A 144179-nucleotide genomic window follows, 5' to 3' on the forward strand; every position below is an offset into this window, starting at 1 on the left:
TTCTGACACACACTAAAAGAAGAATTAACACTAATCCTTCTCAAACTCTTCCAAAAAATAGAAGAGGAGGGAATACTTATAATTCATTCTTTGAATCCATTACCCTGATACCAAAGCCAGAAAATAATATCACAAAAAAGTAAAAGAAAAAAATTATAAGGCGCTATTCCTTATGAATACAGATACAAAAATTTTCAGTAAAACCCTAGCAAACTGAATACAAGAGCATAGTAAAAGGATTATATGCCATGACCAAGTGGTATTTATCCCAGACATACAAGCAAGTTTTAAGATAAAATCTTTAATATAATATGAAGGGAAATACCCACATGATTATCTTAATTGATGCACAAAAAGCATTTGACAAATTCCAACACAGTTTCATGATAAAATCACTCAAAAAACTAGGAATTTAGAGGACATTCCTCAACATTTATGGACATTTATGAGAACCCCCAACTAAGATTTTACTTAGTGGTGAAAGAGTGAAAACTTTCTAAGATCCAGAGCAAGATAAGGATGCCCACTTTCACCACTGCTATTCAACATTGTACTAGTAGTTCTAGCCAAGACAATTAGGCAAGAAAACAAATAAAAGGCATCCAAGTTGGAATGTAAGAAGTAAAACTATCTGTATTTGAAGATGATATGATCCTGTTTATATAGAAAGTCCCAAGAAAGTCCCCCAAAGCTATTAGAGCTAATAAATTTAGCAAAGCTGTAGTGCTCAAAGTCAATATTCAAAAATCAGTATGTTTCTACATACTAGCAAGGAACAATCCAAAAAGGAAATTAAGAAAATAGTTCGTTTACAGTAGCATTCATAATAATGAAATAATGGAATACCCATGAAAAAAATTTAACCAAGTATGGGAAAGTGTTATAAAGTTAAAAATAGAATATGCTGCTGAAAGAAATTAAAGAAAAACTAAATAAATCAGAAGACATCCCATATTCATGGATCAGAAGATTCAGTATCATTAAGGTGAGAGTACATCCCAAAGAGATCTCCAGATTCAATACAATCCCTGTTAAAATTCTAATGCCCGTTTCTGGGGTGCCTGGGTGGCTCAGTCGGACATCTGCCTTTGGCCCAGTTCATGATCCCTGGGTCCCGAGATCAAGCCGTGCATCAGACTCCTTGCTCAGTGGGGACCCTGCTTCTCCCTCTCCTGCTCCCCCTGCTTGTGTGCTCCCTCCCTCTGTCTTACAAATAAATAAATAATATCTTAAAAAGACAAAATTCTAATGGCCCCTTTAACAGAAATGGAAAAGATGATCCTAAAATTTATATGAAATTGCAAGGTGCCCTGGATAGCCAAAATAATAATGAAAAAGAACAAAGTTGGAGGAATTATACTTCTGGATTTCAAAACTTAGTACAAAGTTTCAGCAACCAAAACAGTGTGGATCTGGCATAAGTATAGATTATAAACCAGTAGAATAGAATCGAGAATCCAGATGTAAACCTGTATACTTATGGCCATTTGATTTTCAACAAGGGTACTAGTGTTATTCAATGAGGAGAGAATAGTCTGTTCAAGTGTTGCTGGGACAACTGGATATCCATATCTATTATAAACAAAAGTTAACTCAAAATAGGTCAATGACCTAAATAGAAGAGCTGAAGCCACAAAACACTGAGAAGAAAACATAGGGATAATCATGACATTGGATTTTTTTAATTTTTAATTTTAATTAATTTATTTTTTAATAGGCTCCACGCCCAGTGTGGAGCCCAACACATGGCTTGAACTCACGACCCCGAGATTAAGGCCTAAGCTGAGATCAAGAGTTGGATGCTTAACCAACCAAGTCACTCAGACACCCCCTGACATTGGATTTTAGATGGAATCTTAGATATGACATGAAAAGCATGAATAACAAAAGAACATAAAGTGGACTTTAAAAAATTAAAAACTCTCGTGCCTCAAAAGACATTATCCAGAAAGTGAAAGGACAAGCTACAGAATAGGAGAAAATATTTGCCAGTCAGATAGCTACTATGGCTCTAGTATTCAGAATATATAAGGTAGTCTCAAAATTCAACAGCAAAATGACAAGAAAAACTCTATTTAAAAATGGGCAAAGAGTTTGAATAGATCTTTCTAAAGAAGATGTACAAATGGTCAATAAGTACGTGAAAAAATATTCATCAGTCATTTTGAAAATGCAAATCAAAACTAAAATGAGATGCCCCCTCACATTTGATAAGTTGAACATAATTTTCAAAATGGAAAATAGCAAGTTGGTAAAGATGTGGAGAAATTGGAAACTTTAGATGTTGCTGGTGGGATTATAAAATGGTGTCACTGTGGAAAACAGTTTGGTGGTTCTTCAAAAAGTTAGAATTATCTTATGTTCTAGTAATTGTATTCCTAGGTATATATCCAGAAGAATTAAAAACATGAACTCAAATACTTGTATGTGAATATTCATAGCAGCAGTATTCACAATAGTCAAAAGATGGAAACAACCCAAATGTTCACCAACTGATGAATAGATAAGCTAAATATAGTATAGTTGACCCTTGAACAACATGGGGGCTAGGGGTGCCAACCCTCAGTAAAAAATACACATATAACTTTTGACTTCCCCAAATCTTAACTACTAATAGCTTACTGTTGACCAGAAACCTTACTGATAACATAAACAGTCAAGTAACACATATTTTATATATGTATTATATACTGTATTCTTCTAATATGAAAAGAAAATGTTAATAATAAGAAAGAGAAAATACATTTATAATACTATTCTGTATTTATAAGAAAAAATCTATGTAAGTGGTCTCATACAGTTTAAACCCATATTGTTTAAGGATCAGCTATATCCTTTGAATGGAATATTACTCATTTGGAATATTACTCATTCAGAGAAAAGGAATGAAATGTTGAAACCTGCTACAACATGGAGGAATTATGCTAAGTGAAGCCAAACACAAAAAGTCACATATGATTTCATTATATAAAGTATTCAGAATAGCTAAATCCATAGAGACAGCAAATTGGTGGTTGGCAATGGGTTGAGAGGGGAGAATGGGGGAGCAGCTGCTTAATGAATATGGTGTTTTATTTCGGGGTGATAGAAATGTTTTAGAACTAGTTAGGTGTTGTGGTCCCCCAACATCATGAATGTACTAAGTGCTACTGAATTGTTCACTTAAAAATGGTTAATTTTATATGAATTGTGTCTCGATTTTTAAAAAACGGGCAAAGGACTAAAGTAGATATTTCTCCAAGGAATGTATATAAATGGCCAGTAAACACATAAAAAGCTGCCCTACATCATTAGTCTTTAGGGAAATGCAAATAAAAACAGTAATGATTGCATACTACTTCCCACCCAGTAGGATAGGTATAATTTTTTAAAGGAAAATAACATGTTGCTGAGGCTGTGGAGACAGTGGAACCCTGACTCATTGTAGGTGGGAATAGACATTGCTTCAGTTGCTGTGGAAAAGTTTGGTGATTCCTCAATAATTTATATATAGAATTAACGTATGACCTAGCAATGGTACCCTTAGGTAACACCAAAGACAATTGAAAACAAGTGTTCAAAGGAAAACTTGTACTTGAATGCTGATAACAGCATTTTTTTATAATAGCCAAAACCCGACATATGGGCTGATAAATGCTATAACATGGTGGACCCTGAATATTTGCTAAGCCACATACAGTACAAAATATCCAGAAAAGGCAAATCTGGAGAGACGAAAAGTAGAGAAGAGAGGCAAATTGAGAGTACATTTGTGTGCTGTTTCAATAATCAGCAGATCAGACAAAACTGAAAAAGCTGTACAGTGAAGGAAGGATGGCATTTTCAATAAATGGTCTTAGACAATTATACTAGCATATACAGAATAATGTCAGTCTAGCCTTATATCAAACTTTGTATAAAGAAAAGATCATAGGTTCAAATAGAAAACAAACTATGAAAGTTTAGAGTTAAAGAGAGGAGAAAATCTGTATGTTGGGCCTGCCAACAACTTACACATAGAACCAAAAGTATTTTATATAAAAGAAAACTTGATAAATGAGACTTCATCAAAATTTACAACTTTGCTGAGTGAAACTTGTTTTATTTTTAATTTTAATTTTTTTAAAGATTTTGTTTATTTGTCAGACAGAGGGAAAGAGAGAGCACAAGCAGAGGGAGCAGCAGCCAGAGAGAGAAGCAGGTTCCCCAGTGATCAAGGAGCCCAATGTGGGGCTCCATCCCAGGACCCTGAGACCATGACCTGAGGCGAAGGCAGACGCTTAACTGACTGAGCCACCTGGCACCTCATGAAAGAAACTTTTAAGAGAATAAAAAGACTAGTTACAGAATGAGTGAAAATATTTGCAAGTCACATATCTGACTATAGACTTGTATCAAGAATAGATAAAGAACTCTTAAAACTCAACAAAAAAAGCAATCAACCCGATTAAGAAACAGGCAAAAGACATGAACAAATACTTCAAGTATATAAGGATAGCAAATAAGCACATGAAAAGATGGTGAATATCACTAGCTATTAAGAAAATGAACATGGGGGACGCCTGGGTGGCTCAGTTGGTTAAGCGGCTGCCTTCGGCTCAGGTCATGATCCCAGCGTCCTGGGATCGAGTCCCACATCGGGCTCCTTGCTCCGTGGGGAGCCTGCTTCTCCCTCTGCCTCTGCCTGCCTCTCTGTCTGCCTGTGCTCGCTCACTCTCTCTCCCTCTGTCTCTGACAAATAAATAAATAAAAAATCTTTAAAAAAAAAAAAAAAGAAAATGAACATGGAACTGGAACTCATAAAATGCTGGTGGAAATGCACAGTGATGAAGTCACTTTAGAAAACTGGGACTTAGCAGTTTCTTGTTACCTGCCATAGAGAAATGAACATAATTTCACACAAGCTTGTATGCATATATTTATAGCAGCTTTATCATAACTGCCATAAAATGGAAACAACCCAAATTCCTTCCATAGGTGAGTAGATTATCAAACTGTAAGACACCCATATGGTGGAGAAATGCTCAACAATAAAAAGGAATGAACTTTTGATATAGGCAACTTGTAAGAATTTCGGAGGCTAAGTGGAAGAAGGCAGTCTCAAAGGCTATCTGCTGTATGATTGCATTTATGTGATATTCTGAAAAATGAAATTATAGGGATAGAGAATAAGTCAGTGGTTGCTAGGGCTTATGGATTGGGGTGGGGTATGAGTATAAAGGCTTACCATGAGGGAATTTTTTTAGAGTTGTTGATGGAAAATTCTGTACCCTTGTTAAAGTGGCTACTGGAGTCTATGTTAGACTTCTTTAAACTGTACTTCCTACACTTTGTACTGTATGACAAAAGTGGGAAAAAAAGCACATTATATGTCATCAGTACATGACTTTTGTGACAAATGATTTTAAGATCTAAAGAAAGGGGTGATTTCATAGGAAAATATAGCAAAGCTGATTAAAAAATAGAAAACTTATTTAGTGCAGTTATAAAAGCTGAGACTGAAAATAGTCATTAAGGATCTATGATTGTAAAAGCCGTCATGTTTATGTGGCTTCACAGCTGAATTCTAAGTAACTTTTGAAGGATAGGTGGCTCTAAATCCATTTACATGTTTTTCCAGACCATACAGAAAGGTTAAAAGCTCCCCAATTTTTTAAAATAACTAGAATAATTTTGACACCAAAATCTGATTAGAGATATCACAGAAAAAAACTGTTGACCAGTATCACTTAAAGATGTAAAAATTCAGAATAAAATATCAGCAAATCAAATATAACAGTGTTATTAAGGAATAATACACAATGAGCAAGTTCAGTTTAATCCAGAAATACAGGTTCCTTCAGCTTCAGGAAATCTAAATGTATTATAATTCATTACATCCAGAGATCATAGGAGAAAAACCATAGACACTGGAAAGACATTGACAAAAGTCATTGTTAATGGTAACTATCAGGTACTTGATGTGCCTCCTCTCATTTAATTTTGCCAAAAATCCTGTGCCCACCCCCCTTTATTGGTGGGGAAATGAACTCAGAAATTAAGAGACTTTGATGCCACATCACTAGAGCTCTTCTGTGGCCCCCAAGTTAACAGCTGTCCCTGTGCATAGTCTGGATCCCAGCCAGGGACAGGGCCCAAGAACAAGAAGTATATGCAGTGGCACCTAGGACGTGTTTATGTTCACTTGCAGCCTTTCTAACCCAGAGCATTTTATCAGAAGCCAGTCACACAGCTGGTGGTCTGCATTTATTCAGTTTGTGGGAAGCTGATCCCAGGTCCTTTTCTCACCTTGAAGGAGAAGGGGTTTTGGAAGAGACAGTATATGGCAGCAAAACCAACAAATATACAATTTAGTATTTCTTGTTAAATTCATACTTTTTGTTGCTTTTCTAAATAGGATTTCCCCCCTTTTTCTATTATAAATTCTGGATGGTTATTCTTGCCGTATAGGTGCTATGTATTTTTCTAGGTAGATGATCATAATCAGCAGTCAGAAGTATTCTTACTGGTATGACCTATGTACAAAAGTTGAATACCAGAGTTGAGTGGCAAACATCACTGTCTTTCTGACTCTCATGGGGATACTTCTGATGTTCTATCAAATATGCGTGTTATGATTTTGTGGTAGACATCCTCTATTCCTTCATTAACTTAAGGAAGTTTCCTGAGAATTTTTAATTATGAATGTCTCTCATTTTATCATATGCCTGCTTATCATTTCCTGAATTGATAATGTGGCTGTTTCCCCTTTTTATTAGTTTAGGTAATGATTTACATTGAAAACTCTTTAAACTGAACCGTTGTTGCATTCCTGAGGTAAACCCTACTTTCCCATGATGTATTGTTCTTTTAATACAAAGTCAATTCTATTTGCTAATATTTAGCTCAAGATATTACCTCTATGTCCTTAAGTGAGATTAGCCTAAAGTATTCTTGACTTGGGTTTCTCTTGAGTGGTTTTGGTTTCAGGATTATTTTATTAAGTTATAAAACGAATTGGATTTTTTTTCTCTTTTCTGGAAAGACAATATAACATAATAAGTAAGAACATAGCTCTGTAGCCAGATGCTTTTGTTGGAATCCTGATTTTCCATGATCTTGACTTCTAACACCATAGGTCACTTTCTCTTGTTTTTCAACCATTTATAAATGGAATCATACAATATGTACTCTCCTGTGTGTAGTTTCTTTCAATCAGTTGGTAAGATTCATCCATGCTGTTGTATGAAGCAATAGCTTAATAATCCTCGTTGATGTATTCATTGTATAAGCATACCACAGTTTATTCATTCCATTGAGTGTTCCAGTTTTTAAGAGGCTCTTATTAATTGTGCTGCTATGAATATTCTTGTTTTTGTGAACCTATGTACATTTGTTGGGTATTTCTGTTGGGTACCTACCTAGGAGTGGAATATATAGGTATATGTGTATATATGTTCAGCTTTAAATAGATAATGCCAACAGTTTTCCAAAGTGTCAGTACCAGAAATATTGGAGAGTTGCTTCTTCCACATCCTTGCCAATGCTTGGTACTCTCTGTCTTGTTCATTTTGCCATTCTGGTGAGTGTGTAATTGTAGTACATTGCGGCTTTAGTTTGCATTTTGTTGATCACTAATAAAGTTGAAAATCTACTCATACATTTTTTAGGTCTAGCCTTTTATTCTTATATGAATAGCATCTGTCTTATACATAGATATTGCCCTATATTCATAGCCCCAAAATTAAAGTCAAATAATCAGAATGTTTTTATTTAGGTTCAATATGTGTGTAACAATTTACTAGGTTGTATTAGTTAAAATTACCTTTGGTTGAGAACTAAACAAAAAATCCAAAAATAGTACCTTAAGCAAAGTTAAATTCTCCACCACAGAAAAGAAGTAAACAGGTAGACAGTAAATGGCTGTTTCGAAAGGAAATAGGCATCTTCTATCTTGTTACTCCATTTTACAAGGTCTCCAAATAACCCAAGATGGATGACAAACTTTAAGATTTACCATGATATTCTAAACGGGTAGTACATATAACTTTTTCATGTATTTCTTATTAGCTAGCAAATATACAGTAACAGCTAGCTGCAAGAGACACTAAGTATTTTAGCTTAGAATCCATGCACCCAGCTAAAAATTAGGGCTTTCGTTTACTAGGGAAGATACTTAGGGGATATCTGCAGCACTTTCTTTTCTACAGGATGTGTTAGAGGGAAATCAAGAAGTAAAAGCTGCAGTCCCTACTCCTACTCCTCTACTCCTACCTAGATTCTCAAATGTATTCAGTAGTCAAGACTGTAGTGCGGCATTCAGCATTGTGATAGGCTATTTAAGGGACCTAAGAATCCATAAAGGAAAAGGGCAACCTGGACAGAAACAGAAAAATATAAGATAGGAACAGAATGGACATTGAATGAATGATTAAATAATGGAAAGACTGAGCATTCTATTCATTTTTTTTCCAATTGAGAACAGCTTAAAATTATACAGTAATGCAAGGGAGTTACTTTAACATTTAATTGCTTATAATGATGGGTTTTACTTTAGGGGCTGAGTGCAAGTGTGTGTGTGTCTGTGTGTATGTTGCAAATATAGAAATAGTGCATATATAAATATGTGTGTATGTATATGTGTGTATATATTATATATACATATATATAATATATACACACACACATGCTTATATACCTTGTGTTAGTAAACATCCTTTTTGATATTTATACTCCTTTCTCAAATGGAATAACAATGGAATGTCCTCAGTTATCTTAGGGATGTTGTAAGCCATTAGTTAAAAAAAAAGTCCCAATTGCACCAGATCCTCCTGTCCCTAAATGGAACATTCCTAAAGCTTCTAGGTATTACATATCTAGAGATAAAGCCAACCTCCCAGCATGCAAAAACATGAAAAAATAACTTTAAAAAGAATACTCATATCCACGAGGGAAATAACTACTGTCATAAACTGTAAATTACATGTAGAGTGACATCTGCAAGACGACAGACTAGGAGAAAAACCGCAGGACCAGATGGCTTCATTGATAAATTCTACCAAATATTCAAAGAGGAATTAGTACCTTTTTAAAACAGAAGAGGGAACACTTCCGAACTCATTTTATGAGAACAGCATTACCCTGATACCAAAGCCGCGTAAAGCTAGAGTACTACGGGCAAATATCCCTGAATGAACAGGGTTGCAAAAATCTTTAATAAAATACCCGCAAACTGAATTCAATAGCACATTAAAGGGATTATACACCATTAACAAGTGTACAAATGTGATTATCCCTGGGATATAAAGATATTTCAACATATGCAAATAAATCAAGTTGATACACCATATTAACAGAATGAAAGATGATAAAAACCACATGATCACCTTAGTTAATGCAGAAAAGCATAAAAATTCAACAAAATAGGTATAGAAGGAACCGGGGGGAAAACTGAAAGCTTTCCCTCTAAGATCCAATACAAGGCAAAGATACCCAGTCTTGCCACTTCTGTTCAACATAGTGCGGGAAGTCTTAGAGCAGTCATACAAGAAAAAGAAAAGTCCTCTATATCAGAAGTAAAATTTATCTCAGATCTCAGATGACATCATGTATGTAGAAAACCCTAAAGACTCAACAACAACAAAAAAACTTTAAACTAATAAATTCTGTAAAGTTGCAGAATAAAAAACAAATATATAAAGATCAGTTAATTTTCTATACACAAACAAACTAGGGAATAAAATCCCATTCACAATACTTAGGGATAAGCATAAAATACTTAGGGATAAGCTTAACGAAAGTCAAAGACTTGTACCCTGAAAATTATAAAATATTGTTGAAGGAAATTAAGGAAGACAGAATGGAAGGACATGCCATGTTCATAGATTGGAAGAATTAATGTCCGTACTACTGAAAGTGATCTAAAGAGTCAATGCATTCTCTATTAAAATCCTAATGGCATTAAAAAAAACATATTTATTTATTTGAGAGAGATAGGAGAGGGGCAGAGGTAGAGGGAGACAAGCAGATTCTTCAATGAGCACGGAGTCCAGTGTGGGTCTAGATCCCAGGACCATGAGATCATAACCTGAGCCAAAATCAAGAGCTGGACGCTTAACTGGCTGAACCACCCAGTTGCCCCCTGCATGGCATTTTTTACATAAATAGAAAAAATAATCCTAAAATTCATATGGATTCACAAAAGACCCCAAATAGCTAAAGCAATCTTGAGCAAGAATGAAGATGGAAGCATCACACTGACTGGTTTCTAAATACTATTATAAAACGACTGTAATCAAAAAGTATGATACTGGCATAAAAAATTGACATCTAGACCAATGAAGCCCGGAAATCAATCCACATGTTCTTCAGCAAGATTCTCAGCTGCGAATCCACTATAACATGAATACATGATTTTGGAAAACCTGTATATCCACATGTACAAAAACGAATTTGGACCCTCACACCATATACAAAAATCAACTCAAAAGGGATTAAAGACTGAAACGTAAGACCTAAAAACATAAAACTACTAGAGTAAAATGTAGGAAAAAAGCTTTTTGAGGAACTTGGCAATGATTTTTTTGGATGTGTCAACAAAGGCAAAAATAGGCAAGTGGGATTTCATCAAACTGAAAGTTTCTGCAGAACAAAGGAAATATTCAACAGAGTGGAAAGGTAGAGCCTGTGAAATGGGAGAAAATATTTGCAAACCATATATCTGATAAGGGGTTAATATCTAAAACATATAAGGAACTCGATAACAAAACCCCAAATAACCCAATTTAAAGAAAAGTGAAAAAAATTAAAACGTGAAGGACCTAACTAAACATTTCTAAAAAGAAGGCCTACAAAGGGCCAACAGATATTTGAAAGGTACACAGCATCACTAGTTATCAAGAATGATATGCATTCATGTATGTCATACATGCACAATGAGTATTATTGAGCCTTAATATAGAAAGAAATCTTGCCATTTGCAACACCATGGATGAACCTAACCTTAACCTTGTGCTAAGTGAAATAAGCTTGATACACAAAGACAGATACTGCATTACTTCACTTGTATGTGGAACCTAAAACAAGCTCACAGAAACAGAGCATAGAATGGTGGTTGCCAGGGACTGAGAGGTGAATGAAATCGGTAGATATTGGTCAAAGGATACAAAGTTTCAGTTATGCAAGATATGAATAAATTCTGGAGAGCTAATATACAGCAATGTGACTGTAATTAACAATACTGTATTTTATACTTGAAATTTGGTAGAAGGGTGACTCCTAAGTGTTCTGAACCCACCAACAGTTATACTTCAATAAAGCTATTAATTGAAGTACAAAGCACTGATTTTCTCTGAACTTTGGAGTAATTTAATAGAAACTTTTTAAGTACTAAGAACAAATTTATTTTTGTAGGATGGTGAAGATAGCGATCTGAAAAAATCTCTTTAGGAGTGCATCGTTGGAGGGAAAGCTTTTTAACTGGAAATGTTAGTGGTACCAGTGTTTCCAAATGTGTTTGTCATTACGTTCTCAATAAATGGTGCTAACCCTATAAAAGAATGCTACTGTAATGGAAGAAAACAGAAGAATTGGATTCTGTCATGAGAGACAGTTACTAGGTCGAGGAGTGACTTTCAGAAATAAAGTTGCTCATCCAAGACCATGCGGCTGGACAAATGCTTACTCTGTGTCTCCTTTTAAGAATGTCAGGGCCCAGGAATGGCTGGGTGGCTCAGTGGGTTGTGTCTGCCTTTAGCTCAGCTCATGATCCCAGCGTCCTGGGATCCAGCCCGGCATTGGGCTTCTTGCATACTGGGGAGTCTGCTTCTCCCTCTCCCTTTGCCCCTCCCCCTGCTCATGCCAGCACTCTCTCTCTGACAAAAATAAATAAATAAAATTTTTTTAAAAAAAGAGAATGTCAGGGCCCAGAGGTACCTGGGTGGCATAATCGGTTAACCGTCTGACTCTTGGCTTTGGCTCAGGTTGTAATCTCATGGCTGTGGGATTGAGCCCTAAATCGGGCTCCGCACTCAGCACGGAGTCTGCTGGACATTCTCGCTCCCTCTGCCTCTGCCCCTCCTCCCATTCATGCTCACTTTCCTTCTCTCTTTGTCTCTCTCTCTTTGAAATAAGTAAATAAATAAATCTTTTAAAGCAATGTCAGGTCCCAAATCTGTTTAAGTGAAGGCACTGACAAGATCATCAAAATCATTACTAGAAGCAAATGATCTAGAACCTCCGCATAAATCAGATACAGAGCTAGAATGTCATCACACATAAAATAGAGGAGAAACCCATGAACAATGAAAATTATGGCACCCATTGAGTGTTCTGTTTTTTTTTTAACCTTCTTAATCTTCAAGACCTTATTTTAGCTGCACAGTGCTATTTTTTCTTGCTTGCTCATTTTTTAAACAGCTTCATTAAGGCATAATTGATATGCAAAGAACTACACACATTTAATGTATACAATTTGATGAGTTTGGACGTATGTAAATAGACGTGATACCATCCCCACAATCAAGGTAATAGACATTGCCAGTACCTCCAAAGTTTCCTTGTTTCCTTTGTGGGTTTTTTCTTGTTTGGTTCATTTTATTTTGGGGAGGGGTGTTAAGAAGAGAACATGAGATCTGCCCTCTTAACAAATTTTGAAATGCACTATACCTTACGGTTCATTCTAGGCACCGTGTTGTACAGCAGATCTTTAGAATTTATTCATGTAGCGTAACTGAAGCTTTATGCCCATTGAGTAACAACCCCTTTTATACCTACCCCCATCCCCTGGCAACCACTACTGTATTCCCTGCTTCTGTGAGTGGAATCATGCAGTATTTGTCAGCTATGGTAATTTATAGTTTCCTAGAAAATTATCCATTTCATCTGTTTTCCTTTCTTTGCACTTGATATATGTATTTAACATTTAAAAATTTTTTCAAAAAATGTGTTTCATTTTCTTTGTAGCACTAATATAAGTTAGTTGTTCATTTCTTATTTACAGTCTCCTTCCCGCCATTAGATTGTTGTCTCCATGACTGTAGGGACGTCCTATGTCTTGTTGATTAGCACCTAGAGCAGGGCCCACCACATGGTAGCCATTAGGTAAATATTTCTTGAGTGGATGACTGTGTGATCTGTTTCTTTTAAGTATGTGCCCTTTTCCATTGCTAATGCTGTTTACTTGTGCTTTCTCTTTTTTCTTGATTCTGTTGCCAGAGGCTTATCTATTTTGTTGGTTTTTTTTAAAGGACCAGCTTTAAGTTCTCTAGATCAATTCAGTTTCTTATCTTTTAAAAACATTCTGCTTTTTTCTTTATTAATTTCTTCCTTCTGTTTTCCATACATTTTATTGTTGCTGCGTTGTTCTCATTGTTGTCTTCATTCTAGATTCTTGAGATAAGGGTCTCCTGGGTGACTCATTCTGTTAAGCCTCTGCCTTCAGCTCAGGTCATGATCCCGGGGTCCTGGGATCGAGCCCCTGTGTCAGGCTCCCCGCTCAGCACAGAGCCTGCTTCTCCTCCCTCTGCCTGGTGCTCCGCCTGCTTGTGCGCGTGCGCGCGCTCTCTCGCTCTCTGGTAAATGAATAAAATCTTTAGAAAGATGAATTCTTGAGATGAAAATTAAGTTTACTTTCTGTCTCCCTTGTTCTCTGATAAATACTTTTAATGCTATAAATTTTCCTCCTCGCTTTTGCTTCATTCCATAGGTTCCAGTGGCTTTTTTTTTTTTTACTTCTGATTTATGTTTTCAGTTTTTATTTTCTCTTCAATTGAACAGTTATTTAGAAGTGCATTTAAAAATTTCCAGGTTTATAGATCTGGGAGGGGGTGGATTATATTTATTTCTTTCTTTCTTTGTTACATTAATTTTTAAAAATTCTTTAATTTTTTTAAGAGAGAGTGAGAGTGCGGGGTGGGGAGGAGCAGAGGGAGTGGGAGAGGGAGCGAGAGAGTCTTAGGCAGGCCCCACACCCAGCACAGAGTGCACTGCACTGAGACCATGACCTGAATGGAAATCAGAGAGCCACCCACGTGCCCCATAATTTTTAATACATTATGGTAACCGTGTGGCCTAGGAGATACCGGCTTTACAGAAATTTTTGGATATTTCCTTTGTTACCTAGAAAAGGGGTCCACAGACTACATCCTGTAGGCTCAAGGGCCTGGTGCCTGTTTCGGAGCATCTGACCTTTGTTAACCAGTTACAGCTGCTCAGCTGAGTGGTTCTGACAGAGACCCTGTGGCCCACACAGCTGTTCTACACAATAATGTTTTACACAGTAAAACAAAATGCTGTTTTTAAAAAAAAACAAAGTAAAACAAAAATGTTTTACACAGTAAAACGTTTACTGTCTGGACTTTTCACAAAAAGTTCACTGACCTCTGACTTAAAACATGGTCAATTTTCGTACTTTTTTATATGCACCAAAAAATGTGTATATTGTCTCTTGGGTACAAGTCTCTTATCTCCTTATTAGCATAAGCTTGTTAAGTTGTGTTACAGTGGTCCTTGTATCCTTCCTCACAGTGTGTGCTTTTGGTTATACATATCTGAGAGAGACGTATGGAAACCTCCCATCTGCTTCTGTATTTTAGGGTTAATCTATTTTGAAGCTGCATTGGTATTGCATAAAGAGTTTATAAAGGTTCATAGCTATTATATTATATTGTCCTGTTGTGTTTTCCATCATAAAATATGAAATAGCTTTCTTTGCCCATTTACACGTTTATTTATGTATGCCTTAAAATATTTCTAGAGTCTATGATTGTTTCTGTCAGGTTTAGGTTGAACTCCGTATATTAGGGAAAAAATTAGATGATAAATAACAGTTTAAACAAGAAACCTTATTTCTTTCTTGGGTTGAAGTCTGGAGATGGGTATTCCAGGGCTCTTTGATGTCATCAGGCACCCAGGCTCCTATCTTCTGCTTCACCATCTTGGTATATGGTTTTCATCCTAAGGTCCCCTCATGGTCCACGAGACTTCTGGAGTTCCAGCCAGCACATCTCCATTGAGGGCCAGAAGGAAGAGGAAAGGTAGGAGGGCAAAAAGGGGCTTGTCCTAGCTCGGCTGCTCAGCCAATTTCTAATAAATGACATCAGAAATCCCAGAAAACAGTTCCATTTCCATCTCACTGGCAGAACATAGTGAAGTAGCCACATCTAAGCAGGGAGGCCTGTCAGGTAGCTCTGGCCATTCTGTTCCCAAGGAGGACGGTGGCTTAGGGTTGGTTAGGCGGTTAGGGACACGCGTGTCCGCCACGGCCTGTTGCATGTTGCCCTTTCCTTCACCGTCAACCTTCCTCAGTTATTTTGTTTCAGGGTCTCTTTTAAATAGAATATAGCAAGATCTTGAGTTATTTGGTTTTAAACAATCAGAACATCTGTCTTAATAGGTGAGTGTAATGCGTTCATTTTAGTATCATTGCTGCAATTGTCTGTTTGCCTCCTGTTTGCTTTCTGTTTATTTCTTCTTACTTTTCCTGCCACTTGTTACATTGAATTTTCTGTTTTTTTTTTTTTTTTTTCTGTTTTAGAAGTTGTGTGTACTGTTTTGATTCTTTTGGTTATTAGTCTTGGTGTTTTTTAACATTGTTTTAAAATAATTTCACATTTACAGAAAAGTTGCAAGGATAGTACAAAGGATTCCTGTGTGCCCTTTACCCAGATTCCTCAGCTGTCAACATTTTATCATATTTCCATTATCATTTTTCCTTATACCTATAAATAGTGTTTCTTTTTAAAAAGATTTTATGTATTTATTTGACAGAAAGAGAGAGACACAGCGAGAGAGGGAACACAAGCAGGGGGAGTGGGAGAGGGAGAAGCAGGCTTCCCCGCGGAGCAGGGAGCCCGATGTGGGATTATATATTCTGGAGTTGAGAGGATCCCCAGAAAAGCCACCCATCCAACTCGTCAGTGCTACAGATGAAAAGAAAGAGAAGGACACGAAGTTCCCTTCTGCGCTCGGGGAACTTGTGTGCGGTCCTGGTTGAGCTGATGTACGTTCGTCAACCGCCCTTGCCCTGAGCCAGACTCTGCCAGGGGCTGGAACAACACGGCAGAATGGCCATCATTCTCTGGTATTCAAGAGCCCCCAGTTTAGTCAGGGGGACAAAGAAGTAACAAAAGAACAGTGTGCCTCAAAATACCTCATGATAATAATGGACTAGAACCCATTGAATAAAATAAGAATCCAGATATACACATATATGTTAATAAGTAAATTAATAAATAGACAAATGGACAGGGAAAGCCCTTCCTGGGAGTAGATTGCCAACTGACAAATGTACTTTATTTTAATCTATCATTAGGTATTTTGAGGCACACATTGTTTCAGAAGCAACCAGTGGAAGCCCCTCCCATGTTCTTTTGACACGTTTTCCTTATTCTTTGAGTACTGCTTGATTTTGTGGCACAAGAAGATGTTCCACTTTCATCTTGTTCTTTCCTGGATTTTTCCAAGGAGCCCCAGTTCCATTTAGTTTTTAACATCTTTATTGAGGTACAGTTGCATACAATAAACTACACATGTTTAAAGTAGACAGTTTGGAAAGTTTTGACATGTACATTCCTAGATAATGAAAATATCCCTCACCCCCCAAATTTTCCTAGTGCCCCTCTGTAATTCCTCCCTTAGTACTCCCTGTCCCTCCTGCAACCGAAAGCCCAGATCTACAGTCGCTAGAGAGTAGTCTGCATTTTTTTAGAGAAAAAATAGACACATATGTAGAGTCATAGACTGTAAGCTTTTTGTCTGTCTCATTTCATGCACCAGAATTATTTTGAGATTCATGTATAACAGGTATCAATAGTTTACACCTTTTATTACAGAAAAGTATTAAATCATTTAAGTATTACCCCAATTTGTGTATTCATTTGCCTGTTGATAGACATTTGAGTTACTTGCAGTTTTGGTTTATTACAAACAAAGTCTTTGTATGGATATGTGCTTTCTCTTCCCTTGGGGCGATACGTAGGAGCAGACTGGTTGAATTATATGGTACGTGTATATTTAGCTTTTTAAGAAATTCCAGACTTTTCCAAAACAGCCTGCTGAGATTTTTGATTGGGATTACATTGAATGTGGATCATTTTGGGGAGAATTGACATCTTAATAATATTGAGTGTTCCAATCCATGAACGTTTGCATCTCTCCATTTATTTAGGTCTTTAATTTCTCATTAATGGTTTGTACATTTCTGCATACAAGTCTTGCATATCTTTTTTCAGATTCATCCCTACACATTTCATATTTTTATCCTATTGTAAATGCTTTCATTTTAATCTCAATTTCCTGTTGTTCATTGCCACTGCATAAATATACAGATAATTATTATATATTGAGTTTACATCCTACCTTTCTAAATTCACTTCTCAATATTAGTACCTTTTTTGAAGAGTCCGTTGGATTACCCACATAGGTTGTCATCTGTGAATAAAAGCAGTTTTACTTCTTTCTTTCCAGTCTGGATGCCTTCTGTTTATTTTTCTTACCTTACTGCACTCTCTCCAGTAAACTGCTGAATTCAACTGTTGGGAGCAGCCATGGTACCTTTCTTTCTGATCTTAGGGGAAATCATTCAGTCTTTTACTATTAAAGTATAATGTTACCTGAAGGTTTTTTCTTATTGATTTGAGGAAATTTCCTTCTATCCCTAGTTTGCTGAGCATTCTTTTTTCATCAGTAATAAATGTTGCATTTTATGAAATGCTTATTTGTATCTACTGAGATGCTCCTATAGTGCTTTTCTGTTTTAGTCTGTTAATATTGATGAATTACATTGAATTTTTATTCCTAAACCAACTTTGCACTCCTGGAATAAACCCCATCAGTCAGGATGAATTATCCATTTTAGGTACTGCTAGATTTGATTTGCTAAAATTTTGTTCAGAATTTTTACATCTATCTACTTGAGGGTTATTAGTATGTAGTTTTCTTGTAAAGTCTTTCTCTACCTTTGGTATCAGAAATACTGGCTTCAGAAAACAAGTTTGATGGTATTGTCCCCTTTTCAATTTAATGGGAGAGTTTTTGTAGAACTAATAGACTTTCTTCCTTAAGTATTTGGTAGAATTCACCAGTAAAGCCTCCTGGGCCTGGAATCTTCACTGTGGGAAGTTTTTAACTACCAGTTTGATTTATTTAATACGTTCAGGGCTATTCAGATTATATATTTCTTCTTGAGTGAGCTTTGGTAATTTGTATCTTTCAGTGGACTTATTCATTTCATCTGAATAGTTGAATTTATTGGCATAAAGTTGTTAGAATATCTTTTATTGTTTATTATCTATAAAATCATTGTAATGTCATCTCTCTTGTTACTATATTTGTAATTTGTTTTTCTTTTGTGATAAGTCTGGTTAGAAATGGAACCATTTTATTGGCTATCTCAAAAAAATCACTTTGGTTTCATTGGTTTTCTCTGTTGATCTGTGCACTGTTCTGTTTGTCAACTCTGATATATGTTACTTCCTTCTCTTTGCTTACTTTGAGCTTCACTTGTTCTTTTTTCTGTTTTTTTTCTTCTACTTGTTTTATGGTGTATGGATGCTGAGTTCATTCATTTGATGTCTATTTTCTGTTTTTATAGAAATTTATGTAACTTTCCAAGTAATCCTTTAGTTGTATCTCACAAATCTTGCTGTGTTTTTCATTTTTATTCAGTTCAAAATAATTTGTAATTTTCCTTTTGACTTCCTCAGTGACCCATAGGTTTATGTATGTATGTATTTATTCCTCAGTTTTACTGAGATATAATTACATACAACATTGCATAAGTTTTAGGTTTTGAGCATAATGATTTGATACATGTATATATTGCAGAATACTTGGCACAAATTTAGTCAACATCCATCATTTTGCATAGTTACAAATTGCTTTTGTGTGTATGTGTGTGATGAGAACTTTTAAGATTTACTCTCTTAGTAACTGTCAAATATCTAATATAGTATTGTTAACTATAGTCATCATGTTGTACATAACATTGACAGGACTTATTTATGTTTTAATTAGATGAATTTATCTATTAAAGGAAGTTATTTTAAAATTAGATATCAAAGACAAACCCAACTCTAGGCTTTATGCAAGACTCAAAGAAAACACAAAATTTCAAAAAGCCTAAAATAAAGGGATGGGCAAAAATATATCAGGAACATGGGAACAGTAAGAAGGTAGGTGTTGCAATCACAGCAAGACCAGGATGAAAGGTGGGGAAGCCCACTCTTTCTTTTTTTCTTTATTTCTTCTTTTTTGGGGGGGTGTATTTGCACTGAGATACTTTCTCTGTATTTTAGTTTTTTAAGTTTAAGTTTTCATTTTCACTCCAATTAGTTAACATTAGATTCTCGTGTACAGTAGAGTGATTCAACACTTCCATACAACACCCAGTGCTCATCACAAGTGACCTCCTTCATCCTCATCCCCATCTCACCCAAATAATCTCATTTGTTTTGTTTCTTAAGTTCCACACAAGCGAAATCACATGGCATTGGTCTTTCTCTGACTGACTTATCTCACTTAGCATTACACCCTCTCGCTCCATCCATGTCATGGCAGACAGCAGGATTTCATTCTTTTGATGGCCAAGTAGTGTTCCATCGTGTACATAGACCACGTCTTCATCATTCACCTACCAGTGGATACTCGGGCTTTTTCCATACTCTGGTTATTGTTGATAATGCTGCTGTAAACATCGGGGTACATGATTCCCTTTGAATTAGTATGTTTGTATTCGTTAGGTAAATACTTAGTAGTGCAAATGGGGGATTGTAGGATAACTTCTGTGTTTAAGTTTCTGAGGAGCCTCCATACTGTTTTCCACAGTGGCTGCACCAGTGTGCATTCCCCCACAACGGTGCAGGAGGGTTCCTTTTCCTCCATTGTCCTTACCAGCAGCTGTTGTTTCTTGTATTTTTTATTTTAGCAGTTCTGGCAGATGTGAGCTGATTTTGTAGCTTGGATTTGCATCTCCCTGAGGATCAGTGATGTTGAGCATCTTTTCATGTGTCTGTTGGCCATCTGCATGTCTCCTTCGGAGAACTGTCTGTTCATGTCTCCTGCCCATTTTTTAATTGGATGATTCACGTTTTAGGTGTTGAATTTTTTAAGTTCTTTCTATATTTTGGATACTAACCTTTTATCAGGTATGTCGTTTGCAAACATCTCCCATCAGTGGGTTACCATTTCTTTTTTTTTTTTTAAGATTTTATTTATTTATTTGACAGACAGAGATCACAAGTAGGCAGAGAGGCAGGCAGAGAGGGAGGAAGGGAAGCAGGCTCCCCGCTGAGCAGAGAGCCCGATGCGGGGCTCGATCCCAGGACCCCAAGATCACGACCTGAGCCAAAGGCAGAGGCCTAACCCACTGAGTCACCCAGGCGCCCCAGTGGGTTACCATTTCTAGTGCTCTTCATTTCTTTGTTTCCATCTGTTACCATTTTCTTTCTTGAAGAATGTCCTTTAATGCTTCTGGTAGTGTAAGTCTTCTGGTGAAATAGTCATTTGACTTTCATATGTCTGAAAGAAGTCTTAAATTCCATATTTAAAAAATATTTTCAATAGGTAAAGAACTCTAGGGTGGCCATTTTTGTCTTTTAGAATTATGAAGATATTTCTCTACCATCCAATGAAAAACTGGCTATCATCTTTACCTTTGCTTCTGTTTACTTAATATGACTTTTTTTCTGACTTCTCAAGATTTTCTCTTTTTCACTAGTTTTAAGCTCTTTGATTATAGTGTGCCATTGGTGTAACTGTTTTCAGTTTCATTCTGTCCTCGGGTTTCCCTGAGCTTAGACATTTGGATTTACATTTGTCATCAAATTTACAAAAATCTCAGCTATTATTTCTACAAGTATTTTTTTCTGTTCCACTCTCTCATTTTCTTTGGATATTTTAATTGTACACATATTTGGCCACTTGACATTGTCTCATGGCTCACCGATGCTCTGCTCATTGTTTTTTTGGTCTTTTTTTCTATCTGTGATTTATTTTATATAGTTTCTATTGCTGTATCTTCCTTCAAGTTCACTAATCTTTCCTTCTGTAATGTTTAATTTCCTGTTAATCCTATGCATGTTCAGTCTTTCCTCTAGCTTTCTGAACACACAGAATATTTATAATGATAAATGGTTATTTTAAGAAGCTTGTCTGCTAATTCTTTCATCTTTGATATTTCTAGCTCTACTTCGGTCAACTTATTTTTTTCTTATGTATTGGTCCCATTTTTCCAGCTTCTTCCTATGCCTAGTAATTCTATATGAATGTCAAACACTGTTCATTTTACTTGCTGTCCCCTTGAGGTTTCATATTGAGCCAGAAAGCACTTTATCAGCTTTCTTTTATTAGAGAGAAAGCTCATGTATTTGAGCTTATTTTTTTTTCCTACGGAAAAGTTAATAGGCTTCTGCAACTCTAAGGAATATTTTGTCACCAAAATTAAGGAGCATTTGAATTGAATAGATTGGAATGTGTGGAGAAAGAAAAATGAGTTAGATCACTCATTCCCAAACTTGGCTGAACACTGGAATCACCTGAGTAGTTTAAAAAATACACTAAGCCAATCTAAAAAGGCCGTATTCTACATGAGAGGGAGAGAGCAGAAGGGAGAGGAAGAGGGCAAGAGAATCTGAAGCCGACTGTGTGCTGGGCTCAGAGCCCGATATGGGGCTCAGTGAGGATCTGAGCCAAAACCAAAAGTCAGACACTTAACTGACTGAGCCACCCAGCTGCCCCAGGATCTGTGAATTTCTCACCTATTTCCCTTCAGGGGAGAGAATGGGAACTGTGGGCCACTGGTGAACCCTGAGTTAGAACGAGTGAGCATTTATATGAGTAATTCGTATACATCATGAATCTGATGGACTCACGGAAAAGTCTGCAGCTACTCTTCTCCAGGCTTTGTGATGAATGTGTTCACCCCCCATGGAAACTTCTCAACCAAAGACAGCATTAATTAGCTATTCCCCTTATCTGGGGGAGTGAGCATAAGGACCCTGAATTCCCAAGACCTCCAATACGTTTTTGAAAGTGGGCTTACATTTTCTAGGAAAGTGGGGAATATTGACTCTTCAAATGGGCTTCTAATTTGCTCCCCAGGTGAGTTCATTTTGAATTCAGTCAAGTTTCAAGTTGAGCTACTAAATGAATGACAGGGATGTCTAATCTTCGAGTATACTGTATCCCAAAATTTCTATTAAGTTTATAGAAAACTTCTGATTATGACAACTCAGCATTAAAAACTAACCCATTCTTGGTATATATCCAAAGAAAATGAAATATGGATCTCAAAAATGATATCTGTACTCTAATGTTTTTGCAGAGTTATTCACGATAGTCAAGATACAAAAACAGGGGCGCCTGGGTGGCTCAGTGGGTTGGGTCTCTGCCTTCAGCTCAGGTCATGGTCTCAGGGTCCTGGGATCGAGCCCCGCATCGGGCTCTCTGCTCAGCAGGGAGCCTGCTTCCCTTCCTCTCTCTCTGCCTGCCTCTCTGCCTACTTGTGATCTCTCTCTGTCAAATAAATAAATAAAATCTTTAAAAAAAAAAAAAAAAAAAAAAGATACAAAAACAACCTAAAGGTCTGTCAATGGATGAATTGAAATAAATAAAAATAGCAAACTCGTTGAAGCAGAGAGTAGAATGGTGGTTGCCACGGCAGGAGTGGTGGAAGGGAAAATGAGGAAGTGTTGGTCAAAGGGTACAAAGTTTCAGGATGAATGAATTCTGGAGATCTACTGCTCAGCATGGTGACTACAGTTAACAGAACAGTGTTATATACTTGAAATGTTCCAACAAGGTAGATCTCAAGTATTCATACCACACACACACAAAGAAAGGCAACTATGTGATGTAACAGATACGTTAATTGGCTTGAGCGTGGTGCTCCTTTTACTCAAAATATCAATTTCAAAACATCAGTTTGTATGCCTTAAATATATATCATTCCTTTTCATCAAACCAAAATAAAGCTAGAAACAAACAAACATGAAACTGACCTGAGTTGATTGTCTCGCAGGTATGAGAGGATTGAAATCCCCATCCATATTGTACCTCACGTAACCATTGGGAAAGTATGCCTGGAGTCAGCAGTCGAGCTGCCCAAGATCCTGTGCCAAGAGGAACAGGATGCATACAGGAGGATCCACAGGTAGAGTCCTCCCTCCCTCCTCTCTCATCCTGACTCCTCAGGGCCTGGTCCCTCTTTTCCTCTTCCGGAGGCCCCTTTCCTCTCACCTCTCTGTGAGAAAGTGTGTTCGTATTCTGTGTAACATTCATTTCTCTCCCACTGCACTTTGGATCCTTCAAGGGCAATGATACTTTTGGTTGTTAGAAAAAAACCAGACAATTACACCTCAGTAGCCCTACTGCTAAGCACTGGGTCTTGCCCAAGAAGTGTGGACTGTATGAAGAGAGACAGTGATTTCAAGTGATCTCTTTGAATTATCTTGAAGTTCTGAATAAAATTATATCCTCCAAATCATGAAACATTTCACTCTAATGGAATTTAAATTATGCATATTCCTCTAATCCAATTCGCAAAGGTCATTTTGTTTTCCCTTCGCTGCGGCTCTGCTGCTAACCTAAACTGTTTTATCCCTTTAGCCTGACACATCTGGACTCAGTAACCAAGATCCATAATGGCTCAGGTAAAATTTCTTTTTCTAGATTGTGGGCAGTGATTTCTGAAATACTCAGCTGACAGAAACAAAACTAGTTTAAGTGCTTGAAGTAATAGGTTCAAGTTCTTGAATTTCCCTTTCCGAGAGCTTTGCTATTCATTAATCCCACTCCCAGCTTTTCTCTTGAACCCTGCAAACCCTTTAGTGTGTATGCTACCTAGAGTAAGGCTGGAAGAAAGAGTGGAATGAACTTTATGATCGACTTTCTCAGGGGCTATGCTGGTACATGTTTAATAACCAGTTCTCAGGGAGGAGGAAGGGCCCTGATTTTTTGTGTTTGCCGGTTTCCAATGTATAATACTCCTACCATGGCTGATTTCAAACAACTAGTATGGCGTCAACCAGCTCACAGACTTCACTCACAGACTTCTGAAATTTCAGTAGTATATCGGCTTTTGTGAGCCGATCTAAGTTGGTTCCAGCACACCACTACCAGCCTATTATGGTGGGAATTGAAAGAGATGGATAGACAGACAGATGAGAGGGAAGGTATGAAAGAAGAAGCTTTTCATGTCAGTAAACACAGAAAGAATTCCTATATAAGGCCAAGGAGCAGGAAACTCAATAGAGTATACATATGAAATCACTTTTCTCCAGCATACGCACCTACTATACCATACCTTCTCTTTGAATAACCCTGATTCCCAGGCCATTTTGTGTAGGCTTTCCCAGTGTCTGGCAAAGTCACCAGTGAGGAAGAAATAGAGGCTTTCGAGTTATAGGCCATTACCTTGAGACAAAATTAAAAGATGGCTTGGTATGTCTCTCCCATCATTTCTATCTGGAGGTAAAATATGACAAAGAAGTAGAATCTGGTTAGGGTTAGTGTATTACATGTAGTCATGGTCTAAAGCCACAGTAACTTGAACAGGATGGTAATCACTAAAAAATGAACAAATAAATCAGTAGAACTGAATAGAACCCACAAATGGGCCCATTTGTGTATAAGAATTTATATTTAAGAAAGATAGTATTTCAAAGCAATAAATGCTACATACTTTATTGTTTATTGTTCCATTTATATGACATTCAAGAATAGGCGAAAGTACTCTGTGGTGACAGCAGGAAGGTCAGCAGCTGCTAGGGCCAGAGGTGACTGCAAAGGGAATTGCAAAGGGCTTCTGCGCTAATGTAAAAGATCTGTTTCTTCACTAGGGATCATTACCACAAACTCAATGACCTGTACACTTTAAACAGGGTCATTTTATTGTCTATAAATTATACCTTTGTAGCTCATTTTATTTTTTTTAAAGATTTTATTTATTTATTTGAGAAAGAGAAAGACAGAGCACATGAACGGGGTGTAGGGGTAGAGGCAGAGGGAGAGCCAAACTCCCCACTGAACAGGAAGCCCAAAGTGGGGCTTAATCCCAGGATCCTGAGATCATGACCTCAGCTGAAGACAGAGACTTAACTGACTGAGCCACAGAAACGCCCCACCCCTTATAGCTCATTTTAAAAGTTAAAAAAATAAGGAGGAAAATGTAAGAGGATATTTTTCAAACTCTGGGAAGGCCTGATCTAAGTATAATCTGAACTCAGAAAAAGCTGACTAAGAATGAAAAGACTTACAGGGCACCTGGGTGACTCAGTTGTGAAGTGTCTGTCTTCGGCTCAAGTCATGATCCCGGGATCCTGGGATCGAGCCCCACATTGAGCTCTCTGCTCAGTGGGAAGCCTGCTTGTCCCTCTCCCACTCCCCCTGCTAGTGTTCCCTCTCTCTCTGTGTCTCTCTCTCCCTCAAATAAATAAAATCTTTTAAAAAAATAAAGAATGAAAGACTTTTATAGGAAAATCAAACTCTTCATAAATGTTTTTAGAAGAAGTATGGATTTAGATGGCAGTTTTTCACTTTCTGGGAAAGATTAAATTGAGAGGTAAAATTAGGTGAGGATGTGCAGGAAGTGAATGCTCTCATATACTGTTCCTGGAGGTATAATTTGGTCCAATCTGGAACATACTGGCTTATCAGTTTTAAGATATACATATACTTGAATCTAGCAGTTCCACCTCTAGAAATGTATCCTTTAGAAATTCGTAGGACAAGTATGTAAAAATAAGTCTAAAGGGATATGAACCACAGTCTTTATAGTAGCAAAGAAAATGGATGCTGCTGAAGTGTCCATCACTCATTAAACTGGTACCTCCATGGGCGCCTGGGTGGTGCAGTGGGTTAAGCGTCTGACGGTTTCAGCTCAGGTCACGATCTCAGGGCTGTGAATGGAGCCCCTCATCGTGCTCCATGCTCAGTGTGGAGTCTGCTTGGGGCTCTGTCTCCTTCTCCCTCCCTGTCCACCCCTGCCCTGCTCACGTGCACTCTTTCTCTTTCTCTCTGTCTCTCTAAAAGAAAGAAATCTTTAAATTGGTACATCCATTCTGACGAATATTGTGCAGCCCTTAGGAAGGAAAGCCAGATCTTTACTGAGGCAGAAAGATGTCATTGTTATGTGGTGAAAAAGTAACATCCAAAATCATACGGTTTTTATTCAAAAGTATACATACAAATGCACACACGTACACACAAATATCATATATATAGATTCTGGAAGATATACCCCACAGTATTACAGTGGTCATTTTCAATAAGTCACTTTTTTAAAAGATTTTATTTATTTATTTGAGGGAGAGCATGAGCAGGGTGGAGGGGCAGAGGGAGAGGGAGAAGCAGATGCTTTCAGGCATGTTAAGTTAATGTATTTATTTCTAAAATACATGAAACATTTGAGCAATTTTTCTAGTGGACTTGTGGAAAGCTAAGTTGCAGAAAGCAGGGTTCTTGCACTCTAGGGCTTATGGTCATTTGTCATTTACACTGTGCGAAGGTCTAAGGGCTGGGGAAAAAAAACTGTAGTTCTTAGCCCTTTTGCATAAGGGAGTAAAGACCTGGTTATCTTTCTGCTTCTCTCTGACTTTTGGTTCTAGGGGTATTGGGGATGGCCTCAAAACAGATGTCTTCTTTGCTCAGCTCTTCTGTCTTTCCCCTGGCCAGAGATATGAAATCATCTGCTAGGCCTTCTCTGTGTGCTCACAGGTGTGGGGGGCACGGGGGGGAGTGTTCTCTCAACCGTGTTTTTCCTATTGAAGTGTTTACCAAGAATCTGTGCAGCCAAATGTCAGCGGTCAGCGGGCCTCTTCTGCAGTGGCTGGAGGACAGGCTGGAGCAGAACCAGCAGCACCTGCAAGAGTTGCAGCAAGAAAAGGAGGAGCTGATGCAAGAGCTTTCTTCTCTAGAGTAGCCGGAGGACGATGGGGTAAACGGACTTGGTTTCTTCAATTTGCGTAGTAAGCATGGCCCGAAAGTTCATGTGCGGTCGCACAGCTCTCTTTATCTCCACTGGGAGAATTTCAATAGTGCAGCAAACACAAGCTGTCTTCCGAAAAGTTTTATTAGGACTCAGTGAACCCTCTTACCTGTGACTGGCCTACAAAGTGCACATGAAGCTGCTTTAGGTAGAATAGTAAGGTTTTTTTTTTAAAGGCCGGGGTATATTGGCAAGGATATCTTGTAATAAAACGTCCTGGGAGCATATTTTAAATAGTTACTTTTCCTTTGTTTAACTTTGAAGTTTTTATTTTCCATTTTAGACACTCCATAGAGTAAGCTAAAGAGTGTTCCGTGCTTCAGTTTTCTAGTTACGAGGCTTCTGTTGGACGAGTAAATGAGTGCACTAGTGTTCATGGAAGGGGCTCATGAGCACCCCGCCTGTACTCGTAAGCCCTCACTGAGGGGCATATGTCTTATGTCTTCCGTCTTGATCTCTAAAATATTAGGTATCTAAGATACCTGTCAAAGGTTGAATCTCCATGAGTACCCTTTCTAACTGAATAGCTGAGTTCCAGCACATTTGACTCTGAAGCAAATTCCTATTTGACAGATCCTGTTTACCTGGGGACTTTCATTATAATACAAATCTGTTTCTTCAGAAACATTAAGGACCTAGGATGTAACAAAAATCATATTTTAACAAGTTCTGTTGCATTAGTCTTTCCATGTATAACCACAGAAGGTAAGTGTGTCTTTAGAAAAGAGTTAAGCCTATTGCATACTGGAAATTAAAGTGGGCATTGGAGGAGGCGGGAAGAAAGAAAACAATCCCAACAATAGTGACACAGGTTGGGTTTTGTTTTTGTTTTTTCTTCCTGTTTCTCCCTAGATTATTGCTTTTTCACATTTCAATGTGTAGTCCAGCTGCGTGAGAAGTACTTGCAGGTCAAACTTTATCCTTGGGGGTGGAACCTAGAAATATTCGTGAACTCCCCAGCTGATTCTAAGGCACACTGAAGTTTAAAAACCAGTACTGTAGGGCATACGGAGTGTAAATGCTGTATTGTCCTTAATTTCCTACAGCCACAGTTCTTCTCTCTTCTTTTCTTTCCCTATAGGAAAAATGAAAATATCCAGGTATAAAATTAATTAAGCTAAATCGATTTTGAAGAAGTTGGAGGACTCACATCACCTGACTTCAAGACTTACTACAAAGCTACAGTAATCAAGGCAGTGTGGCTTATGCTCAACTGATTTTGACAGAGGTGTAAAAGCGTTTCAGTGGAGTAATGATAGTATTTTCAAGAAATTATGCTGGAGTAATTGATACCCATAGGCAAAAAAAAAAAAAAATGAACTTCGACCTAAACTGCATACCTTAGACAGAAATTAACTCAAAATATATCATGGACTTAGATGTAAGATGTAAAACTATAAAACTTTTGGGAAAAAAATCATAGAAAAATCATCAGGATCTTGGGCTAGGCAACAAGCCCTTGGCCTTCACTACAAAAGCACAGTCCTAAAAGGAAAACAATATACTAGATGTCATCAAAATGAAAAAGTTTTGCTCTGTAAAAAAAGTTAAGAGGAGGAAATCATCAAGAGAAATTATTTGCAAACCATATGTCTGATTAATCTAGACTACACAAAGTCAACAATTAAAAAGCCATCCAATTGAAAATGAGCAAAAGACATGAATAGACATTTCACTAAAGAGGATATATGGATGGCAAGTAAGCACATGAAAAGATGTTGAACTTCAGTAGTCATTAGGGAATGCAAATTAAAACCACAATGAATTATGATTACATACTTAACAGAATGGTAAAGAAAAAAAGATAGTGAAAATACCAAATGCTGTTGAGCATACAAACTGGATCTCTTATACATTACAGGAATGGTGAATGGTATAGCCACTCTATAAAAGACTTTGGGAATTTCTAATAAAGTTAAACATCCATGTATCATGCAACCCAGCATTTGCACTCCTGGACATTTATCCCAGAAAAATGAGAAGCTATGATGGAACAAAATTTTGTACACAAATGTTTTTAGCAGCTTATTTGTAAGAGCTAAAAACTGGAACTAACCCAAATAACCTGCAATTGAATGAGTAATTAAACCAAACATCTGTACCATGAAATACTACTCGGCAATGAAGAGAAACAACTTGGGTACACCTTAAGGGTATTATGATGAATGAAAGGGCCAGTCTCAAAAGGTCACATACTATCTGATTGCATTCTTGAGATGATTGCCAGGGATAGGGACTGGAGGGGGAATGAGATATGTGTGACTATAAAGGGATAATACAGGATGTTCCTTTGTGCTGATGGAATAGTTCTGTCTTGATTATGGTGTTGAATACATTATCTGTGCTAAAACTACATAGACCTACACACACCCACAAATGAATGCATGTGAAATCTCATGAAACTGAGTGAGGTCTGTAATCAAGTTAGCAGTATTGTGCCATTGTCAATATGTCGGTTTTGAAGTTGCACAATAGTAATGTAAGATCTTGCCACTGGGGGGAAACTGGGTAGAGGATACATGGGACTCACTGTACTATTTTTGCAACTTCCTGTAAATCTATAATTACTACAAAATAAAAAGTTAGACATATTAAATAAGGAACTAGGAGGAATGGCACTTAATTTATGAAGTAAGAGTGATGAAAACCCAAGGGGAATAAAATGATTTGAAGGTTTTTATAGGCCAATGTTGAGCACATGTCCCTTTCCTTTTCTGGACTTCATTTTTCTCATTTATAAGGCTAGAGTGGATCACCACCAAGGTTCCTTTTAGCTCAGTGTTCAGTCCTTAAAAGTGTTCAGCATCACAAGGAACAGTGATGAAAAGATGTATCATTACTTTCCCACCTGCACCAATCAGGCTTACTTTTATGCAACTCTGTATCCCCTTCTGGTCAGTAGATTCTCTTTTTTCAATCACAGCCAAGACTCTGATGGGAACAATATATACCCTTGCCTTCTCTCTCCATTTTATCATTTCCTATTCATTCAAGTCATTGTGTTCTGACCTCTGTCCATATCACTCCGTTCAAACCCTTCCTGCCAATGTTACCAATGACCTCCAGGACATAGTGAATGTCAATAGATGATTTTCATGCCCTAGTAAACCTCTCAGTCTGGACACAATTGGCCACTCTTCTTTGAAATCTGCCTTTCTTGGCTTCTGCTATTTCCTGGTTTTTCTCTTCTCTAGCTGTTCCTTCTCAAATTCATTCAGAGGCTTCTCTATTGTTGCTTATCTGTAAATGGAGTTGACAGGCAAATCTGTCTCCATCCAGACCTCTACGTGAACTCTACATCTAAATTTCCATCTGCCTTCTGCACATTTCCACTGGCTCTCTTAATACATCTGAATCTGAACTCCTGGTTTTCAATCTAAACCATATTAGGGAATATTTCCTACCAGTATTTCTTACCTCAGTGAATTGAACAACCGTTTGCAGAAATATGAAATCAAATAGACATCTTCAACATCTCTCTCCGTCACCTTCTGAAATGTTTGCACTGATAGAGTTATGGCACTTAGAAATTATTTTTCTGGGGCGCCTGGGTGGCTCAGGGAGTTGAGCCTCTGCCTTCGGCTCAGGTCATGATCTCAGGGTCCTGGGATCGAGTCCTGCATCGGGCTCTCTGCTTGGCAGGGAGCCTGCTTCCTCCTCTCTCTCTGTCTGCCTCTCTGCCTACTTGTGATTTCTGTCTGTCAAATAAATAAATAATCTTAAAAAAAATTATTTTTCTAACCTGAGAGTACTGGGTACCTGATCTCACCCATTTCAAGAGGCAGTGGTTCCCTCTGGAAAACAGCATGGAGGTTCCTCAAAAAGTTGGGAAAACAGAGCTACCCCATGACTCAGCAATTGAACGACTGGGTGTTTACCCTAAAGGTACAAATGTAGTGATCCGAAGGGGCATGTGCCCCCCAGCGTTTATAGCAGCAATGTCCACAATAGCCAAACTATGGAAAGAGCCTAGATGTCCATCAACAGATATATATAATGCAGCCATCAAAACCCCCTGAAATCTTGCCATTTGCAATGACGTGGATGGAACTAGAGGGTATTATGCTGAGTGAAATAAGTCAATCAGAGAAAGACAATTACCATATGATCTCTCTGATATGAGCAATTTGAGAGGTAGGGCAGGGGTTTTGGGGGTAGAGAAGGAAAAAAAATGAAACAAGATGGGATCGGGAGGGAGACAAACCATAAGAGACTCTTAATCTCAGGAAACAAACTGAGGGTTGCTGGGGGTTGCGGGGGGAGGGATAGAGTGGTTGGATGATGGACATTGGGGAGGGTATGTGCTATGGAGAGTGCTGTGAAGTGTGTAAGCCTGATGATTCACGGACCTGTACCCCTGGGGCAAATAATACATTATACCTTAATGAAAAAAAAAAAAAAAGGTGGTGGTTCCATGCCTGAAGAGGCAAACTGAAAGGATTGCAGGCTACTGCAACACCACCACCCCCCCAACCACCAAACTGACCATTTAACTCCTAGAGCAGCGGTATCATACAGAGAGAAGCTTGCCTTGTCCCCATCTTCAGCTCTAGAGCCCTGGCTTGGAGTTTTTGCTGGGAGAGAAGCAGTCCATAAAACAGATACTCCTGATCTCTTTCCAGAGGAACTGACTGCATTTGCAACAGAATGAGGAACAGTTCAAGCCTAAGGGCACTTGTACAAATGGTAGAGATTGTGGTGAAAGCCAATGTGCTGAAGTGAATAGCCATCTTGAAAAAGAAGAGCAAAGCAGGAGGAACACACCAACCGATTTCAAAACTCATATGAGACAATTTGGTACTGTCACAAGGATAGACATACAGATCTCCGGAATAGAACCAAGTGTCCAGAATTAAACACACACATCTGTGGTCAGATGTCTATAAGGAAACTGCGACTATTGAATGGGGGGAAAATAATCTTAACAGCTGGTGTGAGGGCAATTATATATCCACATGCAACAGAATGAAGGTGGACATCTACCCCACAACATATTCAAATATCAACCCAAAATGTATCAAAACCCCACATATAAGAGCTAAAACTATAAAAAACCTTAGAAGAAAACATAGCAGCAAATCTTCATGACCTAGGTTTTGGCAATGGAGTCTTAGTTATGACACTAAAAGCAGAAGCAACAAGGAAAAAGTAGATAAATTGGACTTCAAAAAGTAAAAAGAATGCAGAGAGTATGAGAAAATATTTGCAAATCATATAAATAAGAGTCTAGCATCAAGAATATGTAAAGTACTTTGACAACTCACACAAAAAATTTTTTTTAAAGATTTTATTTATTTGACAGAGATCACAAGTAGGCAGAGAGGCAGGCAGAGAGAGAGGAAGGGAAGCAGGCTCCCTGCTGAGCAGAGAGCCCGATGCCGGGCTCGATCCCAGGACCCCGGGATCATGACCTGAGCTGAAGGCAGAGGCTTTAACCCACTGAGCCACCCAGGCGCCCCTCACAAAAAAATTTTTAATGGACAAAGGATATAAATAGGTATTTCCCCATAGATAAACAAATGATCAATAAGCACATGAAAAGATGCTTGACATCATTAATAATCAGGGAGATGCAATCAAAACCACCATGAGATACGACTTCACACGTGGTAGGATGAAGAACTACAATAATGACAATGTTGAGGAAATTGGAGCTCTTGTGAATGTAAAATGGACAACAGTGGTTCCTCCAAAAGGTAACACGTTATACACAAATGTTTATGTCAGAACTAGTCAAAACAACCAAAGGGTGGGAGCAACCCAAATACCTATAAACTGTAATGGGTAACCCTCACGCTAACCCTAACCTGTACAACGGAATACTATTGTCATAAGAAGGAATGAATTACTGGCACTTGCTATAACACAGATGAACCTTGAAAACATTATGCTATGTAAAAGAAGGCAGATAGAAAGGGACACATGTTTTATAATTCTATGTATCTGGAATGTCCACAACAGAGAATCCACAGAGACAGCCGATTAGTGCTTGCCAGGGGCTGGAGGGAGCAAGGATACAGGGATGAGAGCCGAAAGGTGTAGAATTTCTTTTTGAGGTGATGAAAACATTCGAATGGTAACTCTGGTGATGGTTGCACAGCTCTGTGACTATAATAAAAACAACGTATGGTCTGTAAATTGTGTCTCAATAAAGTTGCTTATAAAACATGAAAAAAAGAGAGGACTCTTCCATGCAAATCCAGCCAACCCCGCAGGCTGGCCTTTTTCTCTCTACCTTGAACTCCCTAAGCTCCCAGCTGAGGAGGTAAGAGGTAGTATCTCTTTTTGTTAGAACAAAAACAAAACCAAAAAAATTCTTCTTAGAGTTTGGACAAAACTTGCAGTGAAGAAAAAAGGTTTAAAGTAACCTGTGAATGAGGCTTGGGCCAATTAATTGTATGTATCGTAAAAATGTGGAATGGGTGTTAAAATATGTTACATGTTTGAGCTACACACATTTGTAAAGTGTTAGAAACTTTCTCTGCTGTCCAAAAGTTTTACTTTTATAAATAATGTCTTGGTTGTGGCAAGTTGAAAGTTTCCATCTCAATGGCCGTGGCTGCTGGCCAGGTGGAGTGATTGATAATCACCAACAAAATCCAGATGCTAGCGATCATTTCTTGAAACAATGCGGTGAATGCACAATGCTTACTCCTTCTGTCAGAGAAAAAGAGCTAGCTGGCTTTCCCAAAGTAAAGAATTTCATGTTCCTGATTAAACAACAACAACAACCAAAAGCTGTAACTCATGCCAAAAATTGGCCCATTTGTTCTGTGGTAAAAGAAGCTGCATCAGACTTTTGATCCCCTCTTGGGCTGTCGGTGGAGCCAATAGAAACAGGAGCTGTTAAGAAAACTAACCAGCGTGGAGTGTACAGCCTGAGGCAGTCCTGTCTTCACGAGCTCCTTCATTAGCATGGTGATCTTTACCCCAATGCCTTCCTTTTCTTGAGGCCTTTGGTGCACTGATGTTCCTGAAGATGCCTAGGCTTAGTTCAAAGATATGTCAGCTCACTTAAGGCCAAAATGGGTTTCTCACCCCCTCCAACCTCCAAATTAAATATTACTATTTAAATGGGAGGTACCTTTCCAGGGAATTGACACATTTACAAACCAAACCGCCTGCCTTAAGTGTGTCAGCTGTACCAGGACTGGGTTAGGGCCTCAATTATCCAGAGATGCTTCTCAGTTGTGCAGCCCGCCCCCCACCCTGTGAAAAAAAAAATGCTTAAAACTGTATATGAGTGAATTCTACTAAACATTTAATTAAGAATTTATACCAATCCTTCTCAAACTTTTCCAAAACACTAAAGAGGAGGGAATACATCCATATTCATTTAATAAGGCCAGCGTTACCCTCATACCAAAGCCAGACAAGGACACACGGTAAAATGAAATTATAAGCCGATATTCCTGATGAATATATGTGCAAAATTCTCAACAAAACACCAGCAGACTAAATTTAACAGCACCATAAAAGGATCATGCATCATGATCAAATGGAATCTATTCCAGGGATGCAAGGATGGTTTAACATCGACAAACCAATCAATGTGATACACTACATTAGCAAAATGAAGGTTACAAATGTACCTCAACATAATAAAAGCCATAGCAGTAAGGGCCTAATTAGCCAGAGCGAGCCATTTTGTTGTTTATGCAGTAAACTTGGATTGAACCTGCCCCTTCCCCCCAAGAGAAAAGCGCTTAGAAACAGATTTGGTGAAATACCGCCAAATAGCCCCCGATAACGGAGTCCAGATACAAGGACGTGTCCGGCCAGGTGGAAATGTCCAATCAAGGGAAAGCGCACGTATTACCTCCCTACCCACCAAGGATGAGCCAAGCCAGGTGGAGACATCCAATCAGGAAAGCACCTCTCTAACCACCCAAGAATGTGGGCCTTGCCTTTTGGGCGCCAATTCTGACCAGAGTGATAGGCTAATTCAAATAATTACTATAGGGTGAATTGTAATTCAATTGGCCACCTGTGTGTGGCCAGGCTCAACCACATGGCCTTTGCTCTATAAAAGTTAGTCTGTGAGGCTGGGAGGGGTCGCCTCTTTGCAAGAGGCGGCCCTGGCCGGTCAGCTTGATTCTCGATGCTTGGCGCGAAATAAAGCCCTGCTTAACTTTCGCTTTGTATCAGTCTCGTCCTTTTGTCTATGGACCCTTTCAATAGCCAATAAGTCCATAGCTAATATCATCCTCAATGGTGAAAAGCTGAAAGCTTTTTCTCAAGCTTCAGAAAATAAAACAAGAGTGCTCCCCCTCACTACTTTTATTCAACCTAATACTGGTAGTCCTGGGTACAGCAATTAGGCAAAATTAAAAATAGAACTACTGAATGATCCAGAAATCCCAATTTGGGGTATATACCCATAGATAATGAAATCAGGATCTCAAAGAGATATATGCATTCCCATGTTTATTGCAGCATTATTAATAATAGCCAAGACATGGAAACAATCTAAGTGTCCGATGATGGATGAAAGGATAAATAAAATGTGGTATGTATACAATGGAATATAATTCAGCCATAAGAAAGAAGGAAATGCTGCCATTTGTGACAATATGGATGAACCTGGAGAACATTATGCTAAGTGAAATAAGCCACACACAGAAAGACAAATAATGCAGTGATCTCATTTATATGCAGAATCTAAGAACGTTGAACCTATATAACCAACGAGTAGAATGATAGAATGATGGTGGTTTCCAGGGGCTGAGGATGGGGGAAATGGGGAGAAGTTGGTCAAAGTGTACAAACTTTCAGTTATAAGAGAGATTAATGTATAGTATGGTGACCATAATTAATAAAATTGTATACTTGGAATTTGCTAAAAGAGTAGATTTTAAGTGTTCTCATCATACACAGAAAAACTGTTAGTATGTCAGTATATATATATTAAGTCTTCAAGGAAACTCAAGAGCCGAGCAATGAGGTGGAAAGTAGCTTTTACCCGACCCCATTTTATCTGTGGCTGCACATCCATGAGTGGTGCCATGAAGTGGGCTGCGCTGAGGGGAACCCAGCAGGAACTGGAGCCATCCCCCTCTTTGGGGGGAGAACCTAATCTGAATGACAGGAGAGGGATCTCCTCCCAAAGATACTGGCATTGCCTGAGTGCCACTTGTTGGAGCTGCCAGGCACCCAGGGATTGGGAAAGCTCCTGGCAGAAAAATCCCAGCCGGTATTCCAGTGTCCCAGGCTCCCAACAGGCAATGACCATGCAAGGAAGAGGCAATGTTGCATCCACCGCAGCTGCTGCCACAACCAGTATTGCAAGGTCCCCAACCCAGTATCCACCTGGTTGTGGGGGCCCTCCCTTACCTATGGACTGAGGGCACCCCCTTCAAGCATGGTGGGTCCACCACCTGGCATGAGGCCCCCCAGTTGGTCCCCCAATGGGGATTCCCTTCTGGATGAGGAACTCCAATGGGCATGTCCCCTCCAGGGATGTGACCCCATCCCCCAGGGATGCGAGGCCTTCTTTGACCTTTGGCCACAGAGTTATGGAAGTAGCACCACAGAGGCATGGGCCCAATCCCCCAGGGCCGGGTTACCACACACCTGTTTGTTATGCCATTGTTCTCAGAGTCTCACAGGGTTGTCTGGTTTCCCTTTCAGGGCCTCCTCCCCCTGGAATGCACCCACCAAGGCCCTAGACTCATCCTGGCCCTCCTCAGCTCCCTGCCCATTTCCTACAAGGCTGTATATAATCCTTTTACTTCTTTGTGGCCTGTGAAACTATATTAAATATTATAAATGTAAAAACCAAACCCTCATGTTATAACACCTTAAAAGAAAACATGACATTCTACAACTTAAATATATACAAAATTTTATTTGTTAATCACACCTCAATAAAACTGAAAAAAAAAAGATCACTCAATTTAAAAATGGGCAAAGGGGGCCACCTGGGTGTTCAGTTGGTTAAGCATCTGACTCTTGATTTCAGCTCAGTTCTCGATCTCCAGGTTATGAGTTCAAGTCCTGCATTGGGCTCCACGCTGGGTGTGGAACCTACTTAAAAAAAATAAAAATATGTAAAAATGGGCAAAGGATCTGAACAGACCTTTCTCCAAAGTAGATACACAAATTGCCAATAAACACATGAAAAAAAAAAGTCCTCTAAATCATTAGTTGTCAGGGAAATGCAAATGAAACCTCAAAGAGATACCACTTTCACACAGTAGGATGGCCATACTCAAACAAATGTTGATGAGGATGTGGAGAAATTACCATATAACCATGCAATTCCATTCATAGCTATATACCCAAAACAACTATAAGCAGGTAATGGAACAAATACTTGTAAAGGAAGCAGTATTCACAATAGTTTAATATCCATCAAAGAATGAGTAGATAAATAAATCGTAGTATACCCATGTAATGGAATATTATTTGGCCATAAAAAGGTAGTGTATGTGCGTATCTAAACAAAATTTAACATTCTTTAACAGATAAATTAAAATACAACAAAGTAGCATTAACAGTGTCAAGTATTCATCAGAAGAAGCAGAAAAATATGACTCATGTACAAGACAAGATAAAAGTCAACAGAAACAGCTATTATCAAAGGTGAATTAGCGGATAAACATCTTAAAATAACCATGTAACTGTTATCAGTATCCTCAAGGGTTTAAAGGAACATGTGAACATAATGAGAAGAGCAATAAAAGTTATAAAAAGAGCCAAATGGAATTGGTAGGGATGAAAAATAGAATATTAGAAATGCAACCTGTCCTGGATGGGATCAACAGAAGATTAGGCTGCAGAAGATCACTGAACTTGAAGAGATACCTGAAGAAACTCTCGAATTTTAAGCATGGTGGGGGGAGGGGAAGTCTCCACAAATAAAAATGAACCGTTTTAGTCACTTGTGATACAATATTAGGAACTATACTACACATTTAATTGGGACATTGCACCTAAAAGTAGAAAAATATGCATCTCTTCAAGGGTACACAGACGTTGACCTTGATAAAGGTCACAAAATGAATCTCAACAAAGTTTAAAAGATTGAAATCATAAGCAATATGTTCTTTGACAGGAAAAGCAGTACTTAAGTCTAAATGCTTTTATTATAATAGAAGATAAGATATCTAACCTACCGTAAGAAACCAGAAGATAAAGAGCAAAATAAATGAAAAGCAAGTAGAAGGTAAGGAAATAGTAAAGAGCAGAAGTCAATGAAATAGGAAACAGAATGTAGAGAAAACCAGTGAAACCAAAAGTTGGTTCTTGGAGCAGACCATCACCGCTGATAGCTGTCTAGTCAGAAAAAGGAGAGAGAAGACTCAGCAACATCGGGGACGACAGTGGGCACATCACTACAGACTGCACGGACATTAAAGGATAATCAAGGGAGAGTATGAACAACCCTATGGTTCTATATCCGCTGCTGGGTGAAGGAGAGGAGGACGAGTCCCTACGCAGGAAACAGCCCCCATAATATGCGAACTTCCCCAAACCCGAAGAGCGGCAGAGCTTTCGCCTGGAGTCTTCAACATGTCCCCCTTCGTCATAATATGCAGTCGATGGGTTTTTCTAGTTTGTTATTGAGCATCTACTCCGCGAAGGATCCGCCTCGCTCCTCTGGAGGCGCCATGCCCCACGCTCAATCCTGTCTTCGGACCCGCTTCGTGGCCCGCGGCCCTCTCGCCGCGCGCTCTGGCCAACACCCTGGGGCCTCGCGGCTTCAAACTCCACCTCACAGTGCTGCGGCTCTGCGTCAGACTGCAGGGCCAGGCCTTTCTTCCGTCACCTCGGGGGCTCCACCTGTTGCCGGAGGTGCCATCCTCGCTCAGTCCGCCGGTCCGGAAGAGGAGGGACCAGACTCCGGGGCCATCACCCTCGTGGCTGGCAGTCCGCGACGCACCCATGGGGTCGTCTGCGTCCAAGGCTGCCCTCGGGGCGACCACCGATGAGCCTATGGAACCCGAGGCGAAACACCTGGCGGGTGAGTAGGAGGCCGGGGCGCCTCTGGTGCCGGTACCCCGCCCCCCTCCCCCAACCCTCTTTTTCCTGCAGCAGCCTTGACAGGAGATTGAATTCTCACCCCTAGTCATCTTAGGAGGGAGGCTAGAAGAGAACCACTGGTCTTTTTAAGTCCAGCCTCGGAACTATTTACAAGCTATTCCGGGAATTTAGGACACACGAAATGGTGGAGTAACAACCCAGCCTTCTGAAAAGAGTCTAATTTCAAAGTCCAGCCCGGACCCCTTACGAATCATTACATTCAGCAAGTCTTGTGAAGTAAAGGAAGGAAAAGTCTATAGAGCTGATCATCCCACAAGCAGTCCTAACCTAAGGTCAACGAATAGGCTTTAGAATGTCCAACAACATTTTTTGCGCCCCTGTGAATGTTTCCAGGAGACAGAATCTTGATTCTTGAAGTTCTCTATGGCTCAAAGACAGAACAGACTCTCAGGCTAGCCCTGCCACCTGCTGTTTGAGTTCACATCAAGCACTGACTCTATAAACAATAGGTGATTTTGCCTGTATACATAAATCCCACTGCTTTTCAAAACTTCAGAGCCAACTCACTCTTACGATCACCTCCTTATTTTGGTATTTTGTCTAAAAGCTTTCCACTGATTCACTGTGTACCAAAATTGGCTTCCCAAGACCTTCTGTTCTCGAACAACAGTTAGCTACATGAATGACGTGTGGAACCAAAGGGGAACACTTGGCTCAGTACCATGATATGCCAAAGGTTCAGTCCAAAGGCTGAAATAGTGGAAAAGTGGAAACAACAAATTTGCAAAGGAAACTAACCAGACAGAGGAAGGAAGCCGACTTAGAGAAAAAACGTGACAGAAGCTCATTCTTCATAATCTTAATCATGGCAGAGCCACTGGCATGTAGTGTATATACACTTAAGTGAATGGATCTAGGTTAAGGTCAGCCTAGTGCTTACCTAGCATATTTGCTAAGCACCCTCCTCAGTACGTGAACATGCTGATTAAGAAGTGCTGGGGATGAAGTCTACAACAATGGGAAAAATGCAATTATGAAAGTTAGCAATTGGGGCACCTGGCTGGCTCAGTCTGTAGAGCATGTGACTCTGGATCTTGGGATGGTGAGTTTGAGCCCCACGTTGGGGGCAGAGTTTACTCAAAAAATTTTTTTTTAAAGAAGAAGTAACAAAAGGTTAAAGGATGCAAGCAAAGGGTCAGACATGGGGTGACACTACAAGGAAAGTGCCTGACTGAACCTTCATGTAATGACACTTTTCTTGAGGGAGGCAGGATGACATAATGGTCCACATCTTGGTCAAAAGAGTCTGATTTCAAATACCAGCCCCGCCACTTAACTATCTGTATGACATTGTGTATGTTACCTTCTTGAGTCCTAGTCATTCATTTAACAAGTATTTACCGTAACTCATTGTATACCAGCTATTGTGCTGGGTCTCAGGGAGACCTGGTGTCCAAAATGGACACAGGCCCTACCCCCACCAAGTATACAGGACAATAGAGTAGTGGGCCATTAACTATCAGGTCACATACATCAGTACAAATTGTAACAACTGTAACGAAGAAAATGTTTTGAATTATTCCCTTTGTCATTTCTGACATTTGATTGCTCTGTATTTAAGTTAAAGTCACCAATTTTGATTTTAAAAAATATTTCTCATTTGTGTTTTAATACTTGCCACTGTCTCTCATTCAGACCTCATTCAGTACATAAATGGAACAAACATGAGCGTGGATCATTTGGCTGATGTTCTTTCTGAGAAAACCGGGAACAGCAGCTGGGTGGTAGTGTTCAAAGCCCTGGTTACTGTACATCACCTTATGGTGCACGGAAATGAGGTGAGAATGCAGATATTCGACTGGTAACCATGTCCTTCCTTTTGGTATGGAGGACTGTCAGTATACGACTGCAAAATATTCTTGGTATGTCAAGGCTTATTATCTGTTACTTTGTGACAAGTGGGGGAAGTGAACAGCAGTAGGTACGAAAAGGCTGATTTTTGCATTTTTACTGAGGAGTATATCTTGGCAATCAGTATTGGAGGTACACTGTTTCAGCCACTAGATAAGAAAGTGGGTGATAGAGTGGACATCTCTCTCACTTCCTTAAACTCTTTTGACCAGAGAGAGAAAACCCTCAAAGGTGTATTGCTTTACTTTACCAGGAGAAAACAGGTGCCTGAGTGGATTACGTCATTACTTGTCCACCTGTCCCCACATACGCTCTTTGTATTTTACAGAACTGAAATGTTCTTTAACATCCAATTATTTATTCTACTCTAACATTTTGTCTCAGTAAGCTTTGCATTAAAAAATTAGGATTTAGAAAAAGGTGGGGGGACAAACCATAAGAGACTCTTTTTTTAAAAAAAATTTATTTATTTGACAGAGAGAGAGAGAGAGATCACAAGTAGGCAGAGAGGCAGGCAGAGAGAGAGGAGGAAGCAGGCTCCCCGCTGAGCAGACAGCCCGATGCGGGGCTCGATTCCAGGACCCTGGGACCATGACCCGAGCCGAAGGCAGAGGCTTTAGCCCACTGAGCCACCCAGGCGCCCCCATAGGAGACTCTTAACGTTAGAGAACAAACTGAGGGTTGATGGAGGGAGGTGGGTGGGGGGATGGGCTAGATGGTGATGGGAACTAAGGGCACTGGTGGTGAGCACTGGGTGTTGTATGTGAGTGATGCATCTCTGAATTCTACTCCAGAAGCCAGTGCTGCACTGTATGTTAACTAACTAGATTTTAAATACGATACAATAAAATAAAGCCTTTTGAGAGAAATAACATCTTTTGGAAAAAATAGAATGACATCTTAATCTTACCCCAACATACAAAAATAAATTCCACACGAATGAAACACCTGTAAGGGCAAAAAGCTAAGTTTTAAAAATGAAGAAAATGTAGGAGAACGTGCTTATGACATTTGAGTAGGAAAGACACCATAAAGTTGGAATAAGATATTTCAAACAGAGATATTAAAGAAAAAAGATGAATATTCAGGATTCGTGATCAGTAAGAAAAAAGCAGTATAGTGGAATAATGCACAAGACAAATGAACAGAGAATTCATAGAAAAGGAAACCAGAATGGCTGAAAACCATCTGACAACGTGCTCAGATAAACAAAATTTAAAATGCATGACAATATGAAGAGTTGGAAGGTCTTGAGGAAATGAGAACTCACATACCCTGTGGATGATATGGAATTTATGACTGGGGAGAGGAGAACATTGAGACATGTTTAGTAAAATTGAAAATGCCAAGCCCAGTGACCCAGCAAATCCACTTCTCATATCATATTTATAATAACTAAAAAGTAGAAATCACGTAAATTTCCATCAGTACAGATCACTAAAATGAGGTGCATATGTATAATGAAGTACTATATAATGTATACTGATGAGGCTAGATCTCAAAAAGAATGCTAATAGAGGAAGTAAGTTGCAGAATGACATTTAGATATAATATTATTCATGTAAATTTAAAAATACTGGGACAAATAGATCTGAAACTATAAAGAAAATACACTGTAAAGATTTATATTATTAATTATTAATCAATGCTCTGGAAATAGATAGAAGCTATATGACAGAATTATGTTAACTATGAATTCACAGTGATAAACTCATTAAAAAGCTCTATTTATGGACAGAAGCTAACTTTATAATTTGGCACATTTGACAGCGTTTTATCCAACATCTTGCATCTAGAAACTCTTTGTTTACTTTACACAACTTCCTGGATAAAAGTGTCATAGAAGGTAAGATGATTCTTTGATGGAAATACTACATGTGGCAAGGAGGGAAAAGCTCTGTTTTGAAAACCATGCCTGGTTAAAACATGGGAGGGTTGGGGAGGCATGGTGACAGTGGGATGGGGAGTTTCAGGAAAGTGGTAAGAACTTAGGATAGTTTCTGTGGCAGTGGGAAGAAACTGATAAAGTTCACTTATTTCCTGTATTCTCGAATGTCACCACTACCTCACAAGGTGGTTTTGAGGCCTTGAGGAACTAAGCAATAATCTTGAGCTAGAATCTTTAGCTTTTGTGCTTGGAAGATTTGTTGGGGTATATGGGGGGAAGTGAAATGGTAGCTCTTTGCATTTATGTGTACTGTAAATGGTTCGTGTTGGTAAAACTGGAAATAATGACTTGTCATTCATGTTTAGGCTACACCATGTCAACCTTCATCAGACGATACAGCAGGTACTTGAATGAGAAGTCTCTCGCATACAGACTGATTGCATCTGACATCACCAAAACCAAGAGAGGGTCAGTAAATACCACTGGCTTGTAGGCGAAAATATGGAGTTGACCGAAAACACAGCTTCATTTTAAGACGCTGATGTCACAGTGCTTCTAAAACTCCTAATTACTGATACCATGAAGGTCTTTTCTCTTTTATAGGACGGATGGTACGATGAGAACTATGGATACAAAGCAGCTGCTAAACACTCTTCCAGTCATTCAAACGCAGTTTGACGCTCTTCTTAATTTTAATGTAAGAGCTTTTGGTATCCTTTTTAAACATACAGGCCAAGGACACTGTTTTGCAGTAAGTGGGAGAAGGAATTGTTTTAAACTCTTCTATTTAATTTCCAGGCAAATCCTGATGAGCTAACCAATGGTATAATACATGCTGCTTTCATGCTTCTCTTTAAGGATTCTCTTCGCCTCTTTGCAGCCTATAATGAGGGGATCCTTAATCTGCTAGGTAGGCTAAAGAATGAACATTGCTTAAAAAATAGACTGGTCAAAACCTTTTATCTCTATGTGTAGACTAATTTAGACTACTTTCGTGATAGATTCAAAATGGAGGATCCTTTTAAGATCATATATATTTAAAAATAATGAGACATTATATTTCTTTTTTGGATTAAAATTCCTTGACTAATTAGCCACTGAGCTGTTTTTTTTTTTTTTGTATAAATGCTAATTGATATTTCTGGGAAATTTCTTTCCTCATTTAGCCCTCATGAATGATTCATTTCATAGGGAGTGTTCTCCAAGCTTCATTGATGAGAATTTGAGGTATTTCTTACACTGAAGGAGTATCCTAGTACATTTGTAGAGTTATGAAAGAGAAGGATACACAGCCCCTTCCCTCAAAATCTTCAGATCTTGATGTTAGTCAATAAGATTACAGACCGGAAGTTGTAGAGATTAAACTAAATCAAACTCTCTGGATATGCGATTAAATTCTGGATATCTTCCCAGCATCAGGGTTTGGCATCTGGTACTTCATAAAAATCTGTTGATTATATGGATTGAGCAGTCTTGTTTCTTGCTAAGACAGAAAATAACTGGCTTAAATCTATAATTGTTTTGAACAAGTTAAAATCATATACAGATTCAGCTGAAATTAAAATTATGAAAATGGAGTGAAACTGGAAAATCGCTGAGATATTGGCTCCTTCATGGTGATTTTTTTAAATTTTTAGACAAATATTTTGATATGAGGAAAAACCAATGCAAGGAGAGTTTGGATATTTACATCAAGTTCCTTGAAAGAACAGCCAAACTGGCACAGTTCCTGAAAGTTGCAGAGGTACAGAAATCGATTTCTATCCAAGGCTTTTCTGTTGTTTTCTGTATTAGTTTAGGAGCTGGTGTAACTATACCACCCCTCCCCGCACTGCACAAACACACAGAAATTGTTAGTATTTTTAACTATTTTGTAAACAGTAAGACTATACACTAAAATTAAGTAGTTCAAAGATTTGTGTTTGTAGTTGTGAAGATAACTGTTGTCAAGTGTATCCTCCCACCAGAAACTGGGCCTCATATGACACGTATCTTTCCAGACAGTGGACAATACGTAGCACAGGTCTGTTATCAACTGAAGAAGGGAACACATGAGGTGACCCCCACATTTCCCCCGACACTCAGAAGAACCCAAGCAGGATAAATACATTGAACTTCTGAAAACCAAAACAAACATAACAGAACACAACAAAAACAAAACACGACACATTACTCAAAGGAGAACAACAGTATGAATATCCAAAAATGCAACTTGGCTCTTTCCAGAACAGCAAAGATCCAATATCTGACAAGTGTTCTCTTTTATAGGGTTATCCTTAGGATGACTATAAGTTTGGCTTTAAGTGTACAAGGCATACCTTTGCTTGACATGTTTTTCCTGACCAACTAGGTACTAAGCCAGCAAGGCATTCATGCTCCAGGAGTATTTTTTCTTTTGTGTGCACGTTGGTCTTACAGTTACTTTTCTTTGTTGCCACTCCCTGTTGTAATGTGTACTCCCCCCTCGCTTGTGAATTCAGCAAGTTGGAATTAACCGGAACGACATTCCATATCTTACACAGGTCAGTATATCTTTCCTATGTGTTTAAATGACTTTTTGTTTGTCATTAGGTATATGTGTTTATTATTATTTTTTTTTAAATTTCATTTATTTGACAGACAGAGATCACAAGTAGGCAGAGAGGCAGGCGGAGAGAGAGGAGGAAGCAGGCTCCCCGCCAAGCAGAGAGCCCGATGTGGGGCTCGATCCCAGGACCCCGGGACCACGACCCGAGCTGAAGGCAGAGGCTTTAACCCACTGAGCCACCCAGGAGCCCCTGTGTTTATTATATTAATGGTCATCTGAGACTCCATCCTTTGCCATAAATTAACGTATGTATTTTAATTTCCTCATGACTCACACACACACACACACACACACACACAAGTATATACATAGACATGTGTTTTCTGAACAGGTCTTTGAGCTGTTGGTTCTGTAAAAGAGGCCATTCCCTGCTGAGTGTTAAATGGTGACTATGAGTCATGCTCTTTAAATGGACAGAACTGATTAGTGGAAACAGCAGAATATTTGGAATCTTAGGCAACTCATTTCCATTCTCCGTGGCTCACTTATGCAACTGTAAAATGCATATAATTCTGTTGTCTTTCTCATAGCAGTCTTGTGAGAATCAAATGAGCTCAGGCTTTTTCCTTCCCTAGGGGCCGCTCATCACGAATGTCTCCCTTGCAATGGGTGGGATATGAGGTCGAGGTGTGGCTGAGATGAAGGTCTGGCGAGCTGCTCACGCAGCCTGCTTGTGTCTTTTGGACTGGCTTGTGCTCTGTCCCACATGTACCACAGGGCTTGAATAGCAGGGCTGCTGGCCTGGCCTGGGCCCCCTCCAGGGAGCCCTTTCCTGCTCTGGGCCCCAAACTAATGTGGCAGGCTTTTAGGTCATCTGGGATATGCATCAAAGCATTCTTGCCCTGGTGTGGGAACCTGCTGTCTTGGGAACTCAAAGAGGCCTACCAGCTGTTGTGTCTCCATTTTGATGGTGGGAGGTGCATGATGTGTACTACGTTATCCTCTATTTTGGATGGAATTTCCCAGTAAACTCCTGGCCCCTGGAACCCTAAACGTGTTACTCAAGGAGAAAGTCCCTGAATCTTTATAGGTTTATCTCCTACCTTCTGGAACATAGGTTGCTTTTCTAACCACTTTCTGCTCATCTGATCCAGTTAGCGTAACATCACAGATATGAGGATCAGTGTGATTCTCTGAGGGATTACCAGATGATCTAGACTTCTTCTGAGCAGCATATGACAGAATGTTGAGAGAGTTAACACAGCCTGGGTCACAATTGTTAATGTGTACTGTTGTCCATCCCATGCCCACAAACTCCTTGTGATTTACACTTGGAAGCCGAAACTTCATGCATGTATGTGAGTTCCAGAGGAACTCTTGTGCCTGGCATGTGGCTACAGTTGGATTCCTACCTGACTGATGATACTGTAGTTTCTCATTCTCCAGGGCCTGACTGGTTTTGGGGCCATAATGGTGAATTACCCACGTGGTGGGTTTCAGCCCGCGGGCGTTCGCGAGATTCGCGCCGCGCACACTCCCGCATCCGGACGGCGTCCCTCGTCAGAGCTCCCGGGACCCAGAGCCCAGAGACCTACCGGGGGGCTCCAAGTCGATGTCTGCCTGGATGCGTCTCCTCCCTCGGCCGCGGCGTATCTGTGCTTTCGGTGGCTGGAGGGTCACCCTGTGCCTCGCCGAGGAGGTCTCCGGGCTCCTAGCTGCGCTTCCACTGGGAAGCGCCTTGGCGCGTCCTAAGTTCTCGGGAGTCCCCCGCGGTGTCCTGCTGACGTGGTCAGATTCGCAGCTGCCGCAGAATGTCCGAAAACAATGCAGATAAAAAACATTATTTCCAGCAAACATTGTTCGAATTTACTGCTAACTTGTTAGTTTGTTATTTTAGTTATTCTTTGCTAGTTATGTTGTTATATTTTTGTTCAATGACTGAGTGAATGAACCAGAAATATTCTATCCCTTTGGCAACTGCGTGTTGGACGTAATGAAACTGATCATTTTTGGGTGTCCCATTGTCCCTTCTTCCCGGTCTTCCCTACCCAGGGTGCCCACATTGTTAACAGGCATTTCTGGGCAGGTCTTCCCCTGGTCCCCATATTTAGTCCAGTAGGAAAATCCCTCAGAGCAGATTTCTGCTGGGCCATGTGTGTGTGTGTCTGTGTGTTTTAAGATTTTATTTATTTATTTGACCGATGGAGATCACAAGCAGGCAGAGAATCAGGTGGGGGAGTGGGGGAGCAGGCTCCCCGCCGAACAGGGAGCCTGATGCGGGGCTCGATCCCAGAACCCTGCGATCAGGACCTGAGCCAAAGGCAGAGGCTCTAACCCACTGAGCCACCCAGGCACCCCCACCCAGTATTCTTAAAATAAAGTCTACAGTCACCCACATAGCCTCTAATGGAAGGTTCTGCATTGTTGAATCCTTACCTACTATCCAGCTTCATGTCCTGCACATTTCCCGCTGCTCTCTGCTCTAGCAACAAAGCGCAACTTTATTCTTGGTCTGTGCCAGCTGCCCTTGCCAGGGCCTTTGCACACGTTGTTCTCCTGCCTGCAATTCTCATTCTTACTTAGGTTCCAGATATCCTTCAGATGGCAGCTCACCTGTTGCTTTCTTTGGAAGGACTTGCTTCCCTGACCTCGCTGACGTGATCAGATGGCCTAGCTTAACACTGAGTATCATGTACCCCTCTTTCATAGTACTTTTCAGAACTTTGATTTTTGCATTTATTCATGTGATTATTTGATATTTCTCCTCCCCCAGACCTGTAGAATGGAGATTCCAAGGTCATGAAGCCCCGGGCTAGATTGTTTTTGCTCATGGAAACAGAGAAAGAAAGAAAACCTGGTGATTCATGAAGGAGTAAAAAATAATGAATGAGGGATGCCTGGGTGGCTCAGTGGGTTAAAGCCTCTGCCTTCGGCTCAGGTCATGATCTCAGGGTCCTGGAATCGACCCCCATATTGGGCTCTCTGCTCAGTGGGGAGCCTCCTCCCCCCTCCCGCCTGCCTCTGCCTGATTGTGATCTCTCTGTCAAATAAATAAATAAAAATCTTTAAAAAATTAAAAAAAAATAATGAATGAGTTCAAGTCCAAAAGAAATAGATCTTTTAGCAGTCCTTTGGCCATTAAAAAAAAAGTACGTGAAAGCATAGTTTGAAAATCTGATTTGATATCAAGATGCTGCTTTTCATAATGAATTTATCTGTAGCATTTGCAGCTGACCTTTGAAAAACATGAGTTTGAACTATGCAGGCCATTTATATGTGGAGATTTTTCAAGAAATATATTGGAAAATGTTTTGGAGATTTGCAACAGTTTGGAAAAACTCACCGATGAACTGTGTAGCCTACAAATACTGAAAAAAAATGAAGAAAAAGTTAGGTATTGTTGTAAGAACACAGCGCATAATACATATAACATAGAAAATCAGTGTTAATAGATACTTTGTGTTATTGGTAAAACTTCCCAGTCAAGACTAGGCTATCAGTGGCTAAGTTATGGGGGAGTCAAAAGTTGCACATGGATTTGCCACTGCACAAGGGTGTGTGCCCCTAACCCCCACATTGTCTGAAGGTCAACTGTATGTAACTTTAATGCCTTTGCTATATAGGTGTCTTCATTTTTGTTCAGAACCTTTTTATGATGTAAGAGTGTATGGATATGCTAAGAACTATCAGAAAATATGTCTTTCACAATAACTTTATCTTCAGGCGCCCCACAGTTTACTTGAAGCACTAAAACAACATTTAGCTTCTTTGGAAGAGAAAAATGACAGTTTGCCTCCTTACAGGTAAGTTAATAAATGTCTTAATTTAGATTAATTTGTTTCTCTCTAAATAATTTCCCTGATTTTAACAATCTGAAAGTGACTAAGTAAATAATGGGCTTTGAACATGCTGGAACACATTTTCGATGATAGTATGGAAGAGAGGTTTTCAGTCTTTTCTGGGATCCCATTCTCTCCACAAGGGTAATATGCTTTCCAAGGGAATATCTTTTATTATGCTGAGTGATTCTCGAAGTCAGAAGTTGGGACTGGAATAAACCTTCTTTTGAAAAATTTGATTTCTTCTCTTGGAGGCTCCTCCAGTGGGAATAACTGCTGTAGACGATTATTTAATATTTATCCACAAAACAGTGTGCACAGTAACATTCAAGTTCTGTGTGTTACACAGATATATGTACATACACCCGTATATACACACAAATTAAATAATACAAATTTTGATGTATATCACCTCCAAAGGTTCATGTGAACTATTTCTGAGTGGAAAAATTATGGTTGGTTTCAATTTTCTTTCATTCTTCTTCTTCTTCTTCTTCTTCTCCTTCTTCTTCTTCTTTTACTTTTCAGTTGTTCTAAATTTCTATAAGGCTTATTCGTTCATTCCATTATTTAGGTTATATTGATTATAATGGACTTATATTATCATGTTCTATTAGACAACAAGTCTGTTGACTGTTTCTTTTCTTTATCACACATAGATGTAGAGTTAGTATATAGTTGGATGGATGGATTAATGGATGGATAAATGATTGACTTAAAGATATGTAGGCTCAGCTGGGTAGGATATATGTGATTCTACTTATTCTCCAGCATATCTCATTTTTCTTGTAATCTTTTAAGTCTCCAGCATGCAATGATTCCCTCTATACCAAATAATCCAGTTGTGAAAGCTTCAGCAAGCAGAGCTTGGTTTGCAGGTAACATAACTCGATTATATGATTATATCCGTAATCACTGAAAGCAGGATTAGAGTCTTTAATTCTCCCACTGCTTAACCACCTACTGTGTCTGCTGCCTCTTCTTGAAGCAGTCTTTGACCTAGTGATTTCATTTATAGGAATTGATCTAATGTATATGTTCAGGGTTGTGAAACGATGTATGAACAGGGATATTTGTTACAATGTTGGAGAGCAGAATGACTGTCCTTGTTTTTAGGTAGTGAAATGGAATGATCTCCAAGATATATTGTTAAACGGAAAATAAGCAAGGTGTGAAACAACGTGTACTATGCTCCCAACTTTGTTTTTAAAAACAGAAAAAAGAATGTATATGTTTGTATAATTTCTTAGAGTACTTCCGGAAAGATATACAAAAAAGGAATAAAATGCCTGCCTCCAAGAAGAACTTGGTGGTTCATGGAAAGGGATGGGTGAGAGAGTCCTCACTGTACACCATTTTGTGACTTTTTATTTTCACACTTGCAAATAATTACTAATTAAAAGATAAATTTAACAAAGAAACATATGAACACATACAGTGTGGTACTTTGTTATGCGTAACATGGAAGTCCTTTGTAACCTCTTAAGGTTAGTTTGCCTCATACTTCAGAGTGTGCTGCATTTTCAGGAATTTTGCAAGCTAGTGGATGTCACATTGATAACTTGCAATTTACCATGATGAAAGTATTTACACCACAGAAATGGAAAAATACTGTAAGGCAGGCCTTTAGTTTTTCTTGGAGCGGCTTGTTATACATTTCCTGACGGCTCATAATCAGTCATATTATGTTTTTTAATGGGTGTTTGTGTTTCAGTGATGTCAACTGATCCTTTAGTCACAAATCCACATAATAATGTTATATCACCATCAGGTTTACAAGTGCTTGAATTAAAGTTTGTTCTTAATCTAACTTGAAGACTTAAACTGTATCTGTTTTAAATGTTTTTACTTTTCTTTTGTACATATATGCTCAATGGACACACCTTCTGCATTTTCAATGGGTGAGTTTGACCAAAACTTTGAGGAATGTAAGTCCTTTGAGTAAGCCCATATTAAAGCAAAAGTGGCACATTTTCTGTTTCCAAAAGAATGACTACTTTTCTGAGTTCCTGTGGTTTGGGAATCATTAGTACTTACAACAGATATGACCAGAAGGGTAAATACAGTGTTTGACAAGTGGTGGATTCAGCCTCATGTGAACGTGAATTCCACGCCAAGTATCAGAGGACTGGGGCTCTACTACTATGCTGTTACAGGGGCCTATGGGTTGCCTCACTTTCATTGCTTGAACCAATTCTGTAGACAATCCCATGACCCGCTGAAACCAGTTTTTTTTCTTAAATCACTGATTTAAAAGTACCTGCCATGAAACTGGAGTTCTTGGTTCAAACTACCATTCATGGATGGTGTGACTTTTTTTTGAACCATCTAACCTCTCTGTGCCTCAGCTTCCTGCTCCTCATCAGGTTGCTCTCAGGATAAATGAATCCATACTTGTAGAGTGCTGAGAACAGGGCTTGATCCATGTGTTACTTAGAAGTGCATTTTAAATTTTCATGTATATGGGGAATGGGGATCTTTTTATTTTAATTCCAGTATAGTGAACACACAGTGTTATATTAGTTCCACGTGTACAATACATCGATTCCACACTTCCATACATCACTCAGTGCTCATCAGGACAAGTGCCCTCCTTCATCCCCATCCCCTGTTTCCCCCATCCCTGCACCTCCTCCCCTCTGGTGACCATCAGTGTATTCTCCATAGTTAAGAGTCTATTTTGTCACTCTCTCCCCAACTCCTGCCCATGATCATTTGTTTTGTTTCTTGAACTCCACATATAAGTGAAATCATATGGTATTTGTCTTTCTTTGACTGACTTATTTTGCTTGAAGCTCCTTCCATGTCATAGCAAGTGGTAAGACTTTATTCTTTTTGGTGGCTTCATTGTGTATATATACCACATCTTGTTCATCCATTCATCTATCATTGGACATTTGGACCATTTCCATGATTTGGCTATGATCAATAATGCTGCTATAAACGTAGGGATGCACATATCTGTTTGCATTAGTGTTTTTGTATTTTGGGGGTAAATACCCAGTAGTGAAATTACTGGACCATAGGCTAGTCCTATTTTTAAGTTTTCCAGAGTGGCTGCACCCCCCTTGAATTCCCACCAACAGTGCAAGAAGGTTTCTTTTTCTCCACATCTTTGCCAACATCTGTTGTTTCTTGTGTTGTTGATTTTAGCCATTCTGACAGATGTGAGGTAGCATCTCATCGTGGTCTTGATTTGTATTTCCCTGATGATGAGTGATGTTGAGCATCTTTTCATGTGTCTGTTGGATATATGGGGACTTTCCAAAGATCTTTCTTGCTACTGAATTCTGGCTTACTTGCACTATGTCAAAGAACCTTCTCTATAAATTTAGTCCTTTCGAATTTGTTGATACTTGCTTCATGGCCCATCATATAGTCTTTTTTTTAATAGAAGTTTTATGTGCACTGGAAAACTGTATCCTCTTATTGTATTGTTCAAATCCTTTGTGTCTTTATTATTTCGTCTGCTCGTTCATAGAGTTACTAAGAAAGGTCTCTTAACATTTCCCTTGTTTCCTCATAAGCTACGTTAAGCACTGTTTTTACCCTCCACACCACTAACTGACCCTTGTCAAAGTCACCAATCACCTACATGTTGTAAGTTCTGATGCTGATTACTTGGTTTTCATCTTATTAGGCCCCCTAGTTCACCATTCCCACTTCCTTCATACAGTTTCTTCAGTTCACCTACTGGTTTTCCTCTTATGTGATTCTTGGCTCTTTTTTAGACTTTTTTTTGCTGTTTTTTCCTCATTTCTCTTCTTTATATATACTTATTCACTGCCCAGATGACCTCATCCAGACTCAAGGCCTTAAGTACTGTTTACAGACATTTCTCCTGGACTCCAGAATTACATAGCCAAGTGTCTATCCAGTGGTTTTACTTGAATGATCTAGTCTGGTTCTAAAACTCACTATGTGTAAAACTTCTGATATTTCACCCCAAACCTGTTGATTTCACCTTCAAAACATATCTAAACATTGACCACTTCTCACTATCTTCAGGGCTAACCCTAGTTCAAGTTACCATCATCTCTTAACTTCTTCCCTTGCCCTCTACAGTCCATTTTTCACATAACAGAGCGATCTGATTAAAATACAAGCCAGGCAGATCATGTCTCTCTTCTGTCCAAATCCCTCCAGTGGCTTCTGCATCTCAGGGAAGCTGCCTAAGATGGTGGCCTCAGAGTAAAATGCAAAGTCCTTACAATTCTTTACAAGGCCCTCAATTGCCTTTTTGACTCCTTTCGTTACTCTGACTCCCGACACATTGGCTTCCTCGCTGGAGGATCTTCATGGTTCACTTCCATATATGTTAGGTCTTTACTTAAAAGTCCTCTTCCATCTAAATTTACATACCCCTCCACCACCAACATATCATACCTCTTCCTCGGATATTTTTCCCTCAGTACTTATCACAATCACAATCAAAAACTAACATATACTTCATTTATCTTGGTTATTTTCTGTCTCTATTGGAATGTAAGCTACACGAAGGCAGAGATTGTTATGTTTTTTTTCTTCACTGCTGTATCTTTAGTATCTAGTATTGTGTCTAACAAGTGCTCAATTAAAATAAAAGAAGGGTCATCTGTACCCCAGTGTTTATAGCAGCAATGGCCATGGTCGCCAAACTGTGGAAAGAACCAAGATGCCCTTCAACGGACAAATGGATAAGGAAGGTGTGGTCCATATACACTATGGAGTATGATGCCTCCATCAGAGAGGATGAATACCCAACTTTTGTAGCAACATGGACGGGACTGGAAGGGATTATGCTGGGTGAAATAAGTCAAGCAGAGAGAGTCAATTATCATATGGTTTCACTTATTTGTGGAGCATAACAAATAGCATGGAGGACAAGGGGAGATGGAGAGGAGAAGGGAGTTGAGGGAAATCGGAAGAGGCGGAGAACCATGAGAGACTATGGACTCTGAAAAACAATCTGAAGGGGCAGGGGGTGGGAGGTTGGGGGAACCAGGTGGTGGATATTGGAGAGGGCACGGATTGCATGGAGCACTGGGTGTGGTGCAAAAACAATGAATACTGTTATGCTGAAAAAAAATTTAAAAAATGTATTTAATGAACAACTTTATGTGACTTTATACTCATTAACCTAAGAACTTGATGTGCTGTTAGTTTGTAATGGGAGGTACATATATATCATTATTGGTATAAATTTGGTTTAGTTTTTTATCTAATTTTGTCCCTTATTTTCAGATTATCTTCCCTATCTGATATATTATAACCAACATTACCTTCACAAGCCCACAAATCTGTTGAAGCCAGACAGCAACATGGAAAAATCATAGCAAAAAGTCTGGATGGCTCACTTGCTAATCTTGTAGGAAGTAAACATCTATTTTTAAATTAATATTTTAGATAATATATATATAAATGCATTTTAAGAAAAAGTATACATAAATAATGTAAAATTTGCTTTTTTTTATGAAACAGATCTTAACCTTGGAGAAAGCCCAGTCAACAGGTAAGTTTTTCTTATTTTAAAAAGGATAGACAATAATATATACATGTTAGAGGAAGAGACTCATGAGAATAACCAGAAAATAATTACTTTAAAATTCGATACAAGAATCATTTGTTACAAAACTCTATGTGATTTTTTTCCTTCAAATATTAAAGTAGAGAATTTACTCTTTATATACTATCCCAATTTTTGTAGGTTAAGTTCTTGGTTAAAGTATAATGTATTATGTACTGCATGGTTCTCCTCTTACCCCTCTGACAATCCCTTCATGGTTCATCTGAAGGATCTTCTTTTTCTAAGCATGTCTTAAATATTGGCATTTCTCAAAGTTTTGTACTTTTGGTTCTTTTCTTACTTTATTATATAGAGTGTATTAAATGAATAATACTTATTTTTTATTTTATTAAACAAAGACAATAAAACCACCAGTTGGAGCTCCTCAGCATTTTAACATAATCAATGTTACTTCAGTGTGTGAATCCCTATATTTTCAGCCAAAAAAACCTCCAAAAAGCAGGCCAATGGAAAACAAAGGAAGGCAGAAGTGATAATATTAACAACAAACACTGTGGAATGTAAGTTTAAATTCACTAAGCAGAATAAGGAAGGATATCATACAAAGATAAAAGAAACTGATTATGGAGGTGCTATTTTGTGTATACACAAATTTAAATATATAAGGTAAAAATTATTAGAAATACATGGAGAACTTGAGAAAAATCCAATTATAATGGGTGATTTCAAATTTGAATAATGCATAATACTTAATAAACCCGAGTGTGCACTGCTTATTTTCTTCAAAGCAATCACAAAGAAAAACTTGACAAAAAAACTGAAGAATTTTACAGGCTACTGTCATAATCTAATGAAATTAAATTCTGTCATAATCTAATGAAATTGGAACTTGTTAATAAAAAGTTGAGCATGAAAATCTTAACTATTTGTAAGTTTAAAAATATAATCCTTTCGCCAAAGAGGAAATCCATAGTTTGATAACTATTGAAAGCTAAACACAGAGGAAAGTTTCATCACTCTTAGAAAAGAGAAATCAGTAAGAATTTAGTTTTTATCTTAAGAAATCTATAGAAAATCATAAAAAATAAATTTGATAAAATTTATAAAGATAAAAGCTCAAATCGATAAAATTGCAGACAAAAACAAATAAATGCAAAACTGATTTCTCTGTAAAGGCCAATAAAAGAAGCTCCTCTGAATAAGCAGATTAAAAAAATCTAAAAACATTATGTACCATGCACCTTTGCTCAGGAAGCTCCTACAGTGTATGCTCTAAGGAAAGAGAGAAGTAAAGTAAGAGAGAGAAGTACATGGGATTCAGGGAAAAGAAGCTCTACCTTGTGCTTCTAACCCTCTAACCCTAACCCTAACCCCAACCCTACAGAAGCGCAAGGTAGAGAGAATTCCCGATACAGCAACCGGCCTAGAGATCAGAGCTGAAGGGTAGAGAATTCCAGAGAGATTCTCCAGGAAAAAATCCTCCAACCTGAGATGGTTATTATTCCCATTAGATCACAAGCTCCATGAAGGCAGATACTTTCATCTGTTTTATATATTTTAAGCACCAAGAATCGTGCCTGGCACCTAGCAGATATTTAATGGATATTTGTTGAATGAATGCAATGAATCCACATTTCACATGTGAGAGAACTGAGATACGGAGATTCTGGAACTTGCTCAACCTTATACAGTTATTAAGGGGCTGAAGTGGGATTTGAACCTAGGCAGTCTTGCTCTAGAGTCAGGGCTATTAACCTCCATAGTGGTTTTATATACACATACATAAGGTGTATATATTACACACACACACACACACACACACACACACACACACACACTAGATTTTAAAGACGCAGATGTGATAAGGTAGGAGGAGAAATACGATATGGTATGAGTGATAAATCTTCCAAAGAAAATAATGTCTAAAACTTATAAATTAATATGCAGTAGTATAGTCATTTTTTATAGAATTATGGAATTAAATGCCATCAAGAAAAGAGTGGCTACCTTTGGGAAGGGGAAATGTGGACTGATGTTTTTGTTTTGGATCTTTTAGCATTAAGACTTTTTAAACTGTGTATCATGTAGATAAAACTTAAATTTATCTAAGTCAAATGACAAATATGGAATAAATAGGAGCTTTTACACACAAAAACCATAAGAGTTTCTTCCTTTTCTATTTATTCTCTTTTATTAATTTAATTTTTTAAATTTTTTATAAACATATAATATATTTTTATCCCCAGGGGTACAGGTCTGTGAATCGCCAGGTTTACACACTTCACAGCACTCACCATAGCACATGCCCTCCCCAATGTCCAGAACCCCATCCCTCTTCTCCCATCCCCCTCCCCCCAGCAACCCTCAGTTTGTTTTGTGAGATTAAGAGTCACTTATGGTTTGTCTCCCTCCCAATCCCATCTTGTTTCATTTATTCTTCTCCTACCCGCTTAACCCCCCATGTTGCATCTCCACTTCCTCATATCAGGGAGATCATATAATAGTTGTCTTTCTCCGATTGACTTATTTCGCTAAGCATGATACCCTCTAGTCTATTTATTCTCATATTTTTATGATATATTTTCTATCTAGCTTTATTTATTCTCCTAATAACTTTAATTCTATAAAGCAGATAGGTAAAACATTGTTAATCCCCATTTTACAAATAAGGAAAGAAGTTACTCAATCAAGGTTACACAGCTGGTGGATAGCCTCCTGGGGCTCAGAACATAATACCAGTTTTTTCTCCAGATACACTATTAAGATAGTTTAGAAAAAAAATGTATCCACTCAATCACTTTATTTATGAATTCTTTCTATCAACTCTCAAGCTTTAAGTTTGGCATTATCTAATAAAACCCTGTAGAAACTTTTAGTTCTGTAATGACAACTTAATTTCATATACAAAAACAGCCAATGGTCTTTTTTGGCATTGCTTTGTGATTCCTTCCTATTATCTCCTACCTGTTGAGAAACATGATCATTGTCTCCAGGGCTGCACCCTGACTTTATGTTTAAATGGTAGATTGCCATGCTCCAAAATGGGCTGATTTATAAATCCCCTCTTAGACTGGACATGGAGTGGCCCCAGCCCTCAGAGATGGAAATTGCTGGTGGAATGAAATGGCAGTTGAATACCTACGCCTGCACATCAACCCTCTGGAAACACATTTCTATTCCTCCTGTTCCCCGCATGGTAACATTTATTATGTATTATTACCTAGAATGCTAGAATGGTGGCAGTAGATCAAAAGAAAGAGACTTGAGAGAGAGAGAACTGACAGGAGTTGCTAATGGGTTGAAAGTTGAAATATGGGTCCTCAATAAATGATCTGCAATTTTAAAATTCAGAAAGCTCTAGAGAACAAGGGTTATTTTTTTTTTTTTATTATCAGGGTGCTATTCTACTCCCCCAGGGTGTTCCTAATATATTCTTTGTGTAATTTCTAAATTATTTTTCCAAAATACAAAACATTTTGAATTCCAAAATACATTTGGCCCCAAAGGTTTAAGGATGTGGACCTGTGCTATTTTTATATGATTTATATGATTTTATATGATTTATATGATTATACTTCATTGGCAGCACATATACTAAAACTTCACTGGCCCAACGATATAACAAACTGCATATTAACTATTGAGTATACAGTGACTTTGTTTTCCTAATATGCAGCTGAGGTACGTTCTAGGAATGAGAACTTTGAGAGGATTTGGGAAACAGGAATAAGTAATTTCAAAATGTACTGAGGAAAGTTGTGTCTGTGTGGCTTCATAGTGGACACAGGTGACTAAGAACCTAGAGAGGTTACAGCAAAGAAATTTTGGGTTTGGAATTAATAGGAAGAAGGGTAGAAAAAGCCTAACAGTTGGAGTCAAATTTATGTTTAGAAAGCTAATAATAGGGGTATCTGGGTGGCTCAGTGGGTTAAAGCCTCTGCCTTTGGCTCAGGTCATGATCTCAGGGTCCTGGGATCGAGCCCCGCCATCGGGCTCTCTGCTCAGCGGGGAGCCTACTTCCCCCCCTCTCTCTGCCTGCTGCTCTGCCTACTTGTGATCTCTGTCAAATAAATAAATAAAATCTTTTTTAAAAAGCTAATAATATTATTCTTTTATTATTTTCCTTTAAATGGCTACAGGATCTGGTCATTTCCATTCTTTCATTCTTGATATTGGTGATTTGTCTTCTGTTTCTGGTAGTCTTGCTACAGAGTTATCAATCTTGTTGATCATTATCAAAGAACCAACTTTTGGCTTTCTTGAATTTTCTCTATTGGTTTTCTGTTTTTAATTGTATTGATTTCTGCTTTTATCTTTGTTATTTCCCTCTTTTTGCTTGATTTGAGCTTATAATTGATTTCTAAATTCTTTTATGGTCAGAGGAAGTATGTTGTATATTTTAAATTCTTTTAAATTTGTTACATTTTGATTTATAACCCAGAGTAAGGTCTATCTTGGTGACATGTATTCTGCTGCTGTTGGGTGGAAGATTCCATAAATGTCATTTGGGTCCTGATGTGCTTATTTTAAGGGCTACCATTTTGTTATTTCCTGTTTGCTCCCTCTGTTCATTGTCATTGTTGTTCCTCTGTTTCTTCTTTCTTGCCTTCTTTTGGGTCCTTTGAATAGATTTTGGAATATTTCATTTTAAGTTATATGTTGTAATTTGGACTCCAACTCTCTGTATGGTTTTTTGTGTTTGCTCTAGCAGGTACAAAATACATACTTTTCACAGTCCATTTAGAATAAACATTTTACCATTTCAATTGGAGTGTAAAACCATTAGAACCATATAGGTCCCCTTACCTTCCTCTTTTTATGTTATAGTTGTCTATACATATGTTATATGGAAAAGACCCATCAGACAGTCTTATACTTTTTGCCCTATTACATCTCCTGAGATATTTACCATTTCTGTTGCTCTTCCTTCATTTCTGATATAAATCTCCTTCTAGTATAATTTCCCTTCTAATAAAGAATATCCATTAGCGATTCTGGCAATTCTGGCTATGAATTCTCTTATCGTTCCTTCATTTGAGAATGGCTCCATTTCACCTTTAATCCTAAAGCAATTTTTACTGGATACAGAATTCTGGAGTAATAGTTCTTTTCTTTCAGCATTTGAAAAATGGGCCACCTTATTCTGGCTTATGGGTTCTGGTGAAAAATCCAGTCATATGAATCATTTGTTTCCCTATAGATATTGCAGTTTTTCCGTGGCTGCTTTCAAGATATTTTTCTGTCTTTCATTTTCAGAAGTTTGAATATGATGGCATGCACTTAGAGAGTATTCTGCTCAAGTTTGTACAGCTTCTTGAATCTGCATTTATATATCCTTTGCCAAACTTGGGAAGTTTTCTGCCCTTAATGATTCAAATGTTTTTTTCAGCACTATAGTCATTCTCTTTTCCTTCTGTGACTCTAATAACACAAATATTAGACCTTTAGATTGTTGTCCTGCTGGTTCTTGAGGCTCTTTTTGTTTCTTTTAAATCTTTTTTTCTGTTCTCCATAGTAAATAATTCTATTGGTCTGTCTTCAAGTTCAGTGAATCTTTCCTCTGTCATCTGCATTGCGATATTGGGTCCTTCAATTGGGTATTTTTATTTCAGTTATTGCATTTTTTAGTTCTAAGCTTCCAAGACAAATGTCTTTTCCCGTATCTTCTATTTCTTTGCTGACGTTTTCTCTTTTAACTTTTTAAAAAAATTTTATTTATTTATTTGACACAGAGAGAGATCACAAGTAGGCAGAGAGGCAGGCAGAGAGAGAGGAGGAAGCAGGCTCCCTGCTGAGCAGAGAGCCCGATGCAGGCCTCGATCCCAGGACCCTGGGACCATGACCTGAGCCGAAGGCAGAGGCTTTAACCCACTGAGCCACCCAGGCGCCCTCTCTTTTAACTTTTGTTTCAAGAGTGTTCGCGGTGACGTACTGAGCATTTTTGTAATGATCGCTTTAACTTTGTCAGGTAATTCCAGCATCTGCACCGTCTTGTGATGGGTGTCTGCTGATTGTCTTTTCTTGTGCATGTTGAGATTTTCACGGTCTTCTTCATGTGCCAAATAATTGTGGATTGCATCCCGGACATTCCTGACTATGACTTTGTCTCTGGGCCTTGTTAAATTTTACGGGGAATGTGGGTGTTTGTGTTTCAGCAGGCACGTGACCCGCTTAGGGTTAAGCTGCACGTCCTGCCTCCTCCTCTGGCCTGTGGTTCCAGCCAGCGTCAGCTCAGTGTCTGCAGCCTTTGTGCTGCTGCTCGGCCCTGTCCTGCACGCGCACCACCCGACACCACCTGACGGTCTCCTGGGACCTGGCTGTTGACCTCTCCCCTGTAATCATTCTTCGGGATGTTCATCAAGATCAGATCTACCATTGTGTTTTCATTTTCATTTGTTTCCATGTAATTTTTTATTTATTCTTTGATTTCTTTGACCTATTCATTGTTTAGTAGCATGTTATTTAACTTCCATGTATTTGTGGGCTTTCCATGTTTTTTCCTGTGGTCGATTTCTAGTTTCATAATGCTGTGGTCAGAAAAGATGCATGATACACTTTCTATCTTTTTAAATTTGTTTAAAGAGACCTGTTTGGTTGAGACCTGTTTTGTGGTCTAATATTTCATCTATTTTGGAGAATGTTCCATGTGCACTTGAAAAGAATGTGTGTTCTGCTGTTTTAGGATGGAATGTTCTCCATGTATCTATTAAATCCATCAGTTCCAGTGTGTCATTCAAAGCCACTGTTTTCTTGATTTTTTGTTTGGATGATCTATCTGTCCATTGATATAAGTGCGATGTCAAAGTTCTCTACTATTATTTGTATTATTATTGATTAATTCCTCTATGTATGTTATTAACTTCTATGTATTTGTGGGTGCTCCCATGTTGGGTGCATAAATATTTACAATTGTAAATATCTTCTTGATGGATCATCCCCTTTATGATTATATAGTGTCCTTCTTTGTCTTTTGTTACAGTCTTTATTTTTATTTTTAAAAAGATTTTATTTATTTGTCAGAAAGAGAGCACAAGTAGGGGGAGTGGCAGGCAGAAAGGAGAAGCAGACTCCCTGCTGAGCAAGTCCTGATAGAGGACTTTATTGGAGGACCCTGGGATCATGACCTGAGCTGAAGGAAGATGCTTAAACAACTGAGCCACACAAACATTCCTATTTTTTATTTTTTTAAAAAGATTTTATTTACTTGTTTGAGAGAGCGAGCGAGCAGGGGGTATGGTCAGAGGGAGATGGAGAAGCAGACTCCCCGCTGAGCAGGGGTCTGATGCGGGGCGCAATCCCAGCACCTTGGGATCATGACCTGAGCCAAAGGCAGACGTTTAACTGACTAAGCCACCCAGGCGTCCCTGCAGTCTTTGTTTTAAAGTTGATTTGGTATGATGTAAGTATTGTTACCCTGGCTTTCTTTTGACCTCCACCTCCTGAGGCAAGGGAAATAAAAGCAAAAGTAAATTATTGAGACTACATTAAAATAAAAAGGTTCTGCCCAGCAAAGGAAAGAATCAACAAAACTAAAAGGTAATCTATGGAATGGGAGAAGACATTTGCAAATGACACATCCAATAAAGGGTTAGTATCCAAAATCTATAAAGAACTTACCAAACTCAACACCCAAAAAATGATTAATACAGTTTAAAAATGGCCAGAAGACATGAACAGACATTTATCCAAGAAGCCATACAGATGGGCTCCTGGGTGGCTCAGCTGGTTAAGCATTTGCCTTTGACTCAGGTCAAAGAAGACATCCAGATGGCTAACAAACACATGAAAAGACACTCAACATCGTTCATCATTGGGGAAATGCAAATCAAACCCACAATGAGCTATCCCCTCACAGCTGTTAGAATGGCTAAAATCAATGACACAGGAAACGACAGATGCTGGCGAGGATGCGGAGAAAGGGGCACCCTCCTGCACTGTTGGTGGGGATGCAAGCTGGTGCAGCCGCTCTGGAAAACAGTACAGAGCTCCTCAAAAGTTCAAAACAGAAACTAGCATAGGATCCAGTAATCGCAGTACCAAGCATTTACCCAAAGACTACAAAAACCCTTATGCAAAGAGATACATGCACCCCTGTGTTTACCACAGTATTGTTGACAGCAGCATTGTTGACAGTATGGAAACAGCCCAAGAGTCTATCGATAGATAAATAGATTTATGAATAGATTAAGATGTGTATATATTTATAGTGGAATATTATTCAGCTGTAAAAAGAATGGTTCAGTGAAATCAGTCAGTCAGAGAAAGACAAATACCATATAATTTCACGCATATATGGACTTTTAGAAACAAAACAAATTAAGCAAAAGGAAGAAAAGAGAGGGAGGCAAACCAAGAAACAGGTTCTTTTCTTCTCCAATGTAAAAAGGCTTTATAGCAAGTTTCCATAATATTCATAAATATTGATTACATTAGTATGATGTATATTAGGTAGTATGTCAACAACCAACAAGCGGATTGGTTAATAAACGCAGACTCTTAACTATAGAGAAGACACTGATGGTCACCAGAGGGGAGGGGATGGGGGAATAGGGGAAACGATGGGAATGAAAGAGGGTACTTGTCGTGAGCACCAGGTGTCCTACAGAAGTGTTGAATCACTGAATTGTACACCTGAAACTAATCACACTGTATGTTCACTAGCTGCAATTTAAATAAAAACTTAATTAAAAAAGATCAAATCTACTTGGGCACAGGTGGTGGGAGGGGGACCATGAACACAGAGGTTCACAGCTTCCTTGTGACTGAGACAACTCAGTGCTCCAAGTGGTGTTAAACAGAGAATTTGAAAAAAATCTCGTCCCTCCCCTCATGGAGCCAGAGCTCCACCTAATGGAGAAGAAAATTTCTCTCCTTGGAATACTGGGCTCTTGTCTGCAGGCCACTTCTGTTGCCAAGATAGCGAGATAGGACTGTGTCAGGAGTGCCTGGGAGCTGGGGTGTGAGAGAGGAGAGAAAAAGGAAAAACACTGGGAGACTTTCTGACTTTCTCTTTAGAGCTATTCAGGCCAGAGGTAGACTTCTGGAGTTCTCTCTCATCTGTACGATAGTGATCTCTCTAGGTTTCTGGCTGTTTTCAGTCCAATGTGGAGGGTAATGGAAGGGAAAAAGGATAAAGTGCAGTCATTATTTGTCCTCTTGTGTCTGGCTTATTTCACTTAGTATAATGTCTTCAAGATTCATCCATTCCTTTTTAAGGCTAAATAATTTTCCTTTGTTAATCCATTGATGAGACATTTAGGTGGCTTCCATCTTTTGGTTATTATGAATAATGCTGCTATGAACATTGGTGTACAAGTATCTGTTTGAGTTTCTGCTTTCAATTCTTCAGATATATACCTGGAGGTAGAATTGCTGGATCATATATAATTCTATGGTTAATTCTTTTAGGAATTTTTATAGCATTTACTCCAGTGGCTAAAGGGCTAATGGGTGTGAATTAGTATCTCTTGTGATTTTCATTTCATTTCATTTCCCTAATGCTTAGTGATGTTCAACATCTTTTCATGTGATTTTTTTTTGCCTTTTGTGTCCTTTCTTTGGAGAAATGTCTATTCAATACCTTTGGCCATTTTTGAATGTGGTTATTTGTTCTGTTGTTAAGTTGCAGGTGTTCTTATACATGTTGGATATTAATTAGGAAATATTTTCCCCCATTCTGTGGGTTGTGTTTTTACTCCCTTGGTAGTGTCCTTAAATACATAAAATTTTTAGAGTTTTCATGAAATTCAATTTAATTTAATTTAATCTACTTTTTTCTTTTGTTGCCTGGACTTTTGGTATCATTTTGAAGAATTCATTGCCAAATCCAATGGTATGAAAGTTACTTCCTATGTTTTCTTGTAAGATCCTTATGGTTTTCTTTCTTAGGTTTAGGTCTTTGATCAATTTTGAGTTAATTTTGTATATATTGTAAGGTAAAGTTTCAACTTCATTGTTTTGCATGTGACTATCCAGTTGTCCCTGCATCATCGGTCAAAGACTGTCCTTTCCCGATTGAATGGTCTTGGTACCCATGTCAGAAATCAATTGACTAGATATGTAAGGGTTTTTTCTGTGCTCTTTCTTCTATTGCATTGGTTTTTATGTCTATCTAGTCCTAAATTTGTCCTGTTCAAGGAAAGATCATTGTCCTGGCTAGAAATGGTTCCATATATTTGTTCTCAAAATTAAATATGTAGCAGAATTTTTTTCTGTATAACATTTCTTAATAAATACTAGTAGAAACTGTACCGTATAGTAACTGACATTTTTCTTTAAGGTATTGCCTCCAGTGGGCTATCCCGTGACTTCACAGCAATTGCCTATGTATAGAATGGTAAGAAAAAACCCTTTTAAGATACCAAGAGTGGGAGATATAGTGAAAATTCCCCATGATTTTTGCTAACAGAAAAAAGCATGGTATACATAATTTAAAATGCAAGGTAATTCATCCACATTCTTGCCTAACATTAGAAAAAGAAATCACAACCCTTTGAGAAATGATATACGAAAGGCTTTGTGAGATGGATAAAGGGAATAGAGAAAGGAACTCTAGAAATGGGGAGATAGGATGTGTGGCAATGGAATAGTTTCGAGAAAGCTGTTCCAGAATTAATAGGTAATCCAAAATAGGAATAATCAATATGCACATAATAGAGATTCAACTAAGCCTTATTTTACATTCATGAAGTCCAATTTATCTGTTTCTTTTGTTGCCTGGACTTTTGGTGTCATATTGAAGAACTCATTCCAAATCCAGTGGTATGAAAGTTACTCCCTCTGTTTTCTTCTTCTTTTTAAAAAATTTTTAATGTCCAGCATTTATAATATGAGGGCGAGAGCTGTCTACCTGCCTCAAGTTTCTAAATTTTCAATTGGCTTGGGAGGCCACTAGGGATACCTCTTCTTGTCTAATCTGGTTTCTGGGAAGACTTCATTCATTCATGTCCTCGATGGTCATCTGATCAAATGGATCAAATGTTCTTCATCTTCTCCAGCTCTTTTTCGTACTCCTCAATCCTGGCCTTTGAGAGAGACAAAAACTCAGCACAACTTTTCTGCTTTTTCTTCAGCATCCACCTGAACATCCACCTGTATTTATTCTCTGGTACAGGAACCTTCAGGGCATTAAACTTCTCAAAGTCATTTGCCATGCCAGCCTTTGCCACATTGGCCTTGTAAGTGGTTTCTCAGGGAGAGTAGCCAACCTGGAGGTAAGTGTCTCTGTCTAGGATTTCAGGGGGCTAGCAATGGCCTTCTCTTGGTTTGGGGGTAGAATCTCCCCAAAAGCTACCCAGTCAATGGTTTTTAGAGCAAGCTGTTGCTTGAGACCCTTCATCGACCCCAGTGGCCCACAGTCCCCGGCAGCAAGGAGCCCCTTTGTTTTTTTCTAAAACTCTTACAGTTTTACCTCTTCAGTTTAGGTCTGGTTTGCTACTGGTTTTCCTCCCTTTCTGCAGGGATTTTGTTGTTATCTCATTTCCTTTTGTTTTCTTTGCCATTTTGCTGTTTGGAACCATTTCCTCTCATTACTAAACAGGTAAAAAAAGTGAAATCTAATAAGGTGAATTTGTTCTTATTGTTCAAGACTTGCAATGGGAGAAATTATTAATACAAGCAGAATATCTGGAATTTTTCTGATTTCAGCCTTTTCAATCCAACCTTTTCCCAACTCATTTTAGCCTGTTATTTCTGTTCTGCCTCCTTGGCAATGTCTTCATGATTTAAAATTTTTCTTTACTTGGTTAAAAACTGTTTGCAGTCAGCAGTTCTCCTTTTTATAGCTTCTATGCATTACATACATTTCGTGTGATGGAATACAGTTAATGAAAACTCTGAAGTCATTCAGTCTACACAGCCTCACCACCAATTCACTCATGTTTTTGTTGGTGCTGTTAATTTAGAAAAAATGTTTAAAAATACAGGAAGGTACAGAAGATAATAGCCATCCATGCTTCAAAACCCTGAATGACTAAGTGTTACTATTTTATTTATTTATTTATTTATTTATTTATTTATTTATTTGACAGAGAGAGATCACAGGCAGAAAGGCAGGCAGAGAGAGAGGAGGAAGCAGGCTCCCCGCTGAGCAGAGAGCCCGATGTGGGCCTCAATCCCAGGACCGTGGGATCACAACCTGAGCCGGAGGCAGAGGCTTTAACCCACTGAGCCACCCAGGCGCCCCTTCTGCCCATTTTTTAATTGGATGATTCATTTTTTTGGGTGTTGAGTTTTATAAGTTCTTTCTATCTATTGGATACTAACCCTTTGTCAGATATGTCATTTGCAAATATCTTCTCCCATTCAGTAGGTTCTCTTTTAGTTTTGTTGTTTCTTTTGCTATACAAAAGCTTTTTATCTTTTTAAAAACATTTTAAGGGGCACCTGGGTGGCTCAGTGGGTTAAGCCGCTGCCTTTGGCTCGGGTCATGATCTCAGGGTCCTGGGATCGAGCCCCACATCGGGCTCTCTGCTCAGCGGGGAGCCTGCTTCCTCCTCTCTCTCTGCCTGCCTTTCTGCCTGTGATCTCTCTCTGTCAAATAAATAAATAAAATCTTTAAAAAATTTTTTAAAATTTAAATTCAATTAATTAACATATAATGTATTATTGGTTTCAGAGGTACAGGCCTGTGATTCATGTCTTACATAATACCCAGTTATATTACATCATATGCCCTCCTTAATGTCTATCACCAAGTTACCAGTCCCTCCACACCCCTTCCCCTCCAGAAACCTTTATTATTTCTCTTCTCCTTCTTGGTTTAGGCTTTATTTGCTCTTCTTTCTCCAGACCCTTTAGGTGTAAGATTAGCTTGTGCATTTGTGCCCCAAGTGTTACTATTTTGTCATAATCTTTTTCAGATCATTTTTAATGAACTTTTACAAATAAAACCAAAATAATCTTGGCACACCCCTAGTGCTAGTCACCCTCCACCTCTCAGGAGACAATGACTGTGATGAATTTATGTATGGCCTTCCAGAACATTTCCATTCTTTTACTATGGAAAAATACTTATTATTTTATAGGATTTTTTAAAAAATTGATTATAATCATTATCATTTCCTACTTCTGTTTTTGAGACCTATATAGATTGGTCCACATTAATTATAATGGCTCAGTGGCATTCTACGTAGGAATATACTACCATGTAGTAGTATATTTTATCTCTTTGCTGAAAAATTCCTCTGAAGTATTCTCTTATATGCTCTGTTACTACTTCTTTTCCTTTCATTCTCTCTTGAATGTATTTCAGTAAGGACTCTGCCTGCCCACATTGTTCTTATCTCAATCATGAGTGACCCTCATATTATGATAACCAATGGCCACTCCTCAGTCCACATCATGTCTTGGCAATGGCATTTGATACAGCTGACCACTCCCTCCTCGAATTGCTTGTTTTTACTTAACTGCTAGGACATCATACTCTCAATCTGTTGTTCCTTCTCAGTTTTCTTCTTCCTGCCACTAAATATTGGACAGAATCAATCTCTGAGCACCGTATCAACAGGTATCTCAAATGGCATGTGTCCCAAGCTGAGCTCTTGAGCTCCTCAAAGCTCTTCTACCCACAGCCATTCCAATCACAGCTGATGGCAACTTTGTCTTTCCAGTTGCTTAGGCCAAAAACCTTGGAGTCCTCCTTGACGCCTCTCTTTCTTTTGCTCCCTAAGTGACTGGCTTACAGTATAAGTCAGATCAAGCCACTCAGGTGCAACTGTCCCCCTCCCATTTCTCTCAGAGTAAATGCCAGGGTTCTCCATGCTCTCTCTCTCTCTGTCTTCATATCCTGGCACTGTTGCCTAGCTTAGTTCATTCTAGGCTGCTCTTTGAGCACACCAGGCACCCACCCAGCTCAGGGCATTTGCAATTTTCTGTGCCCTGGCCTTGCAGCAATATTTCCCTAGATATCCACTTTGCTCACTCCCTTACTTCCTTCAAGGATCTGACCAAATGAGTCTGCTCTTGACTACTCCATATAAAAGGCACCCCACTGTTACCCAATGTCCTTATCTTACTTAACACTTCTGTCACTCAGCCAGCACATACTGTTAAGCATCTACTATGTTTTAGGTATTTTTAGAAGCTGAGAATGTAGCAATAAGCAAAAGAAAAATCCATGCCTTTGTGGGACATATATTCCAATGATGGGAGTACAAACAACAAATAAAACAAATAAGGTATGACATGCTAGGAAGACATTTAAAGCAGGGAAAAAGAATTTAGAGAATTGGAGTAGGTTTCCAGTGAACAGTTTATGGAGAATATGACTCAGTTTTAAGTAGAAAACAGAAAGAGAAGAGAGAAGAGGCCATGTGGAAGATCAGTTCCAGGGACAGGGTGTGGTCAATGCAAAAGTCCTGAAGAGTGTCAGGAGAGAGTAGATGCGATCACCTAGGAGTGAGTGTAGACAGGTCTCAGGAGTGAGCGCTGGGATGAGTTCATTGCCATTCATGAGGCAGAGAGACGCAGAGGAATTTACAAAGGAGGTAGAAAAGGAGTGGCCAGTGAGGGAAGAGGGATGTTTTTTGAAATGCTCTTAGATTTGGAAACACCATACTTTCTTAGTTTTCCTCTCTTCCTCCCACCTGTTTTCTTTTAATTTTAACGTTCTTAAATTTTTTTTTCTTTGAGTATAGTTGAGACACAGTATTACATTAGTTTCAGGTGTACAGCATAGTGACGGACGAGTCTTTGGGTTATTCCATGCTCAGCACAGGCATAGCGGCCGTCTGTGCTATTACACATACTGTGCTATTACAGTACCATGGACTCTGTTCCTTATGCTGTGCCTCCCATCCATGGGACTTAAATTCATCCCAAACCTCAGAGCCTGGACCTCCCACTCCCCTTCACTCATTCTGCCCCTTTCTCCACTCCCCTCTCTTCTGGCAACAGTCAGTTTGTTCTTTGTATTTGCAGGTCTGATTCTGCTTTTTGTTTATTTGTTGTTGTTGTTGTTGTTGTTGTTGTTTTTTAGATTGCACACATGAGTGAAATCATATGGTATTTGTCTTTCTCTGTCTGACTTATTTCCCTTAGCATAACACCCTTTAGGTCCTTCCATGTTGTTGCAAATGGCACAGGCTCATCCCTTTTTACGGCTGCATAATAGTCTGCCTTCCTTATCCACTTGCCTATCAGTGGACACTTAGGCTGCTTCCATATCTTGGCTATTGTAAATAATGCTGCCATAAACAGAGGAGTGCATATATCTGTTTGGAGTGGTATTTTCATTTTCTTGCTGTAAATACCTAGTAGTGCAATTGCTGGATCTCAGGGTAGTTCTATGTTTTAACTTCTTGAGGACCTTCCATCTTGTTTTCCAGAGTGGCTGCACCAGTTTGCATTCCCACCAATACTGCAAGACGGTTCCCCTTTCTCCACATCCTCACCAACACCTATTGTTTCCGGTGTTGTTAATTTTGGCCATTCTGACAGGTGTGAGGTGATACCTCATTGTGGTTTTGATTTGTGTTTCCCTGATCACGAGTGAGGTTGAGCGTCTTTGCATGTGCCTATAGGCCATCTAGGTATCTTCTTTGGAAAAATGTCTATTTAGGTCTTCTCAATTTTTAAATTGGATTGTTTGTGAAATTTTTTGGTGTTGAGTTTTATAAATTCTTTGTATATTGTGGATATTAACCTCTTATCATACAAGTCATTTGCAAATATATTTTCCCATTCAGTTGGTTGTCTTTGTTTTGCTGATGCTTTCCTTTGCTGACCTCGCAGCTCTTTTCAATCTTCATTTAGACTTCTCTGAGTGACTTCTATAATAATTAACTATATTGGCCAGTTAACCCCCAAGAGGATTAGAGAAGTATTGTATGATCCTAGGTGTGTCTATATGCTTGAACTAAGTATGACCCGAAGCATGGATAAAGTGTATAAAAGAGTACAAAGGAATGGGGTAGAGCTGAGATACTCGACAGGAAAGGATAGACGGTCAGGGTCCAAGTCCCAAAAGGTAATTCTAGGTTAGGAATCAGTAACCAGATGGCAACTATTGTTAGTATATAACAAGGACTGAAGCAAAATCTGTGGATGGCAGAGTAAAAACTGAAGGATTACGAAAAGATTCTTTCCAAACAAAAGTGAACAGAATAGGGCCTATTTCCTAGGGAGTTTACAGGAACCAGATACAAAGTCATCCCTAGCATTGGCTGGACTAGAAAATGGGGATCCGACTCCACAGGCATGAGTAACTACAGACCCAAGTGGAAGGGAGCATACACATCTAGGTTCCCTAAAAGGACCAGGTGTTCCATCTGGTTACTGCATGGGGCTATTCCAGGGTACAATATCTGATCGCATCATGTAATTGGACCAAGATTTCAATCCTTGGGCAAGAGCAATTTTGATGATTTCTAAGCAGCACTGTTTGTAATGCAGGAAGTCTTTTTTTTTTTAGATTTTATTTATTTGAGTGAGAGAGCACAAGTGGTGGGGAGGGGCATAGGCAGAGGGAGAACCAGGTTCCCCACTAAGCAGGAAGCCCCATATGGGGCTTGATTGCAGGATCCTGAGATCAAGACCTGAGCTGAAGACAGACACTTCACTGACTGAGCTACCCAGGTGCCCTGTAAGGCAGAAGTGTTATCAAGCCCTTTGTTTAGTAATGCAGAATTGGCAGCCTTGTACACTGAAGATAGCTGGGAGCTGCTTCTAAATCGTTGGCATAGAGTTAAGACAACAAGAAAGACAGGAGGGGCTCCTGGGTGGCTCAGTTGGTTTGGGCTTAGGTTGTGATCTCGGGGTTGTGAGACCCCAGTGGGGGGTCTGCTGGAGATTCTCTTTCCCTCTCTCCCTGCCCCTCCCTCCACTTGTGTGTCTATGTGTACGCATGCTCTCTCTCTAATAAATAGTTTAAAAAGAAAGAAGGACAGGGAAAACTTAATTTTAAAACTTAACCTTTTTATCAACTAAAATTCTATTGGTGTTCTTCACTTCTCCCCTGTTCACTTCTACCAATACCCTGACGGGGACTTTTAAGATCTAGGAGCAAAACTTAACAGTTTTCTCTGTTGAACTTCATCTATTCATTTGGGAGCCTATCTCTAGCCTGGCAAGCACATTAATGTTTCTGAGTCTATTTAATATATTTATTATCCTTTCCAATACATATGTTATTCATATGTTCAATGCACATGTGTCCTACATCTTCATTAATAACACAGATAAACATAATCTGGAAGACCAAGGACACAGTCCTGCAGCATAGCATATCACCAGAAACCTCTCAGCAGGTCAACACATTAATCATTAGTCTTTAGATACAAGTCATTTCAACATTTTCCAATTTACCTAGTTGTCCTTAACTATAGCCCATACTGCCTCAACTTGTGAGGAAAAAGTGGAATAGATACGGATTGAGAAGCAGTAGGCTTGGAAAGTCAGCCCGAGGAGTTTCACACTGTCTACGTTTAGTGAGGAACCACTTAAGAGGTTTAAACAAGGAAGGAGATCTTAATAGGTTTGTGCAACCTCCTTATATTTATCTTTCATTAAATGTCCTTTTTTCATCCTTTGAATATATTTAAAAACCTGTATGCAAATGCCAAATCATAATGTTGTACACTTTAAATATACTCAGCTTTGTCAATTATACTGCAATAAAGCTGGAAAAAAATCTGAGCTTATCAGGTCACTGGAAAGATAATACAAACTAGAGAAATGTCAAAGCAAGAATTGATGGTGTGAAGGCCTGCCTGGCCTTCCCTCGTTCCTTTCACCAGGAAAACTTCTGTATATCCTTTACATTTAACCTTTAAATCATATCAAACCACATACTTGTACTAAAGTATTTCATCAAAGATACACACATTCCTGTTGTATATTTAACACGTTCCAGGTCTACCTACAGACTTCCCTTCTCTTTCCCATAAGAATTATTGGCATTGAGATGTAGGAGTTCTTTTTCTCATAAAGAGTCCTTTGTAGGCCTTATTGGCACTTAATTCATCCCTCCTTTTCAAGAACAATTCTTTTGGTCTTTTTCCTTCACACTTTATTACCAGCAGCTCCTTCACAGATCTATTTTTCTTTCTAGCATTTAGCATTCCTTTCAGTTGACATTCATTAAATGTAATATTTATGGTGGGGGGCTGCTTGTCCTCTTGGCACCACTGTATTAAGAGAACAATTAAATAGTAATTAAGTTTTCACTTTTTGTTTTCTTTTCCATTTGAATTCATAGGTTCACACTCCAAGGGGAGCTCTTTCCTTGATGGCACCCCAACCCATGATTCATGTGCAACCAGGCTCAAGGACCAGCAATTCTGCTCCATCCACAAGAAATAATGTATGTTTGAACTTCTGTAGCTTAGGGCCTTGGCAGAGCTGTATAATCACTGGAGGCATGACCGGTGTTAGAACAGTCTTACAATCTATACATCTTCTCTGTACTGTGGTCTCTCGTAGAAGAAAAACCAATTCTAACATTTTCAGCATTACAAAAACACAGAACTGTGCAGACCTGGTCCCTACAAACTTGAGTTGTTAAACCTCAACTGGGTTCTGATGCCTACTCAGTTTTATTCATTCATTTAACAAACCCAAGTGTCATCAGTGCTGGAGAGGCGGGGCTGGAGATTTCAGGAACAACTTCCCAGAGAAGTGATAACAAAGTTGATCTCCCAGATTTTATAATAGGTAGCCAGATAAACATATAAACAGATAGGAAAGCACAAAGAACCATGAGAGATCAAAGGAGGGAATGATGTACAGAGAATAGAAGTTTTGTATTATGGGCAGAGAAGTGGATGCAGGAAGTGAAAATGCGGATGAATGTAGTTAAAGCATGTGGGAGACCGCGTCATGGCTTCAGAGTTCTGTTTTCTGGAAGTCTTTACAAGGTTTCTTCCTTCAGTCTTTAGGTGATGTATTGGGCTCCCGGGTTCCTGAATGCTTGCTTTAGGAGGCCTCACAAAGTTCTGGGTATTAGATAATAAGATTGACTAGAGTTTTATGTAAAAAATATTTGTAATTTATTTTATGACCACAAAGAAAAATATGTAGAAATGACAAAAGATTCACACATCTATCTTTCTTTCATGCAGACACAATCCATGTAGAAGTACCAAAGCAAAAGTGTTCAGATTCAGAGGTGAACAAAGGTGATCTCTCTACAGCCTGAACTGAATCATCCACAGCTTCCAATTAAAATAAACATTCATTTGAACATATTCAGTACTTTTGAGATTCTTCAGTTCAATGTTTTGGAGGTAATACATCCTACTTCTCTTGTTTTAATAGTTATCCTTGAAATGTTACACTGCAAAATTATCAAAAAACCATCTTAATCTCCCCTCCCAAATAACACAAGGACCTTAGAATACTTTAGAGCTACAAGGACATTCCCTCCCAACTTAAGTAGTTTTGGTGGTCCCGTATTTTAACCCTGCTCCATTTTGTTAGCCCCCCCCCACCAAATTAAAAGTATTAGACTGGCTGGCTCAGTCAATAGAACATGCAATTCTTGATCTCAGGGTTGTGAGTTCGAGCCCCACACTGGGCACAGAGTTACTTAAAAAGAAGGGATTACTATTTACGGAAACACTTTTTGCTTAGATTGATCCACACGTTCACAAATTCTCTTCTTGCACTGGAATCATTTCCCTCTTCCTGAAGTACAACTTTTAGAAGTTCATTATTATAGTTATGCTTGTGATAAACTCAGTTTTTATTTATCTGAAAATATATTTCTTGTTACTCATTGTTTTTAAACCAGATTTTAAATTATGTATACATACAAGTTCTGTAAATATGCTTGTACAAATCTTTTTGTGGACAAATGTGGATACATCTCTTAGGTAAATACCTAGGAGTAGAATGGCTGGGTCATAGAGTAGGTATTTGTCTAAAATTGAAACTGCCAAAAGTTTTCCCAAAACAACTGTTCCACTTTACACTACTGGCAAGATATAAGAATTCCAGGCACTCTAAATTCTGGTGAACAATTACTGCTATCAACATTTTAATCTTGCCTGTTTTATTGGGTGTGTGGTAACATAATATTTTGGTTTAATTTACACCTCTCTGATGACTGAGCAACTTTTTACGTACTTATTGGTCATTCCAATCTTTTTTTGGTGAAATGTCAACTATTTTGTTCATTTGAATGTTTGCTTTGTTTTTAATTATTTACTTTTTGTTATTTATATATTCTGAATATAAATTCTATGTTAGATATATATTCTACAAATAATCTGTCCCAGTCTGTCGCTTGCCTGTTTACATTTTTTTTTTTTTTGCCTGTTCACATTCTTAATGGTATCATTTGGTGAGCAGGTGTTTCCCACTCTTGGAATCTAATTTATGAAGTATTTCTTTTATGATTAGTGCCTTTTGTGTCATCAGAAATATTTGATTCTCCCAATGTCATGAAGATATCCTCCCATTTTCTTTGAGGTCTGTAGTTGTAGTTTTTATATTTAGATCTATTATCCATCTAAAATATATTTTTATGTTTGGTGACAAATAAGGGTAGAGATTTACTTTTTCAGATAGTTATGCAATTGTTCCTGCAACATTTGTGAAAAGCCAATTCTTTTCCCCTTGAGTTGCCTTGGTAGATTTCTCAAAAATCAATTGACAACACATTTATGGCTCTATTTTTCACTTTGTTTGGTTCCATTGAGTCATATTTCTATCCTTGGACCAACAACACACTGTCTTGATCACAATAGTTTTCTGTAGGTCACAAAATCAGGTAGTATTAGCCTTCCATGTTCATTCATATTTTCCAAGATTGTGTCAGGTATTTGGATTCTCTTTGAAAATCCCATGAAAATATTACAATCAGCTGATCAACTTCTTTCTTTTTCTTTCTTTCTTTCTTTCTTTCTTTCTCTTTCTTTCTTTCTTTCTTTCTTTCTTTCTTTCTTTCTTTCTTTCTTTCTTTCTTTTAAAGGTGCCTGAGAATGCTGATCGGGACTACACCCAATATATAGTTAAATTTGGAGAAAATAAACATATAGAAACTTTAGTAATATCGGTGCTTCCAAATCATGAACATGGTATAAATCTCCATTTATTTAAATTCTCTCTGTTGATTTGGAGTTTTTAATGGTAACTAGCATATTTCATTATCTAACTACTTAATTCTAATATAATGGTACTATTTAATTTCATATTCTTAGGTTTTGCTACTACTATATGGAAGCTCCCACTGCCCTCTACCACCAACCCACTCCACTCTTTGGCTCCTCCTCCTCTTTAGTCCTACTTCCCTGTTCAATTTCTTCTCTCCTCTTTCATCAGTCATCTTCCCAGCCTTGTACCACCTCCCTTTCCCCCAGTCTTGTAGTCCCACTCCATGTCCAGTCCTCCAGCTTCTTCCTGTCCCAGGTTCTCTAGTCCTGCCCCTTCCAGTCCTCCAAATCCTCTCTTCTTTCAGGCCCTCTGCAAACACCCCTCTTTCTAGTCCCAAGCCCCACCTGCTTTCCTTACTCCCCCCGGTACCTTTACACCAGTCCAGTCCTCTCTGCAGTCCTTTTCCTCTTCCCTTGTCTCTACTCCTGCAACCTCTTTCATCTCCCCAGTCCTGGAACTTCTCTCTCCCCAGTCCTCTAGCTCTGGCCACTTTCCTCACTCTTCCAATGTCCTCCCTACCCTGTTCTCCCCAGGTCTGCAGTTCTGCTGCTCTCCAATCCACCTGCCTCCTGCTCCTCAGTTCTCCGTCTCTGCACATTTGTTTTTACTACTCCAGTCCTGCTGCAATTCTTGTACCTCCAGCCATGTTTCCCTCCCTGAGCAGGTTTCTGAGTGTGTTCAGAGTGGAGGGTGTGCCTCTCCTCCAACTTTCCTGTCTCCCTTTCTTCTTGCTGTCTGTATAAACCCCATGTCCCAGAGTTCCAGCCCTGCTCAATGTCCTTTGGCCTCACCCTCTTTTTTAAATTATGTTGCTCTTCTTCACGTCTCTGGTTTTTAATTTTTTTGCCTGCCCCTTGCTCCATCATTATCCTGCTCTGCTCTACCCTCTCTCCAGTATCCTTTCCCTGTCCCATCCCCATCTCCCAGCTCTCAGACAGGTCTTCATTCTTCTTATGGCTTTCTCCTCACAGGAGTTTTACTTTGAATTTTATTAGTGTTTGTGAGGTTGAACATGTTTCATGTTTAAAGGAGACTTTTACATCTTCTTGTTCACTTTTGCTCACTTTTCAGTATGCTTTGTCTATCTGTATGACATAATTGTGCTGAAATTTTTCAAGCTGAATTTACAGTTTGAATTGTTCTGCTATTATTTTTGCAGGAGTTGTATTGTTGTTTTTTCATAAATGCACAAATATATTGGCCTTTTCTCTCTTTGTCCCTGGATAAGTCATAGAATGTCTTACACCAAAGTTAAAGGTGGAATTACCTCCTGTTTTCTTCTGGAACATATCTGATTTGGGGTTTTTAACATTTATTTTGGTAATCCATTTGGAATTTATTCTTGTATATTATTTGTGATATTAACCTAATTTTAGCTTTTCACAAATTGCTACCCAACTGTCACAACACTATCTGTTAAAATGTCTATCTTTGGTTCAGGGGTTTGAGATGCTACCTCTGTGTACTTGTCTGTTTCTGGATATTCCACTTTATTCCACAGGTCTGTTTTCATGAAATAAAGAATACTGGACTTAGAAGTGAATTATTTGGGTTCTTTCTGCTCTATCCCAAGATTTGCTGTGGGACTGTAGGCACAGTCTGTTCTCTTTGTAGGCCTTAGTTTCATCATCTGTGACATTAGAGGTTCCATCCAGATTACTGGTATTTCTAGGAGTCTGTACTAATGAGTACTATCCAAGATTGCCTTATAGTGTTAGGAGCTGGAACTTGAATCATGGACTTCTAGCTTCTCAGGCCTGACCTCTTTCTTGACTTAGTTGGGGCAACTTTGGCTTCTTCATTCCCTAGTCTAGGGTCTTACTGCATGTAGGTTCATTTCTTTGGCCTTGAAAGGCTTTTCTTTGACCCTTTTCTGATTCTGCTGGTACCTACAATGACAAGGTCACTTCATGTATGTGTTCATAAGGAACAGACTGGAAGGAAGTTGGGCAGGACAAGATAATGAAAGTAAAATCATTTGGTTACCCTACTGTGTAGCAGGCACATGTTAGATTCTTTACATGTATGTCATTTAATCTTTACAACAGCCTTATTGGTATACCTTGTTATTCTCATTTTAAAATACTACTGAGGTAGTGTGCTCCCTTGCTACCCTATATGTAACTCTTAGAACATTTATTCTATTATCTTACAAATGGTCCGGTTTTTTAGAGGGGGGAGGGGCAGAGGGAGTGGGAGAGAGAGAATCTTAAGCTCACTGTGGGGCAGGAGGTGGGGCTTGATCTCACCACCCTGAGATCATGACCTAAGCCCAAAGTCTGAGGCTTAACCCACTGAGCCACTCAGGCACCCCACAAATAGCTCATTTTTAAGGTTCTTTAGTTGTATGTTAACTAGGGTGATGATAGTCCCTCCCGCCCTCTTGGGCTTGTGGGGATTAAACAGCTTAACTCGGTGACTGGCACAGACACCGTTAGATTTTAATAAATGTTAAGAACTGTCATTATTACACATGTATCCCCACTAAGTAAGGGACCTAACCTTTACCCTAACCCTCACAGTACTGTTCGTGTGAGTGGATGGAGCACCACTTCACGGCCAAGCACTCCAGTACAAGCGAAGGTGGGGAAAAACAGGGTTGATTGTTAGTTGTTAGAAGAGACCAAAGAGTAAGTACTTAGGTCCGTATAATGCACTTACTTTCAAGGCGTCCTGGTGGTGGACCATGCTGACCAAGTTCTTAGGATTTTGTGTGAATATGAAGTTTTGAGGAAAATGGTTGAATTGGGATGGCAACATTCTGATCAAGGGTGGCTTTCGGGAAAGGTTGGTGCAGCAGGCGGGGTATTTATTAAAATCAGGCCAAAGTCTCCACTCCGAAACAGACAAAAAACACGCCCCCTTTGAGGGCTGGGAAGCTCGCTGGGACCAGAAAGGTACCGAGATCAAGAACCCGTCGTGGCGTCTAGATTCCAGATTCACTTGTAGCCGAGAAGGAATCAGTTCGCTTCGAAGACCATTCCGGAAGGCGCTGCCCGTTCTGCGTGGTACTGAGGTCTAGTTCGGTCTCTGATTCCCAGGATCCTCGAGCCCTCTCACCCACGAAACCTCCAAGATCCCTCTTCCCTGAACCCCACATTGGTTCTTCCTGCAGAGCCAGCAGCTCCCCTGCGGCACTTCCTGGCTTGTCAGTCGCCTGTGCACAGCCAATCAGCATCCAGAGGATGAGCGACTCGTCGGAGGAGAGAAGGGGCGGCTACTTCCTGCGCGCCAAAGAACGCGCAGACTCACAAGGAGTTGGGGGGGCGGGGCGGCGGTGGCGAGCCTGCAGCTGTGAGCGAGCCAATCAGGGACCACCAGAGGGAGGCGGCTCGAGAGGCCGTTAGTCGCGCGCACGCTTCTCCAAGATGGCGGCCGTGAAGGATGGTTGTACATTAGGAGAAGCGGCCGCAGGGAACGGGCGGCGGCTCCACCTAGGGATTCCTGAGGCCGTGTTTGTGGTAAGAGGCACGCCGACCTTCGGCATGTTGGCGCTAGGGCGAGGGCTACCCCTTTCTTTCCTGGCTTTACCGCGGCCTCGACTATGGGGTAGGAGTTGAGCTAATGGGCCTGGGAGAGAGCACTTGCCAGCTCTCTCCTCTACGCCTAGACGAACTGAGCGGCTGGTATCCCCCACCCTGGGGAAACGCGGTCCGCGAAGAGAAGGGTGTGCCGGGCGTGAGGACCGCGGAGCGGGGCGGGGCGGTCTGAGGGGCCTCCCCTCAGGTGCCGGGTTTCACCTCGTGCTGCCTGTCAGGGAGAGGGGGAGGCAGTGAGAAGTCGGGAGAGAGACTCAGCCTAGATGCTGGAACGACGGACGGTTGTATGGTGACTTAGGGTACAGTGAGTAGGCAGAACACCTGGTGCTTAAGAAATTACACCTCGTCCGTTGAAGGAATGCAGTGGTCTTTTCTTTGCAGGAATGGAAGAGACTGATGGGAAGGTAGAGGGTAGAGCCCAGAGTGTGCCGGCTTTACCCAGTAGCTAACGGGATGTCATTAGAAGGTGTCTGAATAAAGGCACGATGTAATCGTATTTGGTTCTATGTACATCATTCTAGCAATTTAACAGAGAATGCATCGTGTGGAGTAGAGAGAGGAGGTAGGGAATGCAGTTTCACAGAAGAAGGGGAATACGTCCCAAATCCAATCAAAGAGAAGCAGCTACATCACTTCAACACTGTCCTTTCATTAAGACATTCTAGAAATAGTATTTCAAAAACTGAATAATGCGAGAAAACAAAGGGTGAGGTCTGAGTTCTAACCAGAACAGTATAGGGCCTCCTATATCGCAGAAAACACAACTGGTCTTCAGGTCAGTATCATCGGTCTTTCCTCACTCAGTTCTGACTTAAGTGTCAGCGGAATTTTCTTGACCTTTTGGTTTGTGCCTGTATTTCTTTATCTCCACCTTTTGTTCATTTTCGTTCAAAATACCCATTTCTTTTACTTTTCTTTAGGCCATTTTAAAAAAAGATTTTGTTTGTTTGACAGAGATCACAAGTAGGCAGAGGCAGGCAGAGGGAGAGAGGGAAGCAGGCTCCCCACGGAGCTGGGAGCCCGATGTGGGGCTCGATCCCAGGACCCTGAGATCATGACCTGAGCCGAAGGCAGAGGCTTTAACCCACTGAGCCACCCAGGCACCCCTATTTAGACCATTTTTATATACACTCTGTATTGCATATATTGCATATTTGCATTTGCTGATTCAATTTTGTAGTTTTTTTTTCTAATTTTGTGTTTTCTCTCTGAGCTGTGCCATTTATTTCTTTACATTCATTTCCTAATTAATGGTAATGAGACAGAATTTGCTGATTGCCAGGCACTTTCTTAATGCTTTTACAAAACTCTAGGAGGTAGGTATTATTATTCCCATTTTGTAGATGAAACTGAGTTACTCGAGTCGCTTGGCCCCAAGTCATATAACGTGTAAGCATTTTATCCAGGATTTGAACTTGGGCAATCTGTAGAGTACCAGAGCCCCTATTTACATGCTCTGCCAGTGGGAGGAAAGTGAGATAGTCATCTTGGCTCAAGGTCATTTCTCCTGGTCCTAGCAAAGCACCTGACACATAAGTATAAGCTCATAACTGGATGTTGAATTCAATTTTCATAGTGACTTAAATAGTACGTTCTTGGTCCTCAACTAGAGATGACTTCAAAAATCTCATTCAGGAGGATACACTTTATCTGAGGCTTTAAAAAGTCTTATCTTAAAATACCTTTCCTCCCTAAAATTGCTATGGGTTATTTTACTAGACCTTAAAATTTCTACCAGTAGAATATAATATATAGGCAATCCAAATTTTATGTAAGTATTTGAATAACATGGTGTTGTAGAAAGAACACGGGCTTCTAAGCAGCCGGGATTTGAACCCTGCCTCCACTTTGCAATTGCTGCTTCATCTTGAGCATATTATTTTTACCACCTTGAATCTCAGTTACTTTTGCTGAAACAGGAATAGCAATGTTTAGAGACTTGCTGTGAGAAGCAGTATGTGCTTTCAGTATAACAAGTGGATGCTTAATATGTATTCGTTTCTCTGATATAGGAGGCCCTATGCTGTACTGGTTAAGAGTCAGACCTCATCCTTTCCTCCATTCCCACTGGTGCCATACTTGGTTTTCTTTCTCTGCTTGAACTGTCCTTTCCCCCTTGCCCAGTTGCTGATGTCCTGTCTTAATCTCTCAACATCTAGTTCACATATGACCTCCCTGTAGTTTTTGTTTTTTCAAAAAAGAGTTTATATATTTATTTTAGAGATAAAGACAGAGAGCTCACAAGATGGGGTGAGAGCAGAGGGAGAGGGACAAGCAGACTCCCTGCTGAGCGCAGAGCCTAATGTAGGACTCAGTCCCACGACCTGAAATCATGATCTGAGCAAAAATCAAGAGTTGGACGCTTAGCCAGCTGAGCCACCCAAGCGTCTCTCCCTGTCATTTTTCTTGACCACTGCCCCAAGACAGAATTCTTGGCACTTTCATCTTTTCCCTCAGCACATTGTATTATAGACATAGCTAATGTTTGTTGAGCACTTAGTAGCTCTCATGTATTCTTTGAAGGATTTTACAGATGCTCACTCATTTAGTTCCCTCTGAGGGAAAGGTATTTTCATTTTACAGACAAGAAACTTGAGGCAAAGAGAGAGGTTGAGTAGCTTCTCCAAAGTGAACACATCTAGTATGTGGTGAAGCCAGGGTTCAAGCTAGGCAGGCCCTGTCTCGTAGCCACAATCCTGTGCTGCTATAGTTAATTCTGCTTGATAGACTCTAAGCTCCCAGCAATATCTACCAGCTGCTAGAAACTTCGACTTCTACCTCTTTCCTGCAGTGACCCTCCTAGGAAGATGGCGTCTCCATTATACATGCAGACTTCAGCCATTGTCCCCAGCCTCACCTTTCCAGTTTCTTTTACTATGTCTCTGGCTTGATGGCTTCATAGTTTGCATTCCCTTGCTGCTGTTTTTCTTTTCCTTCTTATCTTGTTTTGGCTAAAATACTCCCTTACAGCTAGTAAGTATGGATAAGAATAACAACACAGAGATCTCAGAAACCAGAAGGTAATTGAATTTAACTTAAAATGAAGAAATAAAGTTCTTTAAAGTGCTGGAAAGATCCCATAGGATTGCCTTTAAGTTTCCATATATTTTCATCTAGTTCCTGATCCTTATCTAATTAACTAGCTTTTCTTCAAGGACCAGTATGTAATATATATTTAAAATGCTGTTTGGTTTTACTACTTGTCTTTTGCTTAATTATTCCTTTTATGAAAGATTGTTCTGCTTGCCTTTTAGGTTTACTTTATTTCCACCCGTTGATACTTAAGGAGGTATTTGTGGCTTGCCTCGGGAACCTAGTGCCTGTATTTAGCATGATTTCTTTGGTAGAACTTGCATTAAAAATTTTAGTTGACGGGTGCCTGGGTGGCTCTGTGGGTCAGGCCTCTGCCTTCAGCTTGGGTCATGGTCTCGGGGTCCTGGAATTGAGCCCTACGTCAGGCTCTCGGCAGGGGGCCTGCGACCCCCCCCCCCCCCGCTCTCTACCTACTTATGATCTCTCTCTCTCTCTGTCAAATAAATCAATAAATAAATCTTTAAAAAATTTAGTTGATACTTTTGGCATACAATCTGTGGAGTCATTTTGTGACCAGGCTACATGACTAGGCAATGTGTTTGATTGTTGGTAATTTTCATATTTACTACTAGGGCCGCCCGGGGAGTGCATAAAGCAGGTAAGGTCATCTTACTTTCTGTAGGTATAAATAAAAATAAAAAGAGGAAGCTGGGGGAAGAATAAATTAGCTATATAATGTATGTGCACTGTCTGAAATGGTCTTGAGCTTTTTATAACTACATTTTGGTTAAAAACAATCCTTTGGAAAAAAGAAACAAGCTTTTGTTTTTGTATGTTTTGAAGTTGAAGTAGTCAAAAATCAGATTAGAGGTATGAATTCTAAAATATGGGGGCACCCGAGTGGCTCATTTGGTTAAATGACCAGCTCTTGGTTTTGGCTCAGATCACGATCTCAGGGTTTAAAGTCTTAAAAAAAAAAAAGTCTAAAATTTGTCATGTGTTATTTTTGATACTAAAGGAAGATGTAGATTCCTTCATGAAACAGCCTGGGAATGAGACTGCAGATACAGTGCTAAAGAAGCTGGACGAACAGTATCAGAAGTATAAGTTTATGGAACTCAACCTTGCTCAAAAGAAAAGGAGGTAAGTGTAAAAATTTACAAGTTGTTTTTTTGTTGTTAATGTTGTATGGCTTAAACGTTAAAAATCAAGACATAATTTACATATAATAAAATGTCCAGTTGTTGAATATTCAGTTTAATGAATTTTCACAGTTGTATTCACTTCTGTAACCACCACCCAGATCGGTATGTGGAATATTCCGTTACTGCAGGAAGTTCCCTGTCGCCCCTTTCTGGCCAACTCTGCCCAGTCCCAGAGACAACCACTATTCTGATTGTTTTCACCATAAATTTGTTTTGTGTGTTCTTGAACTTCATATAAATGAAAGCATGTAGTAACTACTATTTTATGTCAGGCTTCTTACACATAGCACAATGCTTTTGAGAGTCACCCATGGTTTTGTGTGTATCAGTAAATTAGTTTCTTTTCAGTGCTGAATCTTGCTCCATTGTATACGGATGTACCACAGTTTTTATCTGTTTGCCTGTCAGTGGACATTTAGTTGTTTCCCCATTTGATTGAAGTCTTTGTGTGGGTGTTTGTTTTCATTTCTCCTGGGTAATCACCTCGGAGTAGAACTGCTGACTCGTATGGTAAGTGTAATATTCAATGTTACAAGAGAACTGACGTAAGTCCTCCAGAGTGGCTGTACCATATTTCATTCCCGCCAGCAGCGTATGGAGTTCCAGTTGTTCCAGTGGCTCACATCCTCGCCAGCAATTGGTATTATTAGTCTAAAGATGGTTTTGAAAACATAATAGAATGAGTATTGAAGACCTTACTCCAAAGCATCTAGGGTTAAAACATCTTAGATCTCTAGTTCATCCTTCTTATTTTGCCATTGAGATGAGAGACCCATAGAGGTTATGGCTTTCCCTAGAGTTCACAGAAAATGGGCATAGGACAAATGCATCTTTGCTCTCAATTGTTTATTTCCCTATATTTTTATAGTAGATTATAAAGTCAGTTCACTGCAGTAAATACTTGGGGCTATCTGCTATGCACATGTGGCAGCATTCTTGTGTCAGTGAAATATTTATGGAATTCCGACTAGGTGCAGGTACTGTTTTGTGTGCTCTCAACAGGGACACAGTCCAGGGGCATGATAGGTATGTAAATAAGATAAGCAAATAAAGTATAGCAGTTGAAATACTTTAATACAAAGTAGTGAGTTAGCACAGGGAAATGTGTGATCTGGAGGGCAACAAGGAGACTCAGGAGAAGCTTCCAGGGGGAGCATATGGCCTTGTAGGAGTTTGAAGGCTGGTTGTAAGTTCAGAGGAAGACTAAAGCAAGGAAGGATCATCTGGGCAGAACATGCCATTCATATAAAAGTACAAAAGTTTGTATTCCGATACATTTTCTCATTTGATTTGGTGACAGGGGAATTTGAATAAGGGCTGGGTATTAGATGAAAAGTCATCGACATAAACAAATGGAGAGTGTTAACCGAAAAAAGCAGGATAGAAAACACTATGAAGAATATGCTCTCATTTTGGAAAAAAAAATGTATATGTACACAAATTTCTGGAAGAAGCTACACTAGTGGTATATTAACAGTGGTAATCTTTAGGTGGTGGGAATATGATACTTTAAAAAATCTCGTTATCTGTATTGCTAAATTTCTCCAGTAGTCACATACTGCTTTTGTAATACAAGTTTATTTTCATTTTAAAAAGAAGAATTAAGTCATTAGTTTTCAGATCACCCACAGGGAGGTTGTAGATAGAGAAGAAATGGGCCTCAGGACCAAGCCCTGGGAAAGAGGAGGAGATTTGTATATCAAAGTTATACTGCTAACTCTAGTACTATGGTATAGTACGGTACTCACTCCTGGAGTGGCCTGGATGTGAGGGATAAAAATTGCGCTGTGTACCTGTAGCCCTCCTAATCAGGTGCACTTGGGGTATATCAGTGAACAAAACAGGCAATCCCTGCCCTTGGAAAGGTTGCAGTCTAGTGGAGTCTGGATAGTAAACACACAATTCAATAGAATTAATATTTATTGTGCACCTAATATGTGCTCGGCATCATTTTAAGTACTTAGGATATATCAGTCCTCATGGAGCTGACATTCTAGCCAGAAAACAGAACTAGGTTATAGAGTAGGTTAGAAGGTGATAAATGATATGGAAATAAGAAATGAAATAAGAGGGTGTGGAGTATTGGAGGTGGCAGCTGCTGAGGGTTTTGAGGAAAGGAGGAGTGTGGTCTGATTTTTCCCTATTATCGTACGACTCCCTCGGGTTGCTAGCTTATCATACTCCTGAGAAGGACAGAAACAAGGAGGTCAGCTAATAGTCCTTTTCGTTAATCTAGGTAAGGTGATAGAGGTGGTGGTAAAGAAGCTTATTCTGAATTTACTTTGAAGTTGGAATGAGCATGGTCTGGTGGATTAGAGGTGAGATGTGGAGGGACACATGGAGGATGGCTCCCAGGTCGGAGCAACTTGGGGGAGTTACCGTCCTCTCAGATGGAGAAGACCAGATGAAGCAGGTTTGGATGAAGATCAGGAATTCGATTCTGGACACATTTGAGATACCTTTTTGGATATCCAAGTACAGATAGGTGTTAAAAACAGGCAATTAAATTTGGGAGTCTGAATTTTGGGAGCAATCTGGGCTGGAGATACAAATTTGGGAGTAATTTAAAGCTATGGGACTAAATGAGCTCCATCACCAAAAGAGTGCATGTAGGTGAAGGAAAGATCAAAGATCTGGGTACTTCAACAATCAGACATTAGGGAGAAGAGGGATAACCAGTAAAAACACTGAAAAGCTGCCTGTGGGGTCAGGAAAACCAGGAGAGTTTACTCTGGAAGCTAAGGCAAGAAAACGTGTTACAGAGAAGAGAATGATTAACTGTGTCAATTAGGGTAAGGACTGAAGACTGACTTGGACTTAGCAAAGTGGAAGTCATTAGTGTTGTGGATGGGAACGTTTTTAGTCCAGTGGTTTAAAAGGGAATGATATTGGAGATAGTAAATATGGAAAGCTTTCTGAAGAGCTTTACTCATTTCAGTAGTGTGTTGGTTGTCTTTTTTTATTTGTAGGAGTTCTTTGTGCATCAGCCCTTGAACAACATAGATTGTTCAAACACAGGTTTAAACACAGGTCCACTTACACCTGGATTTTTTTCAATATATATTTTGGAAACATTTTTGGAAGATTTTTTTTTAAAGATTTTATTTTATGTATTTGACAGACAGAGATCACAAGTAGGCAGAGAAGCAGGCAGAGAGAGATAGGAGGAAGCAGACTCTCTGCTGAGCAGAGAGCCCGATGCGGGGCTCGATCCCAGGACCTGGGATCATGACCTGAGCCGAAGGCAGAGGCTTTAACCCACTGAGCCACCCAGGCGCCCCTTTGGAAGATTATTTGACAGTTTGAAAAAACTTCAGATGAACTGCATAGCCTTGAGATACTGGAAAAAATAAGAAGATGTTAGGTATTATTGTAAGGATACAGTATATAATACATAAAACATATAAAATATATGTTTATCGACTGTTTATATTATCTGTAAGGCTTCCAGTTAGCACTAGGCTATTTGGGGGAGTCAAAAAAAATACATGGATTTACAACTGCACGGGGCATCAGTGCACCAGCCCCCACATTGTTAAAGGTCAGCTGTATATTGGATGCTAATCCTTCTAAGTTTCATGGATGAGAAATTGTTCTTCCTTTTGTAATTTATCTTTTTTTCTTTCTTTATGGTTTCTTTTGATGAGTAGTTCTTAATTTAAATGTTTTTTGGTTAAAATTTCCCTTAATAGCTTTTTGCATCTCATTTAAGAAATCCTACCCTATATTTCCCATTCAAAAACACAGACTTCTCTGTTTTCTTCTAAAAGTTTTAAAATTTTGCTTTTCACATTTAACTTCTTATTTTTAATTTATTTTTGTTGGTAGGGAGGGGTAGAGAGAGTGAGAGAATCTTATGCAGGCTCCACATTCAGAGTGGAGCCTGACATGGGACTCAGTCTCATGACCCTGAGATCATGACCTGAGCCAAAGTCTAGAGTCAGAGGCTTAACTGACTGAGCCACCCAGGCGTCCCTCACATTTAACTTCTTAATCCAGAAGTTTATTTTTATGTATGGTATGTGTGAGCTTTGAATTTTTTCTTTTTTTTTAGTGGATGTACTGTGATGCACTATTTGTCTCAACAGCATTTAAGTTTCATGTGGTCCAATTTAACAGTCTGTTTCCTCCTATTTAAGAAATACTTTCCTATCCCAAGTTCCTGAAGATACCCTCTTAGTATTTTATTCTCAAAGGTTTATTGCTTTATCTTTCACATTTAGATCTTTAATCCATGAGTTGTTCAGAACTGTGTTGCTAAATTTCGAAGCAATTGTGAAATTTTCAGTCATGTTTCTTTGTCTTCTCAATACTGTAAATCGGTCGTTCAATCTGCAGTCTTGGTCATATTCAGGGTCTTGGTGACAACACTGCTTCATAGGTTTGTGTATCATTTTTCCGTTAAGAGGTAGATAGTATCTAGTTGTCTGTTTTTATGGTGCTCTGTGCCTAGATCCATTAATTGGGCATTGCAAAATGATGCTCTGATTCAGTTATTTTTTTAATTTATAATTAAGTCTGTTATACTTCTATAGAGAGAAGCAATCCCTACTCATCCTTACACGTGAGAGTAGCTGCAGGAAATCAGTCCCCCTTTCAGTTTCTTCTCTTGCTGGAGTCAGCCCTGTAGTTCTGCCACCTTCAGCTGCTCTCTGCTGCCCCCCAGTAAAGGAGGTGTGGGAGTGCTGCTCTGCCATCTTAACCTGAAACAATCTTTATCCCTTTGGAAAAACTTTTTAGTCTATATTATTAGGCACATACAATTTGAGAATTATTGTGTGTTGGTGAACTTAACCCTATATAAGATAATGCTTAGTGTTTTAAAGTCTGTTTTGTTGGATACTTCCAGCAACCCCAGCTTTCTTTTGGTTAACATTTTCTTGATTCATCTTTTCCAATCCCTTTACTTTCTACCTGTTAATTATTTATGTTTAAGGGTGTTCCATGTAAATAACATAAGGTTATTGTTTTAAATCTAGCCTATCTTTTTAGATCAACTGATTTTTCTTTTTGGATACTTTCAAGATGATAATCTCTTTTGTTTCATTTCCTGTAATTTGTGTATGTGTGGATATTTTTCTTCTTTCTTAACCAACTATATGTCAGCTTCCTGTAACTATGGGTAACTGTGTGGTTTGCCTTTATCCATGGAGGATTTTGCTTTTGCCAGGAGTGGTGACTCTGTACCGGCCTGTTCCTGTTTTGGCTCTTAATATGTGAGCTTCCTGGGGTGCCTGAGTGGCTCAGCGGGTTAAAAGCCTCTGCCTTCGGCTCAGGTCATGATCCCAGGGTCCTGGGATTGAGCCCCACATTGGGCTCTCTGCTCAGCAGGGAGCCTGCTTCCTCCTCCCTCTCTGCCTGCTTCTCTGCCTCCTTGTGATCTCTGTCTGTCCAATAAATAAATAACATCTTTTAAAAAAAATATGTGAGCTTCCCCACTGAGCTGCGATGCGGGGACCCATGCTTGGGTCTGTAGCTGATAGCAGCTCCTAACTCATGATGCTTACTTTTCTCTAGTTTTCACTGCTCAACTCAAAGCCTTTTCCAGTTTTTTGTCCTTTAATTTTTTCTGGAACGTCCTTACCTCTGAGATGTCAGCTCTGTGGAGTTTGGGTACTAACCTTTTTCTTTTCCATATCCTGTTAAGTTTTTCCTTGCAACCTATCATTTGTCTTTAACTTTACCTTCAGCTGTGTAAAAGTTCTTTAGTATTTTGTAATTGTCTTGTAATCTCCTCAACACCTGGGTTGTATGTCTTTTATTGTTTTTTTTTTAAGATTTCTATTTACTTATTTGACAGACAGAGATCACAGGCAGGCAGAGAGGCAGGCAGAGAGAGAGAGAGGAGGAAGCAGGCTCCCCGCAGAGCAGAGAGCCCAATGTGGAGCTCGATCCCAGGACTCTGGGATCATGATCTGAGCCGAAGGCAGAGGCTTTAACCCACTGAGCCACCCAGGTACCCCAAAGATTTTATTTATTTATTTGACAGAGAGAGAGGGAACACAAGCAAGGGCAGTGAGAGAGGGAGAAGCAGGCTTCCCACGGAGCAGGGAACCTGACGTGAGGCTTGATCCCAGGACTCCGAGATCATGACCTGAGCCGAAGGCAGACACTTTAACCCACGGAGCCACGCAGGCACCCCTGTCTTTTATTGTTTTTTAACTGGGAATTTTGTGATTATCATTTTTTGCATTTTTTCTGATAATTTTTTTCTCTTGTCTCCATCTGTGATTCCTGTTACTGTAGATGTTAATGCTTCTAATTTGGCCTTCCATTTCTCTTTATTATTTCTTCTCTTCTGCTCCCTTCAGTAATTGTCTTTTGGATGTCCATGAGTTCTTTATTTCAACCATTACATTTTTTTTGTACCTAGTCATTTTGGTTAGCTCTTCTTACAGCTAGCTACTTGTTTCTTTATATTAGCAATATCCTTTCTTTTTTCTCTGAGGTATTTTTAAATACATACTGTATAATCTCATCTTTCAGTATTTCATTTTGTTTCATCTGATGGGTGTTGTTGAGTTTATTGTCTTTGTTTTATTGTAGTTGTGTTTTCAGATTATCATTTCTTGTCCTTATCATCTCATACTCCCTCAAGGATATCGGTTTTTTTGGTTAGTAATGTGGTGGGGTTGGGGGTAATTTAAGCCGCTTTTGGTGCGTATGGGTAGGAAGGATGCTGCTGGTGTTACAGTCTAGGGCATCGCCATTGGACAAATGTTCCTTCTACCCAACCAAGTGACTTGGCCTCTGAGGATTCTTTTTGCTCCTCTGCCCTTCACTGTCTTCACTCCTGGGAGTAGGAGTGGGGGTAGAGGGGGAGTAATGGGGACCAGTATTTGTCTTCTCAGCTCCTCAGCCTGACCTCTCTGCTTCTGGTCCATTCTATCATTTTTCCACCCTGTAGCAGTGAGGGAGAAGGTAAGGTGATTCACCCAGGGCAATTTAGAGGGAGGAAAAAACATCTACAAAGTTTTCCTTTAACTGTGCTCTCCTTTTGAAGATTTGATCTGCTTCCCTTCTAAGCTGCTATCTCCCTTCTTACTCTCCTACCCACTCCTAGAACCTAGAGATTTCCACTTCTCTTATGATAACGAAGACCTGGAAGTGACCCGAGTGTCCATTGGCAGGAGAGTAGATAAAGAAGTTGTGCTATATTCATAATGGAATATTACACAGCAGTGAAAATGAATGAACAAGTTTAGGAACCTATTTGAGTTAAGCAAACCTGAGTAAAATGCATTCAACACTTGATTGTTTGTATTAAGCCAGGAAACCAGCAAAGAATATATTGTTTGGGAATATGCATGGATGTGATGAAATTATTGGAAAAAGAAGAAAAGGGGCTGTAAGCACACAGGAGAGCTGCTGTCTCTTGGGGTAGAGCAGAGTGGGGAGAGGTATACCGCTTGGACATACTCAGCGACCTTGGTGACCTAAGTTGACGGGGGTTGCAGCTGCTTGATTTATTAATATGCTTCGTAATTTATGTGTTACATGTAATGTTATGTGTACAAAAGTTATCATAGAAATCATGGACATGACCAAAACCCTTTATTTGAACATTCTCCTTATGTTGTGTGCATATCATATATTTTACAAATAAATATATCTTTTTAGCATTTACCTATATCAACTTGTAATACAAAAGTAAGCAGATTTGGAAGATCTACAACATCCATATTGAACTTGTAAAGAGCTCACAGAGCATTAGCCTTCAAACTAACTAAAATGAACAGTAAATGTGTTTCTAGATTATTCACTGGACTTTATTTCCAGATAGTCGTAGTATTTTTTTAAGTAGCAGGCTCAGTAGCACAAGGAATGGTAAAGTCTGACTTCCTTTGTATGATACAATGAGTGTATTTTATTTGTTTTTTGTTTATCAAGTTTTTATTTAAATTCCAACATATATATTAACATATCCAGTATTATATTAACATATTAACATAATATATTAACCTAACATAATACAGTAACATATGCAGTGTTATTATATTCATTTTAGGTATGCAATATGGTGATTCAACACTTCTATAATAAGTACATTTTCATTATCACATTTAAATTTTGTTAACATACCAATTTCCAGTCATATTTAGTTAAACGTATTCTGAAAGAACCATAGTTTTGTTTTTGTGTCCTTAGTTTGTCTTATTACAAATTCCCTTGTGATTTGACAGTGCCCCCACAGCTAGTTTGCGTGTTTGTCTTTCTTTCCTTCCTTTCCTCTTTCTTTCTTTCTTTCTTTCTTTCTTTCTTTCTTTCTTTCTTTCTTTCTTTCTTTCAAGATTTTATTTGATGGAGAGTGAGAGAAAGCACAGCAGGACGAGTAGGAGAGGGGGAAGCAGGCTCCCCGCTGAGCAGGGAGCCAGATGTCGGGCTCCATCCCAGGACCCTGAGATCATGACCTGAGCCAAAGGCAGAGGCTCAACTGACTGAGCCACCCAGGCGCCCCTAGTTTGCACGTTTTTCCATGCACAACACACTATAGCCTTGGGCAACTTTTAGTCACCATCCTAAAGAGCTAAACCTCAGTGTTAACAAAATAAAAAATATTTCATCCTTTCTTCTAAGTAACTTTCAGTGTTTTCAGTGTGTTTTTGTCTCTCATTTTCTTGTCAGTGAGGTTGATATCCCTTTGGAATCAGTTGTTAGTAGCTTTTTAAGAATAATTTGTTATAGTTGTTAGTTGTTAGAACACTTTTATGTTGATAGCACAGTTAAGCAGAAGGTACAGAGATTTCCCATACATTCCTCTCCTCTCCGCACATGCAGAGCCTCCCCCATTATCAGCAGTCTCCACCAGAGTAGGACATTGGTTACAGTTGATGAGTCACGGGGTGCCTGGCTGGCTCTGTCACTGGAGCATGTGACTCTTTTTCTCAAGGTCGTGAGTTCGACCCCCACATTGGGTGTAGAGCCTGCTTAAAAGATAAATAAATGATGAGTCAATATCAATATATTACTATTACCTGAGGTCCTTAGCTTACCTGAGGGTTCACTATGCTGTTGTGTATTCCGTGGGTTTTGACAAATGGATGATTTTATTAGTTCTCATAAAGAAAATCGGTAGAAATTGCAAAGCTAGTAAGACTGTGTCCTGGTGTTTTTCTTGCCTGCAAAATACTAAGTTAACCTTTTTCTTATCCACAGGCTGAAAGGTCAGATTCCTGAAATTAAGCAGACTTTAGAAATTCTAAAATACATGCAGAAGAAAAAAGTAAGTACATTTTTGTTTCTAAATATGAGTGAACTGGCGTACTTCAGCAGAGACTCGTCTCCCTTGACTCTGGTCCCTGGTATCTGAGCGTGTTAGAGTACCCGGTCTGCCTTCCCGACTCTCCTGTACCCGTACTGATGTCACAGTGTGCCTCTGTGATAAATGTAGCTTTGTGGCTTTTTTCCCAAGTCCGCTTTAATTTTAGGGCCTACACTTCTTGGATTATTTTACTTACATGAAGTGTTTGTAAAACTTAAATGCAGTTGAAAATTATTTAGGTACAAAAAGAAAATGTCTTATTTTGAGGTAGCAGCATCCAAGGGTTTTTATTGTTGTTACTGTTCTTAAGAATAAGGACTGAGTCTAAAACTTACAGATCTGCGAAGAGTCCTAGAAATTGTGTTTTGGGTTCTCATTTCACAGTGGCACATAGCTAGTTACTGGCAGAAGTGGATTGGAGAACCTTCTGAGTCTTAATCCAATATTCATTAAATAAAAGCAGGCTGTAAACATTAAATTTTATAAGCATATTGTATTTAAAAGATTAAGTGGGAGCGCTGGGGTGGCTCAGTCAGTTAAGCTTCTGCCTTTGGCTCAGGTCATGATCCCCTGGGTTGTGAGATCGAGCCCCGCATCGGGCTCCCTGCTTAGCACGGGGAGTCTGCTTCTCCCTCTCCCTCTCCCCAAAACTGCCAGCTTGTGCATGCTCTCTTTCTTTCTCTCAGATAAATAAATAAAATCTTTAAAAAATGTGTATATAATTTATTACTTGGCTACTAGAATAACTATTTCCAGTACATTATTTTATGTGGTGAAATTTTGAGAGACTTCAGGAAACTGGTCGGTTGAGCGTGAAGCACTAATGAAGTAATAATTGCTAGCTTTTTTTTTTTTTGAGAGTGGGAGAGGGAGAGAGAGTGTGAGCAAGGGAGGGGAAGAAAGGGGAAGGGCGGAGAGAGAGAGAATCTCAACCAGACTCCACTCTGAGCGCAGAGCTGATGTGGGCTTAGTCTCACAACCCTGAGATCATGACCTGAGCTGAAATTAAGACTCGGATGCTTGACTGACTGAGCGCCCCAGGCGCCCCAGTAATTGCTAACTCTTGCATAGCACTTACTCTGTGCCAGGCACTGTTTTGTGTGTACGTGTGTGTATGTTTGTGTAAAGTCTGTTTTCCACAGCCTTCAGAAGTGTCAGGACTATTGTTATCCTAATTTTATAAATCGGGAACCTGAGACCCAGAGAAGTCAAGTGAAATGGCAAGTTTGCACAAGTAGTAAGTAGCTGAGCCAGAATCCGTGTCCCCCCATGCCCAGCCTTCTGGCGCCGGCATTCATTTCTTTTCCCACTGCACTAATTGGCACGATGGCACTTTTACGTGACTTAGGTTCGGCTCTGTGATCTCTCCTTTATAACCCTGTTGTTAAACTGACCTATTTACAGTACTGTCATTTGTTTGAAGGAGTCCACCAGTTCACTGGAGACCAGATTCTTACTGGCAGACAACCTGTATTGTAAAGCTTCCGTTCCTCCTACTGATAAAGTGTGTCTTTGGTTGGGGGTAAGTAGCTGAAATGGCCGCAGCTTCCATGGCTGCCACTTGTGACCCAGTGTGGTTTGCCCAGCTCCACACTGCTGCTTAAGCTGCGTAAAGCACTCATCTGCCTTTGACTGTGGAAGGGACACGGGGTGGGAGCTCAGGGGCTCTGTATTGGAAATCGACTGGAATTACGAGTGTGATGAGCTGCAAAAGGTCCCTGTCTCTCCCGGTCAAGACAAAACTAACTGAAGTCCTCTCTCTTCCCCTTTAGCTGATGCTTCATCTCATAAATGTAACAGAAGGAAGAGGAATAGAAATAAAATAGGGGGCGCCTGGGTGGCTCAGTTGTTAAGCATCTGCCTTCGGCTCAGGTCATGATCGCGGGTCCTGGGATTGAGCCCCACATTGGGCTTCCTGCTTAGTGGGGAGCCTGCTTCTCCCTCTCCCTCTGCCCTGCCCCAATCATGCTCTCTCTCTCTGACAAATAAATTAAAAAAAATTCTTTAAAAAAAAAGAAATAAAATAGAAAGGATGGCTAAACCTCAGATAAATGTTTCTTGCCAGTAGGGTTTATTAGTTCTGGAAACATCTCTCAAAACTTAAGGGGGAAAAGATTATCACAAAAACCTCAAGATTAGAGTCCATTTTTAAAACCGTGTATTTCAATTTTAGATGATGTCATAGACCTTGTCTGTGATCTTTTTCCTATCTTACTCTTCTCAATCCCCTTACCAATCATCCAACCCATTCCTGACTGTCCAGCTAGCTGTCCATTGGTCTTGTTACCCCAGACAAGTTCCCATACAAAGTAGCAAGCTAAGTGTATAGCTCCCATCGTCTCTCCTCACTGGAAGGATTTCCTCCTTGCTGTTATCTTGTAGAATCACTCGTGAGAGGCACTTTAATGCTATGAAGGGTGGGCACATTAATAACCCAAAACTCACTCTGTTCCTTAGTTCCTCCTGATTTTTGTTCTTTGTAATATTTTCAGGGTTTGTGCATTTCGTTCTGTAATCCTAACTCCCATACTTATGTAGCTTTAGTTCTGTAGATGGAACAGCTATCCACCTAGTGGCTCACATTCCATCAGCAGGTGGGGATAAGATGATTCCATAAACCAGACTGGGACGACAGGGAGGTCTCTGATGAGAATTACATCTGGAATCCACTTCATACCTCATAAGACATGAATTCTAAACGTATTATATACTTGCCTGAAATACACCATCAAAGTTTTAGGCCAAGTAGTAGATAATTTGTTTTACAACTCTGGAATAAGGATGGTTTGTTTTGGCCACAAAACTCAGAAACTATAAGCAAAGTTGGAAGACAAACAACAGGGAAAATATTCGTAACTCTTACTGCAGGCAGAGGACTAACAGCCCTTTGCAGGGTTACCTGGAGTTGTGTTTTGGGCGTGTCAGTCTTGATATGCCTGTTAGACCATCGGAGAGAGGCCAGTAAGACTGAGGAATGAGTCAACCGGAGAAATACTTGGCACAGGGTACTTCCTGAGTGAACCATCGATGTTTTTCTGACATGAGTGAAGTCTTTGGAAATGTAGTTGAATTTTTGTTTTAAAGGAACCAAAGTAGAGAAATTTTCTGAAAAAAAAAAAAGTAATAAGAAACAATGGAGGGACGCCTGGGTGGCTCAGAGGGTGAAGCGTCTGCTTTTGGTTCAGGTCATGATCCTGGGGTCCTGGAATTGAGCTCCTGGCTCAGTAGCAAGCCTGCTTCTCCCTCTCCCACTCCCCCTGCTTGTATGCTGACTCATGCGCTCTCGCTCTCTGACCAAAAAAAAAAAAAAACCCAACAAAAAACAAAACCCACAGTGGCAGTTGACTCAGGAATGAGATTGGGGTCTGGTATTGAAGAGATACGTACTTTCCATTGAGTATTTTTCTGTCTTGCCTCAATTTTTTTACAGTTTTCTAACTATCATGGATTGGATTATTCAGTCAGTATTTATGTAGCACCTGCTTTGTACCAGTTCATGTTGTCTGTCTTGCTGAATCCTTACAGTGATCCTTGAGTGATTTTTAAATGCCATTTGTCAGATGAGGGAAGTGGTTCAGGAAATGCGCAGTGGTAAGGCAGGTGATAGGAGGAGTTCAGAGCTGGGAAAGGTTTGGTTCCTGGCTTCTAGAATGCATGCATCTCTAAGTGTTGGTAGTAACACCAAATCTTCAGAATTCAACAGTCACCTTGCCTTTGCCCCTAGCATCTGAAGGTAGGAAGAGGACAGTCAAAGCTAGGTCATATGTATGTATTTGAAAACTCTTTAATTACTGTATCTTAAGCTTAGAATTAACTATTTAAATTGATTCAAATACATTACTATTTAGTGTCATCATGGAGGTTGTAGAAAGATGGGATTTGGTATCTAAACATTGGTTCTTCTCTTAATTCTCCTGTTTACTTAAGATCTTTGTTAGTGTAGGTGACCTGGCCTCTTTGAGCCCACATTTTCTTACCTGCAAAGAAGAAGATAACTTGACTGACCAGGGTTCTTATGGGGAGTAAATGATACAATGTATGTAAATGTATTCTTTAACCCAGGGATCAGTAAAGTTTGTGTAAAAGGTCAGAGAGTAAATATTTTGGTTTTGCAGAGCACACGGTCTCTGTCACAACTACTCAGCTCTGCCACTGTGGTGTGAAAGCATGGGGAAATGGAGAATATCTGGGTTCCAATAAAACAGGAAAAGGCAGCTGGCTAGATTTGACCCAAGGGCTCTAGTTTGCCATCTCTTGTTCTAACCTGTGAAGCACTCTATAAATGTTGAGTACTTGTCCTGACTTTTTTTCTTCAGGCTAATGTAATGCTTGAATATGATATTGATGAAGCCCAGGCATTATTGGAAAAGAATTTATCAACTGCCACGAAGAATCTGGATTCTCTTGAGGAAGACCTTGACTTTCTTCGAGATCAGTTTACTACCACAGAAGTCAGTATCCTTTCTTTAACTAAAATCAAAGGGAGGAAAGGAGAAATATCAGATGTTTTTGATACTATTATTTGCATTATTTTAATGAGAACAATATCCTTATTCTTAGGCTGATTTGAACTTGCAGATTTTGTGAGAGTAATAAATAACACTTTTGGAACTAATACTCAACTAGGTTTGTAGCTAGATTAATCTGAATTTGAAGTGTGAAGGTCTGGAAACAGCACATTCAAATCAGTGCATAAGCATTTTTCTTTCAGATATTTTCTCAAGACACCTTCAAAGCTAGTTAAATAGTTTAATCCACAAATATTTATTAAGGGTCTCCTGTGGTGCTGCAGCTGTTGGGGGCACAGGATGGTAAGGGTACAAAAAGAGTGCCAGAGTTTTGCCGTGTTAGAGCTGCACATGTAAAACAGCTAAATGATAATTTCATAGCAAAATGCAAGTGAGTTTGTTTCAGGTATGCAGTGCCAAGGCAATTTAAAGTTAGAGGAAGAGAGAGATGAGCTGGAACTAGTTCAAAGAAGGCTTTCAGAAGTTAGAACTTGGGCTGTTTTTAAAGGTAGTATAGGATTTGGATCAGCAGAGTGAAGAGGTGAGGGTAGGTGTTCCAGTCAAGGGCAGGCAGGCAGTCAAAACCCAGCTCTTTGCCTTTCCTCTCTGACCTCTCTCTCCTGGTGCCTGTTGCAGTCGTGGGCCCCACACAGTCGCCTGCGGCACTCTGTGAGGTGTTCCCAAGCCAGTCTTACTTCATGCCACTGACCTCTTCTTGCCGTAGCCTTTGCCCAGTGTATCCTGGGTTCCAAAGAGCCCCAGTCAGGTCTCCTCACCCCTTTATATTTATGCTTTGTTCTTCCTACCTGGAATGATTTCCCCCTATTTTTGTGGGTTACTCCTTTTTTTCCTTCATATTTTAGCTCAAGCATCAGATCATTTCTCAACATTTTCAAATCCTTGGGGTGTTTTGTTGTTTCCCTGTGCTTACTGCACACTTCGCACATAGTACTTCGTGTTCTGTGCCAGACTGGGAGTACTTCAAGTGCGTGCAGCAGGCGTTGAGTGCTTGGGTGAGGGATGACAGGCCTGTTGGAGGCCTAGAGCAGGGGCTGGCATGGGACTCGTAATGTGGGAGACTTCATCCAGAGTGGGGAACAAAGCTATTAAACTTCTGGAAGAAGGAAAAAAAACCTTCTAGGAGATAACATTGGAGAAAATCTAGATGTCCTGAGTATGGTGAAGAATTATGGACCCAACACCAAAGGCACAGTCCATGAAAGAAATAGTTGATGTGTGAGGGCCTGCATATGATGGTGCTTGTGGAAAGGGAAAGAAATTGAGTGAATGTCCTATTAAACCAAAGGGAGGGTAAGAGATGAAATTATTGATAATTGTACTGATTTAAATATTGCCTGAAAGGATATGGTTTGAACAGTCTTTGAATTTCATGGATGAGGGGCTGTCTTTCAAACTCTTGATGGTGTCAGGCACATATTTTGTCAAGTATAACATTATAGTTGACTACATGTGCTAAACAATTACTGATTTGAGACCTTGACTTTGTATTGGTGGAATTTCTTAAATGCTATTATAGCAAGATGGCTCACAACACTTGTTACCGGTATTTTGCGTGCATGGTTTCTCTCTGATTCACTCTGTGAGTGAGTATTTAACTTAGTCATTGCATGTGCTGTCTTTAGTTTTGCATTTGCATTTTCTTTGACAATTCTTGCAGATATGGCCAGGGTTTATAACTGGGATGTAAAAAGAAGAAACAAAGATGATTCTACCAAGAACAAAGCATAATGCTGGCAATTAAAAATGTGGTTCAGTTTTCCAAACATGTTTATTTTAAGTACCCCAAAGCTTATCCCTAAAGGTTGACATGACTTTGACTGATTTTTTTTAACAGCAAGAATGATAATTAAAACTTTAAAAAGATAAACATCGTTTTATTATAAAAACAAAATTGGTTTCAAATATTTTGTGAAATTAACAATATTTTAATTTTTTTTATTTCCAACAAAGTAAATGTTACCTTCATCGTTTTTTTTTTTTTTTTTTGGTTTGTCGTTAAAAAAAAAATCTTAGCTGAAATGGCTGAGGGGTGCTATGGAAGCTGAATTCTGGACACTTTTCTTTATTGGCTGATGTTAAACTCTCACTTGATGTGGTTAAACCAGTGTAGAGGTAGGAAAAACAGTTTAAGTATTTCCAAACTTGTTTTCTTTAGTACATATGGGGCTTTATGGCTCTCTGTTGCTGTTATTTGTCTTACAAAAATAGATTTTCATGAATTACTGCTTAGCCAATAACTATTGTAATATTCTGTACTTTTCAAGAAATGGTAGTTTGCCTTCCTAAACAGTAAGAGGGCTACTGAGACAATGCTTTTTCTTACCCTGTAGAAGTGCTCAGTTTCTTTGCAATGACGCGTAAGGGAGATCTTGACCAATGTGAAATAACATTCTTTAGCCACTCAAAACTCTTGGCTAGGCAATTTTGTATTTCTGAACTGTTCTCCAAAGCAGCTGAACAAGAATATTAAGATATACGTAAATCTGCAGTGGTTGAAAAGATTTGTGACCTTTTTTTACTCATGATAAAATGTCATAGGAAAAGTAGAAAAATCCCTGTGGAAAGCCATTGGTCCAGTGGCTAGCACTGGGTGATACAGATTCTGATAAAAACACAAATGTATTATTCCTTCTCCATCTAGTACAACATATACTCGTACAATGTTTTGTACTTGTATTTCATGATATTAAAACATTGATGTTAAAACTGTGGCATGGCACCTTCTTTTTTAACATTATTCTTTCTAAAGTTAACTTGTGTCTTTTCACATATTTGTAAAGTTCATTTACTCTACATATAACCAGTATGTCCCAAGAACTTAATGTTTGTAGGAACAACACAGAATCTCTTTGGAAGGAGCACAGATCAGCAAATAATTGAGGAGTTAAATCTTAAAGACACCAAAGTTCCTTGAGTCGCTTTTTCCTTCATAATTTTAAATCCCCATATTTTAGTATTTTAGGTTTTTAGTATTTTAGTATACATCTTGATATCGTAAGTGCTAATTTTCCCAAACCTCATTACGGTAAGTATATTGGCACAAAATATCCTTGTCAGTATTAGGACATGAATGATTTACTCACTTTAAGTACATGAAAATTGAACTGCTTTGAAGAAACACAGCTCTTTAGAGATATGAATGAAAGAGCAAAAATTAAGTTAATTCTATAAATGCATATAAATAGCACGTATTGGGAATGGTATTAGGCTTTGTTAATAAAAGAAAGCCATTTAAATCTTGCCTCTTCCAGATCATTTCCTTCATAAGGGTTTATAGTTTTAGAATAACATAACCATACTACTTTGACATGATATTTTCAACCTTAATATTAGTATAGTGTACTCAGAGAGGATATGGGTAAAAACTAAATATGAAACTTGACACTGAATAATAATGTTGGAAATGAAACTAATATTTATTTTTCCATTCAGATGCTCATTTGAGAGAATATAGAAAATGGGAAAAAAGACATAAGTTCCACTTGTAGTCCTCTTAACATTTCTGTGTCTTCCCTTTCTTTTTAATGCATAGGTTTTTTAAGATATAATTTAAAACATTTTGTCTTTATAATTTTTATCTTTTTTCACTTAATATGTAATTTGCATATTCTATAGTGTTACTGTATTAACATCATTTACAAGTTTCATAGTAGTAGTCTAATGGGTGAATTGTAGTAACCTGTGATACACATTGAGACATTTGGGTTGTTTTAAAACTTTTTCTCCATTATAAGTAACAAATAATTCCATAATTTACATTTTTACATGAGTCTTTCTTGTGTATTTAGGATTTTTCCTGAGACTTACCAAAAGTGGAATTAAGGAGCAAGATTTTTAGCATTTTTATTTCTGGGGTTAGCTGAGAATAGTTTTGTCTGTAGTGCCATCAGGGGATGATGGCAAGCACAGTTCATCACCCCACCCCCGCCCCCCACCTCTGCCTTTCTCTACCACATAGATATTGATGGGTGCAGTAGGAAGGACCTTATCCAAGGCCACATAGCCAGACTGAGACCCAGACCCAGTTCCTGGGTGAATTTCCTTCCCTCTGTACCATGATTCCTCACTCCTTTATTTAGCAATAACTAATAGCTCAGTTTGGTAGACGTTCAATCCCTTAATGAATAATGCTCTCTTTGCTTTGCTCTAACCTCAGTGATAACCTGTAAGGTCTTAAGCCATTTCTTTTTTTTTTAAGATTTTATTTATTTATTTGACAGACAGAGATCACAAGTAGGCAGAGAGGCAGGCAGGGATTGGGGAAGCAGGCTCCCCGCTGAGCAGAGATGTGGGGCTCCATCCCAGGACCCTGAGATCATGACCTGAGCCGAAGGCAGAGGCTTAACCCACTGAGCTACCCAGGCGCCCTTCTTGAACCATTTCTTAAAGGTTTGTCTTGATTGGTTCTAATCCTGTACCCTTTTGAGAGCCTTACCTGTGTCTATTCAATACCAATACAGGATTGTGTTTTCTCTGAAGACGTTGGCTGAGTGTGTGTGCAATGCCTGGTGTAGCTGGCGTCGGGTTCAACTATACGTTTAAACTCCTAAGCCCTGGGTGGGCTATGTCTGACACCAGTTTACTCTGAAGGACACGGGATAGTAAGACAGCATGCCAGGGGTTGGATTTAGGCATGATTCTTCTGTGGGAATTCTTGCAACATTCCCCACAGACCACACAGATATGTGCAGGAGCCACCCTGACCTAGGAGCCATAAGGGACCAACCACTCCCTCTTAGAACGGTCCCCTGTGCGTAGCATCCCCATCTTGGCCAGGGACAGGGCCCAGCAACAGGACGTACATTGTACTCAGGGAATTTTTATGTTCACTCGCAGCCCTCTCGGATCTCACTTCAGACACAAGGTACAACCCAGGACGGTTTCCCAGAAGCAGGCTCATCTGGTCACACAGCTGATGGTCCACTTTCATCAGGTTTCCAGGGGAGCCAAGCTAGAAAGCTAATCCAAGGCCAGTTCCCCAAACTCGAAGGAGAAGGGGGTTTTGAATACCTCTTGCTCAATCAGCCCCTTGGGTCTTTCATAGTTATGTTTCCAGTTCTTGACAGTGACTTACTTCATTTTATAAGGCCTCTGGCTAATCACTGCCTCTGTGGAAAAGGTAGTAATAGTTCAGATATTTTAAAGGGCAGGATGGAGGCATTTCTGTCTGGATTAAGTGAGATTAAGACCATCACGTAGCCTCCAAAGTTTTACAATTATGTGATGGATTGGAGACCCTTTTTTTTTTAATTTATTTTATTTTTTATTTTTAAAAAAATTTTATTTATTTATTTGACACAGAGAGAGAGAGATCACAAGTAGGCAGAGAGGGAGGCAGAGAGAGGAGGAAGCAGGCTCCCTGCCAAGCAGAGAGCCTGATGCAGGGCTCGATCCCAGGACCCTGAGCTCGATCCCAGGACCCTGAGACCATGACCTGAACTGAAGGCAGAGGCTTAACCCACTGAGCCATCCAGGCGCCCCGGGAGAGCTTTTTTTCTCCTTGACCCCAAACCAAGTGATGCCATAAATACAGCAAAACTATTTATAAACTAATTACAGAGTACCTTTTTCAGTCTTGTGGCCAAAACTAGTTGATAAAATTTTTCTTTTTTACACTTTTTTTTGGGAGTTTTATAACTACAGTCAGCATCATAGAATTGATGGGCCTGCTTACTAACTGTATTTTCTGTATATTGATACTCTTTTAGATCCAGGGAGAGTACTGCTTACATGACCACTTGTGAGAGGGAAGTTTGAAACTTGAAGTGTTTGAACTTGGTTAATGTGCACAGAACTGCTCTTCTTGTCGAGTTAGTAGTGGCAGGTGGCCCAGGATTCTGTGTGCACATGAACCCTTAGGTATGGGCTGTGCCTCACAGTTTAGCCGAAGAATTTATTTGTTTTTTATTTTTATTTTTTAAAATATTTTATTTATTTATTTGACAGAGATCACAAGTAGGCAGAGAGGCAGGCAGAGAGAGGAGGAAGCAGGCTCCCCACTGAGCAGAGACCCCCGACGCGGGGCTTGATCCCAGGACCCTGAGATCATGATCTGAGCCGAAGGCAGAGGCTTTAACCCACTGAGCCACCCAGGCGCCCCCGAAGAATTTATTTTTGTTTGTTCCTTCTCTCTTGTCTGATGTCAGGTTTAGTTACAGCCACATCAAACGGAAAAGATGGACCTGGTGTGCACGGTATATCTGAACAGTTTGTTTACAAAGGATCATGCCTCTTGGTCATGATTTTCAAATAATTTTATGTTGAGTCGGTTGTGTGACAACCATTTGCCTTTTGGGGATACTTCATTTGGAGGTAGGCGCGACCAGATAGATTTCTCCTAGATCTTTCAGCTGCTTGAGTAAACCCATCTTAGTATGAATCAGCTTACTTTCCCCAGATCAAACCTGTGCATTCTGGAGAGTAAAAAATACAAAAAAAGGAAAAGGTCAGCAGATAACAGTCTCTTCCTTTTCATCAGTACATCCTGGACAACAACCAAAAAATACATCCTTGGTTACTTCAGGCCATGTCTGGCCTGGACTGGGCAGTCAGTCCAGAAGGGGCTTAAGAATTCAGTTGTAATTCACCCTCACCCTCAATTTAATGTTCCACTCTTCTATAGCTGTTAGTTGCAGTGCCAGAGCACAGTGACAGTTCTAGCTGTCCCACTGAAACACTGGCATCAGTGTTTGGTTAGAAAGTGGATTCATGATAGGGAAACAAGCCTGGGTGGGTGCTTGGGGATACATTTTATTTTAGGGAAGGAGTGGTCCAAGTTCCAAGACAATGACCCTGACAGAAGGCAGGAAGAGCAAGGAAATTGGCCTTGGGCATAGACAGAGGCAGGCAAGCTGGGAGCTAAGCTTGGAACCCCTTCCTTTCTTCCCTGTTCCCTATCATACCCCCCCCTTTGTGACCTTGTACCTATCCCACAGGTGAAAGTTGGCTATCATAGATGTGGTCCAAACTTTCTGGGAGAAATCAAGATATAACTGTAAGGAAAATGGCTTAACCATGGAAGTAACCAAGGAAAGGGGCATTTTGAAAGTAGGTAATAATACAGCTTGGAAGGGTTTTTAAAAGGGAAGAAATATGGTCAGAGTGCCTTTATACAGTTCCAAGTTTTCTTGTGTAACTCTGCATGTGTCGTGGTACAAAATTATCAAAACTATTACCGAATAATGAAAACAAATACTAATATTTAAGTACTTAAGTGGAGCAATATACTGAAATACTGAACACTGGTTATGTCACTAATTGTATCCATATTATGAACATTTTTTTGTTAACCTGCCTCCCTCTTCCCTCTTATTTCCACCCCAGAAAATATTTCTATGAAATTGTAATTAATGTAAGTAAAGTATTTTAGAGTAACATACTTTTTAAAAAGTGTTTTGAACACTTTAAAGGAGATGGCAAGGGACATTTTAAGGAATCAAATTTTGGGCCTTCTAGAGGAGTAAAAACTCTCCTTTGTTAACATCTTTCAATTTGGTGCTTAATATTTCTATATTTTGTGTTCCAAAGAATCACATCACCAGTGATGTATTTTGATACATTAGATACATGTTCACATTGATTTAATCAATTTTTGATTTAAGATCATGTTGCACCGATGAGGGTACAATTTATGACAGAGATGAAACCTTTGTGAATGTGTAGCTAATGTATCAAAATATATAAAGTGTTAGAAATTCAAGAAAAAATGAGGCAAAACATTAGTTGGAGTCTTAATACACTACTCTCAGTCACTTATAGGCAAATCCTCTGGGCCACAGTTTCTAGTCCTAACTCAGAGAAGTTAGAAATTAATAATCTAATAAATCAAACATTTTAAAATTAAACACTGAAATAACTTTGAGGTAAAAAAAAATAGAAACTAGAATTATAGGTTATTTAGGATTTAATGCAATGAGAACACTAGTAAGCTTAAAAACAGGGAATTCAGATGAAAATATGAGCCCTAGATGCTAAACTCAGAAGAATAAAAAGCCAAATGTCCAACACACTAACTTTGCTGCCTCCATCAATTAAGGTCAAGATGATCTGTTTCTTTCTTTCTTGCCTTATACTCTCCCCTCCAGTGATCTTGTCCTTCTCCCAGAGCATTCCTAAGCCACTTATTCCCACAGGCACACCTGAGAACTTATCATTACCAATCACTGCCTACCCTTCCTAATCACAGTCTCAAACCATTCTGCCCCAGCTTGGTTGGTATTTCTGGTTGAAGCCAGGAAAAGGAAGCCCCTGGGAACTGGAGAGAGGGAGGAGCTTGGGAAAGTGGCCCCAGTGCTGGTTGCAAACTTCTGAGTTCATATGTGTTCCTATTCAGCATACCGAAGAACTGAACAAAATGATAGACTACTGCCCAGTTTCTGGACTGGCTACTGTGTAGTGCATGAGCACAGGAAAGATCTAAGTAGCTCAGCAAAAGCTTTGCAAACTGAACTGCCGTTGGAATGACAGCACACAGAGGACAGGAGGGGCCACGTGACCTCAACTTATCCAGAGAAATTCTCAGCTAAAACAAAAATATCAACATTCTCCATAGACGTTAAGACCCAGAATTGCATAATATTTAAAATGTTCAGAGTACATTTAAAAATTACTTGGCATGTGAAATACCAGAGAAATATTCACATGAAAAGAGACAAAGTATAAGTTTATGTAGATAACGTGAAAAATAAAATATTAGAAAGGAGAATAAGCAAAATTGATAAAACCAAGAACTGGTTCTTTGAAAATAACCAATAAAAGTAGACAAGCCTCTAACAACTGTGAATTACAAAAACAAGACAAAAAAGCCCATAAACATATAGCATCACAAGTGAGAGCTTTCTATGAACCAATACAGAGGTTTTTAAAGTTAAACTAAGTACAGCTGTATGCCAATATATTTGAAAATTTAGATGGAATGGATAACTTTCAAGGAAAATATAAATTAACAAAATTTACTCACCAGGATGTAAGTTCTGTGCTACCATGGTAGTCATTCCCAGTCCCTGTGCCTACTCACAGGTCGGGGTGGCTCTGCTCCATGCTCACTGCGCTCTGGAATCCAAGCTGATGAATAAGGCTCTAGCTAGGTCACTGCTGGTCACATGGTCAAGCCTAGATTATAGGAGGATTAACCCTAACCCTAACCCTAACCCTTTTCCAGGGAAGGACAAGGAATAAATGTGAGCAATGAAACTCTCTAATGGCTTAAAAGTGAATCTAACCATAACCCTGAAATAAATGGAAAGGATTGTTAAACATCTACACATTCTTCTAAAAAAAAAGGAAGGAAGGAAAGGAAAGAAAAAGGGAAGGAAGATAGATGCAGGAAGGAAGGAAAGAAGATAGATGCGGGCAGGAAGCGAGGGAGGGAGGAAGATAGATGCTGGACCCAAAAGCTTTCATCTATTTCATGATTTCATGAGGCCAGAATAACCATGGTGCCACTGTGGAATTTTTGGAAATACTGTTATGAACCAATCTCAAACAGGAATATAGACACAAAGATCTATATTACTTACTAATAAAATATTAGTAGATGAAGCCATTTTAAAAATGCACCATGAGTAAGTACAGTTTATTCTAAGAATGTAAAGAAATATGGTTAAACAGATGTACTAATACAGTTAATTACAATAATAAGTTAAGGAAAAACACATTTGATTATCTCAATGGGTATAAGACATTTGAAAAACTCAACATATTGGGCCACCTGGGTGGCTCAGTGGGTTAAAGCCTCTGCCCTCCGCCCAGGTCATGATCCCAGGGTCCTGGGATCAAGCCCTGCATCGGGGTCTCTGCTCAGTGAGGAGCCTGCTTCCTCCTCTCTCTCTCTCTGCCTGCTTCTCCCCCCTACTTGAGATCTCTATCAAATAAATAAATAAAATCTTTAAAAAAAAGAAAAACTCAACATACATTCTTTGTAAAAGGTCTTAGTAAAATAGTAATGTAGTGAAAAGTTCTATAACCTAATCAAGGTAATTTAAGGTTAAAAATACTAGAAGCATTTAATCCATATTCTAGCCAGTGTGAAAAGAAGAAGTAGTATAAATATTCAAAAGGAAGAGAGAAAATTATCATTATTTGTAGATTACAGTGTCTACCTAGAAAACTCCAGAAGAGATCAATTGAAAACCTGAAGTAATAAAGTTTAGTCTGGTGTCTAGATACAAGGTGTAAACATACATGTATCCACAGATGTCCTACACACTGGAAATGACCAATTAGAACATGTAATGAGAAAACCCATTCAAATAAAATATAAATATCATTTATAATCTATCAATATTATAAAATATCTAGGAATAAACAGACAATAGCTAAAGCCTTTAAGTGTGCATGGTGAGCAATCGAAATCTAGTCTCATAGCACATTGCCAGTCCACTATCAATGACTAGAGACCTCATGCTGCACAGTGTGTCCCCACAACCTACACATTCTGCTTCTGTGTGTTTGTTTATATTCCACATATAAACGAGATCATGCAGTTGTTTTCTTTCTGTGTCTGGCTTTTTCATCAGATGAATGGGAAAGAAATTGGCACATTTATTCTTAAGTTGTACTGTACTCCATGAGAATATCAAAGAAAATTTTGAAGGGAAAAAGGATAATAAATATATACTGTGGATGGGAAGCCTGAGTGGCTCAGTCGGTGAAGCGTCTGCCTTCAGCTCAGGTCATGATCCCGGGGTCCTGGGATCGAGTCCCACATTGCGCTCCTTGCTCAGTGGGGAGCCCGCTTCTTCTACCTCTGCCTGCTTCTCCCACTGCTTGTGCTCTTTCTCTCTCTTTGACACATAGATAAATAAAATCTTAAAAAAAATATACTGTGTAATTACCCAGCTACAACAACATAGTAGTAGGACCTTAATAAGCAAACAATTTAATGAACTATAAAACGGGAGGCAAAACCAAACTCATGTATATATGACAATTCAATATTTGAAGAGTAAAATTTCCAACCATTGAAAAAACAATGAAGTATTCTATGGATAGTGTGGAGTAAGTAGCCAGTCATTTGGGAAAAATAGTTGTTATTCCTATCTCCGCATCCTATACATAAGTCAGTTCCTAAAGGAACCTTAAATGGATTATGGCAAATTGTTGGAAAATGGTTTTCTAGTATTTGGGTGCAGAAGGCCTATCTTAAACTGACACTTTGGACATAAAACCTCAAGAGACCAGGCTATATATATTAAAAAAAAAAAAGTACATGGTACCAAAGTCAAAAGTAATGTTTTCCAACAGACATCGAGTTTTCTTTGCACCTTGTCCCCAGCCACCTGGTTTCCCAACTTTGAGAAAACTGTTTTGTTTCTTGTAGACGACATGTGAAATGATGATTAAGTGAAATATGATTATTAAATAATGATGTTATCTATTAGATATTAAAGACTTCTGTATTACCAAACACCGTAGAGTTAAAAGTCAGAAAAAGTGACAAAAATAATTGTTTTTTTAATTTCTTAAAAAGATTTTATTTATTTATTTGACAGAGAGAGATCACAAGTAGGCAGAGAGGCAGGCAGAGAGAAAGAGAGGGAAGCAGGCTCCCTACCGAGCTGAGAGCCCTATGCGGGGCTCGATCCCAGGACCCTGGGATCATGACCTGAGCCGAAAGCAGAGGCTTTAACCCACTGAGCCACCCAGGCACCCCAATAATTTTTTTTAAGAATTTATGAAACAAAGCTTGCCTCTCTGCCTACTTGTGATCTAAAAAAATTTTTTTTTATTTATTTGAGAGAGAGAGCAGGAGCAAGGGAGAGGAGCAGAGGGGGAAGAAGAGAAGGGAAGAAGCAGGCTTGCCCGATGTGGGGCTTGATCCCAGGACCCTGAGATCATGACCTGAGCCGAAGGTAGAGGCTTAACCCACTGAGCCACCCAGGTGTCCCCAACATGAAAAAATGTTGTAACATATGTGGTAGATAAAGAATTGATTTCCATATGTAAGGAAATCTTACTAATTAATAAGAGAAAAACCAGCACTTTTTTTTATCAGTACTATATTCAGCTGTAAGCAACAGAAAACCAATCACCAAATACATGCAAATTTAAAATATATATTCTCTCAGATCTGCAGAGTTCAAAGATTGGCAATAATACTCATTATAGGGGCGCCTGAGTGACTCAGTTGTTACGCATCTGCTAGGGTCATGATCCCAGGGTCGTGGGGTGGAGCCCCGCATCGGGCTCTCTGCTGGGCAGGGAGCCTGCCTCCCCCTTTCTCTCTGCCTGCCTCTCTGCCTACTTGTGATCTCTGTCTGTCAGATAAAGAAATAAAATCTTTTAAAAAAATAAATAAAAATAAAAAATGCTTTTAAATGCACTCAATTGGGTTTTTTTTTTAAAGGGAGTCTGCTTCTCCCTCTGCTTCTGTGCTTCATCCCCTGCTCATGCTCTCTCTCTCAAATAAGTAAATAAAAAATCTTAAAGAAATAATACTCATTAGAGATATTATCACACACTGTTCATGGGAATTCAGTAAAACCTCACTAGAGAGCAATCTGATTTTATCAAAGTTTTAAATGAGTATATTCTTTGTTTCATAAATTCTACTTTTATGATTTTGACTTGACAAAATTGACCAAATACACAGAGATATATATATACATTGTAGAATCACTTTGTAGCAGCAGATAATCGTACATAACCCAATGTCCACCAGTGAGAATTAAATAGCTGACTATATGTGCACACAGTATAATGCTGTTGTATCAGCGTGGAGATTTTTCAGCTACAAGCGGAGAAAAATGGCATAAACTAAAAAGTGATTTAGTATCTCATGGAATATGGAGTCTTAAGATAGAGTGGCTCTAAGGGTAGTTAAATCTGTAGCTTGGTGCCATCATCAAAGATCCAGATTTCTTCTATGTCTGTCATCTTCAGTATGTCAGCTCTTTTCCTGATCGCATTCAGCAAACGTACCAGGCACTAACAGACTGTAGTGATACAATAATAGGGAAAAATGGACAGTTCCTGCCCTCATAGGTATTTACAAAAAATATACTGGATGTGTGCAAAAGATAACAGCACAGTATGTGTTACCATTTATGAAAAAGATTCATATAGATGCAAACACATAACAAATCCCAAGCATTTTGTGAATATGTTTACTCTGTGACATTTACCAAGTGCTAAGTACTTTACATGGATTATCTCATCTCATCCTTACAATTCTTTGAAGTGAATATTATTATTGTCCAATTTAATATGTGTGTAAAGTGAGACTCTGAGAAATTGAATCACATGTATATTAACTGATTCAGAATTTGAACCCATGTTGGTTTTATTCAAAATCCATACTCTTAACCACTATGTAAATAACATTACATAAAATTAAATAAATAAAAAATCTAAAAGGAAATAGACCAAACTTTTAACAATCATTTTCTTTAGAAGCTAATGACTTGAATGCAGCTGACAGATACCACAAGGGTTGGGTTCCTAAAGAAGTGTAAAACAGGGTTCGTGGGATAGAGTAGACAACCAAAACTTGTAATGAGAGAGGTTTCAGAGGCTGTATAAAATTTAGTCATGCTTCAGGATAGGGCCATGTGTGTGTTTATGGAGTGAAGTAGTAGTCAAGGTCATTGGACTAAAGTAGGGCAATAAAACAAGCATTCATTCTAGTATTTATGAGTCATTCAAGCATATATATACGTTGGAGTTTGCAGAAACAATGGTGAACAAGATGAATAGGATTCTTACGTTTGTGGAACTTACAATAGGAGAAGTAGGCCGAGGCCAGATCATGCAAGGCCTTGTAGCCATGTTAAGAAAGAAAAGGTTTATTTGGATTTTGTTCTAAATGTGTTGAGAAACCATTGGTGGGTTGTAAGCAGGAGAATGACTTGATCTGTTTTCTGTTTTGAAAGGACCATTCTGGCTGTTACGTTGAGGTTGTATCTTGGGAATAAGAACAGAAAATAAGGTGAGCACTTAGGAAGATATTGAAGTAGTTCAGGAAAGAGTTGGTAGAAGCCTGGACAAAGGTTCTAGCAATGGAGATAGATATATTTCGACGATAGAGCTGAGAGTGCCTGATGGTGGATCTGATGTGGGGGGCAGGGAGAAGTGAGGGATTAAGGGTAACTGCTAAGTTTCTGTGTTGAACAAAGGGATGGATGGTGGTGTCATTTATGGCGATGAGAAATATTGGGGTGGAAGGAACACAGTCTGACAGATACTGATTTCGTATTCGATATGTTGAGTATAAGGAATTTGTGTATGAGTTTAGTAGGCAAGTAGGCTCTATTGTTATAATGCTCAGAATGGGCTGGAGTCCTCCATTTGGGAGTCCTCAATGCAAAGACAGTAACTGGAGTCATGAGCGAAGGTAAGATTGTCTAGGTAGAGGAGAGAATAGAGAGCAAGAAAAGAATTGAAGAAAGAAAAGAGTTGGACCTCCAGCAGAACTGAGAACAACAGTTTCCTAAGGGGTCGGTGTACAGATGCTGTGCTGAGAAAGGCCACTCATGACTTCCTGCTCCCTTGAATCCCATGAATATATTTTAGTCATAATCTTTCTGAATCCACTGCTACATTGTGATACTACTGTCCACTACTTCCAGTGAAACTAGACTCCCCAGGTTTTTCATTTTCTCCTTCTAAGTAAGTTTCTTTGCCCTTTACCAGACACATGAAACTTTATTGTTCCCCAGGAAGACTAAAGAATTATACTCTGTGTTGAATTGTTAAGAACAACTTCTAGAACTGGGAAGCTGCTTGCTGATTTTGGAGGCTATTGGTTTCAGAACTTGATGGAGGTGAGGGAGAAATCCAGACAGTTATCTCAAGAAAAGGAATTCCAGATACAGTAAAGAGCAAGTACAAAGGCCCTGAGGTGTGAATGTGCTTTAGTGCATTTGAAGAACATTTCAACATCTCCCCAAAGAGTCAGATTCTGGTTACTTTTAAGGCAGAGCCAGCATAAGCAGATACATCCAACGTGGACTATGAAAAAGAGGAGTCAAGGACAACTCCAAGGTTTTCCGCAAAAGTACACAGGACAAAATTGCCATTTACTGAGGGAGGAAAGGTTATGGGAAGAACAAATTTGGGGAGGAAAACTAGGAGCTTGGTTTGGAACATGTTAGATTTCTGGTGCCTAACAGACTTTCAAATGGAGATACTGGGCAGGCAGTTGGTTGTAAAGGTCTGGAATCCATGGGACAGAGACAAGCTGGAGGTCTACATTCAGAATTCATTGACTTACATGTGGTATTTACAGCCGTGGGACTGAATAAAGCCACCAAAAAAAATTCACTGAAGAAAAGATGATCAGGCCCTGGGGATTTTAGGGACAATTTTAAGGAGAATGGAATGATAGACTATATTTAAAGTGCTGTCACATGGGTTGTTTTCCCTTCTACCTTCCTTCCTTCCTCCCTCCTTCACTCATGACTATAAAAATGATAAAGCTGTGTGAATTCAGCCTTCCTGTGCCCAGGCTCAAGCATCAAACATCTTTCCTTTTTTTCCTCTCCCCTAAATATATACTGTAAACCCGAGGCACTGTTCTAATCTGGGCCCCATCCTCCAAGGGATCTTGACAAAAAAAAGCACCCCATACAGTAGGGCCAGAAAAAGCTAAGGCAATCTAGCCTTGGGGAACAGAACACTTTTCAGGGATGACAGTAGTTGCGATCAGCTCCCTGGTGTCCTAATTAAGCTCCCTGACTAAAAATTGCAGTCATTCAACTTTAGGCTTGATAGAACCAACTCTTCCAAAAGTGGTAAGGGATTGTCAGGCAGTAGTGAGGGCTTTGTGACTTTCAACGTGATGATTATATCTTTCAAAAATTACATTCTTGTTCTCGCTTTGAGATGCTGGTGAACACTGCTTGTGTGGTATGTGTCCTACCTAATTGACACCCTCCAGTGGAAATAGCTACAACACACACTTGAAATCTCACAGTCACATAATCAACCATTTTACTAAATACAAGCAAATTCTCATTCACATACAGCTAAAGAAAACATTTTTCCACATTGCATTACAATGCACAACAAAGTGAGGAAAAGTTTACAGTTTTTTCTGGAACAGGAGACAGTCTAATCCAGCATGCAGTGGTGGTCTTTGTTACAAGTTAGTTGGTCTTTTCTTTGACCTATGTAGTAAAATAGCTTCTAAAGCTTTATCCATAGTATTGTATTAACACCTGATTTTTTCACACTTATTCTCTAAAACCCACTTATTGCAGTGACAACAGCACTGAATTCTACTAAAATGAGTTTTAAAATTTCTAGAACTTGTTTAAGCAATTAAGCTCAGCCACCTTTGCTGGATCCTGTGCTGAGTATCTTTAAACCTGCCTTAAAAAATGCAAGGAGTGAGAACCGTATACATATAATGTATTTTAGACAAGAAAACTGTAGAGAAGTTTTGTTTCTATCCATTTTTTTTTTTTTTGGAACTGACAGAATCCACTGGATAATCTTGCCTTTGGAATCTTCTTACAGTAGTTGATGAAACTGCATTAATCCCACTGACCCTCTTCTATTTGCTTTCTGAAACCACGATCCGCCCAAGCCAGGTCAGGGGAAGTGAACGCAGAGACGATGGTTGGTTCACTTGTAGTTGGTGCTGCAGGTTGGTCCAAGGTGGTTTTTTTCCATAATTTTTGTTATTGGGCTGCTTCGTTCTGGCTGAAGTAATTTCCAGATGTTCAGATTCAGTCACGTTCATACCGAAGTTCGACATTGTGTGTCAAAGCCATTTACCATTGTCAGGCTTTCCTATCACAATGGATGTGAGAAACGTGACTATTCTGAATTGTTTTCTTACTGTGAAAAGTATGGCTTTTGCCTAGCTCAGCTAGCTACAATCCAAAGAATAATTTAAAGCAGGACCTCTCTTCAAGAAGGTCATGGACGCTTAAGCCAACCGTTTCAGTTTCCCGATGCATTAGATGTCTGCTCACCTGAGAAGTAAGAGCTGACTCTCTGGGGTAGACAAGGACCCAGTGTACGTATAGGGCAAACAGGCGGCTAAGGTCATTGTGAGGTGAGTATTTTATCCCCATCCCACTCCCCATTGCTGTATTTGGTTCCTTGCAGTAATATGTCCACTGTGTTTCAGTGATAAGAACATTTGGAGCCCACACAGTTTTGATGTGTTTCGAGTGTGCAATTAGTCTCTCATTGAAAGCCCTCTTGTCAGTGAGACCTGAACTGGCTTTACGTTTTGTTCCGTCCCCAGGTTCCCTCAGGATTGTAGCTGAGCCGTAAGCAATAAGGAAACATACCCTAACATGTAGAGAACATTTATTTACAGTCATATCTCTTCCAGAGTAAACAGATTAGTAACAGTTCGTTCATCTGACAGCAGGAACAAGCTGATGCAGTGGGACGGGAACTAGGAGTCAGGAGACCTTCCCCTTAGCCAAGTGAATCTCCTGCTTCTTAGTTTACTCTTGTAAAATGGGGAGGAAAACCTCACAGGCCTGTTGGGATGATCAGTAAGTAATTCAAGGGACTGTGAGGTGTGTGTCTCAGTACAGGGTTGATTAGCGAACGTTTGCCTCAGGGCTCCTTTCACAGGCGGTCCCTGTACACAGCTGCTCGGCCCCTGGAGAGGCGGGCGGGTGAACTCCAGGCCTGGGACGAGGGGACAGAGGGTATGGCATGGATTACAGTGTTTCTTTCTTCTACTTACATGGTCATCTATTCCATCACACGGGGGTGCGCTTTCTGGAATGTGGTAACAACAGTATGTATAACGGCCTCCCTTCTCAGAGCCACACTGATTTTACTAGAACAACAGGCCTTGAAAGGGTCTTAGTGAATAGCTGCTCTGTGCCCCTTGTTCTACAGACGAGCCGTTTAGAAGCCAATCGGTACCTTCTAGCCAAACCCAGCGCGCACACTTGGTGTACGGTGTTCTCACCGATTAAGTTGATCTCACAGTCGTTTTAGTTCTAATTGTTTCCAATGGGATCCTTTCCCCCCTTTACATATTTCTGTATGTTTGTGACCTATGAATGAGCGGAAACACCAAGAAAGAGTTATGCTGTCTGAGGGTGTATTTTTCTGGAAAAATTTCCCCAGGCCTCAGCCCCTCGACACGCGGTCCGCAAAGGGCACATGGAGCAGCCCCTCAGTCACATCCACCCACCCACGGCCAGTCAGATGCCCCTTGAGGAGGAGGCTCACTTGGTATGTAACATGGAGGTTGAGTCCATTCAGTCACCAGGGATTCTCTTCGTTGTGATCGCTTTGCAGTTCAGGTGGGAGAGCACGTTTCGGGACCCTGACAGCTGACTAGCACAGGCATCTCCGCTCTGATTTGACAACCTCTTCTGAAGAGTGAACCACGTTTGGTACAAATCCACTCTTCACCCCTTCCCATCCCTCCTGGATTGTAATATCCCCCCGTTTAACCAGCTCATATATGTCTCTTGTCAGGTCTGTGAAGGCTTTCTCCACGTTAATGGCGTCTCGGGCTGACGTCTCAATGTACTTCATGCCGTATGCAGCAGCCAGTTTCTCTGCCTCGTGGCGAGTCACTTGCCTCTGTGTATCCAGGTCACACTTGTGACCTACCAGGACAAATACGATTTGGTAGGGCTGAACGTGTACTTTGGTCTCTTCTAACCACTCATGCACATTCTGGAAGGACCTGCGGTTGGTAATGTCAAATAAGAGAAGACCACCTACAGAGTTCCTGTAGTAGGCGCGAGTGATGGATCTAAAACACAAGAAAGAAGTAAAGAATAAAGGCTGTGCCCAAACCCCAGTACTTCAGTGAACTCACACAGTGCACTCTGCTGTGTCCGCTCACTGACACAGTCCTTTAGTAAGAATGATCTTTTTTTTTTAAAGAATGGAATGCGAATGCCATTCTGTAATTAATAACCTGTGAATTTTCAGTTGGGCAAAACTAAGAGATGGCATCTTCCAGAAATGAACGCTCATGGCCTTCCAGGCATTTTCTCTCGATTCAGGTAGAACTACAGCTTACTGTCCCACCCTGGCAACACGGGATACCGAAGTCACAGGTTATTATGAAGAAAAATGAAATAATGAATGTTAAAGTGTCTTCAGAACTGGAGAGTTCATGATAAATTCTAGTAGTTGAAACAGAATTTAAAAAGATTAGAAATGAATTTATGGTAGTTGACAGAAAATGTTTATTAGTATATATAGCTATATTGCAATATACTCCATTTTTTCCCCATGTATCACTTCTTATTTTACTCTAAGAGGGTCCTCCATCTCTTCTCTGAGGAGAAACATGCTTTGTTTTTCATTTTCTAGGCCATGTGGAAAAGGGAAAAATCAGAATGGTCTGCGGTGGTGTTAGCAGAGTGACTGTCAGCCCCATTTCCTGACACACTTCAGAGAGGCTGAGTCAGGAGCTACCCCTGGGAAAAACTGCCTAAATAGCAAAAATTTCCCCTTAAACTGATAGAACTTACTTAAAGCAGTGTGCCGGGAGTATCTCTAAAACCTAAAGGTTTAGGTTCTAAAACATTTGCTGTACTTAAACAGAAGAAACCTCTAATATTTTAACTTCTTGATTTGAGGAGCACACATAAGTCACAGTACTTGGCTTAGAGCATATTAGAACTTAGTGGAGGGGGTCGAACGATTTGCCTCTACCATCACTTGTTTTAGACTACTGTGCTTTTTGATCTACATCTATTTTTAGGTTTTCTGTCTCCTTGGATGAAAAAGTTAAACAATGAGGGACTCAACAGCTTAAGGCTTAGGACAAATGGCCCAGTGATAAGAGAACAAACATCGTCCAGGGAATTAAAGTCCAAGCTAGATGATAGTAAGAACGAAGGTTACCAGTGACTTCAAGTCTCCAAAACCAGGCAAATCAGCCCTGGAGACTGGAAGCATTTCTAATTCTCTTATGTTTAAAGGTTCATGGAGAATGGCAGGTGTAATCAGAAAATTCAATGTGAGCAAAGGTTTTGATTTGTGAATAACTTGGTTCAGGAAAACAGTGAACAAGCTGTAGATCCCTGTCAAAACTCTTAAAGACATTATTATATTAGTGGTTTGTGAGTATTTAGAAAGGAACAAAGCCCTTTCCAAACACAATATAAGGCTATCTAAAAATTAAAATTCCCATTCATCAAAAAATTTTCTTGAAGTTCAAAGACAAATGACAAACCAGGAAAATATTTTACAACATACATGACAGAAAAGGGTAATAATCTATTAAAAAACTCTTTCAAGTCAATATCACCCAATAAATAATAAGCAATGGATATGAAAAGGCTGATCATAGAGAAAGAGATTTCTGTCAACATATAAAAAACCTTTCTTCACTTCTAATAGAAGAAATGCAATCATGAATTCAGAGTTGATCCTGTGCAAGGGTATGTGCCACAGTGTTGTTTGTGGAAGTTGGGGGTGAGGTGGGTGGAGCCAAGTTTGAAGTAAACTCTTCTTCTTTCTATTCTTCTTCAACTACCTAACCAGTATTTTCTATGCTCAATTAGTGTTCAATAGATAAATGAACAAATAATGACAGACATATTTGAAAATGAATAAAGGCGATTGAGTCCTTTTGATCTAATTCCTGCTGCCATATGTGACATTAGCTCAACTTGTTCTCTCCAAGTTTTCTGTGTACGCTGCTCTGTCACTTGTCTTTACACATGCTGTTTCCTGTCCCTGGGCTTTTCCTGTCTTGGATTGGGTAATCCTATCCATCAGGTCTCATCCTCTCTGGGCAGCCTTCTCTATGTTCAGACATATAATTACACACGATACATACTACAAGGGAAAACAAAGGGTTGTAGGAGAAAATTATACCTGTTCATTGATTACTCATTATATGCTTAGCGTTATAGTAGGGCGTGGGCATCTGAATATGAACCAGACACTCTTCTGTATAATTGCTGTTTATGTATTTCCTTCCACTACGCCAGCACAGAAGTTCTAAAAGGGAAGGGCTCTTGTCTGTTTTGTTTACAAGGCATCCTCTTGTGTGTTTCCTCAGGCTGTTTCCCCAGAAACAAGCCCAGCGCCTGGCATGCAGTGGATGATTTCCGAATGTGTGCTGGTTGCAAGAAGGAATCAATCATCTGTATCTATTTCATATAATTACGATTATGTCTATATCTCTATATCTGTATCTATGTCTATAAGTAGCTATCTGTGTATATCATCTGTCTATGCCTGTCAGTTTTGTAAAGATGACCTGGAAACAGTTTTGAAAGTAATGTAGCATAAGGACTGAGATTGATAAATTCCAGGTAGTTTATTAGCCACCAAGGGGCAGATCGGGGGAATTGTGGTGCAAGCAATACGTATTATTGACTGGCCCTCCCTGCCAGGGTGTTTCTTTCCCGGCACTGAACTCCCGGCTAGCTGAAGGTGGGCTTGAGCAGAAATCCCCGGACCCTTGGGATCGTCCCTACCGGGGCCGACACCAGGACCAGGAAGTCCTCTCTCCCCAAGGGTTGTGCAAAGCCTGTAGACCCTCCCACTGCTCGCGGCCCGGCTGCGCTCCCCACCTGAACCTCTCTTGACCCGCGGTATCCCAGATCTGGAGCTTGATGCGTTTTCCTGGCTCGATCTCCACCAGACGGGAGAAAAAATCCACCCCCACGGTGGGGTCCGAAACCTGGGCAAAGCGGCCCTCGGTGAAGCGGCGGATCAGACAGGACTTGCCCACCGTGGAATCCCCGATGACAATGAGCCGGAACTGGTATAGCCAGATGGCCTCCATGGCCGGGGCTCAGCAGGTCTCCTCGGCCCGGGCCGGCCGTGGGCGGCGAGAGGGGCGCCCAGCCGAGACCTCGGAGAGCGTGGCTTGGTCCGGATCTAGATCGGCCGCGAGCACATCGCTAGCCTGGGAGCCTGAGGCGAGGTAGGCCCCGGCGCGGGGAGAGCGAAGGAATGGATGCTGCGCTCGCAGAGGTGATGAAATGGCAGCAGCATCAGCACCACGCACTCTGACTCATCACTGACAACCGAGTTACTGTAATCCCGCGCGTAGACGCGACTGCCGGGGCTGCCACACTGTCTGTAAAAGGAGCGCACACAGAAACAGCCGCGGGGGGCGGGGGGAGGGGGAAACCCAGCGCCTTCCTTTCCTTTCTAATTTCTCCACCCACCGCCCCTTCTCAATTAATTTTTTTCTCTATCTCCAGCTAGCAAAAGGGATACCTTTTCATTCAAACTAGCAAAACAATCCAAAAATGTACACAAAAAAGTAGATCCATCATTATTAAGATATTAACAGCTTGGGATATATTCTTTTACGTGTATTGTCAAGCAAATATATATACACATACAAATTTATTGCTGTTTGGTGTCACAAAAACTGGATCAAATTGGACCATTACTTTAGTGTTTGCTTTTTGCAATTAATAAAGAATTATAAACATCCTCCATTTCCAACCCACTTTCCTTTTGCAATGACAATGCTACAATAATGATTCTAACTATAGTCACACATACGTTATTTCAGTGAGATAGAGTCTTTCAAAAGGGACGGGGAAGTCAAAGATGATGAGCATTTTAAATGTAATGGATTTGGGCATGATACTTTGTAAAAAATATTTAGCGATATGAATTCTACTTAGCAATATGTGAAAAGGCGATTTCTTCACATTTTTTTTCAAGCGTCATGTTATATTCTTTTTGAATTCTTGCCACTCTGATGTAGTTATTAAATAAGGCGTTCATTAGTTTGTTTTACATTTTCCTGACTACTAATGAGGTCAATACCATTTCTCAAGTATTGACCATTTGCACTTCCTCTTCTGGTAATGACCTCTTCAAAACTTTTGTCTGTTCTTCTTCTTCTTTTTTTTAAATGTAATTCCTTATCATTTCGTTACACAATTAAAAAACGTGGGGCTCCTGTGTGGCTCAGTGGGTGAAACATCTCCCTTCGGCTCAGGTCATGATCCCATGATCCTGGGATGGAGCCCTGGTCACAGCCCCTGCTTGGCATAGAGTCTTCTTCCTTTCCCTCTGCCTCTCCCCCGTCTTGTGCTCTCTCTCAAATAAATAAGTAAAATCTTCAAAAAACAGGTTTATTGATATATAATTCACATTCCATACTATTCACTCATTTGAAGTGCATAATTCAATGGTTTTTGGTATAGTCACGGACTTGTGCAACCATCACCACACTCAATTTTAAAATATTTTCATCATCCCCAAAACAGACCCCTACCTTTTGGCCCATCACCTCCTATCATCCTTTCCTCCTAGCCCTAGGCAACAACTAATCTACTTTCTGTCTCTATAGATTTCCTTATTCTGGACATTTCATATAAAGGGAATTATAAAATATGTGGCTTCTTCTTTTCACAGAGACATTTTCTGGCTTTATAACTGGCTTTTTTCACTTACCATAATGTTTTAAAAGTTCATTCACATTCGGTTTTATGACTGAGTAATATTCCACTGTGTGGATGTATCATTTTATTAATCCATTTATCTATGGATGGACATTTGGGTTGTTTCCGCGTTTGGGCCATTATAAATAATGCTGCTATGATCATTTTGTATACAAATATTTGTTTGAACACATGTTTTGAATTCTTTTAGCTTTAAATCTAGGAGTGGAATTCCTGAGTTCAGTGGTGACTATATGTTGAATGCTTTAAGGAAATGCCAGACTGTTTTCCATAGAGACTGCAAAGTATGATGGCTCTTATTTCTCCGTATCTTCTCCAACACTGGTTGTCTTCTGACTTTTTAATTTTAGACATCTGAGGAGTGGGTGTGAAGCGGTATAGCTCATTGTGATTTTGATTTGCATTTCCCTGAAGACTAATGACAGTGTGTATATTTTTACATTCTTATTGACCATTTGTGTATCTTCCTTGAAGAAATGTAGATTCAGATCCTTTTCCCACTTTTAAATTGGGTTATTTGTCTTTTTATTGTTGAGTTTTAAGAGTTCTTTATATATATTCTAGGTACAGGTCCTTTATCACATACATGATTTGTAAATATCTCTCCCATTCTGTGTTCCCTTTTTGCACTTTCTTGAGGGTGCCCTTTGAAGCACAGAGTTTTAAATTTTGATGAAATAGAAATTACCTTTCCCCCCCCTTTTGTTGCTCATGTTTCTGGTGTCATGTCTAAAAGTATTGCCAAATCCAAGGTCATGAAGATTCATTCCTAGACTTGCTTAAAAGATTTTCGTAGTTTTAACTCATACATTTAGGGCTATGCTCTATTTCGAGTTAATTTTCAAATATGTTGTGAGGTAGGGATCCAACTTAATTCTTTTGCATATGGTATCCAGTTGTCCAAGCACCGTTTGTTGGGAGAGGTCATTCTTTCCCCATTGAATGATTTTGGCACCCTTGTTGAAAATCAACTGGCCATAGACTATGGGTTTATTTCTGGACTCTCAATTTTATTCCATTGGTTTATATGTGTAGCCTTATGCCAGTAACACATTGTCTTGATTATTGTAGCTTTGTAGTAGTTTTGAAATTGGGAAGTATGAGTCCTCGTCCTGTGTTCTTTTCCAAGATTGTTTTGGTTATTTGAGGCCTCCTTTAATTCCATATGAATTTTAAGATCAGCTTGTCAGTTTCTGCAAATAAGGCAGCTGGGATATTGATTGAGATTTTATTAAATTTATAGGTCAATTTGAAGAGTATATTCATCTTAACAAAATTAAATTAAATTAAGTCTCCTAATGCTTGAACATGGGATATTTTCCCATATATTTAGGTCTTTTAAAATTTCTTTTAACAATCATTTTTAGTCTTCAGTTTGCAAGTCTTACACGTCTTTGGTTAAGTTATTTCTAAGTATTTTATTCTTTTTGATGCTATTGTGAATGGAGTTGTTTTCTTAATTTTATTTTCAGATTGTTCATTGCAAGTGCATAAAAATACAACAAAGGCTGTTTGTGGTGGATGTGATGGCTTCAAGTTTACTTCATGGAATTGGTGTGCTGGTCATGCAGGACCTCAGGGCCCACAGTCCCAGTGGAGTCGCCACGGCATCTATGGCATCTGCACGTAGTGTTGCTACTGAGACGGGCAGGCAACTGGGCTTGAGAGGGAGGTCATGATGACTCCTGAAGGGGAGGGGCTGGACCCATAAACATGCTAGCCCCGCAGGCAGCTTCAGGCACCAAAGAAGACCCTAATTTAGTCCCATCTATCACCAACAAGCAGATAGTGGGCTGCATCTTTGAAGAGGACGGTGTTGCCTTCATCTTTTTCTGGCTGGACAAAGGCAAGATCCAGGGATACCCTAGCTTTGGAACCCATTACAAGCTGGTGCCCCACCAATTGGCCCACTCTGCCTTTGCCCTAACTTACTCAAAATGTCCTGTGAAGTTTCTTCCTTCCAGTAAATACTGGCCATCACATTGGCCCCTTCTCCTCCCTCCCCCTGCAAATACAATAGATTTTTAATTGATTTTATAATTTCCAATCCTGCCAAACTCGTTTACTAGTCCCAGTGGTATTTTTTAGGGTATTCCATATGATTTGGTCAAACAGTTTGTCTGCAACTGATCATGCTATCATGAGATGATCATATGCTTTTTGGTTTTGTGGTCTATTGATATGATGTACTACATTAATTGATTTTTGGATGTTGAGTTAACCTTGCATTCCTGGTATAAATCCTACTTGATCATGGTGTATAATTTTTTTAAAAGATTTTATTTCTTTATCTGACAGAGAGATCACAAGTAGGCAGAGAGGCAGGCAGAGGGGGGGGGGACGCAGGCTCCCTGCTGAGCAGGGAGCCCGATGTGGGGCTTGGTCCCAGGACCCTGGGATCATGACCCGAGCCGAAGGCAGAGGCTTTAACCCACTGAGCCACCCAGGTGCCCCAAATGGTGTATAATTTTTAAAACATGTTTTTAGATTTGATTTACTAGTATTTTGTTGAAGATTTCTGCATCCAATTTCATACTATTTGATCTGTAGGGTTTTTTTTTTTTAATTTTTTTTTTTATTGTGATGTCCTTGTCTGATTTTAGCCTCAGGGCAATATTGGCTTCATAACACGAGTTCAGAAGTGTTCCTTCCTCTTCTGCTATTCGGAAGAGTTTGTGAAGAATCGGTTTTAATTCTTTTTAAATGTTTGCTAAACTTCAAGCCAGTTGGGCCTGGGGTTTATTTTGTGGGTAGCATTTTGATTACTAACTCAATCCCTTCACTTGTTATATGCCTACTCAGGTTGTCTCTTTCTTCGTCTTTTTAAAATTTAAAGTGTATTTTATTTCACCAAGTATATTCAAAACTATAATCAATTTTATAATCATCAGCTACCCAATTTATAAGCACTATAAAATTATGAATGAGATGTTTTATATATCTTTGTACTAAATCTCAGATATTTGGTGTGTATTCTACACCTATAGCACATCTCAACTTGTACCAGCAGTGTCGCTTGTGGCTTGTGACAGTGCAGCCCAGAAAGGCCCCACCACCCAGCTGCATCCTCCCCCTACAATTCCTTCTCAGGACCAGCTGGCTCATGCCCCTGGCCACTGTTTCTTGAGCCAGCTTCAGTAGTTTGTATCTTGGTAGGAATTTTTCCACTTCATCTAAGTTATCCAATTTCTTGGCATACACTTGTTCGTAGTATTCCTTTATGATCCTTCTAAATTTTGTAAGGTCAGTAGTAATGTCTCCTCTTTCATTTATGATTCTAGTAATTTGAGTCTTCTCTCTCTTTTTCTTGGTCAATCTAGCTAAAGTTTTGTCAATTTCCTTCATCTTTTCAAAGAACTAACTTTTCTTTAGTTGATTCTGTTTTAATTTACTTCCATTTCATTTATCTCTGCTATAATTTTTAGTATTTCCTTCCTTCTCCTTGATTTACTTTTAGTTTACTCATCTTTTTTTTTCCAGTTTCTTAAGGTGTAAGGTTAGGTTATAGATTTGAGATCTTCTTTTTTTTTCCTGAACAGTGACATTTACAGCTATAAATTTCCCTCTGGGCACTGATTTATCTGCATCTCATAACTTTTGGTATCTTGTATCTTTGTTTTCATTTATCTCAAAGCATATTCTGATTTTTATTTTGATTTCTTTTTTATGGCATACCATATGGGTTTATTCTGGACAATACTTCATGTGCACTTGAGCAAAATGTATATTCTGCTTTTGGGTGTAGTGTTCTATGTATGTGTCTTAGGTCTACCTGTTTTTAGTGTTGTCCAAGTCTTCTATTTTCTTCTTGATCTTCTGTAGAGTTGTGCTAGCTATTATTGGCAGTGGGATGTAAAGTCTTCAACTATCATTGTAGAAATATTTCTTGCTTTAATTCCATCAGTTTTTGCCCCACGTATTTTGGAGTTTGGTTGTTGGATGCTTATATATTTGTAATCACTATACTTCAAAATGGATTGACACTTTTATCTTTATGAAATATTTCTGTTTATCTCCAGTACCCCTTTTTTTCTTTGGAAGTCTATTTCGTGTGATGCTAACATAGACACTTCAGCTTTTTTTCTAGTTGCTGTTTGCATGATATATCTTTTGCCATATTTTTTTACTTTCAATCAGTTTGTATTGTGTGATACTAAGCATTTCTACTCTATATATAGTTGTATCATTTTTAAAAACCCACTCTCACAATTTTTGCTATTTTATTAGATTTTGTTATTGTAATCAGTGATATACTTGGATTTGCATATGTCATTTAATTTAATTTTTCCTTTTCTATATATTTTATGGGATTTTTTTATTCCTCTATTCCTCATGTCTGTTCATGTCTTCTGCCCATTTTTAAACTGGATTATTTGTTTTTTGGGTGTTCAGTTTTATAAGTTCTTTATTTTGGATACTAACTTTATCAGAGATGTCATTTGCAAATATCTTTTCCCATTCCAAAGCATGCCTTTTAGTTTTGTTGATTGTTTTTTTTTTTAAAGATTTTATTTATTTATTTGACAGGCAGAGATCACAAGTAGGCAGAGAGGCAGGCAGAGAGAGGAAGGGAAGCAGGCTCCCCGCTGTGCAGAGAGCCCGATGCGGGGCTCAATCCCAGGACCCTGGGATCATGACCTGAGCCGAAGGCAGCGGCTTAACCCACTGAGCCACCCAGGCGCCCCTGTTGATTGTTTTATTTGCCATGTAGAAGCTTTTTATCTTGATGTACTCCCAATAGTTCATTTTTGCTTTTGTTTTCCTTGCCTCAAGAAACATATCTAGAAAGAAGTTGCTATGGCTGATGTCGAAGAGGTTACTGCCTGTGTTCTCTGCTAAGATTTTGATGGATTCCTGTCTCCATTTAGGCCTTTAATCCATTTTAACTTATTTTTATCTACGGTATAAGAAAGTAGTCTAGTTTCATTCTTTTGCATGTTTCTTTTTTTTCCCTCTGAAGTATTTTTATTTTTTTATTGTGTTATGTTAGTTACCATACAGTACATTATTAGTTTTTGATGTAGTGTTCCATGTTTTATCTTTTGCATGTTTGTTTCTATCCAGTTTTCCTAACACCATTTGTTGAAGAGACTGTCTTTTCTCACTGGATATTCTTTCCTGCTCTGTTGAAGATTGACCATATAGTTGTGGGTTCATTTCTGAGTTTTCTATTCTGTTCTATTGAACTATGTGGCTACATTTGTGCCAGTACCATAATGTTTTGATCACTAAAGCTTTGTAATATAACTTAAAGTCCAGAATTGGGATGCCTCCAGCTTTTCTTTTCTTTTTCAAGGTTGATTTGGCTATGTGAGGTCTTTGGAGATTCTGTCAGAATGGCTGAAATTCAAAATACAAGAAGTAAGAAGTGTTGGCAAGAATGTGGAGAAAAAGAAACTCTTGTTCAATGTTGGTGGGAATGCAAAGTGGTATAGCTGTTATGAAAAACAGTGTGGAGGTTTCTCAAAAAAATAAAAACAGAACTACAATATGATCTGGTAATTTGCCCCTGGGTATTTACCCAAAGAAAATGAAAACAGTAATTTGAAAGATATATGCACCCTTATGTTTATTGCAACATTTACAACAGCCAAGATATGGAAATGACCCAAGTGTCCATTGATAGAGGAATGGATAAAGAAGATGTGTTGTGTGTATATGTATGTATGTGTATGTTTATGTATATATAATGGAAATTACTCAGCCATAATAAAGATGAGATCTTGCCATTTACAATGACATGGATGGAGCTACAGAGTATAATCCTAGTGAAATCAGTCAGAGGAAGACAAATATCATACGATTTCACTCATGTGTGAAATTTAAGAAACAAAACAAAGAAAGAAAAGAGAGACAAACAAAAACCCAGTCTTAACTACAGAGAACAAACTGGTGGTTGCCAGAGGGGAGATGGGTGGGGGGATGGGTGAAACAGGTGAAGGGAATTAAGAGTACACTTATATTGGCAAGCACTGGTTAAGATATACAATTTTTAAAAAATATTTTATTTATTTATTTGACATAGAGAGATCACAAGTAGGCAGAGAAGCAGGCAGAGAGAGAGGGGGAAGCAGGCTCCCTGCTGAGCAGAGAGCCCAATGTGGGGCTCGATCCCAGGACCCTGAGATCATGACCTGAGTGGAAGGCAGAGGCTTTAACCCACTGAGCCACCCGGGTACCCCAATATATACAATTTTTGAATCATTATATTGTAACCTGAAGCTAATGTAACACTGTATGTTAGTTATACTGGAATTAAAATAAAAACTAAAGGGTGCCTGGGTGGCTCAGTTGGTTGGGCAACTGCCTTCGGCTCAGGTCATGATCCCTGAGTTCCAGGATCAAGTCCCACATTGGGCTCCCAGCTCCGCGGGGAGTCTGCTTCTCCCTCTGACCCTCTCCCTCTCATGCTCTCTCTCTCTCTCTCTCTCAAATAAATAAATAAAATCTCTAAAAAAATAAAATAAAAACTAAGGAAACAACATTGGTACATCACTAGTAACTATACTCCACACTCTATTCAAATTTCACTAATTTTCCTTAATTTCCTTTTCCTTTTCCAGTATCCCATCTAGGATACCACATTACATTTTGTCATCATGTTTCCTTAGCCTCCTCTGGTCTGTGACTGTTTCTCTAAGTTTCTTGGTTTTTGATAACATAGAGACCCTTGAGGAGTACTGGTCAGGGATCTAGTAGATTCCCATTTGGTATTTGTTTGATATGCTTTTCATGCTTCTACTAGTTAGGAGTAGACCCCTATAATGTGAATATTTGCTTGCTTAACATTGTCTAAGTTAAGATCCCTTAACTTACCATCGTTTTTAAAATTTCTGTTTTCTTGGGGTACCTGGGTGGCTCAGTCAATAAGCGTTTGCCTTTGGCTCAGGTCATGATCCCAGGGTCCTGGAATCAAGCCCTGTGTCAGGCTCCTTGCTCAGCGGGGAGTCTGCTTTTCTCTCTGCCCCTCCTCTTGCTCAAGCTTTCTCTCTCACTCACTCTCTTTCTCTCAAATAAATAATAAAAATAAAATCTTTGAAAAATAAAAAAAATAAAATTCTGTTTTCACTTTACTGTTCAGCTTGGGTGTGATTACCCCATCTTCCAGATCACTGAACTGTTCCTCTGCATCTTGTAACATACTGTTGATTACCTCTAGCGTATTTTTCATTTAGGTTATTGAATTCTTCAACTCTGATTGGGTCTTTCTTATATTTTCTGGTTCTTTGTTGATATTTTCACTGAGGTCATCCACTCTTCTCTCCAGTCTTGTGAGCATCTTTATGACCATTACTTTGAACTCTATTAGGTAGATTTGTTACTGCCATTTCATTTAGTTCTTTTCCTCATGTTTTGTCTTGTTCTTTCATTTGGAGCATATTCCTTTGTCTCCTCATTTTGCCTGACTTTCTGTGTTTATTTCTATGAATTGGGCAGAACAATGACATTTCCTAAATTTGAAGGAATGGTTTTATGTATGGCCATCCCCTGTGTAGGCTGTGTGTGCCTGGTGAATTTGGATGGCTAGCTGGAGCTTTGGCTGGCATGGGCTGGGGATACTGGGGTTGCTGTGGTGGGATGGCCAGAGCTGAAGTGGGTACAAGCTAGGGTGTCTCAGGGTGCTCAGCATAGGGGGCACTCTGGTGGGCATGAGGTGGGTGTTCCCTGGGTGCTCTGTGCAGGAAGTATCAAGTGTGTGGTTAGAGTGGAAAGTGAGCTGGGATGCCCCAGAATGCTGTGTACCAGGAGTGCCCTTAGCAAGTCATCTGGAGCCAAAGTGCTGTGGGCCTAGAGTGTTCCAGGGTGCTTTGTGTCTGTGTTGCCTTGGTGAAATGGCTAGACCTGTTAGTGAGTACTGACCCAGGGTGTTCTAGTGTGTGCTGTGCTGGGGTTGCTTTTGTGGATGGTTGGGGCTGGTGTGGGCTAGGGGCCTGGGGCTCACTGAGGCAGCAGGCTAGTTAGGGTGCCCAGTCTGTGCACTAGCCTGTGCTTTTAAGGTGGAGGGGAATGTAAACTGTGGAGCTGACCAACACCTCTAACTCAGAGGAAGTTCCAGCAGCTCCCTCACCATTTGCTGGTTCTCTTATATTCTAGTTGCCCTTTTAAACCATGGCTTTTTAAAAGTTTTTCCCACGGTGGAGAAATCTGCTTCTGGTCCCTCAATACTATCTCTCCCTGCTGCAGCTCACAGTGTCAGGGCAGGGGGCAGTTTCCCTTTGTTACTGTGTCTCTCCATCTCTTGCTGTTCTCCGTGTGGTCTCTCTATCTTTTGTCCTGCTGAATCTGTTCAGCCAGCTATCAGCTCTTCATGAGGAGTTGCTCTATAAAATGCATCATTTGGTGTGTTCTGCAGAAGAGGTGAACTCACGGTGTTCTTATGTCACCATTTGGGACCAGAAGCTGTAGTTATGCTTCTTTGAAACTTTTAATTTTCATATAATTATACTTTTACCCATAACATAGCTTCCCCCAACAGTAATGTTTGCATAACTATTGTACTTATACATCTTTAAAATTGTTTATGGGCACAGTGGTACAGAATTTTTCGAGTTCTGGTTTGTTTAAAATTTTTTTCTTTTTCTATAAACTCGATATTTGAAACTAGCTTCATAGGATATGAAATCCTTGGTTCTCACTTTTTTTCTTTGAATTTCTTGAAAATGCTGCTGCATTGCCTTGCCTTATATGTTGCTTTTGGAAAGCCTGATTCAGATTAATTAATTTGCCTTCATGAATTGTTTAATTGTTTTGCTTAGAGGCTTTGAGGATATATTTTACCTTTCATGTCTAATAATTTTACTAGGATATGTCTTGGAGTTGATAATTTTGGTTTGTTTTCCCAGAAACCTAGCGGGACTTTTCAATGTGTAGACTAAAGTCTTTCACTTTGGAAATTTTTCTTGGATTATAGGTTTAAATCTTTTAGATATTCCTTTGCTTCTCTTTCAATTCATTGATTTCTTTCTGATCCTTTTTACTTCCTTCTGGTTTCATTTTCATTCTCATAGTTATTTTTCTGCCTTTTTCAATGCACCTTATTGAATGTTCTTGAGTCTATTTTCCCTTCACAACCTTGTAATTTATCTTCACTTCTGAGATTTTGAATTTTGTCTCTTTCTTCCATTTATTTTTTGGTTTGATCAATTTTCTCTTCGTGTTTTTCTTGATTTTTTGAAACCTGAATCCAGGCGATTTTTTTCATACACCCATATATTTGTCTGCATGTTTTTAAATTCAGTTTAGAATGTCGTTATTACAGGGTATTTTTCTGTAAGGAGATGTCTATCAGTTGAAGTATGCTGGATCCTGTTTTCTGATTTTGGGGGGTAATAACTCTATAGATTTACCAAAAGTTACTTCTCACTTCTTTTTATGTCTTGTATTTCTTCCCTAGAAGCCATACTTCTTCCTTGTACTCTGTGTTTTGGCCTACCAGGACATTTTAAAACATATTTTTTGTACTTGAGTTAGACTTTTCTTTCTTTCAATGATTTTAGATTAAACCTAGACCCATGACTAACTTCCTTATTTCCTACAGATTTTTTCAGCCTCTCCTTGCTCATTACAGAAGTTTGTGATGCAGCATGAATATGACAGAGTACTTCCTGAAATTTGGTATTTTTTTCTTTTTTTAAAGTATAGTTATATTGATATTTGGGGATTTTTCTGCTTTAAGTTATGTTTCCCATGTGGTTTAAGTGCCATTTAGAATTTGCTTTTGTTATTTGTATTGATTTTGGAGGAAACATTGAAAGACACAAATCAAGGCAGCCACCATTGTCTTCATCAACCTGGAAGTCTAATTAGTCTTTAAAAAAGTTTTCCTAACTTAGAAAAACCAGATCCACCGTTCTCTACTTTGTTGAGATCACAAGGTATCATTTTCCTTACCTGAATAGTTGAATACCTTCCCACCTTTGCTGATGACAAAACAGATCTTGCAGGTGGCCTTAGGTTGTAACATACATAAAAGAAAACCTATCCTCAGACACTGGGTAGTATACAGTTACCTCTTTCTTTCTTATAAAAAGCAGTATTTGTTTCAGATTTTCATTTTAATTCCAGTTAACATAGAATGTAATATTAGTTTCATGTGGTATGATATAGTGATTCAACACTTCCATACAACACCCAGTGCTCATCACAGCAAGTGCACTCCTAACCCTCCTTCATCCCCAACCCCTATTTCACCCATCCCCCCACCCACCTCTCTTCTGGTGACCATCAGTGTGTTCTCTATAAGTAAGAGTCTGTTTCTTGGTTTGCCTCTCTCTCTCTTTCCCCCCTTTTGTTCCTTTGTTTTGTTTCTTAAATTCCGCATATGAGTGAAATCATATGTAATTTGTCTTTCTCTGACTGACTTATTTTGCTTAGCATAATACTCTCTAGCTCCATCCACATCATTGAAAATGGCAAGATCTCATCTTTTCTGATGGCTGAGTAATATTCCATGGTGTGTGTGTGTGTGTGTGTGTGTGTGTGTATAGGTATATATATATATATATATATATATATATATATATATATATATCTTCTTTATCCATTCATCAGTATTTGGCTATTGTTTGGATACTAACCCTTTATCAGATGTGTCATTTGCAAATATCTTATCCCATTCCATAGGTTGCCTTTTAGTTTTGTTGATTGTTAACTTTGCTGTGCAGAAGCTTTTTATTTTGATGAAGTTCAAATCATTTTTTTATCATTTTTAAAATTTATTTTCAGCATAACAGTATTCATTGTTTTTTGTACCACACCCAGTGCTCCATGTAATCCATGCCCTCTCTAATACCCACCACCTGGTTCCCCCAAACTCCCACCCCCCGACCTCTTCAAACCCTTCAGATTGTTTTCAGAGTCCATAGTCTCTCATTGTTCACCTCCCCTTCCAATTTCCCCCAACTCCCTTCTCCTAACTCCCCATGTCCTCCATGCTATTTGTTATGCTCCACAAATAAGTGAGACCATATGATAATTGACTCTCTCTGCTTGACTTATTTCCCTCAGCATAATCTCTTCCAGTCCCATCCATGTTGCTACAAAAGTTGGGTATTCATCCTTTCTGATGGAGGCATCATACTCCATAGTTTATATGGACCACATCTTCCTTATCCATTCGTCCGTTGAAGGGCATCTTGGTTCTTTCCACAGTTTGGTGACCGTGGCCATTGCTGCTATAAACATTGGGGTACAGATGGCCCTTCTTTTCACTACATCTGTATCTTTGGGGTAAATACCCAGTGGTGCAATTGCAGGGTCATAGGGAAGTTCTATTTTTAATTTCTTGAGGAATCTCCACACTGTTCTCCAAAGAGGCTGCACCAACTTGCATTCCCACCAACAGTGTAAGAGGGTTCCCCTTTCTCCACATCCTCTCCTACACATGTTGTTTCCTGTCTTGCTAATTTTGGCCATTCTAACTGGTGTAAGGTGGTATCTCAATGTGGTTTTAATTTGAATCTCCCTGATGGCTAGTGATGATGAACATTTTTTCATGTGTCTGATAGCCATTTGTATGTCTTCATTGGAGAAGCGTCTGTTCATATCTTCTGCCCATTTTTTGATATGATTATCTGTTTTTTGAGTGTTGAGTTTGAGAAGTTCTTTATAGATCCTGGATATCAATCTTTTGTCAGTACTGTCATTTGCAAATATCTTCTCCCATTCTGTGGGTTGCCTCTTTGTTTTCTTGACTGTTTCCTTTGCTGTGCAGAAGCTTTTGATTTTGATGAATTCCCAAAAGTTTATTTTGGCTTTTGTTTCCTTTGCCTTTGGACACATATCTTGAAAGAAGTTGCTGTGGCTGATATTGAAGAGATTAATGCCTATGTTCTCCTCTAGGATTCTGATGGATTCCTGTCTCACATTGAGGTCTTTTATCCATTTTGAGTTTATCTTTGTGTACGGTATAAGAGAATGGTCGAGTTTCATTCTTCTACATATAGCTGCCCAGTTTTCCCAGCACCATTTATTGAAGAGACTGTCTTTTTTCCACTGTATATTTTTTCCTGTTTTGTTGAAGATTAATTGACCATAGAGTTGAGGGTCCATATCTGGGCTCTCTACTCTGTTCCACTGGTCTATGTGTCTGTTTTTATGCCATTACCATGCTGTCTTGGTGATCACAGCTTTGTAGTAAAGCTTGAAATCAGGTAACGTGATGCCCCCAGTTTTATTTTTGTTTTTCAATATTTCCTTAGCAATTCGGGGTCTCTTCTGGTTCCATACAAATTTCTGGATTATTTGCTCCAGCTCTTTGAAAAGTACCGGTGGAATTTTGATTGGAATGGCATTAAAAGTATAGATTGCTCTAGGCAGTATAGACATTTTAACAATGTTTATTCTTCTGATCCAAGAGCATGGAATGGTCTTCCATCTTTTTGAGTCTTCCTCAATTTCTTTCATGAGTGTTCTGTAGTTCCTCGAGTACAGATCCTTTACCTTTTTGGTTAGGTTTATTCCCAGGTATCTTATGGTTCTTGGTGCTATAGTAAATGGAATCGATTCTCTAATTTCCCTTTCTGTATTTTCATTGTTAGTGTATAAGAAAGCCACTGATTTCTGTACATTGACTTTGTATCCTGCCATGTTACTGAATTGCTGCATGAGTTCTAGTAGTTTGGGGGTGGAGTCTAAGGGGGAAATACATAGCCATCCAAGCCTCCCTCAAAAAAATTGAAAAATCCAGAACACAGCAGCTGTCTCTACACCTTAAAGAACTGGAGAATCAACAACAAATCAAACCAACTCCACACATAAGAAGGGAAATAATCAAGATTAGAGCTTAGATCAATGAGGTAGAAACCAGAGATACAGTAGAACGTATCAATGAAATTAGAAGCTGGTTTTTTGAAAGAATCAATAAGATCGATAAACCATTGGCCACACTAATCCAAAAGAAAAGAGAGAAAGCCCCAATACATAAAATTATGAATGAAAAGGGAGAGATCACAACTAACACCAAGGAAGTAGAAACAATCATCAGAAGTTATTATCAACAGTTATATGCCAATAAGCTAAGCAACCTAGATGAAATGGATGCATTCCTGGAAAACTATAAACTCCCAAAATTGAACCAGGAAGAAATTGACAACCTAAACAGACCGATATCTAGTAATGAGATTGAAGCAGTGATCAAAAACCTCCCAAAAAACAAGAGCCCAGGACCTGACGGATTCCCTGGGGAATTCTACCAAACGTTCAAAGAAGAAATAACACCTATTCTCCTGAAGCTGTTTCAAAAAATTGAAGCAGAAGGAAAACTTCCAGACTCTTTCTATGAAGCCACCATTACCCTGATCCCCAAACCAGGCAAAGACCCTACCAAAAAGGAGAATTTCAGACCAATATCACTGATGAATATGGGTGCTAAGATTCTCAACAAGATCCTAGCAAACAGGATCCAACAGCACATTAAAAAGATTATCCACCATGACCGGGTGGGATTCATCCCTGGGCTACAAGAATGGTTCAACATTCGCAAATCAATCAATGTGATAGAACAAATTAATAAGAAAAGAGAGAAGAACCACATGGTCCTCTCAATTGATGCAGAAAAAGCATTTGACAAAATCCAGCATCCGTTCCCGATTAAAACGCTTTAAAGTATAGGGATAGAGGGAACATTCCTGAACTTCATCAAATCTATCTATGAAAAACCCACAGCAAATATCATCCTCAATGGGAAAAAGCTTGCAGCCTTCCCGCTGAGATCAGGAACACGACAAGGATGCCCACTCTCACCACTCTTGTTCAACATAGTATTAGAAGTCCTAGCAACAGCAATCAGACAACAAAGAGAAATAAAAGGTATCCAAATTGGCAATGAAGATGTCAAACTCTTTCTCTTTGCAGATGACATGATTCTTTATATGGAAGTTCAAATCATTTATTTTTGCTTTTGTTTTCCTCGCCTCAGGAGACGTATCTAGAAAGAAGCTGCTGTGACTGATGTCCAAGAGGTTACTGCCTGTGTTCTCCTCTAGGATTTTAATGGTTACCTGTTTCACATCCACTTTGAATTTATTTTTGTATAAGAAAGTGGTCCAGCTTCATTGTTCTGCATGTTGCTGTTTTCCAACACCATTTGCTGAAGAAACTGCCTTTCCCATTGGATATTTTTTCCTGCTTTGTCAAAGATTAATTGACCATATAGTTGTGGGTTTATTTCTGGATTTTTAAATCTGTTCCATTGATCTATGGTGTTTTCCTTTTTTGAGGCTGAACTTTGTTTCTCCTTTGAAGGACCAAGTTCGGCTTTTGTTTTCAGATTTGAGTGATTTTATTTTAACATGTAAATTTGAGTACATATAGTAATAGAAGATTTAAAATTCTATACAAATCTTTGTCATTATTCTTTAAAGACAGTGTGCCTTATCGTTTTATGGACAGCAACAATACTTTTTGGCCAGTCAAATTTCTTAGTTTCCTTCTTATTTTTATGGACTAAAATGTCCAGTTTACTTTGAGACTTTACCATATATTTGTTTCTTTAAAAATTATTATTATGTTTTATTTAATGAATACTTGTTCATTTAACAATATAGCCTGGTCATAAAGATCATATTCTTATGTGTGACTATGAGGCAGTCATATTTCTAGGTATTTAATGCCATTCTAATACCAGTTGGTCTTTTTTTTTTTAAAGATTTTATTTATTTATTTGACACAGAGAGAGAGATCACAAGTAGTCAGAGAGGCAGGCAGAGAGAGGGGGAAGCAGGCTCCCCGCCGAGTGGAGAGCCCGATGCGGGGCTCGATCCCAGGACCCTGAGATCATGACCTGAGCAGAAAGCAGAGGCTCAACCCACTGAGCCACCCAGACACCCCACCAGTTGGTCTTAATCCCTTTTTAGAGCTGATGTTAAAAGTCATTCTTTTAGGATTTGCCTCTCTGATATACTTACTCTCTGATTTTTTATTCATACCAGAAATAAATTCACCCATGTATTAAACTAACAAAAATGTAAAATTGTTTTAATGATTTAAACGGAAGTGTTTCTAAGGAGCAGTGTAAGATTGTGGCTCTATTTATGTCATTTGTAACTTCAGCCATCTGTTGAGCTTACACATGATGCATTCTAATAATTCAATTAAATAGCAAAGGATCATGATACTTTCCATGTGATTTAGGATTGCAGTAGTTATGCCATGGGAATAAAGAAAATTAAGTGAATATATAAGGAACTTTAAAATACACAGTGAGAAGATAGTTTGGACTGACTAGATACAGAAAATACAGCATTCTTTTCATAAGAGAGTTGGGTAGAGGAAACCGTATTTTCCATATTCTTATTTCCAAACACATTTATAATATGAGAAGTGAAAAGAGAGCCTTTCTACTAAAAGAGCTGTCCTAACTCTTCTGTTTAGCCACACTTGAATAGGTATTTTCAATTTCTTTGTCTTCAGGACATGTGTGGATAAATTCTTCACGGGCATAGGCATTGTGAAGATAGCGCCAGACTCCTGAGAATTCTGCTGGAATGTCAAAGTCACGGTATTTCTTGGCTGCAACCTAGGGTTTTGGGGAAAAAAAAACCGGTTGGTAGTAAAAGACATCAGTGACATGCCTAGTGTGTAGAAACATATCTCAAAAGTCATGATCATTAAGGACATGTTATCTACACGAAAAATAAGCTTAAAAATCTTGGACTTACTGCTTTAATGTTTCGTTTACAAATGTAGACAAAGCTATGTGTGTGTAATCACATTTATATTTATGCTGTACTTAATTATTAATATGTTTAGAGGAAAGCATAGAAAAAGAGCACATATTTCTCCACTAGACTAAGACTTTGCTTAGGGTCCCAACTATGTCTTTTTAAAAAAAATATTTTATTTATTTATTCGTCAGAAAGAGAGGAAGCACATGCACAAGCATGGGGAGTGGCAGGCAGATGGAGAAGTAGGCTCCCCATTGAGCAAGGGGCCCGATGCAGGACTCCATCCCAGGACCCTGGGATCATGACCTGAGCTGAAGGCAGACGCTTCACTGACTGAACCACGCAGGTGTCCTGGGTCCCAACTATGTCTTATTTCTTTATATGTTCTGTGTGTCTGGCATAGGATCTGTGGCAGAATAAGTTCTGTTCGATAAGAATTTATTAAATCGATGATTAAATCATAAAATTAGTCGCTCACATTATTTATCATTTGCTATGATTCAGACACTGTTCTAAGCATTTTACATGCCTTAATTTAATTTTCTCAACAATTCCATGAAATGGGTAACATTACCCTTGTTTTATAGATAAGACAGTGGAAAACACCTTCTGATTTCGGGAGAAGCAAGAAGTTTTTATGGTTCCCAGAAAAGATAATTATGGATTTTTCCTCTGGGAAGAAAAAGGAGATATACACTATGCATAATGATGATGACAAAACCATCATCTAACAGTCTCACACTAAATAGTCACTGTGTTTCATGTGGGCAATTCCCAAACCCCTCCCAAGCCATTCAGCATGCCCTACAAAGACTTACTTTAATAATGTTCAGTTTGGGTAACAAGCTGCAGTCAGCCAGTGTCAGCTGATCCCCGTCCAAGAACAATCTTCTGGAAACTGTGAGTTCCTCAGGATTGTCTGGATCAATTTCATCCAGAAGCGGAGTGTTTAAGTAGTCATCCAGACGTTTAAATTCTCTGAGCAGAGATTTTTCAAAATCTGGTGCGAAGAAATCATAGGGTTACTAATGTTTTGTCTTCATGACTGAATACATTCTCAATATGCTTTTTTACACATTTAGACATCTTTACATACATGTTATTACTAAACACAGAAGAGTCAGAAGTGGAGTCAGAGACTAATAGCTCTCATGACTCAGAAGATAGTAGACCTATTCAAGAATGTTTGTGGTAGATGTTATGGTTTCAGAAACCTTAAAAGTACACAGTTCTGCAGTTAGTTCACTCCTGGCATATCAATGCTCTAATTGAGCTAAGTTAGTAGTTGCCCTATTGAATCTTGGGTTCTAAATTTAATAAAACTTCATGCAAAGGGATCTCAAAGGAGAGAAGAAAGAATCAGAGGAAAAGTGTATTCCCCAACATATACTACATATTCAGGAAAATCCTATTTTAGCTGAGTGAGACTGTGAGAGTCAGCAAATGTGTGAGAGAAACAGAAATTTAAAGGTATCTTACGCTTATTTGCTTCTTTTTGAGTATTCTTAATGTATGCAGAAAACTTGGCAAAGAGGTTACAGCCCACATCAAAGGACTCCTTGTTCTTGGGACTCAGGTGCGGATACCTTAAAAAGAAACATCGGTCTATGATTATTCACACATAACAAGTCAGGGACCAAGTGTCCTGGCTTGCACTTTACTGAGAATGGAGGTTTTGGGAAATTGTGCTGGACATGGAAGGCTCTGGAATCTCTGATTGGAAATATATATTTCTCCCAATAACAGAATACTTAATTTCTAAAGTTCACTGGAAAACCAGTTGTGGAGAATTCAAAGCTCATTAACTTGTAAAAACAATATTTTAAATGGCAGTTAGGTCCTCCGTACTTGCTCCTAAAAGCCTATTTGGCAGGAGATATGTTGGTAATACATTTTCAAAGATAAGTCATAAGAAAAACATGGTTTTAAATTATTGTAACTTACATAAAAATGAAGGAATATAGAGTATCCTCTAAAATGATGTAATAATGTAATTCACCACGTTAAGAAATTAAATACCATATGATCATGAATAGATGCAGAAAAAGTTCAATGAAAATCAATTTCTATTCACAAAAAACACTCCGTTAGCAACTAGAAATGGTCAGGACAAAAACTTAGTTATCTTCCTCGATTCCTCTCTTCTCTCCATATCCATATTTGATCTATTAGCAATTCTCGCCAGTTTACTTTTCAATTCTTGCCAGCTTACCCAGGGGAGGTGGGTGGGGATGGGCTAGATGGGTGATGGGCATTTTTAGGAGGGCAATGGGTGAGCACTGGGTGTTGTATGTAAGTGATGAACCACTGAATTCTACTACTGAAACCATTATTGCACTGTATGTAAACTAAATAGAATTTAAATAAAAATCTGAAAAGAAAACAAATAAATTCCCAAATGTACTCAGAATCTATCCACTTCTCACCACTTCCACTGCCCCGTGACTGATCCAAAGCTTATACTACTGCAACAGCTTCTTGACTATTCTCCCCACTCCCCTGCTTGTCCCCCACACTCTTCGACTATTTTCTACCTGCTGCCAAAGCAATCATGCTAAAAGGTAAGTTGTATCATGTCTCTTCCCTCCTTATTACCCTGCAATGTGTCCATCTTACTCGGACTCAGACCCCAAGTCCTCTCAGTAGTCTACGAGGACTGATGTGATCTGACCCCATCTTACCGCTCTGCTCTCCTTTCCTCCTACTCTTCTCCACTCACTTCACTTGGAACTTATCTCCTTGGTGTTCTTCCAATAGGCCTGACAAGCTTCCACATCAAGTCGTTTTCACTTTGTCTGCCTTAAATGGAGTCATTTCCCTCATATATGGACATGACCTGCTCCCCCTCTTTTTTCAGTTCTTATTTTTATAATCTCTTCCTAAGTCAGGACTTCCTCTGCCTACCCTATCTAACATTGCAACCCTTCCCCTGTCCTTAGCACTTGCTATTTCCCTGCCTTGTTTTATTTGTTTTTAGTATTTAGCATCATCTAAAGTAGTTTGTTTTGCTGTAAAGTAGTTTGTTTATTGTCTTCCCCACCTAGAATGTAAGGTCCACAAGGGCAGAGTGTTTTTGCTTGGTTTAATCACTGATGTGTCCCAAGTGCCTAGAATAATATCTGACACTAAGTATTCAGTAAATATTTGTTGAATGATTAAACTAATTCATTAATTTCCTTAACTTGATAAAATGTATCCATCAAAAACTTTCATCAAGCACCCTATAAATGGAGAAATGTTAGAACTATTTCCCTTAAAATGAGTACAGGATAAGAGTAATCACTATCATTACTACTCTTCAACATTGTGCTGAATGCACTAACAAATGAAACAAAAAAAAAACCATTCTAAATGGTGACTTTAGAACCATTTCCATTAAATTAAGGAACAAGTTAATTACATTAACGTGAGAACCATTTACATTAAATTAAGACACCTACAATTCTTTTTATAGTAGATACTGTTTTTGAGGTTCTAGTAAGTTGAGAAGGACAACATAAAGCACTAGTATTATTATTGGAAGAGGAGCAACAATATAATTATATACCTAGAAAACCCAGGAAAATATAGGAAAAATTACTAGAATTAATGAGATATTTTGGAAGGGTGGCTAATATAAGTCAAACATTAAAAAAATGTCTTCCATGCTAGCAATAACCAGATAGAAATGGATATTAGTAGCATATTCCATTTACAATACTGATAAAAGTATAAAATATTTAGAAATAACTTAATAGAAAAGGTAGAGAGCCAATATGAAAAAAGCAGAACAAGGGGCGCCTGGGTGGCTCAGTGGGTTAAGCCTCCGCCTTCAACTCAGGTCATGATCTCAGAGTCCTGGGATCGAGTCCCACATCGGGCTCTGCTCTGCAGAGAGCCTGCTTCCTCCTCTCTTTCTCTGCCTGCCTCTCTGACTGCTTGTGATCTCTCTGTCAAATAAATAAATAAATTCTTTAAAAAAAAATAAAAATAAAAAAAAAAGAAAAAAGCAGAACAAGACAAAATCTTATCAAAGAACATAAGACTGGCACTTAGATTGATAACCTAATGTAAATCAGTGGATGAATAGCTAAAGGAGATGTGGTGCTTATATACAATATATACTATAATATTCATAAAAAAACAGTCAAGTGATAGTTACTGGAGGCACCTCAGTGGAGGGATTGGGGAGATATTGTCTGAATTGTAAAAACTTGCAACTAATAGATAAATAAGCACAGTATAGTAATTATAGTCAACAAGACGCTATTATAAACTTCAAAAGTTGCTAAGAGACAAGGTTTTAATTGTTCCCACCACAAAAAAGAAATGATAATAATAATTATTATGTAATGTGATAGAGATATTAATTAACACTACAGTGGTTATCATATTGCAATATATAAATATCAAATCAACATGTTGTATACCTTGAACTTACACAATGTAATATAACAATTATATCTCAATAAAAATATAATAAGATGGTACCCAAATACATAAATCATGTTCTCTGATGGGAATCATTTATATCATACAAATGAAATTTCTTCAAATAGTAATATAAATCCAGTATAATTTCAATTAAAAGCCTAATCTTTTTTGAAAAAAATTGAGATAAAATTCACATAACATAAAACTACATGAGCTATTTTAAAATGTACAATTCAGTGGCTTGTGCAACAATCACTCCTACCTAGTTCCCATTAAGCAGGTACTCCCCATTTACTCTTCCCCTCAGCGCCTGGAACCACTAATCTTTCTGTGTCTATGAATTTGCTTATTCTGGGCATCTTATATAATTGGAATCATATAATATGTGGCCTGTGTGTTTGGCTTCTTTCACTTAGTATGATGGTCAAGGTTCATTCATATTATAGTATCTATCCCTACCTCATTCTTTTTTATGGCTGAATAATATTTCATTGTATGGATAGACCATATTTTCCTTATCCAATAATCAGTTGATGTACATTTGTGCTGTTTTCATCCTTTGGTTAGTGCAAATAGTGCTGCTATGAACATTGCATGTGTTTTTGTTTGAATACCTGTTTTCAGTTCTTTTGAGTGTGTACCTAGTTTGGAAGTGCTGGGTTATACGAGAATGCTATGGTGAAATTTTTGAGCAACTGTCAATCTATTTTCTGCATTGGCAGAATTTCTACTAGCAATGTATGAGAATTCCGATTTCTCCACATCTTCATCAGCACTTGCTCTTTTCTGTTTCCTTTATGAGAGCCATCTTGGTGGCTCTAAAGTATTATCTCATTGTGTGTTTTTTTTTCTCATTGTGGCTTTGATTTGAATTTCCCCAATGTTTAATGATGTTAAACATCTTTCATGCGCTCATTAGCCATTTGCATATATTCTCAAGAGAAATGTCTACATAAGTCCCTTGTCCATTTTAAAATTAGGTTGTTTGCCTTTCTGTTGTTGAATTGAAAGAATTCTTTATATATTCTGGATGCTAGACCTTTATCAAATACATGATTTGGAAATACTGTCTCCCATTTTGTGGGTTATCTTTTCATTCTTTTTGATAGTGTTCTTTGATGCCTGAAAGTTTTTAATTTGATGAATTCTAATTAATCTATTTTTTCTTTTGTTGCTTAAACATTTGGTGTCATATCTAAGATTCTATTGCCAAACACAAGTTCCTGAAGATTTACATATAAGTATTCTTCTAAGAGTTCATAGTTTTAGCCCATACATATAGTTCTTTGATAGATTTTGAATTAATTTTTATTTATGGTGTGCGGTAAGGGTCTAACTTTATTCTCTTACATAGAATATCTAGTTGTCCCAGCACCATTTCTTGGAGAGACTATTCTTCCCTCATTGAATGGTTTTGGCATTCTTGAAAATCAATTGACCATTGATGTATGGGTTTATTTCCAGACTCTGAACTCTCCTCCATTCACTTATTCCTTTCTTATGCAGGTCTATTGCATAAGTTTATTCTTATGGAAGCACTGCACTGTTTTGATTACTATAGATTTGTAGTAAGTTTTGAAATCAGGAAGTGTGAGTCCTCCAACTTTGTCTTTATCAAAACTAATTTGGCTATTTGTAGTCTCTTGCAATTCCATATGAATTTGAGCATTGCCTTTTTCATTTCTGCAAAAAAAATTGGAATTTTTATTGTGGTTGCACTGAATTAGTAGATCCCTTTGGAGAATATTTCTATCAATCTTAATATTAAGTCTTCTATTCCCCAAGCATGGGATGTTTGAATGGGTTGAGTTGTGTCACTCCAAAAAGATATGTTGAAGTCATAAACTCCAGTACTTTATTTCTTAAAAATTTATTTATTTATTTGGTGGGGGGAGGGCAGAAAGAATCTTCAAGCAGACTCCCCACTGAGCAGAGAGCCTGATGCAGGGGTCAGTCTCACAAGCCAGGAGATCATGACCTGAGCTGAAACGAAGAGTCAGATGCTCAACCAACTGAGCCAACCAAGCACCACAACTCAAGTACTTTCTAATGTAACCTTATTTTGAAATAGGTCTGTTACAGATGTAATTAGTTAAGATAATGCCATACTGGAGTAAGGCAAGTTCATTAATCCAAAATGATTGGTGTTCTTAAAAAAGAACATCTTTTGAAAAGACAGAAGTATGGAGAAAATGCCATGTGAAGATGGAAGTTTGGACTTACAGATCTACAAGTCAAGGAACGTCAATGACTGCTGGAAAACCACTAGAAACTAGGCAAAGGCAAGAAAGGATCTTTTTCTTAAAGGTTTCAGAGAGAGCATGGCCCTGCTGATACTTTGACTTCATACTTTATACTTCTAGCTTTCAGAACTGTTAAGACAAATTTCTATTCTAAGCCACCCAATTTATGACACTTGGTTATGGCAGCCCTAAGAAACTAATATAAATGTACATGTTTTAGGTCTTCCTTAAATTATTTCAAAAATGATTTGTGTTTTTCAGCAGAGAACTCTTTTTCCTCCTTCCTTAAGTTTATTCTAAAGTATTCTGTTATTTTTGTTACTGTTAAAAATGGAATTTTTTTCTTAATTTACTTTTTGGATTATTCATTGATAGTGTAAAGAAATACAACTGATTTTTGTATATTGACTATGTTCTTCAATTACACTGAATTCATTTATTAGTTCTAGTAGTATTTTAGTGGATTTTAAAGGATTTTCTATATGAAAGATCATGCCATGTGTAAATAGAAATAGTTTTACTTCTTCCTTACCATTTTGGAATACTTTTTATTTATTTTTCTTTTGTAACTGCTCTGGTTAGACATTCCAATACAATGTTGAACAGAAGTGTCAGAAAAAATTCCTCAGTTTTTGTTCATGTGAAATGTCTTAATGTCTCTTTTCACTTTTGAATGATAGTTTTGCCCAATATGGTTGACTTTTATTCCTTCAGCACTTTATTTATTTTATTTTATTTTTTAAAGATTTATCTGTTTATTTGAGAGAGAGAGAAAGAGGGCAAGAGGGAGAGCCAGAGAGAGAGAGAGAGAGAGAGAGAAGGAAGTGAGGAGGGGCAGAGGGAGAGAGTCTTAAGCAAACTCCATACTGAGTGTGGAGCCTGACCTGGGGCTGGATCTCACTACCCTGAGATCAGGACCTGAGCCAAAACTGAGTCAGATACTTAACTGACTGTACCACCCAGCTACTTCACCTTTCAGCACTTTAAATATGTCAGCCCTCTGCCTTCATCTGTTAATCTTATTGAGGATCCCTTCCACATGATGAGTCATTTTTCTCTTGCTGCTTTCAAGATTTGGCTTTGGCTTTAGAGAATTTGATTATAATGCATCCTGCTTTTGATCTCTTTGTGTTTATTCTACTTGGAATTCATTGACCTCCTTGGATGTATAGATAAATGTATTTAATTAAATTTAGGAAGTTTTCAGCTATTATTCTGTCAAACATTCTTCTGCCTCTTGATTCCTATTCTCTCTTTCTGGGATTCC

General features: G+C 39.0%; 5 protein-coding genes and 3 pseudogenes across 9 annotated transcripts in view; 5 read left to right on the top strand and 3 right to left on the bottom strand.

Annotated features, from left to right (window-relative positions):
* BRCC3 (BRCA1/BRCA2-containing complex subunit 3) overlaps nucleotides 1-28194 on the top strand; it is a 52776-nt gene extending 24582 nt beyond the window's left edge. For 2 of the 4 annotated variants that reach the window (XM_032846410.1, XM_032846412.1), the window contains 5 exons: nucleotides 14919-14993; nucleotides 22976-23107; nucleotides 23563-23606; nucleotides 26724-26890; nucleotides 28023-28194. In XM_032846410.1, coding sequence (XP_032702301.1) covers nucleotides 14919-14993; nucleotides 22976-23107; nucleotides 23563-23606; nucleotides 26724-26875 — 403 coding nt within the window. In that variant the 3' untranslated portion in view covers nucleotides 26876-26890; nucleotides 28023-28194. Of the gene's footprint in view, nucleotides 1-14918; nucleotides 14994-22975; nucleotides 23108-23562; nucleotides 23607-26723; nucleotides 26922-28022 lie in introns of all 4 variants that reach the window. The other 2 variants (XM_032846411.1, XM_032846413.1) reach the window with 2 other exon arrangements.
* A 7816-nt stretch (nucleotides 28195-36010) lies between these two features.
* Nucleotides 36011-36609, top strand: LOC116860333 (annotated as a pseudogene).
* Nucleotides 36610-37472: 863 nt separating this feature from the next.
* LOC116860355 (phosphatidylinositol-binding clathrin assembly protein-like) lies at nucleotides 37473-60896 on the top strand. Its single transcript, XM_032846391.1, has 14 exons — nucleotides 37473-37525; nucleotides 38527-38906; nucleotides 40622-40764; nucleotides 42608-42683; nucleotides 43091-43193; nucleotides 43329-43422; nucleotides 43524-43635; nucleotides 44363-44469; nucleotides 45206-45247; nucleotides 48976-49055; nucleotides 49893-49969; nucleotides 54552-54582; nucleotides 57667-57793; nucleotides 60753-60896. The coding sequence occupies exons 1-14, from the start codon at nucleotides 37473-37475 to the stop codon at nucleotides 60894-60896; spliced, it is 1569 nt and encodes a 522-aa protein (XP_032702282.1).
* A 4555-nt stretch (nucleotides 60897-65451) lies between these two features.
* LOC116860356 lies at nucleotides 65452-65935 on the bottom strand (annotated as a pseudogene).
* A 13088-nt stretch (nucleotides 65936-79023) lies between these two features.
* On the top strand, nucleotides 79024-98995 carry VBP1 (VHL binding protein 1). Of its 2 annotated transcripts, XM_032846283.1 has the most exons (6): nucleotides 79025-79151; nucleotides 83281-83405; nucleotides 92624-92690; nucleotides 94153-94251; nucleotides 97046-97184; nucleotides 98916-98995. In XM_032846283.1, the coding sequence occupies exons 1-6, from the start codon at nucleotides 79059-79061 to the stop codon at nucleotides 98984-98986; spliced, it is 594 nt and encodes a 197-aa protein (XP_032702174.1). In that variant the 5' UTR covers nucleotides 79025-79058; the 3' UTR covers nucleotides 98987-98995. The 2 variants fall into 2 exon arrangements, with proteins under 2 accessions (XP_032702175.1, XP_032702174.1); XM_032846284.1 differs by lacking the exon at nucleotides 94153-94251 and having other exon boundaries at nucleotides 79024-79151.
* A 15781-nt stretch (nucleotides 98996-114776) lies between these two features.
* RAB39B (RAB39B, member RAS oncogene family) lies at nucleotides 114777-119176 on the bottom strand. The gene is made up of 2 exons (XM_032846364.1): nucleotides 118732-119176; nucleotides 114777-115943 (listed from the first exon to the last, which is right to left on the bottom strand). The coding sequence occupies exons 1-2, from the start codon at nucleotides 118944-118946 to the stop codon at nucleotides 115517-115519; spliced, it is 642 nt and encodes a 213-aa protein (XP_032702255.1). The 5' UTR covers nucleotides 118947-119176; the 3' UTR covers nucleotides 114777-115516.
* Nucleotides 119177-122069: 2893 nt separating this feature from the next.
* Nucleotides 122070-123732, top strand: LOC116860357 (annotated as a pseudogene).
* An 11650-nt stretch (nucleotides 123733-135382) lies between these two features.
* Nucleotides 135383-144179, bottom strand: part of CLIC2 (chloride intracellular channel 2) — a 24439-nt gene continuing 15642 nt past the window's right edge. The window contains exons 4-6 of the mRNA XM_032846348.1: nucleotides 137736-137842; nucleotides 137075-137256; nucleotides 135383-136108 (exon numbers count right to left, since the gene is read on the bottom strand). Of these exons, the coding sequence (XP_032702239.1) occupies nucleotides 135947-136108; nucleotides 137075-137256; nucleotides 137736-137842 (451 nt within the window). The 3' untranslated portion in view covers nucleotides 135383-135946. The remainder of the gene's footprint in view (nucleotides 136109-137074; nucleotides 137257-137735; nucleotides 137843-144179) is intronic.

This window comes from Lontra canadensis, unplaced genomic scaffold (genome assembly GCF_010015895.1).
Source record: "Lontra canadensis isolate GAN:19392208 unplaced genomic scaffold, GSC_riverotter_1.0 scaffold174, whole genome shotgun sequence".
In the NCBI taxonomy this organism is placed as follows: Eukaryota; Metazoa; Chordata; class Mammalia; order Carnivora; family Mustelidae; genus Lontra; species Lontra canadensis.

What these genes read in the sequence shown, in the direction of transcription:
- LOC116860355 (XM_032846391.1), top strand. Translation starts at nt 37,473, where the DNA reads ATGACTCATGTACAAGACAAGATAAAAGTCAACAGAAACAGCTATTAT. An exon ending in AGAAACAGCTATTATCAAAG is followed by an intron (nt 37,526 to 38,526) that starts GTGAATTAGCGG and finishes TACTCCGCGAAG; the next exon opens with GATCCGCCTCGCTCCTCTGG. An exon ending in GGGGATCCTTAATCTGCTAG is followed by an intron (nt 43,636 to 44,362) that starts GTAGGCTAAAGA and finishes TTAAATTTTTAG; the next exon opens with ACAAATATTTTGATATGAGG.
- VBP1 (XM_032846283.1), top strand. Translation starts at nt 79,059, where the DNA reads ATGGCGGCCGTGAAGGATGGTTGTACATTAGGAGAAGCGGCCGCAGGG. An exon ending in CTTGCTCAAAAGAAAAGGAG is followed by an intron (nt 83,406 to 92,623) that starts GTAAGTGTAAAA and finishes TCTTATCCACAG; the next exon opens with GCTGAAAGGTCAGATTCCTG. An exon ending in AAGTGTGTCTTTGGTTGGGG is followed by an intron (nt 94,252 to 97,045) that starts GTAAGTAGCTGA and finishes TTTTTTCTTCAG; the next exon opens with GCTAATGTAATGCTTGAATA.
- RAB39B (XM_032846364.1), bottom strand. Translation starts at nt 118,946, where the DNA reads ATGGAGGCCATCTGGCTATACCAGTTCCGGCTCATTGTCATCGGGGAT. An exon ending in GCGGGTCAAGAGAGGTTCAG is followed by an intron (nt 115,944 to 118,731) that starts GTGGGGAGCGCA and finishes CTTGTGTTTTAG; the next exon opens with ATCCATCACTCGCGCCTACT.